This window comes from Erithacus rubecula (assembly GCF_903797595.1).
Source record: "Erithacus rubecula genome assembly, chromosome: 4".
NCBI classification, from domain to species: domain Eukaryota; kingdom Metazoa; phylum Chordata; class Aves; order Passeriformes; family Muscicapidae; genus Erithacus; species Erithacus rubecula.
This window is the reverse complement of record NC_136686.1, coordinates 41,159,976-41,304,154: the sequence shown is the minus strand read 5'-3', so window position 1 is coordinate 41,304,154 and position 144,179 is coordinate 41,159,976. Positions and strand designations below refer to the sequence as shown.

Genomic DNA, 144,179 nt, shown 5'->3' with positions numbered 1-144,179 from the left:
CTAAGTTGATGATGTTTCCTAGATCATCAAATCATAGTTTCCAAAACTTCAAATTGACTATTAGGAAAAAAAAACAGTGTTCTTCCTTAATTCTTGGACAGACAACACTTCTCTTCATTGTCCCAGATGGAGCACTAGGTCATGCAACAGGGTGTTAGACTGTCTTGACAAGTACTTTTAAACTTTAACAGTGTGTATAAAGACTCTAGGCTCTCCTAAAAGTGTGGGAAGAATATGTCATATCTATCCCAGGAAATCCTAGCTCTCAAACCAGCTTTGTTTGCAAAATTTTTGTGGTATGATACCCAATGTGCACACATTGGAATAGATTTGACCACGGCTGCTCCAAAATACATTTGTGTGGTGAATTCTAAATGAGTGTCTTATAGTTGCATATATTGTATTATTTATGATGAAGATTATTTTCTAGCAATATTTGCTGTTTTTTTACAGGTGTTCTAGGTGTACATTTCAATCCTAGTTGTCAGAGTAAATCTTTATATCTCAGAAATTAATTTCTCTTGTTTTTCTCTAGACCTCACCATAGACACTGAGTTTTCCTCACTCAGTAGTATTCTTTATTTTACACATTCCTTTATTTCTTTTGCCATCTTATTATGGCAGTATCTCTAGGTACAGTACATGGCAGCACCACCCTGGTATCATTGTTACTGTAAAAATATAGGGTCACAATTCCAAAGCCAAAGTGGTTTTGTTATGAAAAGGATAAAGACAAAAAAAGTAGGAAAACTTGTTTAAGCAGTAAAGGCAAGCTTCACATATTGTACATATTTACATCAGTGGATTGCCAGAGAAGACTCCTTGTGCTTGCAAAGAAACAGATGAAGGACATTACAGAAGTAAAAAATGTGAAAGGACGGAGAAGGGAATTAGGTGCTAGAAAATGGGAAGCAGAGTGGACAGAGTGAATGAGACTGCACAGCTGAGAGCTGGGAAGAAACATCCAACAGCAGCGTCAGTGGCACAAATATTGAAAAACTGCAGGGGTTTTCCATGCCCAGAGGTACTCAACCATGGAGCAGTAATGCAAGGCTACATATGCAATTCAAATGGGAGGATCTCACAGGTAACATGAACTGACAAAATGTGTGAGGAATGACTGGCAAGGAGAAAGATGTCTGTTTATTTTCCATATCAATGACATCCTTTAGCTCTCTCAGTGGAAGCACAGCCACACAGCTGATGCTTTGTGTCCTGGATTGTCACAGTTTTTCTGTATCTCAGTAAGACATCCACCTAAACTTCTTGTGTTTCTTGCAGTTCTACTTTTAAAACAGTTTGCTGTTAATGTTTCATCCAGGAAATACTTTTATAAATCTCTCACATACTTTCAGCAAATGCTTGTGTACATTGGCTGGCTTCCTGGAATAGTTTTAAATATAATTCTTCTGAAGGGCATCTCCTTACAACTTAAAACATGCCTTACAACAATAAAATTTCAATCTTCTGTCTTACCTTCCTGAAGTATCACATGTTGATCTCACTTTATTGATGGGTAAATCCCAAAAGGGCAATTCCAGAAGGCTCAGTGTGCTATAGAATTATTTAAGAGATAGTTAATGTAGCATTGGTTGCTAAGATCTGCCACCTTCATTTCCAATTAAGAGATGTGTTTAAAATTTGTTCTTCCCGGTTAGACACAGTGGAACTACAGTTATTGCATGACAAGGACCTGGAGACCTTCCAGCTTTTACTCATTATTGGAAGACAGATTATATTGTATTAAAACACATTTAAGTAATGCAAAATAGGCCCCTGTAAAGTCTGTCATCATTATCTGAGTTAGTATTTCATATTAAGAGTTTAGGCTCATCCCATTGTTCATCAAACCCAAACAGAGGAGAATGGTGCACTGTGCTATGACTCGCTCCCTCTCAAAGGAACCTGTGGAAATGCCAGCACTCAGGTGAGTTCAGCTGACATCCCCCCTGGTGGCAGCCAGCCTCCCCTGGCACCTCTGCCTTTACTCATCAAATGCTTTGTTCATTCACAGCTCTTTGGACACAGTTATTTAATTCACATCAAGCTGGTTGCCAGTGGGTGGATGTTTTCCTGCTCTGAGCCTGCCAGGCTGGCTCCAGGAGAGCCTGAAGAGCAGCCCTTGCCAGAGGCTCTGTGGTACTAGCCACTGGAGACTTCTGGGGCCAAACAAGGAGCAACAGAAATCTCCTGCAGGCAAATGATAGGTTGTCCACAAGGAATTCTAGATAGAAAGCAGCTGAATTGTGGCCCATACTGTATTATGACTGCTTTCACAGCTGCCTGTAGATAGGACTTGAGGTATAACCTAAAGGGCCCTAAATGATGAAGATACATAGAAATAGATAATCAGAATAGTTCTGTACCTTACTGCAGCCAGGACTTTGGAGCACTCTCAAAATGATCAGACTTACTACTATGTACTGCCTAGCTCATGCTCCCATTTCCTGCTTTATTGAGGAGCATCTGGGAAAGTGGCCAGGAACAAGTTGGTTTCTCCAAAAGAGACATTCAAGGAGCTCTCACCTTCTGCTGGCTTCCTATAGGGCTCCTGAAACTCAGGCAGAAAGAGGATTGAAGGTTGCATATCTTGTTGCAGTCCTCTCCCACATAACACCTTTCCTGAAAGCTCCTCAGCCTCTCTCAGTCTGCCCAAATGTGCATTCATCACACTCCTGGGTCGGGCGCAGTGACCCAAGGCAAGATCTGTAGGAGTCCTAAAACTAAACCATTCAGCAGAGGCATTTAAAAATCCAAATTACAGGAAAATAAAGGACTGAGACTGAGAAATTTCAAGCCCAGGAAGAAAGCATGGAGTTGTTGAGGTTTCAGCCTCCTCTCCAAGTCTTTTCCATGGTAGTCCAGTTCATGAGGAAGCTGTGTTTTAGGAGATCCCCTCACTGCTCTCACTCAATTTCACTGGTGCCAGTGAGTGTGGGTGCACATGCACAGCTCAGCCATAATCAGGACAAGCCTCCCAGACTCTGGCTGTCCTGGCCATACCTGCAGGACATCATCATTCCAAGAAACTCGGGTAAAAGTTAACTTTGCAATGAAGTCTGCAACCAGTGATCAATCCCCCACCTCAGATGCTACATTTGTGTTTTGTAGACATCAATTTCAGGATGAAACTTTAAGCTTCTTTTGAATATGGTCAGACCTTAAGAAGTAGGTGCTGATAAAGAGCTAAAACACCTCAATCAAGAATCATTTTTTCCTATGTTGAGTCTGTGCCATCTGTCTAGTCCTGGCAAAACATAGCTTAGACAGGAGTCACTGATGCAATTGAGCCCATTGGAGGTTTTGGAAACAATGGCCCAGGTCTTTTATTGGAAGTATAACAGGGTGGACACTACATCTGTGGCTGCATCAGTCTTCATTTATGCACACCAGCTTCTTTAAACAAATGAATAAACTTCATAGAATCATATAAATGGTGGGAAGGGACCTTAAACATTTTCTAGTTCCATCTTGTTCGCCATGGGCAAGAACACCTTCCACTAGACCAGGTCACTCAAAATCATGTTCAAACTGATCTTAAACACTTCCAGGGATGTGCAGCCACAACTTCTCTAGGGAAACCCTTCCAGTGTCTCACCACTATCACAGGGAAGAATTTCTTCCTAATATCTAATCTAAATCTACTCTTTTTCAGTGTAAAGCCTTTATCCCCTGTCCTATCATTACATGTCCTTGAGAAAAGTCCCTCTCCAGCTGTCTTGTAAGCCCCTTCAGGCACTGGGAGGTCTCCCCAGAGCACACCTGCTGAGGTGCCCTGGATGGCAGTGTCCATGTCACTGACACAGAGGTGGCACAGTGCTGACCCCTCAGGAACAGCACTTGTTCCTGGTCTCCACTTGGATATCGAGTCAATGACCACAAGTCTCTGAATGTGACCAATCCAGCCAATTCCTTATCCACTTTGTCCATCCATCAAATCCATGTCTCTCCAATTCAGAGACCAGGGTGTTGTGCAGGACAGCGTCAAATGCTTTGCACAAGTCCAGGGAGATGATGTCAGCTGCTCTTCAAGAAGTTGTGTTGGCAGTCACAAATTGCCTCCTTATTTTTGTGCCTTAGGACAATTTCCAGGAGGATCTGCTTCATAATCCTGCCAGGCACAGAGATAATATTAGCCTGTAGTTTCCCGGGTCTTCATTCTTTTCCTTTTTAAAAATAAGTGTCATGTTTCCCCCTTTCCAGTCAGTGGGAGCCTCATGGGACGGCCATGACTTCTCAAATATTATGGATATCTTAGCAGCTTCATCTGCTGCTTGTCTAAGGGCCTGCAGATTGATCTAATCAGGTCCCATGGCTTGTGCACCTTCAGGTGCCTTAGATGGACTCAAACCCAATCTCCTGCAGTGGGTAGTTCTTCACTCGTCCTTGCCTTTGCCCTCTGCCTTGTGGGTAATGTGCTTGGAGCAGTTGACAGTGAAGATTGAGGCAAAACAGGAATTGAGTACCTCAGAGTTCTCCATATTCCAGATAGGGCCCACATTTCCCTTAGTTTTCCTTTCATCATCAACATACCTACAGAAACTTTTCATGTCTCTCTTCAAGTCCCTGGCCAAATTTAATTCTATCAGGGCATGAGCTTTCCTAACCCGATGCTTGGACGCTTAGACAATTTCTCTGTATTCCTCCCATATTATCTGTCTCTGCCTCCATCCTCTGTAGGTATCCTTTTTGCATTGAGCTTATCCAGAAGCTCCTTGTTCATGCATGGAGGTCTCCTGGAATTTTTTATTTACTTTCTCTTTGTTGGGATGCATTGCTTCTGAGCTTGGAGATGATCCTTGAATATTAACCATTTCTCTTGGGTCCCTCTCCCCTTCAGGGCTTTATCCCATGCCACTCTACCAAGCAGATCCCTGATGAGGCTAAAATCTGCTCTTCTGAAGTCCAGGGAAGTAAGCTTGCTGTGCACCCTCCTCTCTGCCCTAAGGATCTTACATTCTACAATTTCAGGGTCACTGCAGCCCAGGCTGCCCTTGAGCATCACATTCTTCACCACCTCCTCCTCCTCCATGTGAACATGGTCCAGAGCCCTGCTCTTGTTGGTTTTTCTATCACCTGGAGAAGGAGGTTATCACTTACATATTCCAGGAAAGCTCATGCTAGACATCAAGGGTTTCTTACAGCAATGTCTAGCAATGCAGCCCAGGAAGGACACACATGTGGATCTCACTAGTGAGAGGAGGTGAGTTTCCTGCAAGCCTAATCAAAGAAAGAGAAATCACACAATGTGATACCTATTACACTTGTCTGCTGTGAAACAAGGAAACACATATGCTTTGTACTCAGAGAATGATGTATGTGAGCAGAAACAACTGTGCTGCAGCTCCTTGGTGTCTGCTCACCAGGATTCTGTTCAACACAAGATGATAACAAGTTAATAGGTATTTCCTGCTTAACAGTTACATGAATAAAAAGCAGAACAGCACATGCCAGACCTCAGCCAAATGTGGCCAGGTCCCAGCCAGGAAAATACACCCTAGCAACAGATAATAAACCAAACACAAGAACAGCAGCACTGGTGACCAGACAAAAAACTTTTTTAAGTAATGGAGACACTCTGTGTAGTCAGGTGACACACAACCTTCAGGATAGCAAATAACTCCTCTGCACCTGTCAAACCAGCTAACTGAAAACCAAGAGAAAGAAAACATTACTTTTCTTTTTTCAGGAAGAAGTACTGTCTTGAGATACCTTAAGTCCAAATGACTACAGATGGAAGAAAACAGCTGCACCAAGAAAAAAAAACAACTTCCATTCAGCCCCAAATTAACCAGTCCAGCACATCCATAATAGCATCCTGGTCTACCATAGTGATTTATTTTTTGGTATCTTCGCTACATCAAAGAAGTGATTTAAGAGATTGCATTTGCTGAAGTGATTGCTGCCAGAAAATGCATTGAGTGCTCTCCCTTAGACTAACTGAAGCTGCAGCAGAGCCTGAAGCAGTGTTTAGAAAGGTGAGTTGTCTCCCCCATGGCTGTTCAGTGAAAATGTTTGGGATATTAAGTGCCATTAACTTGTCACAGCTTAAATTCTTCAAAATGGCAGAGGGGAGATGACAGGAAGGGATGGAGGAGCAATCACTGCCCTGACTCTGTCACATAGGAAGATGGGAAAACTCCTTTCTGGATCTGTGAAAAGCTTCAGCTGAAAAAGTTTCAATATTTTATTTCAAGAGACTAAAAGTAAATATTTTGATATTTCATTTTGAAATTACATATTTCCTTTTGATAAAGACTTGTATCTTGCAGAAAAGAAAAACATGCAGAGCATATCAGTAGGAAACCAAAGCATTATTAAAAAATGCTTCAGTTCTGGGGAAAAAAAAAATTACTACACATCTTTTCATTGACATGTCTGAAGTAATACTGGCTATTATTATTTATGGGGTTTTTTGCAAAGAAAAGTCCTGAATATTTTTAAAGTTAGGCTCAATTTAAAAAGTTATTTCAAATATCTCCTAATTTAGCAAAACATCCATTACTTGCCAGGTTTTAATGGAGACCTGTACAGTTGATTGTAGTTATATGTCACCCAAGGCATGCACATTGGAAGAGAAATGTAATTTTCTATTTTTTTCTTTTTCCTTCCACCTGACCTTTTCTCAGAAATAAATCCCCAAACAGACCTGACAGCCCCTCTAATGTGTGACCCAATTTGGATAGCAAATCCCATCACTCCCATCCATCCTGCCCATATTGTCACCCCAGCTGGTGCTGCTGCTGAGCTGGGTGGCCCTGTGCAGAGCACCTGTAAGCAAACAAGTGGCAGGCCTAGGTGGGCTCAGCCCACAACTTTCTTTACAGGAACAGGCAGAGCAGCAGGTCACAGTGAGGGGAACAGCAGCAGCTGGGTTCAGTGGAAAGCAAGACCATTGTGCCTCCTTAAAATGCCAGGGCTGCATCTTCCAGCCTGTGTTACGGCTCCAGGGTAGGATTGTGCTTGGTAAATGAACTTGGTAGACCACCACTGTCCATCCTTCCCTCTTAACAGCTAAATGTGCAATATTAAAAGGACAATATAGAGGAAAGGAAGGAAAACAGAAAAACAAGTAAGAGCAATAAAACCCCAGCTGATGTTCTTTGCTCAGGCAGAAGGATCCCTAACCACCAGTTTTCCTGCTCTGCATTCACATGTCCAGATCCTTCTTTTGTGCTCTCTGGTCAGAAACAAAGCCAGTAAGGAGGACTCCAGTGAGACAGAGCAAGGACAGCACTGAAGTTACCAAAATGAGACCTTGGAGACAGAAGCCTCTTTCGGTTCACTCCTAAGCTTATGAGTGGCTGCAGGCAATCTCCCAGGTCTTGATTCATTAAAGTCATTCCCCAGGAGCTGAACTTAATTACTTCAGTGGGATTCATCTATGTTCTTAAGTATTTTCCCAAATCAGAGCCTTAATTGCTCTGTGCCTTTGCTGCCCATCTGCACGGTAGGTTTAATGTTTGCTTTCTGCCGCACTCCGACTATTGAGATTCGTGTGCTCCCAGCCCAGGCCTGTCTAGGGGTCCCTGGCTGTTCAGCACTTGTCTGATAAGGCTGGGGTTGCACTCCAGCTATTTTTGGGACTTGTCACATTGCACATGTGTAGAAGCCATGTTCCAAGACCCGGTGGCCTTTGTGTGGCTTTTTGTATCTAACAGTGACAAAATAAGTTGCTTGTTGATTTGGGAGCAAAGCAGCAAGTGGCTTTTTTTTTTTCACTTTAACACCATCACAAATAGAATAATTACATGGCACTTTGAGACAATTTGCTGAAGATGTTCACACATTTCAAGAGGGTAAAATTACTTTTTCCAAAGCAATTACAAAATAGCTAATTAGTGAAACTAACTGCGAGCTCTTACAAATGTGCTTTGTGGAGATGCTGCTTTTAGTGCCAGACAACAAGCCTCCAGTTTATGAGATATTTTCAGGTAATGAAGAAACTCTTGCAATGCAATAAACATGTTCTTTCTTCTTAGCCAAGGTGTGCATAGATTCCCAAATTAATAAGTCAGTGTTCTTGCCACATGCCTTCCCTACAGCCTCGTTGCAGCTTTGTCAGGTGAGCAGCAAGATAATCACTGAAGCAGCTGGGCAGCAGCTTTGTGAGAGGAGGGACAGCCAGGATATCATCACACTTGGCACAGAACAGACCAGGGGCACCTCCCAGGTGAACATGCCCTCTGCTGCACTCTCCCCTATGTATTTAGGATCAATGACCACAGAAAACAGCTTTGGAAGAGCTTTCTAATTCTAATATAAGTTAATTCTTTCTGTCATGTCCCTGCATGCTGACAAAAGACCTCGGCTCTGCTGGCTTGCCATGTGAGACAGTGGGATCCATCAAAATGAAGAGACTTCATTTCTGTGACTCACGTTTAGATTCTACTAGCTGATACAAGATGAACATTGGACAAAATGTGTCTGCAAAAATACTACTTTAAAATTCTACAGGGAGAAACAGTTGCATGTGAAGAAAAAATCAGTTTCTGGGTTGTTGGAGTTTTATTTTCATACATACTTATGTATGAAGTAATTGTTGCAGGCTGTGAAAATAGTCTTAAACATAAGTGATGGGCAAGAGTGACATAGTTTTACAGAATTAATAAAATACAAACTGGAGAGAAAGTGAGTCCCTGGGTTTTTCCTTTTTTTTTTTTTTCTTTTTTTTTTTTTTTTTTAGAGAGCTGTTAAAGCAATTGCCAGCAGAACATTACACCTCAGTGTAGATTTAGGGACATTTTGCAATAAATAACTTTTATAAAAAATTCTGGTCTATGAATTTAGCATGCAATTTTAAACCATCTGTGCACTGTCACTCTAGACTGAGGTCTCACTTAGTTTGTGTATTTTACACCATATGATCTGGGTGTAAGTGGGAATAGAAAGAAAACACTAAAGACTCTCCTAAAATCAAAGATAACACAGATATGAATTTTATTCTTTGTGGGATATAAAATTCTTTCATTTAATTTTAAAATCACATCCACATTTTGGGTCTTTTTCATCTGTGTCATGAAAGCTAGAATTTATGCAACTACAAAAGAATTTATGCAGCTACAAAAGCATGGATTATTTGTGCATTAAACTTCACAAGGCTAGAAAAAAAGGACAATTTATTCCTTCTGCAATATAATTAGGGAAGAAAAACTGTAGAATATACAGGTGTGTTTTTTAGTTATAACCTCTGTTTTACAAATTAGCTTTGGATTGATCTTTCTCTTATAAATGAATGAATGTAGCAAATCTCTTTCAAGAACCAAACACTTTCTTTTGGCTTACCTCTGTCATTTACAGGTATCTGATAGCACTGTGTTAATGCTGTAACTGAAATATAATATCATTATGCCCAATCTGATCTTCCAGATAGGTAGAAAACTCATGTCCTTACTAACTGGTAACTCCAAATGTGACTGCCATATTCTGAATACCCAAATTATAAAGTAGGCAGTAGAGCTAAGGGGAATTCAGTCTAGGAAAACAGAATGAGATGAACTAAAAAAATAATGAATTTTAGGCATTACATGTTAGCTCGTACCAATGAATCTTGCTTTGCTGGTTCACCATTGCTCCAAGCAGTTATGTAGTAACGTTGCCTCCATTAAAACATTTGGCTACCTTGGATAGTCTCTGGACTAGCTTAAAGTTCATACATCTATCTTAGGCTGGAATGGAATGATTTTTGCCACCTGTCCTCTGTTTTCATTAAGAAGACTCATTCCATATTTTTAAAGCGTCAAGCAGCCATTTAAAAAAAAATTTTGGCATAAATCATTGAAAATTTCTCAGTCAGATACATTAATACACTACATATTCCCACATTTACTACATTCCAATTTAAAATTTTTTGCCAGGGCTGACCTTCACACCTGTCACAGTTAGAGCTAATCACACAGCATAGCTCACCTCTATTGACAACCACAGCATGATTTCCGAGCAAGACAAGTTGACTTGTAGACATCAACAGCAAATATGGTCTGGAGGATTTTCTCTCCCCGTTTTCTTAATGTCTTGCCAGTTTTTTAACAAGCTGTTGATAAGAAGCAATAAATCTACTCAAGTGCTGACAGGACAATCCAGACAATGTTTTCTCTCTAACTGAGGTGGAACAGGTTTTCTTGGTTTGTTTATTTGTTGACATTATCTAACGCTTATTTCTGTATGTGAGAAATTACTGTTGTTGCCCTCTGCAGATGTTTGAGACACTGTCATCCACACTTAAAGCTGTATATTTAGGCATACAGCAGGGTCTAGACTTGGTAATCATCATTAATCTATGTGTCAGCCTGGGTTTATGTGCTTGCTCCAGCATAACAGATACTCTCTCACATCAGATGGGAGACCCACTTCCCTAACCTAGAACATCACTAAATTACACAGATGCTGTACCTGCTAGGTCTTTCCTGTCAGTCCTGGAAAAGATATAGCATGTGCAGGTTTCACTAGGCCAACATTCCGGCCAAATCCATAGGAGGCCCTCCCAACGCCCTTTTCAGGTGGCCTCATCTGAGAAAGAGCTGGTAGCTGGAAGAAGAGCATCTCACTCATGCCATGACCAGAAATGCTTACCTTGCATGTTCCTGCTCAACCCCTCTATAAATGCTGGGACAGATAAAACCATTCAAAGACTGAATGGTTTTTGTTAAATATGTCATTGCAATGGTATAGCATCATGCAAATACAGCAAACTGATAAACAAGTACACTCAAAAATTACCGAAGATTCTACTATCAAAGATAAGTAGAGTTGCTCTTCACCACTTTAAAGTGTACATCCATTCTTGTGTTCCTGTGTTTTATCTCTCTGATTTGTCATAGTTAAACTGGCATCATGGCCTTATCTGAATTCACTGCCAAACCTGTCATTTGTGCCCTGCTGCCTCATCTTTTCTGTTTCACCACTTGCCAGAATGCAATACCATGGGATGCAAACTGGGATGAAATGGTATGAAAATACTTAAGAAATAGACTCCAAATTGCAGATGTTCTGAGAAGATAATTAAACTACAAGACAGCTGAACATGAGAATAGACACAAAAATAAGATGGCACTCTTTGACTTCTGCAGGAAAAAGAAACATTTTCTGCATTTCAGAGCATTAGAAAACATTCTCAAATATTTTGGAATGAAAGGCTGTTCTTGGAGGGTGATATTTTTCTCCCTATTCTAGGAGCCTGACTGTGGGGAAAATCACATGGAAGGAGAGGACTGCCTGATGGTGAGATGCCATCCAGACGGTTAACACCTCTCTGCCAGCTATGTAGACACTTTGAAATCTAAAATGGGTTTCCCGTGCATGGTGGCTGCTAACCTCTTCTCTGGGCGTCATCAAAGTGTGGAAGTGTTTTAAATTTACCAGCAAAGCCCACAGAGACTGAATTTCCTGCTGCTGCACCAAATAAATTGCCTGGAGGTGTGACAGAATTTAGATGGGTGGCCACTCAACCTGGTGCTCATCCCCCTGTACTGAGAAACTCTGCACACACTGACTGGACTTGCAGGGTAGAAGGCTGCTCCCCACTTCTACATATAGAATAGAAAGGTCACAGTCCAACTCCTGCATGAAAAGGGACATCTTGGAAATAGATCTGGTTCAAGGCCCTGTCCAAACTGATCTTGAATGTTTGCAGGCATGGGGCATCCAGTACTTCTTTGGGCAACTTAATTCTCTACATTTGAAGGCTTAGAGCATTCCAAAGGAGACACAAAGTCTTATTGCTTTGTAATGGGATTAGTACTAAATAGAACATTCATTAATATGCAGGTCTCTCACATCTCAGATAAAAGCTGTCCTCCCAGCTACAGTCTTATGGGTATTGACCAAGATAGTAATAATGAATATATAATTAATCCATACAAAATGAAAGAGAGACAACACATGCATATCTGCACACTAGCAGTTAGGGGTAGCAAAAGGAAATGGGAAATATTAAAGGAAAAGGGAGGTTAAACTGGAAGTTCTGCTAAGGAAATGACAAATCTAAATTTGTAACAGGAGATGATGATGATAGAGAAGATCTTTTTCTGTCTGCATTCTATAAGAAGGGCTTGGTAAGAGGTCAAACCTAGGCAGGCTCCACTTCTGAAAAGTGTAAGTCTGTACTCAGAGATGTGACTTTCCAGAGCCATTCTGTCCTCCACAGCATTTCCCTCTCAAATCTCTAGGAATGATATCTCCTCCCTGGTCATCTTGCAAAACTTTGTGTGTTTTGCCTTTGGTGCTAAATCCTCCTGTACTCTGTAATAACCTGTTGGACTAACTTTGCCTGTAAATTAAACCACAATCAGAAAATTTAATAGGAAGATGCTGCCATAATTCAAATAATAAGTAGGAGCTATCCCAAAACATAATTTTACTCTTTTTTTTAATAGGAATGCCTAGTTATCTAATGCCATAAGTTCATAGCTGCAAAACTTAATTTATTTTTTGAAATGGTGATGTTGACATAGTTTAATTTTCTAAATTAGCTTAAGGTGAAGTCTGTAGCATGAGTTCTACCTTTTTCCTAACCATCCAAAGTACCATAGAACTAGTCCTACAAAACTGAACAGTCACCAGCAAGGTTTAACCCCCATGCAAAGGACTAGCAAAGCATGTACATTATTGCAGAATTTGCTGTCACAGACAGGTCATCTCTTCTTAGTCAACCTTTTTTCTCTGTTTCTACCTGCTGCATTACTGTCATCTCTCTCCAGAATGTGATAAAGAAATAGAGCAGCTATCCTCTATAAGCTTATTTCCTTTTAGTTTAAAACAAGAACATCCTACTTTTTTTCCTTTTAGCTCAAATAGCAGCCTCAAACTCCACTACTTTGTCATGCTGTCCTATAACTGTCTAAATACTAAAAAAACACAATTATTTCAAAAAATAATTTAGAGCTTGATCTTTATTTTAATAAGAGTATGGTTTGGTTCCTATTTTCACACAAATTAACTGTTAGATTTCCAAGTTTAATTTTATTTGGCTTATTTATTTTTGAAAATACCACAGTGAAAGCAGATCAGATATCAGAAGCTGCATTCTGTTTCATCACCTTGCACATGCCAACTGTGCATATGGATGTTCCATAAACTGCTATCACCAAAGCAATCATCTGTAATGGGTTGCCTTGTAAACACAAGTTGTGTGTATTTTCCTTTCTGAAGTCAGGTGAAGTTCTTTCATCTCAATTCAGATGTGATTTACTGTAAATAACTCTGATGTTGCTAAGAGACAAATTTCAAAACAAGTCCCAGCTACAAAAGGATTAATATTAAAAATCTTAAATAGGTGTTCATAGTGTGTAGAACACACTTTAATATCCTTTGATAAGGCCAAGTAACTTTTTATTTGTGGCAAGCTGACTTACCAACACTGGCAGGTCAGAGGGCAATAGGTCTGACCTGTTCCATGCTGCACCTGTCACACACCCCAGGGACCCCTGCACCCCAGGAGCTGTTTCTCTGTATGCCTGAGTGCAGGCTGCTAAAATCCAGAACACTGGTGCACTTGAGAGGTCTAGGGGAGGATCTTGTCTTACATGTAAAATTGCTTTGTTTTCAAAAGACAACATTAATCTCATTATTAATGTGGAGGATGATTTACTGCAATGAGGCAGTTTAACAGGAAATATGGGAATTAGACACTGAAAATTCATATATACAGAAAAAACAGACACTGAAGTCTGTCTGTTGCAAGGAGAAAAATTACACTATAATTCCCAGATGGGGGCATTATATGTTGATTTTTGGTAAACAATCTAAAAACAATACTCCCTCATTTTAGCCCTTCCTCCTTTTCCAGTATGTATGCAGCTTTGTCTGACCTGGGTAGGGAATAAGGAACCACCTTTTCCCTGCCCTAGGGTAACAATGTAGATGCTATTCAGGAAGGAACAAACAAGCTTTAACCCTTGAATAAGATGCAGAGTGACACACTGGTGGGAAAGACAAGAAAAAGATGTCTGTGGGAGAGTCTTCAAGTGATAGTGCTCTATCTAACACCATTATAATAAGTACCATTCTTTGGTACCTTAGCACTTGTTGAATTGACATGGATGTGGTTTCACAATATGCTTCATTTAATTTATCCAAAGTTGGTATTTGGTTCTGAAGAGAATGAAAAATTAACTTATCACCAAGGATTGGAGAGGGGATTGAGGCAGCAGAGTGCTGAGAACCAAAGGAGGTTTCCTGAAATCAGGCTGTGGGCACTTCAAAACTTAACAGTCCTGATATGCCTCAGTTCTTTTTGGAAGTTGTTGTTCATGCTTGACCTAAATTGCAGACACAATTCACTCCACCCTGTTACTTTCTTCACAGAGTATAGAATTTGAACTTCAGAAACACAAACAGACATTTCAAAATTAACATTTGTATTAGTGCTGGGGCCAGGGAGATGAAATGGACGCTGGCCAAGGGCAATTGCAGATGCAACCAGGAGACCTGGGAAGACTCAGTTCCCCTGTTGTGGGAACAAACACAGGGAAAAGGGTGTATAGAAGCTGAAGGGTTCAAAGTTATGAGAAGGAAAAAACATACAAGAAAGATAAAAAGAGGAGGAATGGGAGGGTCAGACCTTGTTGCCACAATTTTAATTTTAATTACCTTGTCTGTGGTAACAGTAAAATTAATTGGCAGTGCATGAAATTCATGACGTTTGGATTGTCTTATGCCTAGAGAAAATTAAGGAGAGGAAGAAAAAGTGTATGAAATTTTGGAGTGCTCAAATATCACTACAAAAAGTACCTGGAAGTACATGAGAGGTACATTCTCAACTTTTTTACTGTAACAATAAGCTTCATTTATAGTGTTCAAGTGAGCTGTGAAAAATGAGAATTTAATTAACCCAAGTTAATAACATTGGGCAGACCTGCTCTGAGAGACTTTCCTAAGCTTTAACAAACTTTGGTGATCAGGTACTTGCAGCCACAGTGATAGAGTGCTAACTACACTAAAGTCTGGTGTACACTAAGGTCCTTTGGCATGTGCTCCTCTACCATATGAAATGTTCAAGCTGTTTTGAATGAACAAGATTTTATGACAATCAGAATGAAACTAATTACATCTGTTTGATGGTAGGACCTACTTAAGATAATTTGTAACAAGCTCCCTAGGGAAGTTTCCCCCTTTGAAGTGCTTCTTACTCCAGGGTTGCCTTTTGAAGTAGCTCCCCCTTTGGATTGCTTTTGAAGTGCTACTTTTTTCCTTCCTTAGGTCTTCTTTGAGTTCTGCTTTGTTGTACCTTTAACATTGGAGGTTAGCAGCTGAAGATCATTGGGTAGAAGGAGAGACTTTGATTTAGACCAGTTTCTCTCTCACACCATGCAGGAAGACCTGCCTTCATTTCCCCATAAGCAGCCATACAGGGAGGATTGAGAAAGCTATTCATTCATCCCTCACTGGCACCAGCTTCATATGTAAACTGGCCACCTTCCAAACCAAGGTGGAGAAATGTCTCCAGCTGTCTAAAATGCTTGTTTTTTGTGATTGCAGGAAAAAAACCCCCATTTTTTCCCCTTTCCTTTCTCCTGTCAGCTTAGATATCTGATTTTCTGCTCTTCCTTATGTGGTATAAGCCTCCACCTGCCAGCTGGAAAGCCATTAATTCTGAGTGAGTTTGTAAAGCCACTAGATGTGCAAAAATGATTTGGAGACAACATTTTACTCTGGCAGGGAGACATTCCCATCACTAGGAAGGAATCAGCTGCCACACCAATCCCTGACTTGAGAGCTTGGAAATGCTATGAATAGGGAGAAGGAAGCAAAGGTTTGAGGCTGCAGAAGGTTTTTGAGTCAGATAAGGCTGAGATAAGGGTGAGGTTGGGTGGCCTTAGCAGAAACACACGAGATCTACCAGTGACCTAAGAGGAGCCTCTCTATCCCTTCAAAGTACCCTATTACTCTTCACTACATGTTGTATGCCATACTGTGGGGACAGATTGGAAGAGGAGAAATTTAGGTTAGGTATCAGGAAGAAATTCTTTACTCCAAGGGTGGTTAGACACTGGTAGAGATTGCCCTGTGAGGGAATAGTGAATGCCCCAGCCCTGCAGTGTTCAAACCCAGGTTGGATAAGGCCTTGAGCAACCTGGTCTGGTGGGAGGTGTCTCTGTCTATGGCAGCAGCATTCCAGACTAGATGATCTTTAAGGACCACTCCATCCCCTTAGGCTTCTATGATTCAGTGATTCCATGCTGTGACAGGAGCTCACAACATTTATGTTGTTCTGCATGGCATGTCCCACCAATTCTTATTCCAGCCTTCATGCCCAAGTGGTTTTGGTTTCCATAGTCTGGCAACCCCTTTTGTCTCCAGATGAGATGTCCTGCATCTACTTTCATCTCCCAGAGTAGCAGCCAGCTGTGCAATCTGCTGTGTCCCTCTGTGACCAGACACAACCCTGGTTACCACTGAAACTGGGTCTGGAAGAGCTTGGCATTGCTGCTACTCCAAGGCCAGAGGAAACATACAACCCCATACTGCAACCTCCTGAGCCATTTCTCCCTCTTCTCTGCATGGGCACAGGTGTGTGGCACTGACCACCCAACCCTGCACCACAGCCACACACTGCTGTGAGGGAAAGGTCTCTTGTGGTGCCAGTGCAGGAGGGCAAGGTCAGCCATGGAATTGGACCAACACTGCTGACATCAGGCACTTTGCAACCTGGGCAGAAACCCAGTATGGAATAGCAATGCACTTCTTAAAGACAAATTGCTCTTTTAACAAGACAGCAAACTGACCACTTGTCAAAACAGCAAATGTTCTAGGCATTCACTAATCACACTTTCCCAAGTAGTGCAGGCAATATGGAATTGGGCTCAGCAGTCCAGGTTGTAGGTGTGAGAACACAAAAAGCTGGCTAATGTTAATTTAAGAATATGGTGTTGTCTAAACAAGATTTTTACAACTTACAAAATGTTTTCATTTTAACAGGGTCATAACTGAAACAGAAACAAATGTGCCCCATGAGCAAAGCAGTTCAAAAGAAGTGAGAATTGGAAATTTTTTTGGCTCTGCAGAAAAATCAGGTTAAATTAAATCAGCATAGATGAAAATACTGAAACAAATGGTAAAGAGAAAGATTAAGTAATATTTAAAATGACATGAGATCAGTGGCAATTCCTCTGCAACACTGTCATTCTCGTTATCATACTAGTAAATTACTAGTCATGCAAATGCCAGGGCCTTTGAAACACAGAAGGATCCTGACAACACCACACTGTGCAGCCTTCCCTTTTTTGCTATGCTGCTGTCTTCCATGACTCAGAACTGAGAATTTTCTAATTTGTCTTGTCAGAGACCATAATTAACATCAGTATAAAATTGTAGATAAGTTGTGATTTTTCTACCACCATGACTATTTATTAGGTGTTTCTGTGTTATGTCATAGAAAGTTTAGTCATTAAGACACCTGGATTTAAACTGAAGCTTTAGTTTCATGTTATGTTTTTCCCAGTACTAGTGCTAGTGTCAGGAGAATATTTGCTCCCTGTCACTGCTACTGTCCCTGCCTTTATGCACTCTCACTAGGCTGAATGAAATATTTGCAGGCCCACAAGAAAGTCAGTGAAGTAAACTGATGCTTTTGCTTTAGGGAAGTTTGAAAAACTTATCACTTTGGCAACATCTCCAGAGAAAACTTCCTATGAATCCATAGCCTCAGAGATTATTCAACACTCTCCATCAGCATTTGTCAAGCAGGGATACATGTGTGTATTATGAATGAATTATCTGTTGTCAGGGAAATGGTAACACTTTCTGGGCCACCCAGGTTGAGGTAGAGTTTCAAAAGCATTTTTGCATATCAAAAGCTAACATTGAATCAAGCAGCTTTTCACTAGCAAGAAGATCATAAATTGATAGTCTAATTAAACCAATTATCGAGTCTTTAGGCTACAGGGAACTCCCAGTGTGGCATTTATACTCTGCTGAATTCCCAGGGAAAGCATGAGTTCATGAGCTGTGCCCCAAGTCCAGGAGCACGGCATTAGAGGATGAGACTGCTCAGGAGCAGGGTTGCAAGTGCCTCTGGGCTGGTGCCCAGCTTGCTGAGCAGAGGAAGGCAGGCTTTGCCACCCTGCATCCTGTGTCCATCCTGTGTCCATCCTGTGTCCATCCTGTGTCCAGAACCATCCCTCCCCGCTCCCTTCCGCAGCTCTGGTATCTGCCGGACATCCTGCCAGGACAAATGGCCTAACTGAAACTTCAGACCACTGTTTACTCCCTTTCCTCCTTCTGGGATTAGTTTTCTACTGCTTTACTGAGTTAAATCAGCTCATGAAAAGCTCGAGGTAGGTCCAGAGCTCATGCACAGATGAGTGGCCAGGGGCAGATATGGGGATGGGGTATGTGAGGTCACAGAAGGATATGCTCCTCGATTATTTGCACCTGCTTTCCAAATCTGGAACACTTTTAAGAACTATTTCTAGCACAGCACAGTAAAACTTGTTTTATTTTTTTCACCTCAGCAGGATAACCAGTGAAATGCTGCAATGTCACCCTGCACCAGGAGCGATGTGCAAAGAGGAATCCTCTTAGGAGTGTAAGCCTTATGTACTCAAGAATTTTCCTGCCACTGAGGTGACAGGATCTCCTTAGAGGTCTCTAACACTGACAGCCAAGTTGTGGGGATCAAATCATCACTGAGATCAAACTCAGTGGCATGAAATCAGGGATGAGTAGCATAAGGATGTACCTACTCACTTGTGACAGTACCTGGTCAGCTGACAGATTGCTCAAAGTGCTGCTGTTGGCCTGTGCATGCTGTCCTTGGTGTCACTAATACACGTGATGCTGGAGCAACAACAGCAGGAGGAAAAAGAACTACAAATCTTTCTGACTCACTTTATGGGACTCACCTTAAGTTCAGCCCATCTAGGGTTTAGCACCAAGTTCCTTGGCTTCCTCAGTCACTGAGCCATGGGCTCTTGCATTACCTGCTGAGGGGGCCTTGGGAGGCAGATCAGACTAGAGATCTGCAAAAGGTGCCAAGGAGAAGATTTATTTCCTGCTGATTTTCACATTTATTCCCATTCTGCATCTTCAGAATGTCTGCACTTCAACACAAGACACAACAAAAGCACTAGTTAAAAGCAGAGAGTTTCAAAGCCAAACAAAGAGATCCTGGATATTTTCCTGATGATGAAATTATTGGAATTTATGAATTTGAGTTATTTCACAAAATGGTTCAAAATGCTTTTGTTATTTGTCTCAAGGTATTGTGAATCAGCGAGCTGCTGACACAGACCCTGGGACACATCATTCACCCCAGCCATAAAAAGCTGCAGAACAAACAGCAGTACTCATAAAGCATATCCATTGGGCTTTGGCCAAGCAGCAACTGTGATAAGGGAGGTGACTGAGTGGGAAAATTAGTTTGATTAACTTTATCAGCAGGAAGGTGAGGAGTGGAAAATCCCTTAGTAGGAGAACAAAGGGGCAGAGGTGACAGAGCAGCAGCTTGAAGAGCAAAGCAGCTTTGGGCAAAAAGGAGCAACAAAGGCAGGTGCCTTCATGGACAGGGCTTTCCTCCCCTCCAGCATCAGCCAAAGAAACAGGGAACTAGCTGGATGAGCTTTTCTCTGTGCTTCAGGGAAATGATCATGTGGAGGTTGGGGAGAAGGGGTGGATAAAGGGAGATGAGGGTTACTGGTCTTAGTCAGTTTTCAAACACAACATCTCTGGATTTTCCCACATGCCCACTTTCACTCTACCCAGAAACGTTTTCAGGAGAAAGGGTGAGCTTTGTGGTCTGTTAAATATGTCTGGCCATGTAAAGAGAAGGACAAAGATAAATAATGCTAATGGAGTTGCCAGGTGTCTGTAAGTCCCAGGCACACAGCCATCACACAGGGCAGATTGACTACACAGCACATAAAGACACTGGGGTCTCCCAGACAGTCTGAACTTCACAAATAGGCTCTGTGTGGTTACTCTGCACATGAGCTCACCACCAGCACAACTCATGCTCCAGTGTGGAGGCACCTTGTATTGTCCTGGCAGATGCTTGCAGGCTATTCTAAAGGATGCTCCAGAAAGGGGCAGAATTCCAGGTATTGAAATCTGTTTCTCCTGTGCAGTCTACAGTCAAATTGAATTGTGCCAGAGTCCTTAAGGGAGTCTGGGTGCTATCTCTTATTTCAAATTGCTTCAAATATCATATTTCTTTACACACCAAATCAGAAGTTAAACTATAAATTGAAACGCTAATGCTATTTCTTTGATAATTAATGTTTTTCTATCAAGAATGCTGTGATGTGACTTAGGATAAATAGAGTATAATGGTCCATTTTTATGAAGACAAAGAGCACAAAGACTGTGCCCAAGAAGTGTAAGAGAGAGGCTAAGAAAAACAAAAACAAATAGTGCCTCAGTGCACCTGCAAGCATGAAAGCACATAGCTTGAACATTCTCTCAGCAGACAGCAGGCTGACAGATAATTAGGAGGGGAAATTGTGTTACAGCTTAGCTAATTGCCTTTCATCAAGAAATATTAAATATCTCTTCCGACATATGAGGAGGATGAAGCACAGAACAGGGAACAAACTCCTCCAAGGTGACCCACTAAGTGAGATAAGAATAGACTCCTCATTCCAAATTCTCACACAGACTGACCTGCAAAAATCCATCACTCATGCAGTCACCTTAGCAAGGCTAAGGACACATCGAGGTTACTGTGGGGAACTAAAGGTTCAAGGGCACTTGAAAGAGAGTACAGTGACTATTGAGGCACCAGGCTCATGGATTTTTTCAGACATTGCCATGGTAAAGGAGATCTTGATAATCATGATTAAAACAAGAGTGGACTGTAGTGCACTAGCATAAAGAAATAAAAAGAAACATAAGGAACAAATACCCTGGGGAGCCTGAACGTCTGTTATGATGACCTAACCTGCTACAGGGAAAAGTGTGATACTGTCCAAGGCAAACTCCTGCTCTGACAGATGTGCTCTGTCCCAAAAACACTTTTCCCAGGCAGATTCCCCTTCTGAGGAGGATATTGGTATGTGGCCAGTGAGGCTGCTAGTTTTTTTTCACCCAGTTGTCAGGAAAATATTCTTGTCTTTTATCCTGTACAAATGACCACAGCATTGCAGCCACTTGATTCCAGTACTTTTGAAAAGACATTTCACTCCTGAATAGTTCTTAACTGGCCATGCACATACCTCACATCTGTTCCAGCTTGCATGTTGCTCTACAAAGAGAGCTTTTTTTGGCATAGTTCTTGTTATACAGGATAATAAATTCTGTGCTCTGCCACTGCTAAGGGTGAATCCTGGCTTTGGGGACAGCAAGTTGTAGATAATTGGCAAAAATATGATAGAATAAGCAGTGAAAGCAAGAATACAATCTTGGACTAGGATGAAAATTAGCAAGACATAACAAGCAGCAAACCAGAGAAATATAGATCGACATGGTGCAATTTGCATCTCTGTGACTCCTGAAGTATGAAGACATCTGAAGTACACATAGTTACTCTCTGGTTTTGACAAAATGAGCATTAGAGGAATGTAAAATCATCAGAGGATTGTAAAGGAAAGTCCCAGGCTGGACCTTAAAAAGAACAAGGACTGCAGAATGACAGAGACAAATCAGAATAGTAAATGACTGGGTAAAACTGGGGCCTCCATCAGCTCACAGGAGGAGGAGATGGGGTTTGCAGTGTCATACTGCTCATCAGATTTGGTGTGCACTGATCTGCAGCTCTGATCTGTTTTTGTAAATGGATTGCTCAGAGAGATTGTGAGCACTTACTGCAGAGAGGAGTGAGATCATTTATTCCTGCAGTGTCACTGCTCGACACCACAAGGCTCGTGTTCCTGCATCACAGCCTCTTTGCAATGCATTCTGCTATCAAGCATCATAAATCTTTTTGATGAAGGGCAAGATATTAAATGTGTGGAGCTTAGCTAGAAATGCACTAGAAGTGTATGGGTGGTGTTCCCTGCTTCCTGAGTTCTTTCCTGGGACGCCTGTGTAACCTTTCCTGGTGTCAGCTTTCCTTCAACCTTATGGTATCTTAGCAGTAAAATAAAATATTGTGGGGTGACTTCATTCATTGCCTTTTACTTCTGGGAGTCTACAGTGAATTTCTCTCAAGTCTAAAGATGGCTTTCTTGGTGGATGGATGGAGAACAGGTGTACTAAACCCACCCTGTTCTCCTTTATGTGCTTCATCCTAGAGCTAAAAGTGTTCAGCTTGGGGCTGTATGTCAACATCTCAAACCACGGAAATCTGACAGTCTGGGAATCACACACGCTTCCAGAATAATTGGTTAGCCATGGTGATTAGGCATGTGCTGTGGCTGGGAAAGGGACTTACAGGGACAGACTTTGGGAAGCACAGATGATTTTCCAGGAATCTCTCAAATGCACAGGATTTTGTTTTGGGTAGCAGAGCTGGTGCAGAAGAAGGAAGGAATTTTAATGAAAGCATTGGCTTCTGAGACTATTCAAATAATGAGCCCAGAGCCTTGTCCAAAGCATCACTTGAGTTACTCTGGGTTTGTCCAAGTGAGTACACAGTTGGAAATGCAGTCTTACCAAGAAGGATGGGGAAAAAGTATTGTAAAGTAGTTCTTTCAACCTGTTTCATAATCTTAATTCTTGTGCAAAACCAAATGTGTTAGCATAAATCACTTTCCACTTTTGCACTTTCCATATTGACCTTTCAGCTTTGCACTGGGCTGAAATAAATACAACTGAAAAGAGTTTTCAGAGGAAATTTTTGCCCCATGGCTACTACTGGCAGAGCTTTAGCACACCTTGCTGTCCAGACTGCACATGGGAAGTTTTCCTGTACAGGCTGGCATTTTGCTGATGCTTGGCTCCTGCTTGTTTCGCAGGCACCACGAAAGCAGGTGGCAGAGTTGGAGTTCAGAGGTTGAGGAGTTTGTTTGGCTTCAAATTAGCAATTAAGCTGGGACTTAATCAAGAGAGTGGGCATCCCTTCAGCTTCCTTTTGTGCTCTACAGATGTGTGTCATTAGCAGGGATTTGTGTGAGAGAGTTGGACTCTTGCAAATGGAAATGGAAATAAATAACTGCAAGTAAATTTCAGCCAAACACAAAATAACACAACAGAGCTCAGAAAATCCTGCTTAGAGATCATCTGTTTGTTTTCTTCCCCAAAAATTAAATGAGATACAATGGGTACTTTAGAGAATCCTTTCCTAAATGTAGCTTTAAAATTACTTTACCTGAATTAAAAGAGGCCCATACCTCCACAGTGGGCCAGCTCTTGCCTTTCTGACAGTGAATAAGTGTGTGGCTGTGCAGGGCTGGGAAATCAGGGATGACTCTAAGCCTTCAAGATCAGCTCAATCTTCAGTATAGATCAGTGAAGTCTGTTCTGATCCTGCTCAGTTGATCACCAGGGCATAGAAGTCACACACTTTTTTCATCTTGAAATTGAACTGACTGTGGGGATGCATTCTATTTGAGGAGAGGCAGAAAACCATCACCCTTGTGGCATTTGGAGACCTCTAGATAAATTTACATGTCTAGATAAATAATTTAGCTTTCTAGATAAAATAATTTAGGGATTTGTCAAGCGTAAAACCATCTGTTCGTGTCTGATAAGGTTACACACATTTGCCTCATCAACTTGGACAGCATATATCTTTTGAAGAGGCACACAGAAATTTTTATTCAGAACCAGCCACATTTAATGCAAGACATACTTTAAATTTTTAAATGGGAGAACTTGAATTGAGTAATATTTTGAATGTTCATTTTCAAGAAAACTTATGTGACAGCACTGTTGTGCAAAAAGGAAGATGGTTAAAAATAGCGGTAGCACTATATCTGTAAATAAAAACCATGACTAAGCCACCAGACTGTTTAAAATACTAAAGAGTTGTATGTCATATCTAATGATCTAGTTAATGATCTAACAAATAGATAATTAAAAAACCTTGCTGTACACATTTGCCTAAAGGAGATGGAAATGGCAAGCACCATCATTTTCATTTTTGTTTTGTCTGAACTGAAAATATTCCACCTTCTCCCTCCTCCCCTTTAAACACCAAAGGGAAAAAAACCACATCTCATTGTGTTCCTCAAAAGTCCCAATACCAGAGAGCAAGGGAAGCTAGCTTCTGGTCAAAACCAGCTTAAAAGATTTATGTCATCAAATATATAAAGAGGGATCTTGGGGCAAGAAAATGATGAGTTGTAGGAAAGTGTTGGTTGTAAGAAAGTGTTAACACATTTATTATAGCTCTAGGGAAAGGTGTATTTTACATTCTTATCAGACCAGCTGTTAAACTACAAAGGCACTAAATTTTGCAACAGGTTTTGAACACCCAGACAGAGTCACATGACTGACACAATACTGAGTTGATCAGATATATTTTTTTAACTATCAAACATCTTGTTGCATTAGACACAAAGCTGACGAGTATGGTCATTATGGCCTACACACCACTGTGGTATTTCAGCTTGTCTTAATTTTGTTGTCAAAGATACAGCTGTTGTAGGAAATATTTTGAATTTTTAGTACCATCTGGTGTGTTGAAAGAAGGAAAAGTGCTTTAAACTTGGCATAAATCCATTTTCTAAGTGGGTAATATCGGTGCTTTGAGAAAGGGGCTGTCAGAGCAGGAGATGAGAGGAGTTGTTTATTGGGGCTGTATTCAGTGCTCTATCACACTACAAACCCTACCCCACCTCAATTAATACAAACATGTTTATGACTCTTACAGTGTCCTCAGAATGACTTGTCATTGCTAATAACATCTGCATTATCAAGCCTTTTATTTCAGGGTACAGCATTTAGCTGTCTTGACAAACATGGGGATTGCAGAAGGCAGCAAATGGAGAAAGCTGAGATTGTTCACTGAGGCAGTTTTAGCAGCATCCCTATGAGATGGATTTGATGGCCCCTCTGTACCTCTATTTGCCTCTACACACTGTCAATGCAAACAAAAATCTTACTGCTTTAACCTCCTCTTGCTATGCAGGTAACTGGCAGTGAGATTTACCTTTGCCATACAATTAGATCAGAGAGAAATAACTGAGGACCTGTAGGAATGTTAGATGTGTGTCTCTGTAATGTCTCCTACCCAGAGGAACCTCCTTTGGGGCTGACTTGGCTCAGAGGAGGAGCAGCAGCTCTGATGCAATTGCACATTTCCACATGGGAGCCCTGAACTTTTCACTCACACACTCTCCAGGGTAGCTATGAACATTGAGACAATATTATAACCACGGAAACTGAAGACAACACAAGTTAAGCAATTTGTTCCAGGGCAAAAATACAAGATGAAAAGTCCCATGTGCAAATATTTTTATGCAGTCTTCAAAAGCCCTTTTGAGCAAAACACAGACCTCAGTTTCCAGGTGATTAAATCTCTAGAGTGGACATTATAAGTATCAGTTCAGTAAGGGAGATTTGGCAGCTGCAGGCTGTTAGTGTTGCATAAATCCTACAAGGTTTTGGGAAAAGTTGCTATAAACTCATGGAGATCAGGAACCATGTGTGTGTAACTGCAGCTCCACTGTGGGCTGCATGTCTCTGTCCTGGATACTCAGAAATTGCATCACCCAGAGCAAGCGGAGTTACTGAGATCTGGCTGCTTCTCTGTAAAAAAAAAAAAACCCAAAAACCAACCAAACAAAAAACACTATTAATATTTTTTTGAGAATCATGTAAAAATTAAGTTTTCTTTCTTTCTTTCCATAAACTATTGGTTTTGTATAATATCACCTTGTTGTACCATTAATCTTCCCAAAATATTTCTCTTTTTTTTTTCCTGAAATACTACTAGAACCTGTTAGCATCATCTCTTGGTATTCCACAAGGGATTCTTTGTGCAGACAACTGGTTTCCTGAGACCAGACTTAACATCCTGCCTCTCTGTGGGATACTTTTTCCTTCACCAATACTGGGCTGTAATTTAACTTTATTGAGTCTACAGTTCAGAGAAGCTTCAACACTTTATGGTAAGCATATATTTTATTTTCATTTCTATTCCCCTCCTTTACAAAGCCATACTTTGGAAACATATTCTTCTTACACAAATTGCCGTAGTGGGGGCAGAGATGTTTTGGATACCACTGCTAATAAGCATTGGAACTGGATGCTCTTTCTTTCAGTTTGCAGTAACTTAAAGACTACCCAAATGAGACCTCTATCACCACACCTCAGAGTGGAAATCAAGCCCCCTAAAATAGGGCTGAGGTTCATCATAATTATCTCTCCCTGGAAAAAATACTTGGTCTTGTTCTGGTATTTTGTAGCAGCAGGAGACCATCTTGTGATGATATGCCCTTCCACCAGCATTATCACTTAATTCCCTTCTTTTTGAAGGTTTTTATAGGGATTGGGTGCAGCTGTTTTTCATCAGTCCCTTCTTATTAGAATTTCTAAGAATCCTGATTAATTTAAAGCCTATTTCAACTGCTGCTCAAGGAGATTGAACATTTTGGCTTTCTTTCACAGTAGCATTTAAAACATTGTGTGCAGTATTACAAATTTCCTTTTTGTTGTTTTTGTGCAAATATATTCATAAATGTATTGCTAGTGGAGACATTTGTCTGATTCTGAGCAGCTTAATTTTTTCTTTCTTCTTTCCTTTTTTTTTAAAAACTTTTTAAAATGTGTCTAATTTGTAGGCTAGGACAAAAACGTGGGGGAATTAATTTAACCTCTGAGAGGACTGTTACATACTAAATGCTAAAGATTGAGTAAAGCTAAAAAGCAGATCAGTTGCAGTAACTTCCAGGACCTTTCATGGTTCTTCTCCAGCTTGTTGACTGTGAGTTTTCAAAGATTTAACCTGAAGAAATTCTTAGGGGAAAGGGTTTCTCCTTCACAAACAGTCCTGTAAAGGATTTAAACACCTGTTTGTGTAACTTCCCTGCTGAAGACATTTTGATCTCTCTCTTCTTGAAAATTGCTGTGGTTCTATTTGTAGCTGCAGTGAAACCAAGGCTGAGGACCTGTGGTCTCAGGGCCACCATCTGCCAGGAGTTGAACTTGAGCAGGTTGACAGGGCTCTGAAAAGCTCCTTCTGCTATTTCTGAAGGAAAAGGGGATGGGCATGGCACAGTGAGAGAGGCATGAGGGTGTGAGAGCAGGGCTGCAGTGAGTCTCTGGCTCCCAGGGAAGGCTGGGCAAGGCTGTGCTGCATCTGCCCTTCTGGAGCTTTTCCAGCACACACTGCCACACTCTGGGCCAGCCAGAGGGGTTGTGACACCAAGGACATAGCCCCAAATGACGGGGTAGGAAGAGCAGAGGATGCTGCCTTGAAGACTCAGCAGGCTGAGTAAAAATGTCAAAGAAAAAAATTTTAGCAAGTGCTAAAGAGAAGATCTTGGAAAGCTTTTTGTCTGGAAGCAGGGACATAAATCCTAAAAGATTATAAAGCCTAAAAGATCTGTAGGTTACAAGAATTTCTAAAACATCTTTCTTTTGTTTGTTTGGGTTTTAAAAGGCAACTAACTGTCCTTAAAGGAAACCCCAAACAAGTATTAAAAAAAATATTATTTTGTTGATTTCCTGCTGGTATAAGGAAAGGATAAGGAAATAATTTCCCTATGGCATCTAAAGAATTCTGGTTTGGTCCTGCTTTGGCTTCTTAACCTCATCCCTTAGATATGTTTCAGCAGATGTAAATTCTCTTCTCCAGAAATCCTCCTGATTGCTTAGCATGGCATGACCTTGTCCTCCCAAAAAGTCTTTTGAAGCATTCTCCCCAGACTTTAAGAAGATGATTTTTAAGCTAGTAAGCTCCTATATTGAGTGAACTCTCCCTGAATCGAGGAGCAAATTCACTGTTAGAATGTCTGGAAAAAAAATAAATTCACAAATGCATTTCAAATGTTGGGGCTTTTGTAATAAATGATATTTCTGCTCTTACTTACTGTGGTTTCAAGGCAATGGGAGTTTACAGCAATAACAATGAAATTAGTACCCAACTGTTAGAAAAAATGGAGAAATAGCCAAATTATTAATTAGGTGACATGACAGAGCCTGTATGCCTTAACCCAGTTGTCTTCTACTGTAAAAATATTGTATATCACATAACATTTCTATCAGTTTATTGGGGGAAAGGTGAATTAAGGATAGAGCAGTTTTCTTCTTTCTGCCTGTAAAGATTATATTGCAAAAAGCTATACACAACCACCACAAGATTCTTGTTTTAAATACTGTTTATAATTTCTCTAAGTGATTCATGCATTTAGTAACATCTCAGTGTTATGCAAGGTATCTAATCAGTCTCACACTGCAAGTATGTTATAAGGAGACCACAAATTGTCTCTAGGATAAGAATAGTACCATGGAACTTGAGGTTCTGTACCTTTTTAGGCCCCATTTGGGGTTTCTAACTCTCTAATAAAATTCAGCCTGAGTTTTCTCCCCTGACAGGAGTCTATCTCTTTTTAAAAGTAATGCCCCAAATGTCTCAGTGTTACTACAATGCTTTCATTTTCTCATTGGATTGCTCTCCCATTTTCACACTCCTGTGGAAACTCCCCTAATAGTCACAGAAATGTGTAATACCCAATTTAACAATACATTTCCAAATTTCATGTTAAAATAGGTCAGAAGTTTACAAAATCAAGCCTGATATTTTTTCCCTTTTCAAAAGAGAAAATGTGACCCCTGAGGATGTTAACACATTTGTAGCTGGAAAGTTCTAGGGAAAAAATCTGCAGCAGGACTTTATTTTCAACATAAAAGGAATTCAATGAAAAATCCTTTCCCATATGGCCAGTAGTTAAAAAAAATCAGAACTATAATGCTATCACATCTATGTTGTACAGTATTTCCTTATCTAACCCAGTTTCACCCTCAGGTAGTGATTTGATTCAGGTGTCTAAAGAAACCAGTGAAACTCACTTGCTTAGAAAATCCCAGTCTTGGTTTTACTGGGTAATTACAAAGTTGTATCAGGGAATGGATGATTTTCAGAAGTCACAATTCAGGTTTCCTTGTGAAGCAGATACACAGGTACAATTCAGAAACTGGTGTCCATAAACATGAACCTACCCCAGACAATTACCTTATTTCGAGTTCTTCAATTTTGCAGCAGAGTAAAAGTCTTGAAGAGTCTGGTGTAATGATGAGACCAGTGGGAGAAGCCTACAAGAGGTTAGAGAGACACAAGCACGGCTCAATTTACTGGTTCAAAGTGAAAACTGAAAGAGACCCTAATGGTGAGTGAAGGGAAGTTCACTGAGCAAGGCAAAGTTTTTGATTGACTGGTATTTCACTTAACTGAGCAAATGAATGTAATCTTTAATAAAACAGTTACATTTCTGATAATGCCACTCTCTGGTAATTTAGTTAAACTGTGTTAGCCAGGAGTTAGATCATAGTTACTTGATTCCAGTGTTTGCAGCAGGGATATGGCTCAGCTCAGCTCAGTCAGCTGCTGATGGGGTGATGCAAAAGGGGGCTCAGCAAACACTGTGAGGTTTGTACTTGCTGCTGTAACACACTCACTGCTCCTTGCAGCCTCTGGCAGCCAGGGCTGTTAGACGATATTTATAATGCATGGCAAACTTTATTTGTCTATCTAGGTAGCTTTGGATTTTTTGCTGCTAAAAACAAAGAGGGACCATAGATGCAGGGCTGAGTTACTAACTGGATGTTTATTCTCCCTCCATCTTGTTTTACTTTGCTATCAAAACATATTTTGTTTCTGCTAATATAGAAAATTAAGCTGTAATAATCTAAAGCCATTTACCCTGAATGAAGCCATTCACACACAGCTTGAATATGCTATAACTTAACATAAATTGACTTCACACCTTTAGCTGATTGATTTATTTAACTTTTCCCAAGTTGACCCTGTGTAGGCAATCCAAAATGTTAATTAGTAAAATGAGGACTGCCCTACAAGGTGTATCTCTTACAGCCTCTTTCAGTCCCTATCCACTTTTTCATTACTGTGCAAATGTAAATTCTTGCAAGGGGCCCAAGGCCAGCTTTAGCTCACTGCTTGGACAACACTTTGGACACAGCCTTTTTCTCACTGCCATAGGATCTTCATTTCCAGCCCTGCTCCTGCAGGATTCTGTCCTCCCACCCAAGCAGATTTACGGGGTCAGGTTTTCTGGTGTGGTGCACCAGGGTGTCCTCCTACATTACCCACCCGCCCCCATTTTTCTTCTTTCCCTTTCTGACAAATTTTTCTGCTTCTTTATGGTGTTATGTTAATTTGGTATTTTTCCTGGAACCTTTTCCAACAAGGACTCTCATATTTCCTAACAACACAGCATAAAGCAAAGCCCTGATGTGGGAAATCTATGAGTGCCCCCTCTCGTCTGCTTTCCAGTAAAACAGCTCTGACATCTCCTTGGAGGGAGAGAGGAATACAATAATTTGGCTTAATCAGTCCATTTGCATTTCTTTACAGACTGAAATGGAGTAAAATAGAGAAGCTCACAGCATGATAAATGTGGATGCCTGCACATACTTGCAGACTGAAAGGTTGGGCTGTCCCTTTTTGGTGTGAAGGAGATTCAAAAGGCATGTGTAATATTTGGTTTTCTCCTTCTCCACATTCTTCAGTTTTTTCTCTGCAGAAGGAGAAATGCTTTTGGTATTGCTTTGATCAGAAAGATCATAGATGATAATATATTCCCTTTTTTCTCAGCCCTGCTTGAACCCTGGGATTCACTTTTCCTTGTAACAGGATCTTCAAAATGGTTGCACCACGACATGAAGATTTCTGACTTCCCAGCTAGTCAGACCCATAAATATTAACACTCTTACAGCCACTCTAGAATAATATAGGGGAAAAAAAATATCCTTTTGAAATCTCCTAGGTGATGAGAATGGAAGTGGCAAATGGAGGCCACAGAAAGAACCAGGGGGAGCATGAATCCCCTGTGGTTACTATAGCTGGGCTGTCATCCTCAGAGCCAAGTCTGCAGAGCAGGGCTCAGCCAGGGCACTGAGCTGCAGGATGGCTCTGCACAGACAAGGCTGTGGGGTAGGATCCACTGGGAGCTGGATTCGTGCAACCTGCACTCTTGAGATCTGCCTCTGGCTGGGAAATCATCAGCTCCTTGCAGTTAGATGAATGTGGAGAGTATGGAGGGTTTGAACACAAAAATCCTAATCTGTGGGTTTAAATACTTCCTTCCCCCAAACCCCCTGAAATGGTTTTGTATCATTAATTGGAAGTCTGCAATGCAGCCTGATTTTTGTTCTCTATTCGCCTTGTTTTCATTCTCCTGCACAGATTTTGGTTTGCTGGCTGGAAAGTGACCCCTGGAGACAAAGTTAATCTTATTTCAGGAACTGTGCCCACAAAACAGGGAGATGGCTGTTGAGCTCTGGATAACACTAAATTTTTAAAAAACTGCAATGCAGCACTGAGGTCTGTGTGGAGCAGGGCCACAGTGGCAGTAACAGGGAGTAGAGGCTCTGATTACCAGGTAACATGCAAGTCCAATGCTCTGTTTTCCTGCTACCACATCCAGGTGGTCAGGAGTTTGTCTTTACCATCTCATCAACATGGTGCTGTGGCTGGCCTAATTAGCTCCAGTTCTTAATTAGGCCAGCCAGGGTGCTATGTTGATGTGGCCAGGCTGTGTTGGGACTTCAGCAAGTGTCTCAGCACATCTCTGCACCACACAGAGCTGTCAGCTTGGTGGGATTGGAGAGGCCACCCTGCCCTGTGAGGGGTGTGGGGCAGGTGCTCTCGTGGTGTGTGTTTGGTGCTCAGCCCTTGCTGAACCCCCAGACTTGGCCTGACTGGGCAGCTTGTGTGCTTTATTCTCTCCTGGGGAAGTGAATGATCCTGTAGCAATTGGCAGGACCAAAACATATTTCAGGGCTTTGCCTTAGTAATCTCCAAATAATTGGCCCCTCAGTCACAGTTTCTGTCTTTTTCTCTCTGGGGTGGTTTCCACTGAGAAGAGATTTCACGTCTTGCTTCCATTATAATTGAGTTAAAATCAGTGATCTATGACAGCAGAGTCCTCCAGAAATGGGCTTGATGAGTTCCAGAGGCTTGAGAAAGGATGGCTCTCCCAGGCCCACAGGATGGGCTGACACCAGCCTCCTCCTCCTCCACCTTGCCCAAGTCACCCAGTGAGGTGATTTCACTTGTGTCTGTCTAGTCCAGATTTTTTCAAGCCCTTCAATTCTAACATATTATTTTATTTTCCTTATAGCTTTGTGATATTTTACATTTTCCCAGGATACTCTTCCCAGGTGAGACTGCACTGTATTGCCTTGGATCTCTGCCAAAAAGAATTACAGATGTTTCAAAGAAATCTGCAGAAACCACGTGGCTGAAACAGAATAAATTATGCCTTAAAAATGAAGGAAATGTCCTAATAAGTGAGAAATGCACCAATTTCTCTGAGAGCTTTTTTTCTCTGCCTCTACCACCTGGTGTTTATTTTTGGTTTTTTACTTAACTGTGTGGTACAGCAGATGGTTCTTTCACATGAAAAATCTGCAGTAAGGCCAAGGTTGGAGAGGATTTTTAAATTTCCTGAAATTTTCTAACTTCAGAGTACTTTGCTAAAAATTACAGATGTGTTTCTTGTACAACCAGAAAATGTGGTTTCTGAAGCAGCTCTGAGGATTGCAAGCCCTCCCTGACAAGATGGAACACTTGACCCAGTCATCAAGCAGAACCCCAAGTGCTGGCAGAAGCATCCCCACCTTGAATCAGGGGAGTGAAATGAGTTCCTGAACTCATCTGGGTGCACATCTCATTTTCTGGCAGCACCAGGCTGTGGGAGACTGAAATATGAAGGGTTATTATGGCTTAAGAGATTGACCTGTGCAAAAGCAGGGCAGATTTGCTGACAGTGTAAGGTGAGGTGACAGCCCAAGTGCAGAGGGGGTGAGCACCCAGCACCAGAGGCTGCACCTGGACTTTGAGCCAGGTAAGGAAGAGCAGATCCTGCCTGCTGGGGTAGTGCTTTGTACCATGCCAAGGTCCCCCCTTGCACAGCTGGCTCAGATGTGAAAACTCCCCCCTGGGGAAGTGTCAGGACATTCCCATGGAGGCCTCGTCCCCTCTGATGGGGCACAACTGGCTCAGCTACACTGATGTGAGGGGCAGCTGTTATGTCATGTCTCAAAGACCCCAAAGTGTCCCCAGACTCATTTCTGAGGCCTTTCACCAGGGGACTGCATGTGATACACAGTGTTGCATCAGATGGCACAAAACTGTCCACCCTGCCCAGGGGTGGGTATCTGGATATTCCATAACATAAACTTATATAAACCCATTGAGTTCCTGTGTCTCATGGGCTTCCCCTTAATGGATCAAGACTGAGACCATCACTTCTACCAACAGATTTTGAAATTTCAGGAATCTCATTGCTGGGTCCACAGGTGGTGGTACCTTTGTACTCTTATTCTCTTTTTCTCTTCGTTTCTTTTCCTTACACATTTTCTTAAGTGTTAATTTTTATGCTTTTATATTGCTGTATTTCTACAGATAATAAGCAAAATGGCTAAATACCTCCTTTCCATTTCAACCAAACCATTCTGAAATAAACCTTCTGATCATTTATAAAGTGTCATTTCTCTCTAACCCACCCCAAGGGATCTATCATTAACAAGAACCTCAGTTACCCCTGCTCCAGGGAGGGTCGTAGCACTCGCTGTGTTCACAGAGGAGCATTACTCATTTTTGGTCTTCCTGTAGCTGCATCCCAGGAGAAACTGCAAACTTGAGTGATGTCTCCTTTCCCTGCTTTCCAATGAGCTTTTCCCTTACTTAGCAATGCCCATTGTCTGCGCATATATATACTCCAACAATGGAAAATACTTCTGGTCAGTTAATTTTAGACTTTTCCTCTTTTAGCTCTACTTGAAAAGCCTGGCCCAAAGTCTCAGAAAACCTGGTTCAACAGAAGATGCCAGATTTTTACACCTCCTTGCCAAACCACTAATCAATATCTGATGGGATTCATCAAGTCATTCCAGAGAAAGGCATTTCCACCCATTTCAGTCAGAAAAATACTTCTTAGATTACAGTTTATCTGAGGAGGAGGAAGGTATTTTTCTACACTTTTGTGCTCTTCGCTGTATTTTCCTCTTCTGTGTTTGATTTTTTTAATTTATCATATTCTCATACTATCAAAGCTCAGGTTCCCTGAAGAACTATGAGAGTCACAGTAATAACATTCATGAGGTGAGGTCATCTGTCCTGTTGTGGAAGAAAGCTGTAATTCCAATGGAATTTCATTATAATTTAGCAAGCATTTGTGTCTGCTTATTTGGATAATGAATTGCATCCCTTAGGCATTTCATAATGGTTCTTATTTTTGTAATACTATATATTCTGTGCATTTCTAACACCAAAAAAAAAAAAAATAAAATCCATGTCATGCAAAATGATCAAAACTGAATGTCATTTTCTCAGTGTAATTTAGCCCAAATTTGAATTCCTTTCTAGCTATGTATTTTAATTATGCAAACTAGGGACTCAAAGTAATTTTGCCATGTTAACAGAAAGGACAGATGATTTTCCCCATGTGAAGAAATGCAAATCTCCTCCTCTGTTTGGTTTCCAGACTTAACTATATTTTGATAAATCTTAGAACTCTGTTGTACCATGTGCAACCATGAATCTATAGTCACCTCTCAGGATCTCACTGTCCTGTATGTGGGTTGTAAATGTGTTATTTGTTTTTTGTAGTTCATGAGTAAGCTATACTCATTGTGCATTGGATTTTTTTTTGTAACATGTGATCCCTCATTGTCTGGCCTGCATTTGGGAGGAGGTTGAGCTTTTTCTCACAGAAATATTTGAAACCACTGAGTGGAAATGAATCCTGAGCTTGTTCTCAGTGCTCCCCATCCAGCCTGGGACACTGAACAGTGTGCCCAGTTGGGGCTCCTACGCTGCTGGGATCTGCACATGCTATCCTGTGTCACTTCACACACTGCAGCTATTGTGTCCCCATGTTCCCCTCAGCAGCCACAACCATGCCTTCCCTGGCTCAGCTATCACAGCCACAGGATTTTTTTTCCTTCAGACTCCATAATAAGTTAATTAGGGCAGGATTAGCCTCTGGGAAGTGAAACCAGCTAGTCTCTCTCTTCCAGGATGAGGACCTTAAATGATCTTCTTAAACATTTTGGTTCCCTTCCTTTTGCTTTTTTTTTTTTTTTCTGCAATCAATCAAAACTCTTCTCTTGTAATTAGCTTGCTAGTAACCACCAATCAAGCCTTTCTCTCATTAACTTACAGACAAAATAATTCTCTGTAGAGTCCTCTGTAGCATGTTGTCAGGCTACAGCCAAATTTGGTGTCTGGTAGAGCTGGAAAACAACCAACCAACCCATCCTAGCTCCAAAAATACTCTGCCTGACTCTGTGCTAAGTTTTTGCACAGGAACAAGCTCATTTTCCTCCCTGACTGACTCATTTCACTCCTCTAGCAGTTGGGAAGAATCATGGTGGAGGTCTTTTTTATAAACACCAGCATGCCAGTGTTTAGAGAAGGGGACAAATTTCTGGTCATGATTTTCATTTCCTGGATTAAAACAGGCAGAAAAAAAATGTGGTTAGCCAATATAAATTAGTTTTGGCCTTTTTCTGTGTTAAAGGGTGAGCAAATTCAAAATATCAGTCAGTTTGCTGTGGCTAGAATGTAAATGATCAGCACTGGCTCCTTGACATCACATCCAAGCCTTGCTGCAATGTCAGGAAAATCCAACCCTCCTCCTGTTTGCCAGCCTGATTTATGAGAGCAGTTGGATTGTCATTTGCTCTGGAAGACCCTTAGGGTTATGAATTTGCCCACTGCAGTTTCCCAAAGTCTCTGCTCCCCCAGGAGCAGCAGCTGAGACTGGGAGGGGCAGCAATAGGAAAGGCATGGAAAGAGCCAGGGAAGCACTCCAGCTGTGAGCACAGCTGTGTGAGGTCTCCCTGCATCCCCTGCTACTGCCCCAAGCCATGCAGGGGCTTCTCCACAGTGTTTGGAATTTTTGCACCGTTTCATACGACATGCCTGATGCAGGTTTTGCTGCAGGGCCTCAACCATCAGTAAGGAAGAAGAGGAGGCAAAGCATGACAACAGAATCTACTGGCAAATGAGTTTTTGAGGGGCTATTAAGAAAAAAACCTGCAATGACCCTGGAACCTGGCTGTGGACCTCTTTCAGATGTTTCCTCAGAGCCATAGAAAATATGCATCTTGTTTCCAAACAAATCACTGTAACTGTAATTTGGCTATAACATGGGCCTTGATTTATCAACGAGCATACCAGAAAAATTTAAGCAAATGGCAGCACAGATTTTTTTCAAGCAAAACTTTTGAGAAAAGCTATTTTTTTTCAAATCTGCAACTGCAGCCTCTGCTCTCAGCTTTTCTACCTGCTGGGTACAAGGAGCCTACAGATGTAGCTGGATGCTCTGTGTGCTTTGCTTGGGACTGTGTTCTGAATTGCACACTCATGAATCTTCATCTTCTGAACTGCAAAATGCATCCTATATTTTAAAGCTAATCAAGCAAATATCTGCTGACAGGGAGTGAGAGGCTAATGCCAGGTGGAGCCAGTGAGAGAGACAAATGTAGAGATGAGCAGGCAGAAAACGTTGGGGCAGCTGCCAAGCAGCACTTAGTGGATTGTGCTGGCAGCTTTGCCAGAGCGTGCAGCAGCAGCAGTGCCTGCCAGGCTCTACCTGCCCTGCAGCTCCCAGCCATCCAGGCTGCACTGCCCCTGCTCCTCAGCATCCTCCTCCTGCCACTGGAGCTGGCTTAACAGCCCAGCCAGGCCAGGCCTGGGGCCTCTTGATATATTTGGTATTTTAGAACAAAGCCATCATTCTCCAGGGTACTTGAATGTGCTGTAATGAACTGAAATAAGGCAGAATGTAAAGGCTGGGAGATACAGGCACTCTGCTGGAAAGCAAAGTCATTAAAAATAATGAGCAGTCTTTCACTTCCTTCTTTTTATTAACTTTCTGCAGAGGACAACCTGGCACTTTATTTTTAACACAGTCTCCAATTCACTAATATCTGTCAGATATATGACTAATTTTTTTTCCACAACATGCTCCAAAATATTTAGAAAAACCATTAAAAAATTTCAAACCTGAGCTCCCCCTCCCAATTTCTTCCTCTCTATATACTTCAGATAGCTTCTTTTTCAATAACCTTTCTGAGTTCAACAACTCTTGCTGCACTTTGTGGCAATCACATGAAAAGCAGTGCAAAAAGATGCCACGCCCAGAAGCATTTGAAGCATATGTATATTAACCATCAGCAACAATTAGTGAAAATTTGAATGAATAAAGTTTTGCAATCTCTTCCTTAGGACAGAGGCATGTCCACAGCCACAGACAGAACCCTGGCTTCCTGACTGGGTCTTGGTAAATCAGTCCTGTTCTGCAGAGCAGAGCTGAGACAGGTGACAGGATCCACTAACCATTGCATGTCTTGGGTTACTTTTGAAGTTGTTGCTCATGCACAACTCCATAGCCCTTAGAAAGCTCTGATCATCAGCAACCAGGCTGTTAATTGCTCTAGCAGCTCTCTCTTCTATAACCACAGAAACCTTCAGATCCTGACCCCATTTCCTAGACCAGCATCCTTGGCTCATGCCAGCTGCCCATGCTTGCAGCCCTTTGTAGGCACTGAGGTACCAAGAACATGGAAGGTTAAGCTTAGCAACAAGCAATGCTAGAAAATCCCACTGTTGTAATCAGACATGTGGCTCAAATCATTGCCCCACATCTAAAGAGCTGTTGAGTAGGATTTAGACTTCTAATTTACACTTGCAATATGTCTTTGTTGCAGCTTTAAACTGGGATGTTTTTTAAAATTTATTACTGCAATTCTACCACCCTGGCCAAGGCTTCCTGGAATCCCAGAAAGCAAAGCCTCTCCCCAGGCCCCCTTGGGTAAGATTTGCCCCTGCTGTCCTCTTAGATGGCTTTTTAATTTCTGCACTCACACACAGCACTTCTGTGCTTGGATCACAAAAATCTGCTGTGAGGCCAGAAATGAATATTTCAGAAGGGTGTAAGATAAACTGAATGAAACATCAATATGAATAAGCAGCATATTTGCATCAGGGTTGAGAAAGGGGTGGGTGGGAAGGGAGAGGGAGCTTGCTGAAGATAGACAGTAATATGACACAGCCCTGAACTACCTGCTGGCTGTAGTCTGAAGTGTTGGGAAAGCCTCAGAGGGAGAGCAAAAGGAGCCATGAGCAGCATTTTAGTGCTCTCCTGGTCTGCCTAAGCATGTGGAACCCTGTGCAGAGCCTCCAACTGAATTCACTTCAGAGGATGACACCCTGCAGCCACAGGGGCCCAAATCATCTTTTCCAAACAAGCTGGTGCATGGTGATTTGGGGTCCATGGTATAAAGGTCTAACAAATTTGCACAGGCATTTTCCTACATGACTGCAGCAAAGCTCCTGTAGTTCACATCAGCCACGTTAGTCAGTATTTAGAGGGCTGCCATGATAACCTCTGCTGATCCTCTGATAAGAGAGCAAATATTTAAGTCTGGGTTGGTGGCAAATATTTGCACTGGAGTCGTGCTTCCCAGTTGTAACTGATAAAACAAGGGCTGCCTTTTCTGTCAAGGAAGGTCTGGTGACATTTCCACAATGCCCTCCAGAGGGATATCTCTCTGAGTTTGCAATCCATACTCTGGCTGGTTTTACAGCACTTCCAGCAGCAGCAGAATGGACAAGCCCTTACACTGGCAGCAGGTCTGCATTTCTTATTGGATGTTGAATTTTCCAAGTTAAATACTTATAGAATTTCCCAATTGTGTCTGCATTTATACATACAGCTCTGTGTAAAGATATGTCTGTCCTGGTTGGGGCTGAGTCATATTTTTAAAAATCTTAAACTTTTCATGAGCAGCATGAAACAGCAGAGCCTTTGTTTCCATCAGCTCACTATAGAAGGCCAGAGGAAATTCAGTTAAGAGAAAAAATATTCCTTGTTCTTAGGTCTCATCATGTATTAATCGTCTTCCTCCCGTTCCACAAATTGCTTTGGGCTGTACTGGTATACAAGGTATACACCAGCTGAGGATTTGTTTTTGAAATCCCTGTTGGGCTTGCACTCCAGCAGGGCCTGTGCCAGAGACTATCTTTGACAGCTCAGAAGAGATATGAACTGTAATTGATTGTGCCCCTGAGAGCTTTTCTTCCTGTTTGTCTGTGTGTGTGCATGAGAGAGAGAGGGAGAGGGAGAGAGAAACTGTCTTTTATCTTTTGCCAAAAGTGGCTTTAATCCAGCACTGAGCTTTTCTTCTTCACTCATGTTCTGAAATGCTCAACATTATGTGTTTTCAGGGTGGGATCAGAGAAATGCAGCTTTCAGGGAACATCTTGCTCCAGAAATTTCAGAAAGAAGTCCTTTTTCTTTAGTTGAGAGGCAAGGGAGGCAGCAGCAGTGATGGCAGAGCTCAGGTTTGAAGGCATGGAGGGAATGGCAGTGCCACACCATGCCAGCCCTCTGCCATGAGATCTGCCAGATCCTGCCAGGGCACTGAGAGGGGTCACAGCTTATCCTTCTCTGCCCCTTTGCACCCCCTTCCCCTGCCCAAGTCCCTGTCCTGGTACATGGGATGCTGAGGTGTGGAGGGCTGCATTTCACACCCAGCCTGCAGCCACTGAGGAGAAGGCTGGTCTTTCCACCAGTGGAAGGACAGGAACCACTTTCTCTGCTGCTGCATCTGCCCATCTTAATGCCTGTAAATCAGAATCATGGATTCATAGGAACATCCCAGGCTGGAAGGAACCTCAAGTGATCATTTGGTTCAACATTTTGAGGGAAAGGGAGATTATACATGTTCGTAGCACCCTGACCAATCACATGTTGAAGTTCTCCAATGACAGGGGATTCTACCACGTCCTGGAGAGTTTATTCCAGTAAATGATTGCTCTCACTGAACTAATTTATTTTGTATACCAGAATGAAACATCTCTTAGTACAACTTGTACCTGGTGTCCCTTGTCTTCCCTATGTGGCTCCTTGTGAAGAGAGAGACTCCATCCTCTTTGTAGATGCTTTTTAAAGGAAGGTTATGGAGCTGTTCCTTCTGGAAGACATTCCAAAGAATATAAAAGATGGGAAATGTTTGGGAAAAGCCAGAGTGGAGTGAGTGATGAACAGCCTGGTAGCTCTCTGTACTGAAGTGACTGGGAATCAGACAGGGGGAGAGCAGGACATACTGTTTGCTTTGACTTCTGACTATAGCAAGGCTTTCTACAATATCCTTGGAGCCAAACTAGGAAGACATGGGCAAGGCCCTTCAAACCCAGGATATATAGAAATTGATTTATTGGATGGTGACCAGCAAGACTAAGCATGGTGACCAGCAGAGCTTTTTTGGTCCAGTGAAGAGATTTCTTTGGAGGGACCTCATTCCTGTCCACAAATATTTAACAGGATCATAGAGAAGAAAAAATCATATTCTATTTGGAAGTGTGTAAGGCAGCAGACATAAATTGCAACACAGCAAATTCCAATAAGATAGCAAGATAGTTCTTTTTTCCTCAGTATGAGGGTAGTCAAACACTGAAAGAGGGTCCCAGAGACAGTGAAACCTCCATTGTTGAAGATATTCAAAACTCAAATATCCAATGGGAACCTGAGCAACCTGATCTACTTGGCCTTCTAGCTGGAAAGCCAACTAGGAATGAAGGGGTGGGGCTCTGAATTTTGTGTGACATTTTTCATTCATATCTTAATTATTTTCTCTCCTCATTCTTGTATAGGGCCAAGAACTAGTCCCAGTGGGGCCTAATGAAAAAAAAAAAAAAAAAAAAAAAGAGTCATCTGTGGATTTTTTCTACAGTTACCTTTTCCTTGCCTCTGCTGATTAGAAATGTAAAATGCCCTAGAGAAACCAAAATAACTTTATAATCTTTAAAACTTTATCAACCAACCTTATTTTGCAAAACCTTCTGTGCTAAAATAGCTGGAAAAATGTTTTTATGTGAACCTGATGAACTGTTTTCCATAAAGCCAGATCAAGTGGCATGGCTGATAGCATTGAGCTGCAAAGAGAACTTTTCATCAGTAACTGATGTTTTGCCCAGGATTGATGGCAAGCCCAGAAGCCAGCTTTCAGATCACTGTATTTATGCCTTTAAAATGATGGCACACATTAAGGTCTTTCTTACAGGCCTCTGGAAACATAAGCCAAAACTTTCCCAGCTGGATGCCAAAGACTGCACATTTAAATAATGTTTGCAAGGGCCATGAGAATGGCAGATGCTTAAAAATAGGGCATGTTTATTTATGTGTTGAACATGGGTTTAGGCATCTAGCTTCTTATATGGAAATTACATAAGTGTGAATAGCCCACTTCCAGACAAGCGTGGTTATGCTTGTGATCATCCACTTTGCTCATATGCAAAAACATGCTAAAAGTGGGTGTATTCAGAAGGAACTCATGCAGCATGGCTGTGCCAGCAGGGAAGGGAGGATTTCCTCCACCAGCAGGTTTCAAAGGCAGCATCAAACAACAGCAGAGGTGTGGAATGTACAACGTGAAGATACACCTGCATGGGAATTTGCCATGGAGCAGGTATGGGATGGAGATTATGTGGCATTTGAGAAAAAACATACAGAGATGCAGGGATAGGAAGGAAGGGAGGGGGAGAGAGAGAGAGAGAATAACCCTTAAAATTAAAGTGGAAAGAGTGTAAGTCCTGCCAAGTTGTACTAAGCTACTGCTGAGGACAGGGCTGTCCCCAAGCTCAAACCATTGCACTCACTGCCACTTACACTGCCATTAAAGTGCTTTTCCAACTGGCTGCATTCCACCTCCCAGTCTAGAAGTTACATGTTGCTACAGAAAAAAAATCAGACTGAAACTCATATGTAGTGTTAAATATCATGAGCATATCACAATCAGCCTGTGTTGGTTGTGGCCAGAATCTATAGGAAAGAAATTCACAGCAAAATGTCTTTGCAGTGCAGAGGGTGGGAGGTGAGATTTTGGAGGCAATCTAAGTACATGCCTCAGCAGGGATGATTTTCCTGCGCAGGCTCACGTGGGTGCATCATGTCTGATAGTCAAACAAGCTTGTTTGGAACAAGCTGAACATCTGTGCACACCCCTGTTTTATCACAAAAGCTTTGGCTCCTGAATGCATAAATGAGTTTTAAGTAGTACTTCTGGTCAGAAATATTTAGAGACCAAGTTCATACTTAAATCACTGAGAATTAGATGACTGAATACCTTTGAAAATCTGGTCATGTGGCTTTCAAGTCGCTAAAATGCCTCTGTAAATCTCAGCCAAATGATTAATCTGATCTTGTCACCTATTGGTAGAAACTCACAGGTACAGCTGGGAATGTATTTTCTTCACAACCTTTTTCAAGTACCTGAAAGGCTGGAGCCGTTCAGTCTGTTAAACTCAGCTCACTCCTTGACCTAAATAAAGAGCTTGTATTCACAATATTGAGAATGTAATTGTTACTGCTTCGTAAATAATAGGATTCTGGAAAACAACTTCTTCTAATACCTGACAATACTTTTACTCTTCAAAAACTAGCAGTTTATAATGTGGAATACTGTCTAAATCTCCAGTACCCAGTTTGAGGACATAATTTCCAAGAGGCAAATTCTGCAGTTCAGGCCCCATTCAGGTTCCCAAAGAAGCAACTATCCCAAACTGACCATAGGTAAATATTAAAAGAAAGTCTAATAAAATACTTTAAGACTAAGTGTAAGGAAGACTTTTTCAGCCCTCCCTAGCACCTCACTTCTTTTAGAACCCCACTTCTTCCCCACTGTATTTGCTCATAGTCTAGCACTGCTCTTCAGTGGCTACCTTATTATACCTAATGTACCATGCCACTTTCACTTTCTCATGCTTAATTCAGAAAGGAAAAAATTAATGGACCAAAAGACCTCACACAAAAAAATCACAGAGGGAGGGAGGGAGGGAGGGAGGGAGGGAAAGGAAGCAGTCTGGCGAAGGGATGGATCAGAAGCAATAAAAGTGCTTTTCCTTCTCCAGCATCTAGGGAACTTGTGATTCCTAATGCGGAAGGACTGAAATTTGCTATGTAGACCTGAAGTTAATTTAAAATACAATCAACAAAGTACTTAAAAAGAATGAACATCCAAATGAGTAAGCTATTAAAAATACCTGAAGTATATTGTATAAGCAGACTTTAATGCAACTGCATGATAAGAAAATATTCGGAGTTGCTAAGTCTGTACACAGCACAAATCAAAATGTTAGAATAAGAATTGTTTTGTCACCATCTTGTGGGACATTCAGGTAACATCTGGCTTGCTCCTGATTTCAGTTTGTGGGTTCAGTATGTGCTGAAGAAAATAGTGAGAAAGTATCTGCTTTACTATTACACTGGTGTAATATATGCACACCATACTGCAAAATTTCAGATCAGTTCAAGTGCGCTTTAGGGCTCCTGCAGCTTTATTGTGCTGCTGAGCAAACTTTCCAATTTGTAGGTCAAATACTTCTCTCAAAGGATGTAAGCAGATTCTTATAGAAGTTGGCACAATAAAGAGGGAAGAGAAATCAGATTGCTAATGTAAACAGCTATGTCTTCTCAGAGAATATCTCTGCTTCAGCCATCTGATTTTAAATGGTTTCCTTAAGCCCTAACTTATTACTTCAAATTCAGAAACTGTGTCTAGTCTGAAGATACTTAAGAAATATGCTCCCTCTCTCCCTTGGTCCAAGCAGTTGGTGTCTGATGCAAACATTTCTAGGTAAATGTGAACCAGATGTTTCCTAATCCTAATTTGTGACCTTCTGTCCCAGGTTTCTATGCTGAGGCAGTGCAAGAGAGCTGAGCAGCAATAAAGGGCTGTTTGGGTAAGTGAGCTGCTCCAGACACCCCCTTCAGTGTTGCAGCACTTTTCTTCTTGTGCTTGGCCACCAAAACACGAATCTCTCTCTTTCTAGGGCCACTGAACAGCACCCACCATAGCAAAATACACACTGTACTGTGTGTTTCTAGGAGAGGTGCCAAGCCTGTGCAGGCTCTTTATGGCAATCCCTCAGTACCAGCTCTGCCCCTGGAAACCACCTCACACCCAGCCTCCTGCTGCTGCTGTGATAGCCAAGGACATCATACCTGAGAGGTCTGTGATACAGAAATCTGGAGTCAGCTCATATTTCTCAGCTATTAATAAAACTTCCCTTGAAATAAAAGTAGAGGATCTGGTACTACTTTGCGTTATTAAAAACCACAAAGTCCCCCTCTCCCACAATCTGCCAGAATTACAGACTCTTCTGCAACTTCTTAGAAATTTGAGATGTTTTTGTCAAGTGAGCATCCTCCTGCTTCAAAATGCACCCAGGGAAGTTTACTGTTCCAATTTTGCATTGCTGTTTGTGAGAAGAGGGAAGGCTGATATTGACCTAGCACAACACCATGCATTGGAAATATATTAGCTACAGTTTAATCACTGCATTTACCCCACCTGTTGCAGCAAATGTCTCTAGGAATGATGCTCTGTGGCCAAGGTGAAGTGTGTAAGCTGTCTGTGAGAGGAACAAGGAGAATCTCTGCTGTCAGCCTCAGGGCTGCTCCTGGGTCAGCAAATGAAACAGAGCTGGGACATGGGGTGACCTCTGTCTTACTGGCTCTGGCATTAAATTATTGACAGATTTCTTGGTGCTATTTTGGCCTTTACTGTTCTTTGGACACTGTGTGGGCACATTTTGGAGCAGCATGTGCCAAAGGCTCCCTGCAGCAAGCAGGGACCCTGCCTTGGACTGGGAATTTATACCTATAGACATACAGAGATGAGCTATGTTATGCTGTGTTGTGCTACTATGTAGTAGAGCAGATATGGCCATCCACGAAAGTAAGAGTTGAATTGATGCCTCTAAGGCCTATTCAATATTTTTTGTCTGTATTATTCAGAAGTACCTTTGACTCTAATGCAGGTATGCAGAGAATTGGATGGGAAATCATCAGATCATTTCCCAGATTTTACCAGCCTGTTACCTTATATCTTTCATTGCTAGGGTTTTACAGTCCCCCTGTCCCAAAGCCTCTGGCTATATAAGATAAAGCAGTCCAAGAGCCAAGCCTTGCACACAGGATAGCTGAGCTCCTTGACAGCACCTGCAGGAAGAACCATGAGATTGATTCTGGGGAACCAGACAGCACAGTGCCCCTTGGTGATGTGGAGGCACGAGCTCTGTGCTGACTGCTGGAGTCCAGGCTGGAAGCAAGCAGCTCTCTAGCCCTCATGATGACAAAGAATCAGCACATTATGACTGGAGAAAGGACAGGGTCAATGAGCTGAGTGAGGATTGCTTCCCAGATGAACAAGCAGGGATTTTATATCTGCAAGGGAGATTCTCGGACATACTCTGTAATTCAGCAAATGGAATCATCTTTTTTTTTGGAAGAAGGTCTAGATTTAAGACTATCATCTGTCAGTTGAAGCTATATGGAGATGACAACCTGTCTCCTACATGCCAAGAGGTCATTTGAATGTCCTTATATTTATTATTCTGATATCTTTAGCACATACTTGGCATAGCACTGATCTCATAATTTAGCTTTGGCTCATATGGTAAAGGCAGCATGAAGTAGCAGCACAGTATACAGTTAGATCTTTAAAGTAAATATGCCCTCAGATTTGCATGAAAATTCTGCTTTCAAAGCAAGTGATTCTTGTGTAGCTATGGGGAATTTAACTGGCAACCTTTCAAATAAGGCAGAAGTTTCAAATAGCAACTACTGATGAAAAAAAACCACAAGAGTAAATGTGTTACACAATTTATCCTGTATTTCTATCAGCAATAGCACATTTTGAAAAATAACAATTTTGAAAAACAACCATGTTCTTTGCCCTGAATAAAATGCCAGAGGAAGGCCAGGAACAAACATCCAAAAAACCTCCAAAGCCTGATGTCTCAGACATGGGAAACTGGATCCTCATACATGATCTGTGCACCAGTGCAGAATTACATGGGCATTATTTGGCTTCAGTAAGGGCTAGAAGTATGGCCTGCTCTGGTGACTTGTGGAATCAGACCCAGAAGTAATTCTTTATACTGAAGAGTGATCATGCCAATTCATATCAATTTTTTGTAGTGTACCACCTTACAAAGAAACCCAAACAACTTTGCCAGGTTAGTTCTCATGCTTTTGCTGGCTTATGCCTTTTGATATGGAAAATGGCACTGGCTTGATCAAGAATGTAAATGTGGGGGTAGGTAAAAATATTTAAATGCTAAAATACCTGGTTGCTTGAATGTGTGTTTCTAGGGCAATATCACTAAAATAAGAGACCTTAATTTTTTTTCATTGAGTAAAGCAGAAATTAAAAAAAAAAATTAAGAACTTAGGTCTCCAGAATATTTTTTGTTAGAAAAGTCAAGCACAATCAAGAGGTATGAAATAATGTTTGCAGTGTACAGAACAAAACAGAAAAAGTAGCTGAGCAGTGCAAAATTGCCTATAGATACATTTTTTAAATTAAAATTTTATAGTTCTTACAGCTTATATATAATTTAATATGGCAGTAAAACCACAACACTGGTAACAATGGTGAGAGGGTTGTTTGGGTAAGGGCTAGGTAAGCTTTTCAGGTAGCCAGAAGCACATTTCCTTATTAAAGTCCTCTCTCTCCCTCTGCTTAAGTAGGGTGTAAGTTACTGCTGGAAACAGTGCTCCACACTTCACCTCCTTTGCTGCTTGGGAAATACTCTCAATTTCCTATGAGGCAATGCTGTCGACAGCTGGTCAGACAAACACATTGCAGGAGGCTGAGCTTTCTGCCCAAAGAGCATCTCCCTTTTTATGCCTGTCTATCTGCATTCTCCAGAGACCTGCCTCAAAATAATCTCTCAGTAAATATTTGGCAGCATGATGCCAAATATTCCTGTGCCCACAAAAGAAAAAGTAGCAATGATTCTCTAATCCTGCCATGGAAGAGAGGCTTCTAGAAGCAAAATAATGTCACTCTTCACTGTGCACATTCTGGTCCTGCTTTTATGTCAGCACACAAGTTGTGTGGTTTCCCTCTGAGGTAGCAACTATAAATTTGTTTCTTTTCCCTTCTTTCTCAGAAGTTAGAAGTGTAAATTCAGTTAAGGAACTGGAGACACTTACTTTTCTTGCAAAGGTAGTAATAAATCCAAAACAGAAAACAATAATTGAAGGGAAAAAGAATTCTTAGTTAAATGCCTTGTAAACCCTGATGACAGAAGCTGCTGGTGGCAGCCTTCTTAGCCCTGTCTGCTTTGCAGAGCTTCCAGGATTACAAATGCTAGCAGGGCTGCTGTTTTCTTTTCTTTTCTCAAATGTAAAATACAAGCTTTTCTGAAAGATGTTTTAGATATGAGACACTAAAAAGAAACTTTCTGCTCTCTGATTTTACAAGCACAAATTTCAATTTGTGTTCTGTGCAACCGCGTTTTTAATTATTCCATCTTCCAAAAGTAAATTAAAAACCTCATAGATAATGATGAACTGACCATTAATGTCATTATCATGACCAATAACTGACTGCTAGAGACAGCTGAAGTGCAAAAAAAAAGGATTTCATCCTACAAGGTGTAAATATATGCTGCTGCTATGAATCACTCTAGTCTGCAAATAGAAAATTCATGAGCTCTCCTTGAATGTTTCTTGCTTCTGCAAACTAGACTGCAAAATAAGCCCATACAGTTATTTCAAAAAAGTCTTTCAGTATTCATAAATGAGGGGTTTCACTTTCCAAAACAAAATAGTAATGATGAGCAAGACAGAAATAGCTTGTTTTATTTCAACTCTTCAGAGAGAGTAATTCGCTGCCATTTACAGCCCAGATTCTCCATGTTGCATGCTTTGTTTAATTATGCAAATAAAACTTGAAAAACATATGTGGACAAGAAAGTTTTGTTGCAGGAACAGAGATAAAATGCACACACAGATTAAAGAGGGAAACATTTGTTTATTGAAAAGGAAAAGGTTCTGGATGGCAGCACAGAGTGAGACACGAGACAGATGAATGCAGGCACAGATGTTCATGTTTAAAGGCAGAATATAGACATAAATACAGTTAGATCTTTGCTCTGCTCTGCTGCTACAGTATTTTTATACAATCAACTCAAACGAATATCTATCATAATTGAACACAAGGAGAAATTTATCAGAAACAGAGAACAGACTGCTCCTTTAAAGCCAGGATAAACAAAGCCCAGAAAAGCCTCTCAAGCTGTAGTATTGCAAAATAAACTTAACTGTGCAAAAGCAAACCACCTTCTGTGGATGGCAATATTAAATGTCAGATCCAACTCCAAGTCAGATAGCTTGCAGCTCTGTTTGAACAAAATGCAGGTAGTTTACCCTGACTATCAAAGTTCTGCTCTGTCTGAAGGAAAGCCAGTACTGTGAATGCCCTCTAAAAGCAGCACTTTTTTTTCCCTGTGATCTATAAAGCTTTTTTTCAAAGCACACCAGAAAGAGAGAGCCCCCTCCTTCATGTTTTAATTAGATAATGACTATTGAGAGCATCCTGAAAAATCATAAATGTTCAGGAAATTATGGCCAAATTCTATAAGAGAGCAAAACAGGTCATAAAAGAGAGACCATACTTCCCCAGAGTTGTCACTTTCTAGCCTTTAGAGGTCATTACTTCATATTGCTTCTGCCAGTCACACTTAAGATACCACGTAAATGTTGAAAGGATTTAAGTGCAGACTTTAGTATTTCATGGTTCAATTTCTATAAAAGTAGAAATATGGAAGGCTATCATATAATGAAAATTAATTCTTCAAAAATGCTTTGACAGGCTTCTTTGGTGTGCAATAGGAAATTGTTTCAATTTATGAATAAAGCCAACATGGATTAACTGCCAACATGGATTATTTTGAAATCTCAGCTGTGATGTTTATATATGATGCTCATTTTAATGTTCCTTATTTCAATATTCAGTTATTTTCCTTCAAAGTTATTTTTGTAAATAGTTTTCCTTGATATTTTTTGGGTTAAATTTATTACAGTATATTTTTACCCACTTGTAATTCAAGTTCAGTTTTGATAGCCACAGAACATCAATTTTCACATATCTGCTTCTTTATGGAAACCATAAAAACAACCCCACACACTCCTTCCTAATCTTATTTAAAGATCTGCAAGATGTAGAAAGCACTTGCAAGACAGGAGTATTCTATTAATATTTCCCAGGAATCTCATATTTTACTGCAATAAAAATGAGAAGACACAAACCCCTGCTACATGTAACTATCATTTCAAATAGCCAACAAAACACAAAAGTTATGCTGAACATATTCCAGGTTACAGAAGGGGAAGAAAACCCCAACTTTTCTTCATCTTATCAATTATGTCTTGCATATTATAGCCTTTCAGTCAGATAAGAAAACACATGACTGTCCATCAAAAACCTGTACACATACATGTGTTGAAATCACTTGGTCACAACTCTGCCACAAATGTAGGATTGACTGTACAACACACATGCTCCAGATCCAACACCTGGGCACACCCTGCTTCTCTGCAGAGGGAAAGTGGCACAACACACCAGGATGAATTCTGCTAGAGCAGAGTCCTCTTAGTGTACCCAGAGCCAAAATTTCCATCTCCTCTGCTACCTCCCACATATCACCTTTGGGGAAAGAAGACACCTAGAATGAATTCACCACAAGAAGTCACAGACACTGTCACATGTCACATCAAGTGACATTTTATTAGAGAAATGTGAGAAACAAGGATTTTCACATCTAGTCTCTTTTGGGCACTTAATATTCAGATAAGCATTAAATGTGTGTGTGCACACAGAGGGGCAAGTTAAATGCAGTTCTGTCACCTAATATGTAATGCTGCCATTGATGGGATTGAAAAGATCCTAGGAGCTATCTAACAAAGGGTTGTTACTACACTTTTTAGCTATTACCATTTGTTACTATTTTTTTTCTCTGTGGAATAGTGCTAGGGCAGTTAAGGATTTAATTTTAAGCATGAACCCAAGCAGCAGAGCTGTGTGACAGTGACCAGCCATGGGCAGCTCAGCCCAGGGGCTGGAGCTCATGGCTCTGCCATGGAGTACCCTGCCACTCTGGCAAGCATCTCAGCTGGCCAGTGGGGTGGAAATTCAGAGCAATTTCAATTAAAGAATATGGAAACATCCTACTGCAAGTAAAACTTTTTTGTTTACATGGCCTCCTAACATGTCAGCATCATCAAGTCTCCAATTTCTGCAAAGCTGATCATCAGGCTTATGTTTGTCTTGAATTGCTCTCAGGGTAAAAAGTTGGAGAGTTGAAATTGGGATGACTGATTAAGCCCTTTTTCCTCAACAGAAAAAAAAAAAAGAAAAAAAGAAAAACAAAACAAAAACCAGCAAAACAAAACAAATTAAAACAAACAAACAAACAAACAATCCCAAAAAACCCAAAAACCAAACCAAACCAAACCAAACCAAACCAAACCCAAAACCAATATACATTCTTATACAGGGAAGTCACAAAATGTCAGAACATAATGATTACTTTTTCCCTGCAGTAGGACTGAAATTCTAAATCAAGGGTATAACAAAGAAAATATGCAAAAATCTACAGTAAAATATAGTGGTGTTCTATGAAGAAGCTGGACTATATGATATGTTAGAAGCATAGAAAGTACATTTTTGATCAAAAATATATTTTATTATACAAGAAAAACATGATGTATTGAATAGTGCATTAGAAGTCACTTTGTTTTGCAGTGGATTCTCAGAGTGGCTTTGTGGCAGCAGAGATGAACACTTTGTAGCCTGTAAATGAGCTGAAAAGAAAAAAGTCCTCTTGGGGATAGAGGCAAACTGCAGTTGCCCTTCTGCCAAAGTAGCAGGGAAGGGACAATTCTATAAAGGCTTGACTTAGAACAAAGACAGAAAAATTATTTCAGATTCCTACATTATTTCAGTTAACAATTTACAAGGCAGCCCCCCAAAAATATAGCCAAATTGGGGAGGATAATTGGAAAGAGCAGACAGACATGGAGTTCTTTCCTCTGAAGCAGGATTTGCTTCTACAGAAATTATCCCTGCAACTATAACCCCCAGTTATTCCAGTACAAGTCATTGTATATCACTATAAAGAAGTATGAAGAATGTAATTATTCTGTGCATAAAGAAGCTGAAATGTTTTTGCTGCATTTTATACTGAGAATACAATACCAACAAGAATCCAAATAAAAAAACCCTGGTGCCATTCACACAAGCATATTTATTATATAAATATTTTATAAATTACAAGATTTTAATTGCAAATGTAAACACTTCTAGGAAAATAATGTTTTATAGTCTTATTAATGTTTACAACTATTATAAGGCACATAGTGCAAAAATACATTTCTGATGCAGAGATCACAAAATAATTACCTACATGTGTTATCTGAAAAGAAGCTGCATACACTTCTGTGGTACAGTATTGGTTTTAATTAATACATGTTGCTAATTCACGGCTAACTCTTTGTGGGTAAAAATATGATATAGCTGCCACTTGATCTATCAATTGTACTGGCAAAATAAATATTTGGTTTACAGAATACTTATGGTCAGGGAAAGCACAGGTAGTTATCTGGTGCATTGTAGTTATCTGGTACAATAGAATACATTATTATGCAGGTAGAAAATTTTATTCTGAATACCTGAGAGTTGGCCCTAAAGCACATTTTTATATATGCATATATTTCTACAGTTCTGGACTGTAAAGTAATACAAACCAACAAATCAAAGAGCTAGAGAATTTTTTAAACCTTGTAACTCTTTAAATAATAGATGTTAGAACTGTATTTACAAACATTGAAAAATCAAACTTAGTCAAATATGGACACCAAAACCACTGTGGGACTTGATGCTGCCTCTGTCCAGATTTTTCACTAAGGTTATTGAAAATTATGCTGAATTGGACTTTGAAGGATGCACACTACAGCCTTTACTAATGTGCCATTGGCCAGGGTAAAGGACTAAGGTGGATATGGAAATTGTTTAAGCAAATACATATTTGTGCAATTACACAGAAGATCCTACAGTAAACAGACTACACTGCTTTCACAGTATACTTGGATGAGAAGTGGGGATTTAAAATCAAGTTTTGAAGCAATTTGTTTCCTTATTTTCTTTTCCTGTACCCACAGCAAATCTAAGACCTGATGTTTAACATGAGCTACAGAGGTTAAACCACACTTCTCAGTAGTACTGCTAGGATTTGAGCACCACAAAGAGTATAATGAAAGGGGTGGGGAAAAATGCTTTCACTGACAGAGAAACACACAGATCTATAAAACTATCTCAAGCATCTTGGCTATGTACTTTTCTGCTGTAAATTATTGACAGATAATCCTTACAAGTTGGCTCAAAATTGGAAATATTGAAAATACCTATCTCTTTATACAACAGTAAAGCTTTCCTTTCTATATGTTAGCACAATCTATCAAAAAGATCAGTAGAGTATAAATTTTACTGAATACTGCATAAATAATTATACTGGTAAGTTACAGGTAAAGAATTACAATTATGGCAAAATTTAGAATGTTACCCACGGAAGTAATCCCACTGTAATTTACTTATTAGTAGATCCTGTACTTTGAATAAATGTTTCTCCTTTAAAACCTGAAGGTTTCTGATTGTGATTTATGCACTCGGTAGTCCACAAACAGATAATACAACCTTGAGTAAATCCTGAAGAAAATAGGAATTCTTACTAGTGAATGCTACAGTGATGAGCACTACAGACATGAAAAAATTAAAATAAACACATACAGAGCACCTACAACTTGAACATAAATGGCAAATGTCCCTGCTTTGAGGCTCTCAGTATATCATTGTATTTGAAGTTGGAGACCAATAATTGTGTTAGGAACACATTTTCCACAAAATCCTCCACATCTTCCATATATTTTAGTACCATCCTGGGAATTAGACAAAGAGGAGAGTCAATCAAGAAAAGCAGTTGAAATCACAGCTGCACAAAAGGCTTTGTTAGCACACAACAGACCTTTTGACAAATCACACCTAGAAACACTAAATCAAGAGACAGAAGCATTAGTCAAACAGGAATAGAGATCCTTTATCATCCCCACTCTACACCTTGTTCCCAGGCCTTGTTACCATCCAATGTTGTTCTAAACTGTGCACACTTACTGTTCTTGTTTAACTGGTCTTTTGGTTTCCTGGGCTAATAAATTTGGGAGTAAGAACAAAAAGGATCACCCTTTAGTAGGGTGATCTTGAACAAAATGTGGAGGCTTGGGTGTTGTGTTTGTTTTTTTTTTAAAAGCATCTTCAAAGATTCTAATAAACCCAATTAATACAACGATATCCTCTTAAAATCAGTTAAGAGAAGGGTAGGCAGGGAGTGCTGATCTGAGTGAGATACTGGATAGTGTGATTAAATATTGCTGAAAAAGACTGAAATGGGCCAGAGACCTTGAATGTTATTTCCAATTCACAACAATCACTGTAGCTTTCACTACAGTCAACACTCCTACCTCTTGTCCAAGCCATAAAAGCAGGTAAAGGAAAACAGCATTGACTCACGTGGGATTTGTGTATGTCAGCAGTTGCATAGTTGCCCTGAGCAATCCACCTCACTCTACTGGATAATCTCAGACCTGTACCAGCCAAGTTAATGCTGAACTGTCCCTAGGAAAAAAAAAAAAAAAAAAAAAAGAATAGGAAAAGAAAAAAAAAAAAAAAAGGAAATACAGAGCTGATATTTACACATACTGCTTAGGATATGCCTAAGCATGATGTACTCATAGGTTGTACAAAATATGGGCTGGTTATGCTGCATTACACCCTTCCTGTGGATATTCACAACACAAAACCAAGTTATTCTGAAAGAAGCACCAGTTGTGCATCAGGTGACCTGTAGCATCTGAGTATGAAGACAAAACTAATATCAGACAACTGAAATTATTTTTGCCCTTCTACAAAAGAAATTTTAATTACCAGAAGTACAGACTTGCAAAAGGCAAGAATGAATGTGGTTTTCTTGAAAGGCTATTTTTTTAAGATCCTGAATTTTTTTGGAAATAATTTGATCAAAAAACAATGCTGTCTGTAAAGACAAATCACATTTAATTTTCAAACGTTTGTACACTGTCTAAGCATCATCATCTTACCATGTTCCATTGCTTTTTCAGTATAACAAATAACACAACTGAACGAGAACATAAGTGGATGTTAAAAAAAAAACTATATTTTTAAGTGGAATGTTTTGCAGCACAAACCATTCACAACAGATATAGAAGCTATTGATTCTAAAACATTTGCCTACACAAATACAGACTCTGAAAACTAGCTTCAATCAGTTCCTATGAGAATAGGAAATATATTAAAAGTAACAAATTGCACTACCTTGGTAAACAAACTGGGATGCAGAAAATTATTAAATTGCATTCACAGAGAAGTGCAATATGCTGCAAAAAAGTACTGCTTCCACAAAAAGCCTAATGATTAGTTCAGGCAGCACTACAATCAGAAAACTGCACACCTCTGCATTATTCACTGAAAGCCTGTATTTCTGTATTCAGACTCAGTAATTTTTTATTGCAAATGGTATCTTCTGTGTTTTATTGCTTAATAATGTCATACGTATATAAATATAGCTTTTATTTTGAGGATTCACTTAAATTCTTTTGCAAAAATTCAGTTGTATGGCAGATTTATTTTGAGAGCACTTCTATGTAAAGTTGCTGTGCTTATAGCACTCATGTAACTCGGGATGAACTAATAAAAACTCCTATAGATAGGGTAGGTTGTTCTTCAAGTATCCACAAAGTGGATATATGAAGATATATGAAGGAGGAAATTCATTCAAATGGTGTGCAATGATTTCCTCAATTAACAGTCCCAGAGTAATTTCTTTCAAAGTGATATCATTTTGAAAAAATAAATGAGAAATTCTATTACAATTAGAATGACAGCTCAAGAGCTGCCTGACATATCATGCAGCAAGGCCAGGAACAGATTTCAAGGACTGGAAGTACGGGAATGGAAGCCTTTTGACTGCTTAAGAAGTGTTAGCTTCAGTCAGAACTTATAGATGGAAATGTGTCAGTGCCAAGCCATGTCAGCAGAATGACCTCCCAGCAGAAGCTACACACAGCAAACAGATTTATATCACACTGCACCCAAAGGATTTGCAAGTTGAAGGCATCTAATACTGTAATGAACTTCAACTGTTTTCTTGTCAGGGGTTTAAGTCTGCCAAACCTAGGCACTTCATTTGTATGTAAATTGCATATAAATTGTCTCTGTGTCCACTCACATAGCTGGTTTTAAGTTTAGGCAACCAGAAGAGATGGACAGCAAGGATTTACTTCCAAGCAAGTGTAAGCCAGTCAGTCTTAACTCCTTTATAATCAGGGAAAATAAATTCACATCCAGAGGACAGTTGACTTCATCCTAAATTGTCTAATACAGTAAGATAAGCTGAAGTGTTTTCTAAGGAGTCCTGCTTCTGCCAATGGGCTCCAAAGGTTGACTAGCTCAGACTAGGGCTACATCTGCATCATCAAGAAGGACAATGCAGTGTAAGAAGATCTGTAAGTAAGTGTTGGCCCAGTGAGCCCAATGTCTGCAGACAGTGCACAAATCAGGGATTTAATTTTGGACTAACTCTTCCCTAGTTCCATGGACTGAATCTTCAATAGCATTAGAGGGTATTAAGATCCTTCCTCTGAAGCTCATTGTTGGCTTTAGCTTCATCCAGAGGGGATCCTGTTCATGTCTTTTAAAACTACTCTGTGGTGTGAAACAACAAACAGCAAACTGGGACAACACAAAGATTAATCTAAAAAGCACCACCCAATACAACTAGAACACTAATGTAGACACAAAAATGCATGCAGAAATTTTAAAGTAAACTGCTAAAATGGATTGATTTCCTCTGGTAGTCTTCAAAGACATGAAGCATCAGGAGAGAAACAGAGAAAAGACAAGAAAAATTATGCAGGATTATAGAGGAGATGAGAAAGCTTTAGGGGAAACAAAGGATACATCACATCCAGAGGGAGGCAGAGCAATACATAAAACACACAGAAAGCTGGATATACATACATGGAGCCTACAGGGGAAGGGTGAAGTAAAATTGAGGGAGAAATTATGAGAGGGAGATGCTGGAATAGGAGAGAAGAGAGTAAGGAAAAAATAACCTATTACTGTTGTACACTGAACATCACAGAATAGGAGATTGGTTTAGAACCTATGGATCTATAAAAGCCACGTATATTTTTCCTTCATGTAAACATTTCAAGGGAGTAAGAAATATTAAATACCTGTGGACATCTGGCTGCACTGTAGCAATCTCCAGCTGTAGCAAATGGTACTGCTTTCCCAAGTATAGTCTGAGCAAAAAGAAAATCTGTGGCTAGAAAACAGAAAATTACTCAACACAAACTGCTGCATTTGAAGTTCAGGCAGAAACAATGAAAAGTGTGAATATGGGTGTTTTATTGTTTGCTTTGGGTGAGGGTTTTTGTTAGCTGCTTGTTTGGAAGGGAAGGTTGTGGGTTTTGATTTGAGAAACAATAGTTTGAATTTTGGTTATTGCAGCACTAGTCCAACCTACAAGTCCAGATTTCTCTCTGAGATACGAGTAGGCTAGGAGGAAGATGAATGTGCACGTGGACACTCTGCCCAGTGAGATGGTTGTTGGCCAACTTGCAGCTTCAGGCAGGGGCTTAAAGCACTGCAAGATTCCCTGTCCATTTAGATAGTGACTGCCATGGTCGGAGAAGGGACTAAGCAGAGCATAGAAACGAAGACTTCCACAAGAAAAATAAGATGTGGGCTAAAATAAAATGAAATAATGGGAACAAAACCATAGAAAATGAAGGTAGTTCACAAATATTAATCTGTGAGATTCATGCCACTTGACCCCTTGGGACAAATTAACAACTTTTGTTTGCTCCAAGATGGCACAGCTGGATCTGTAAGTGACTCAAAATAGCAATTGGTTAATTGTGACCATATATAATTTCAACAGAATGCTCAAATTGGGTAAAACCAACAAAATGGCTTACTTTTAATTTGCATTGAAGTGACATCAAATCTTATTTTGCTAAAAATTGTGAAGCCAGCTGCAGGGTAATCATTTCGACAGGCACAATCTAGCCTTCTGCTTCCATTGAAAGGACATTCATATGGATTCTGCAACCTAAAGAATAGCAAATATTTAGCCTTCCTTTTGAGATTTTTCCTTAACATAAAATCATAGTGAAAAATAAGTCCATTGCAGTATGCCACATAAAAAATATTAAACAACCTCTAGTGAACAAGAAGCATAGCTTTTAATCTTGGCTCAATTGAAACACTAATGTGGATCAAAGCCATTTCTACCAAAGTCAAGAGAGAAAAACATTATAATCATTTAGTACAACTAACATAATTTCAGGCTGGAAGTACTCACATTTCTGTATGTGTGTTCACATGCCTGGATATTTAAAATGGAAAATCAAGGAAAAAATCCTACTCATATTTCTTAGAAAAAGTAAGTGTTATTTTATTCTTTTATTTTGGAAGGAATAAGTGCACTTCATAAGGTTACAAAACCACTTCTGTACCTGTATCCATATACTTCAGAAAAGTTTTCTGCTTGGCCTTTCACCAATGTCAAATATTCTTTGGGGTTCTCTAAGTGCATGTCTGAGCAATAAATCTGGGAAAGAAAATGCAACGCTTTAGCAAAATCTTTATTAGAAAAGTGTTATTTCATAAAAATATGTACTCATAAAAACTCATAAATATTAACAGTACCTTTATCATCCTTCCCTTAATGTTAAGTAGGTATTCACCATCCTTTCTAATCCCTTTTTTTATCTGCATATCTTTGCAGGTGGTAAGAATTTCACCTTCAAAATGAATGATTAAATCATATTAATATTTCAGGAACAGAGCTTAGTTTCAGGATTTAATTTTGCATAATTGCACTCCAAATATATTTATAGCTTTAATATAAGTAACCTGGGAAAACATTAACTGCATAAAATCACAGCTATCACTTACATTCTTTCTCGCGGCAAATCCTTCTGGCATCTGGTTTTAAATGTGGCAGGCACAAATCACTAGATAAGCCATTTTCAGTCATGCATTCAACTGCTCTCTCCTTTATTCCCACTCCACAAGGTGCTGAGCACTAGACATGGATAGCCATTAAGAAAAGAAGCAAAAATAGAGAGAAGCAAATAATCAACATCATTTTGTCAGCAAGTTATTCTTGGCATTTATTCATGTTAGACGCAGCTGTAAAAAATGAGCTAGCACATGTGTACTCACTCTGGTCCACTTCCCCACTGCCCACGTAGCTGCCTGTGAGCATCCTTTGACATTACATTTGTAAATGTAAGGGGATGGCTCCACTGGGCACTCTCTGTACCCCACAGCCCGGAGGCCATGGATGTGCCGGCTTTGAACAGAGTGGATTCCAACACAGTACGGGATCCTCTGCTGGTGACCAAACCCACAGCTTGCTGAGCACTGAAACAAATCCCAAGCACAGAATTATTTCTGTGAGAATTTCTGTGACACTTCTGCAGAATTGCATTACAGCTCAGATCCTTGCTCTGGCAAAAGCCTGCCATTGGAGGCGTGTCACCTTGGGCTGGAACATCAACGCTGCAATAATAACCTGTGCAAGGAGCCACAAAACCCTGTGTGCCCTTTTCTCAGAGGTTCCAGAGTCATTCCCTCTCAGCTGTGCAAGGCATGCACACACAGGCAGTGCAGATGTGCAAGGGAATTAAAGAACTGATCAGTCACTTCCCTGAAATCAAGGAAAAGCTTTTGAGTTACTTCAGTCAGATCACCTTGCAAGAGAGTTTCCTGGGAACCAGCAAAGGAATTCTGTGGTAGGGGCACCTCTCCTCTAGCTGGTGATCATGGGTCCTGGGGGGTTAAGGGAGGATTCATAACAGGCTCTACAATAAATTATGGCTGACTTGGAAGATCAGTGTGGAGAAAGTTTAGATAACCATGTTCAAAAGCAAATATACTTCTTCTACATTTTACAGCAATATAACATTCTTAAATATAAAGATATATAAGAGATGTGCGAGCAGTACAGTTAGTGTACCTGTGACAGTTCTCCTGTGAACACAACGTATTTAGAGGGAGATACCCCACAGGTTTTGGATGATGCAGGCTTTGTGGCAGGATCACAGAAGCTTTCATCCACTTGGAGCTGGTTTTCATCCACACATTTAACTTTCCGGTATATTTCCTTTCTTCTAGATGATGCTGAGCACTAAAAGTGAGAAAATCAATCACAGTTTAACTAGACATTTACAGAATGAAGTTACCTGCTGATTGCCACATACCAGTAAAATCCAGACAGCAATACCTTTTGACATCTGCTATCAAAGTCAGACTAAATTATTCACTGAGTCAGTTTTTTACTTTGTTTTCAAAGTTCAGGCACTTCTAATCAGCTGAAAAAAATTAGCATACAATAACAATGATACTGTAACTGTTGGGTGAGAGAGAAGAAAATGAAAATGTCAAGCCAAGATGATAGGTTGAGTGTAAAAGCCCTACCATATGAAAAGGAAACAGACAGAAGAGGATTTTGGTGAAATATGAGAAGAGTAAGTTGGTCCTGAAAACAAAACAAGGGAGAGGGAGAAAGAGAGGGAGAGGGAGATCCTGATTTTGACAGCTACATATGAGAACAGAACACCTGAAAGAAACATGTATTTGCCAGCTTTCCCTCAATATAGCTTTACAAAGGTCTGAACTGCATTAATATAATCTATGTTTTGCAGATCACCAGCCAATGTTTCACATATTAACAGTTGTCTCTTCTATAGCACTGTCTCAGAGACTTTCGAGTTTTCATATTCAAGGGAGGTTGCCCTAGGAAATTTAGCATGGCAGATAATTAATATGACACAAATGAAAAAATATTTTTTTTGTTTAATGTTAGAGAAAGGTTCTTCTGCACATCATTTCATGTATTGTAGATTTTTTTTCCTCTCTTCCTCCTCTTTATATTTTGCAAAAATAACAAAAGTTATTAAATTTTTTGCATATAGAAAATAGTAATTACACCTTTAGAAATGACCGCTCTCTCCTGAAGGTATCTGTAGATTTTCTTAAACATGAAAAAACATATTTAGTAAGAGAATGCTGAGTTTTATTTTCTTATCTTTCTTCCTCTTCAGTATGAGAATAATGAGATTTATTATGCTTCTTATCTTTTCTTTAACAAGAAAAGATGTTTCAAGTTTTTAAGATGCTTTAAATCTTCCACACAGAACTTCTCATAAACACTGTTGTCCAAATATTTTACCTCTAAGGTTTTTACTTCCACATGACATTTCTTCTGCATTTCTGTTCTTAAAAAGCTGCTTTTTAAAAAGATATTTCATAGTAGGGATTTATTAAACATCTTAGGCACTATGTAGAGACAGTCCTATCAATAAGTACCTGCTCAGAACTCCACCAGAGCTTCTATCTACAATAACAGACAAGCAAATCATGTCGAGATTATAAAAAAAGAGTTGGAAGTTTCTCAGGGTGTTATTTCAAATACACTTCACAGCTCTTGATACGAGTGATACAAGTACAATACCTGAAGAAATTTGAAAATGCAAAACTACAATTAAAATGTTTTGAAAATACAGAAAATAATTGCATCTTTGGTACCTAGTTCTCTGCCAACCTTAATTCATGATAGGAACAATCACTATAGGCATATGCAAAGCAAAATTTACAAATTTGCAAGATCAACAGTTGAAGGTCAGAGTTTATGTCTTGTGTTTATTAGAGACTGACAGTCTTGCCTCTTGTTTTAAAATGCAAGTGCTACAATATAAGAGAAAAAAACCTCAGTGTTTCAGGTAACAAAAAGTGTAATATTCTGAGGACACTATCTTTTACAGGTAGTACTAATAATTTTGAACCCTGAAGAGCTTAAATGACAAATGCCTCTTTTCTTTCTTATTGGCCAAAGGAATTTCACTATACCACTAATAGGCTGAGATTAAAAGTCCCCTTTTAACCCAGGCAGAAGCACAATTATATCCCAAAGCCTTCCTAAAGGCCCAACATCAATTATAAAGCTCATATTGCTCTATTAAACATGGCCAAAATGAGGAGAGTGGTACTGTGTTTTTACCAATGTGGGGAACTGTGTGCTGAAAGAGTGAGTGAAATGCAAAATACTGCAATGTGCTCAGTTACACACAATTTTACAACAAGCTGAGAGTTGTTTTATAAAATCAAACCAGGGAAAAGCGAGTATTTGTGCCCACAAGACCATTTTCTTGTCTTTTTCCTACAAACCTGGCACCATTTCACTATTTACACTAAGATGGCAAATAATGATATACTCCTGAATTCATTACAGAAGGTAAGAAGTAAAATTTAAAAATTTACTGGTAATTTACAAGGTAAGATGAGGAAAGTTCTAAGTGGCTATTCAGTGCAACATTCAGATTAGCAAATAATTTCTGTTTTCACAGAAAGAAAGAAAAAGAAAATACAATTAAGTACTTGGTAATTTTTAAATTTCATTGTGATGTGTGTACTGACAATTATTCCTACTGAAGCAGTGTGTCATGAGTATGATCATCTTGTATTTTCATGGAGAACATAATTATAGAAGTTTTTGCATACCTCTTTCCATCTGCTGGCCTTCCAAGAAGGACATCTTCCAGCTCTACATATTTTGTACGTTCGTGGCTTTTTCAAATGTTTGCAGTTGTCTTCTCCTATTTTTGCTTGCAAGCTGTTAATACAATGCACATCACGAAACTTCAAACCTTTTCCACAGGAAACAGAACACTGAAATGAGAAGTGTTATTTCACTACTTTGCTAAAAATCTCAGAGCAATAAGAATACCAGAAAAAGCTGTGGCCTCAGCCAAAATGGACTTTGCCATTACAGGAGTTTCTGTGACAGCATCTGCTGTACATGTCTGAAATTTCTCTGTAAGCTCTCTCATACTGAGCACTACAGATCAGTAGTTTTTGTTCATTCATTGATGCCATCATTGAGAAATACCTGTGCTCAGCAGTCCATATCCACACAGGAGACAGCTTGATACTGTGATCTCACAAGAACACACAGCTCTAGCAGTTGCCTCTTTCCAGCACATGTACTGCTGTTTTCATGTAGGCATGATGCTTACCACAAGCACCAAATAAAGGAAAATGCAATATCATGGCTATGTGTGTTTCTAGCTACACAGTCATGTTTGCTTGGCAACTCCCCTCTGTGAGCTTTGGGTATCTTATGGTACATGGCAAAGAGACAAGAGAAGAGGTATGACATAACACCACCAGTAAAAGTGCAGTCCTTGGAGGCATGGACTTGCCCCACCACCCCAGGATCCCATTTTCTCCAGAAAGAAATGGGATACAATATACCCAGCTGGTTCCAGGGCCTGCCTTTCTTCCTCCAATGCCAAGCTGACAGGGCTGCAGGTTTGTTCTGTTTGTTCTGCACCCTGGCAGTGCCCCAGCTGAGACTGCAGCGTGCTGATGATCAGGCTCTTGTGGAGAAACAGCCATTCCTCTGCCAAATTGCTGTCAGACTTCAGGGAGGTTTGATCTTAATTCAGCACATCAGGCTGTCCTATACACCTACAGAGTGGGGCTATAGGACCTGGGGAGCCTTCAGTCAAACAAGTCAAACATCTGAACCTCTTCCACATTAGGTAGCTACTCAGCTGATTTCTCCTGAACCATGAACAGTGAGAATATAAGTACTTTAGTATTTTCTACTTAATATTGTCATTAATACCATTTTACATCATCCTATTGAAAAGTTTAGATCAACGGAGACAATATTGTTCTGTCTGGAAAGAGAATATGCTTAATTTGTTCTAGGATTTCATCCATGCTTTATTTTATGCTTGAAAAAGCACTTCCTATGGGAAGATAATTAATTCAAGTAGAAAAATAATAATTCAATAAAAATGAATTTTTTAGTGGATATGAAATTTAAATACTGACTTTTCTTAAAAGCGATGAAGATATTTATTTTCCCTTTATGTTACATTATCATCTAATCATTAGCATTACATGCTAACTTAACAAAGCATTTTTGAATATATATATCTCATATTTTCAGGAAATTAAGTTCAGGTCATCCAGCTTTCAGTACAAAATCTGGTAAATATTTGCCTGAGAACAACAGCTGGATGAATGTTTTTAAAATAGAGAACAAGCAGCTGTAATAAATTAATCTGATAGGTAAGAATTTTTCTTTGTTTGTTAAACAGAATCTCAGCTTACTCAGTTGTCCTCAATATCACAGATTTCTGTGTTTTTAAACATTTATATGTATAATATTAAAGGCTTAATTGAAAATACAACTATTTAAAATTAAAACTTTGCATAATGAAGCAATACATTCATCACACAATACATAGGGTGGTATAACTCTGCTATGTAATAATATTTACAAAAAAGATAAGGGCACTGTATTTGCCACAGTTTGCCTTTTACATCTAGCCTAAAATCTCCACAAAAATAACATTAAAATTATTTTGTTCTCAGCAAAACCTTTGAATGTAGCTTTTAAAAATTAATATTCTTGTAGTTTTACAATTTTCTTTTTATTAATTTGTAAAATACTTTAATATAGGAAAATAAGAAAAAAAACACTTGAAAGTTTAATATATGAGGAACATAGGTCAGAAAACTTAAAATGCTAAAGTCACATCATTATGAAAACCTTTCAGAAAACTTATCTCTGAATTCAGAGGATTTATTTATCAAAGCAGGGATGATAACTTGTATGCGTAAAAACTGAAATACTGTTACTATCTGATAATTGACTCTACCTTCCATTAAAGCTTTTTTTTCCCTGGAATTTCAGACATGAACTATACATGTAAAGGATCCCTAAAGGTTCTTCCCTTTAATTCTTTACTAGGAAGTTAAGTGCAGCACAGAGTTACTTAACCTCCTCCCAGATATCTTACATTAAATGAAAGTTTTATTTATTGTACAGGGCTCATGGCTGCCAACAACAATGGATTATGCAAAGAAATGTGTTATCCTGCATCTCAGCCTTAGAAAGATCTTCCCATATCTCTTTTCACTAGATAAAGAATTACATGTTTACTTTTACACAGGTGAGAACTTGATCTGAATTTTTTCAGTGGTTGGCCTGTATTTTTTTCTCTTTGTTGGTTCAAATTCAACTGAGTTACATCTCTGTTATATTCAAATGCTCTTATTTAATCTTTATAATTTGTGCTATTACTTGTAAAGAAAAAATGAAAGATTTGCGTGTTAATTTATTTGAACCTATTATTAGTAGTTCCAGAGCAATGCCTGCTTCTCTTTTATAAAGATGTTCTACTTACTTTTGTAATTAGAATAAAATTATACAGGGATTAAGAAAGGGAGTTCAGAAAGGAAAATACCAGCTTAGATGTTAAAAATACCAGAGGTTTTATGAACAGCGATTTCAAATATTTCACTCAAATATTGTTTAGCTTTGATGACTAAAAGTAACCTAGGTATCTTAATGTAAAAATGCAGAAGCATAGATGAAAGATACCTAAAATATGAAGGCAAAAATTCCTTTCAATTATTTTAAGAATGTTCATATTTTTAAAAAACAAAAATTATTTATAGGGAATATAGTTTATCTTTTCAGTAATGTAATTTGTATAAGTCATCTGATTTATTTTTTTCTTTGCTGTAAAAGACATTGAGTTACAAAATACTGCCAAGTATTTATAATGCCAAGTACCATGTAAATATTCACATTTAAATAACTTTTTTCAGAGAGATTTTCATTCCATATTAATTTAATTTTATGTTTAAAACTCAGAAAGACATGTTCAATATGTTGGTACTGTATCAAGAAACATTAAATGTATTAAATCCTTAAAAGTATGCAGAGACAGCATTTCTGCATATAAATTTGCTTATTTCTTTTTCCATATTCATCAAGATCTGATTTGCAGTTTACATGTATCCAAACCTTATGTTGAACAGACCTTACACTGAAAAAAGAACCATCACTCTGCAAAAAGTGATTCACTATTGTATCACTTGTATCCTCTTATGGGTTTCAACTAATGAGCTTTTCAACAGGGGATTTTTGTGGGGTTTTTTGTTTGGTTTGTTTGGTTTTTTTTGTTTGTTTGTTTTTTGTTGTTGTTGTTGTTTTTGATTGGATTTTTGGACTTAATTCATGAAAGAACACTGATGTTTAATTCATTATATTAGTTTTGCTCTGAAGGAATGAAAATCCTGATGCTTTTAAAAGCTAGAAAACCCTACAGATATTAAGCATCTGTAAACTTCTGCTTAAATATAACTGCCAAAATTTGAAATCAAATAAAGCATTAAACTAAGATGTGCCTCTAGGCAGCTTTGCTACAACCCAGTTCTTGGGGTACTGCTTTTCCTGGAATTTCATGGAGCTGCTCCTGCCCACTTCAGAGTGGTGCCACAGTGCCAGATTCTTACATCTGCTTCAGTGACCATCTCCCACTAATTAAAGTGTGAGGAACAGAAACCTAAATCTCTCTAAGGATCAGATCCTTCACAATTTCACTGGGACAATAAAATAAAATAAAATTTAGGAAACGGATTTGAGGACTGTTATTTCTTATTGCAAACATATCAGCTTCAGAAGCACCAAGATTACCCTGAGCCACAGCCAAGGACCTTAAGAAAGTTCTCTTAAATAGTGTTAACAGTCTAATTCTACATGCATGCACAATCTCTTTAACAGATTGGCTGGCTCAGCACTTTACAAACCCATGAGGACAATTAACATCCTGAAAACAAATTTTCCTCTATTTCTACTAACAAGTTAAAAAAAATTGCCCTAAGTCTACACTGATTGCACAGCAGGTGAGTGAAGCACATTGCAAAACACAGTGATAGGTGATATTTAGTGCAACTGAAGAAAAAGAAAAGCTCCAATTTTATTTTTTTTAACACATGAAAAAACTAATACCCTTACCATGGATGTAGAAGATCCAGTACCATCAATGGAAAGTTTGAGAGGGTATATTATTCTGTATGTACAGTGTTCTCCTGAAATTTGGCATATTCTGGATTAATGCATTAGATAATACATTAAAAAAAGTTCTTAGAAGGACTGCCTCTTCCCAAAGTGCTTTGGCATCATAAGCAGGCAGGTTCAGCTGTGTTCTTTACTGCACAATGACCCACCTTCAGCCAAAGACTATTCCAGCCCATGGGAGATTCTCATGGGAGATTCCTGACAAGTGGATAAGTGTTGCCTGTCCTCCATTACAGAGAACAAGTAGGAAAGACAGAACATCAAATCACTCAAACGCTGAATAAAAGCGTTTCATCAATATCTAGTGGGGAATGGCTTTATATTTCTGTAAGGACAGAGCATAGACCCTGCTCATTTCCTTGAATGAAAATATAGATTCCATAGAAGATCTGAATGACATTTGCAAGTGCCTAAAGGCATCTAAATGCAGCTTACAGGGAGATGCCATGCATTGACATCTATCCCCACCAGCCAGTGATTTCTTTAGAGAACTGCATACAGAACACTGACCTAAGACACCTGCCTGCCAGGCTTTCCTTCAGCTCTGTAATGTCACTAAGAAGTCCAATTCTCACTGGTGCAGGAGCAAAGCCTTGTTCTGTGCTCAGGAAGCCACTCCTCTCCTCTCAGTGCATTGAGCCCACAGAGCACTTCTTACAAGGCTCAACTTCACCCTCCATGAGCCTGTGTTCCTTCTGGAAGCTCCTAACGTGTTATTACACCTCTCCATGGAATATGGTCCTCTCCCTGCTTTATATGGTCTTCCCAAGGCTTAACTCTCCTGACCTGGGAAAGTACAACTGCAGTAATTCTGGATGCTTGAACACCCTCCACTCAAACTTGAACGTGGTCCTTGAGCATGGTCCTCATGGCTCAGGTATGGCATTCCACACAACTGGAGGTTTATGGAGAGTGAGCACAATTTTCCATATATTTTCTGCAGACTAACCATGTAGGAAGAAAAAATCCTTAAGAACATTAAATCTCAGAAGAAATACGAACATTTCCTCAAAAAAAAGTGAACTGAAAAAGCTCCATCCTGTAACCATTTTACACAGAAATTCTAGCACTTGTCTCAACATTGGATTAAGTAATATTCCCCATATGTCTTGCTCTTTAAAGAACATAAATCTGCAGTAAAAAGCTGGATTTCATTACTATTGTTCAAAGTCATTCCATAACAGTGGTAACTAGGATTCATCTGTTTGTATTTTCTTCATAGCAATAAAGTTCTGTAGGGATCATCCTAACAAAACTCATGCTTTCTGTGGCACAGATGGACTCTCAGACAGGCATGCCATCATCAATTCCTACCAAATTAGGGCTCTTTCTGCAGCAGACATGCAACTTCACCAAAAGCTTTTTGATTCTTTTGCTATTATTATTTCATTGAAAAGTTAAGACCTTGTATTATTTGGTGGATTCTGCACCAAATTTCCTTAATCTTTTCTTGAAAGGAAGTGCTTTGTGTAGTTTAGCTGGTAGCCTACTGGGCTTCTGGATAGTGAAAAGCAGACCAGTAAATGAAAAGCATGTAATAGCTTCTTTTTGTATTCATTGCTAAATATACTTAAAATATGAGTGACTAGAAGATGATAATTCTCTTCACAGTAGTTAGTGCAACCTTTTGGATTTGAGAGCAAAAACAATGTTGAAAACACATGGATATTTTAGTTATTATTAAACAGTGTCACACAGAATCAAGGCTAGCGAGGAGGCTGGAGGAGCAAAAGATTTGAGGGGACACAGTCCAAGACTCAGACCAAGTAATGTTGTGGTCAGCAATAAAAGCCATGGGGAAGAAAGAGGAAGGAGAGGCCTGTGGAGTGATGGCATTTGTGTTCCCAAAAAACGATCACTCATGATGTACCCCTGCTTTTCTGGGGATGGCTAAACACCATGGGAAGTGGTGAATGCATCCACTTTTGCTTTGCCTGTTGGTGCAGCTTTTGCTTTACCCTATGAGAATTACTTTTCTTAACCCATGAGTTTTTCTACTTTTATCCTTCCAATTCTCTCCCCCATCCCACCAAGGGGGAAGGAGGAAGTGGTTGTGTGGTGTTCAATGCCTACAGGGGCTAAGTCACAACAGCAGCACTGAAAAAGGATAAAACATATTACAAATGTTAAAAGGTATTTTCTTCCTTTTTCTGCCTTTTTTTGGTCAGGAGCTTCTGTGACTGGTCAGGAAGTTTAGATTAAAACAGGATTAAACATGGTAATTGCTTGTGTTGTCTGACAAACTGCATTTTGGTGATATCTAATTGGCCCAAAAGCTTGTTTGGACTCTTAATATTCTAGGAGTGGGACTGCATAAAACATTAATAAAACAATACTTTGAGCACTGATTAGTTGAAAATTACTTTCAACTTTTCATTTGCTGTATTAGAACTAGATCTTCTTGTGTCTGCCTCCACTGCTTGCTGGAACTCCCTAGGGATTTTTGTGATGCTTGAGCAGAATATACATTTTTCAGATAAAAGCATTCAAAGAGTTGTTCATTCCTTTAAGTATCTTGAAAACTGTTAAGAAGCTGTAATTAGATCCTGGTGAATTCCTTGATTCAGTCAGTAATTCTTCACTACAACAAGTACTAAATGCACCCAGAAAGGACCAAGGATCAAATCTTCCATTACTCCTGAGAAAGAATGGATTGAACTCCAAGAAGCACATGTATGATTTACCATTACATCTAAGTTATACCTATGCAAACTATAAAAGTTACACTGAAGATATTTCTAAGTTTTCTCTTTGAGTAAGACTTGATTTCAAAAGTTCAGTGTTACATCACATTCCTCTGTTGTCTTGAACGTCTTGAAGATGTCTTGATTTGATTAAGTCCTCCTTCTGCAGTCTGTAAATCTGCTGTGCCACTTATTCTGACTGTGCTTTTGCAGCTATAGAAATGGAAGGGAGGAAGGCTAGGCTAAGAAGGACTTACAGACATCATCCCATCCATGATGCTGCTCAGTTTGAATCAGCTATACATGGACCATTCCTGACAGCAGTTTGTCAGTCTTGTCTTCAATGACAGGCATGCTACACCCTCACCTGCATGAGGTTCATATTTTGCTCTTTCCCAGGCTTTAGGAAGAGACAGATCAAAAATGTGGATATTCTGTTCAAGCTCTACAGTGAGACTTCACAGAACAAGTTGCAGTTCTGTGCTAGGAAAAAAGCATAATTTTTACCTGTTGCAAGTACTCTCACCTAAAAAATACAGATTTGGATTATCTGTCCAAGACTGAATCCTCAAAGTACTTGTTAGAACAGCCTGACAGTCCTTTCTGAATCCTTGCTACACCTGGACTATGGTTCCACAATCACCATGCCTCACCTTAATTACTAAGAAAAAGTTTTACAGACTCTGAAATTCATTTTTAACCAGATCCTTATATGCAATATATTGCTGTTAGCTGTCAGGATACTTTTACAAGGAAACATGTAGGCAAGCTTAAGAATCCCACAGCCACTTAATTCCAACATATGAAGAAAGCCATCCTCTTTCCTCTGTGACTGGGGTTATTTATAGTTTCTGCAGATTGCAGTAATGCCTTTCTATGCCTTTAATGTTGGCCTAAACTTCATCCAGAAAGTATAATTGGATATTATTTTTCCATTATAATTGCAGTACTTATGACAACATCTCTTCTGTATTCAGATAGCTTTCAAGAGTACTTCTCTGAGTTAAGCTTATTTATAGTGTTACTTCAAAAGTATATATTTGAAGACCACTGTTCAGTACACCTCCCCAGCAATTTCACCTCAATTACTTGTAATTAATTTAAAAACTCACAAGTGTGGTGTAGTATATACGATTTTTGTAATGAAATGTACTGTTGAAGGTCAGTTCTCATTATGTTTTACAAGGGAAATTTTAAAGTTTATTTTCAGAAGCCATTCACTTCAGCTCAGCAGCTCAAGAAGGACAGGCCCTGTGCAAAAGAAGTGCCATTACCTACTGCCCTGAGTGGGATGGACCAGAGGACAATCTGCTCCAAGTATTCTCATCTAATACTGGAATTTTTAAACTCAGAAAGAAAAGAAGGCAGTGATCCTTTTTGCTAGCCAGCCCAAGAGGGACTTTTAGGGGTTTTTTTCTTTTTTTCAGTCTAGTTACATATTCCAGCTGCGTAACAAGCTGAGAAGCAGGCACACACCAAATTTCTACCATCCTCATTGATTTCCAGGGCTTCCAGGTATGTACTGGGAATGTAACACCAGTGCTTCACACACCTCTGGAGTGCACAACCTAACAGCTGTTTGCACAGAGCCTGCTGTGACTCTCTGAGGACATCTAACCTGGCCACTGTCCCCAGCCATACCTTTTCTGCCAGGGCTGAGCACTGTGTGCTCCATAAAAAGCTGCTTTTCTTGGACTCCTTTTTAGATAATTTTGTTTGAACTTTCATCTTAAGGGTAACAAAAAACTCCTGAGTAATCATTTTCCATAAAATAAACGTAGATATATTTCAGCATGCTGAAGTATATCTATTTAACAGATGGACATAAATGAGAAGCTACATACATCTACATACAAACACAGAAAAAGCAGGAATGATGGAGGAATGAAGAGGATTAAAGACAGATTTTAGGACTGATGTGGATAACAGGAAGGAAAAACTGCTATGAGAGCATATATCTGGCATCTATTAGGAATGTGCTATTGCTCTTAAATATAAAGACATTCTGATAAATAAAAAGTCAGAACTATCAGCACATACATTGAAGGTAAAAGGATTTCATGTCTGAAGATATCACACTCTGCTGATGATGCTGAGAAATGTCAGATGGTATTTTTTTTAAGCTGACAGCACATGGTCTGAATTCTTTTGTCCAGTGCAGCTGGCAGTATCCTTAATGCCAGAAAATGGCAATCTGCCTGGATGTCAGATGAACAGCCATACTCTTTTCAGCTGTTGGAAAAAATCAAAATCAGAACCCTTGAGAATCCACTTAAAGATCATCTGCAGAATGTCTTTTGTTCATTCCAGTCAGATTTGTAAGTCCTAATTTGGCCAACCTTTCTGATAGCACAAATACTATCAATTTCTCCAAGTTCAGAACAAATAACACAGATGACAGGTCCTTCTTTGAAAGCCCTATCATGTCTTTCCCCCTCAGGATGACCACCACTATTCTGCCCATCACTGCCTAAAGCCTGACATCCTTCTTGATGCCAACTACAGAGCATTTGAAAACCAGACCATGCTCGTGGGCAGACCCCCCATGAATTACTATGCTCAGCTCCCCACCCACTGTGCCACACATTCCTACACTGTCTACATGTATCTCATAAATTTATGAGACTGAGCTTTTCCAGTCAGCAACCTTCTCTTTGTTCCACCTACGACTCACATAACACAATTAGACTTTCAAACAAGCTTTTACCTGTTACAGTAACACAAGAACAACAGATTATGAAGATGTTAATGTGGGTGGAAATCTAAAAATAATAATCCTATTTTCATGAGTTCTCATTTAACAGTGGTGACATATCATAGGCTATCTCATTTAACTCTTCCTTTATATATATATATTCTATTTCATCTCTCAATTACAGTAAAAATTATATTGTCTAGTTATTCTCCCTGCCTTAGGTGCTCCTGATTTGAATCCTCTTTGTCTGGTTACCACCTGAAATTCAGGAAACCATGAGGTTTCTGCCTCCTTTAAACAGCCATTCGGCAGGCTCAGCTACCTCATGTGCAGTCAAATTTGTCAATCAAGATTCTGCAAGTATCTCTGCTAGGAACTTCACCATCAGCCCTCATTCAAGCAACATTGAAACTGTCATTCATTGCAGTATATATTAAAACAATGAAAAGCATGATCAGCCTATTAATTTCAGGGAGTGAGAGAACAGATAAACTACTGTGTTCAGCCAGCATTCCTGCTGCAACTTATCTGGTATGTGTACCTGTAATCATCTTTCGGTTGAAATGATAGATACAGTTGATTTCAGTTGAATTATAGATACAGAAGACAGATGGCTGAGACAAATTACAATTAAAAATACAGGAACATTAATAAAATAAAAAGCAAAACCAAAAAACCAACCTCCCCAACAAACAATTCTGCCTTACCTTTCCTTCTGAACTCAGTGGCAATCAGGAACAGAGCTAGACTCTCATTAGGTCTTTTTGAAAATCTAATATACAAATATAAACTTGTGCCAAATTTACAAAATGGCAGTCCAGCTCTGTGCCTTTGATACCTTCTGCAAGAGCTTCATATGGGCACTTTCACCACTTCAACATCACAGACCAAATTGCTGATTTGGCCAGACTTCAGCAAGACTCATCTTTCTGTACCCCACAGTCACATGGCACCAGTAACACATCTAAGCAATTAGATGAAAGCAGCAGCACTGGAGACAGTGAGTAAAGTGCAAGCACCAAGAAAGAAGAGTGGCAGAAATGGAGAGAGAAGACCTTAAGCAAACCCACCAGGACAAAAAGAAATGCAGGGGTTTCTCTCTGTTTCAAATAAATGGACACATTTCTGGACATGTTTTTCAAATAGAGAACGGCAGATGTATCTGTGTCCATCCAGCAGCTGTGTTCAAAAACCTCCATGAAAACCAAATAGAAACCTGAAATTAATCCATTTATTGCTTCCAAAAACTGGACACAGTTTAACAGACCCTATCACAGCCCCCTGTGAAGCTAGGGAAAACTGAACAAATGCAGGATTGACATAAACTGTCTTCTCACTGAAAAGCAGCTTTGGCCCCCTGACAGGGACATTTTGTTCACAGGTCTTCACAATGAAAGCTGGAACACATTTCTAATATGACGGAGGATCTCTGTTAGGAAAGTTACATTTCTACAAAAGGGTTGTGTTGAAAAACAGTTAACAAACTTTTTATTGTAATATTTTAACTATTTAAAAATTCATATTATTATCCTAAGGGATAGGGTATTTTCAATTAACCAGTTACAAAAGTAAGTAGACATAAGATAGTTTTACAGTAGTAAACTAATTAGTTTCAGCTGAGTTTGTAAAAATCTAAATATGAGCAAAAGGAATGCTGGATCTCAGCAAGTGCAAGCTCTGATTTATCACGTTTCGTCATGTTAGCAACAGTAAAACAGAAGCTCAGAAATTAAAGGAATGACAAATACATGAGCTCCATTTGCCTTTCTGCTCTATATAAAATATTACTTCATATCAGGTCAATTTTTTCATTTTATTAAAATCTAAGATTTTGTATTTGAACTTTAAAAAACTGCAAATACAAAGCAATATATGCTGGCACAATACAGTATTGTCAGAAATTTTTTGCACTTCTCAGAAGCATAGAAAATATAACTTTTTTTATGGCACTTGGCTATATATAACTTCAAGAATTTACATCCCCCCCCAATTTATTTTAGCATGAAAATATGAGTATATTTTGGATGAGAAATGCAACATTTTACCTACCTTCACATGTTGAAATCAAATTTCCCTTCAACCTAAACCACTTTTCTGTATATTTTCAATTTACTAACATTTCCAACATTACATTTCCTGTACATAAACATCAGCAGGCATGGAAGCTTCTGAAGGACTGATTCAGCAGGAAATCTAAGTGTTTAATCCTGCTGTCACTGAAGTGAAAGGGCCATAAAATAGATGTATGCTAAAACACACACTGATCAATGGAGCAGGCTGTCTAGGGGACTCACCAGAATCCCACAATTACTGGTTTACAAAGAAAGGACTAGGAACACCTGCAATACAGAACTAGAGAACATATTGTTCATTTCCTTACCCATTCCAGATAATAAAAAATGTTTATGTATCGATCCTCACAAATGCCTGGAAATGCTAATACTTTAGTATCTATTTAATAACTTTTAAATCTGAGTTCCAAAATCACTTTGAACCAACATTTATGAGTTCTGACTGGGGTTTTTGAAGCTGCTACATATATACAGGCAGCACAGAATGATTTTCACAAGGATCTGACTACCTAGAACCCTCCAATTTTTCTGAAAGTTCTAATAAAATACATCAGTAGCTACACATTCCTTTCATTCTCATTAAATGTCTGTATGTATTTAGACATGGTATTACAACTCACCTGCTTCTTTTCCCCTTTCATTATATTCTGGTTTGGGGTTTTTTGGGGTGTGTGTGTGTAATTTTATTATTATTATCATTATTTATTGCTTTTATTTTGACTGTCTCCCACTCTTACTTGTCCTCTTTCTAAATGAAACCTCTGCAAACCTCTTCCTGCCAAGAGTGTCTCAGGAATGTAAAAAAGCATGTTATGTCTTAGAGATTAAGAGTTGAGCATTATATTATGATCCTCCTTCTTCTCTCTCTTTTGTCACTCACTAAGTGGGAGAGGATTGGGCCACAAAAGATTCAGGAGCTAGGATCTTTTAGCTTCACCATCAGACTGTGTGCCAAACATCTATTTCAGTCCAATTAGCCAATAGCATCAACTGCTGTTTTTATCAGTAACAATATTTTTTTGTGTTCAAATATCAGAGCTTTCCCCATCAAACAATGTCAATAAAGTATCATATGAAGTTAATTTCAATACACAGGTTAAAGAAAACCCTCACTTTCAGCAAAAGTGGTTAGTGCCTCTCCCACCCTTTATTTTTTAAGGGCTTGAAATGTTAACATTCCTTAATAAAGAGTGCAGTAAATATAAACACAAAGCCACACAACATGCATGAAAAAGAAGTGTTAAAATGCAACTGTATTTCACAGACACAAGCCACAGTCATTGAATTAAATTATTACACATACATTATAACTTATTTATTATTTCAAGCTATACAGGCAACATAGCACCAAACAGGAGAAATTTCTTCTCAATGAACATTACACAAATATTTTGTTTTTGAACTTTGGAAAGAAGTTTTTACTTTCATTTTTATAAGAATGACCTTAAATAAAATTCACTATCCCAAGTCTGTTTTATGACATTATTTGGGCAGTAACATCTGCTATCAGTTATCTCTGATAAGATTCCCCACCCACTTTCAAAGTTTTAAAAAATGAATAGCAGATGCTGACATCAAGATTTCAGGCAGTAGGATATTAATTTAATGTGCTGTATTGGCAATGAGGTATTTTGGAGTTCAACATTAGGCAGCAGCAGAAGTAGAGGTAAAAAACTGAAGGTGGTTCTGAAAACCAAATTCACTGATTCTGAATTCCCTTTTAATATAAAAGATTACTTTAAAAGATATAAATACTTTTTACACATTAGAAAAAGTGAATGAAGGCACTTATCATACATAGCAAGAATTTTTGCATTAAAATGAAAACAAATAAATATTTTACTTATGCAAGTTTGGCCTGCTTCTGCTCCTGGAAAAGTCAATGGGATGCCTGGTAGTAACAACACTGGAAGGGAACTGGGACTATTTCTAAAAAAATAGATTCATACACATAATAGAAGATTTCTTCCACTACTGCAAAGACAGAATTACATCTAAATTATTCTGCAGCAAGCAAGTATAAAACTGAAGCACTAGAAAGACAGTCACTTTGAAGAATATTATCCATTATTTTTATGCCTATTTTCTCTGATATCACAAGTAATACTTATTAATTACATACAAATCCTAAGAGTGAGGAAAAGAAAAATGTTTATTTTATAAACATTTCAGACAAACAAAATATAATTATCTTCTGTAAGGAGCTATACCTATTCTTTCTAAAGAAACAAGAAAGGATGAGAACCTAACATATTTCAAGTTGAAACGTATCTGGTTAAAATTTTTGTTATAAAATTAGGTAACTACCAACACTTATACAAGAATTGATTGTCCAAATGAAATGCAAAACTTCCAAGGTAACTTCAACTGCTACCACAAACTGCCTAAGCAGAAACCTTGCTGTTTGATGCTTGGATCTTCAAGGTTTTTTGCTGGCACTGAAAAAGTACAGGGATCCAAAAATAAGATCAAACTTTTAAATTTATCTAAATTCTTGCTGTTCAAAAATGTGAATAAACTTTCCTCACTATGCAAAGCCTGAAGGTATTGTCTTCCCATTTATGAATAGCTTATTCTATTCCTCAAGTGTAATTCCTGCCCATGCTTCCTAAAATCTTTAGAAAATACATAAAAATTAAAGGCACAGACCTTTAGAATTTGAGGTTTACCTGCCTCATATCCATTTGGACAAATGCAGAAACCAGGAATAGAGTAGTGCACAGCCTTTAAGCTTTGTGAGGGTCAGCTCCAATAGCCACTGACAGACACTATAAAGCATCACAGCTGCTAAACTGCAGAAAGCATCAGCCAAAATTCTGGCTTCAAATCATAAACTGAACCTTCCTTGCAAGGGCCCTTTTGTGCATTTACAAGATATGTTCTATGTAAATTCTGTTGTGTAAAATCAATCAATAACTGTATTAATAAAACAAATATATTTAGAAGGCATACTACTAGAAGTAGTATGTTCTCAAATACATAGCAATAGCTAGTGGAAGAAACTAGAACCACAGAATTGTGGAGGTTGGAAGACTTCCAATATCATCTAGTCTTGCATCACAGTTTCTGCTTAGGTTTTAACATTGGAATCCCACTAGCAGACATAAAAGCTTGATACATTGCTTGCCTGGCACAGAAATATTACTCCATGCTTCTGTGAAAAATATAAACAGTTATTTGTCTGGTTCTTGCAATCTTATAGAGAATGGGGTAAGTGTAGATATGACAGGCTTGAGGACTTCAGCAGCCAGAGAACATCTAGACATTAACAGTTCCCTATATTAGAGCATATTTTATGCCAAACTAACAAATCACAGGTCAACCACGGTTAAACAAAGCTGTTTGTACTAGGCTACAGCAGCATTCCTGTGACTAAAGCTTTCACTGCTCCTTCCTAATAGTCATCCCGAATGAATAAATTTTGCTCTGCTTAAACAACAAGAAAAAACATCTAAGTCTCTGTACTGGCAGCATTGAAACTAGCTAAATTAGTAAAATGTGACAGCACATTCAATATGTGAGCCTGCTTTTATTTTCTGAATCTGTTACATTTGTTTCTGCAGCATGAGAGAGTGTGATGAAGTTAAATCTTTTATAGCTTAACTATAGAGCTTGCAATCATAGATAAAAGAGGCCTCTCTCTCTGATATACAGAACCCATTCTAAACTTAAGTTTTGAAGGATTAAAATGGCTTTTTATGTCACTTGAGAAACAAAACAACATGAAAACCTTTATAAAACTAAGCCATATGCAACATTCATAATACAAGATCTTACAGATAATCTATTAATGTATTAGGGCAAACTAAATTACTCAGGGAATTTACAGGTTGTGAATTATTCTTAATCTAAAAGGAAAACAAATATTGAGTTCAAAGGCAGTTGTGTGCTGAATCCTGCTTGTCTTCTCAGCACCTGATGAATATTAATTAGCAACTCACCACTAATTATTTGGAAAATGGCTAAATAAGATACTCTGGTGTCTGCTAAACACAAAATCTAAACTCTGCTTTGCGTAGTGGAAGAAAGAGATAACTGTGATAAACCATTAAATCAAACTGACATTTTGCAGTCTCTTTGCAATAAATTAGAATACTTCATATAAACATTAGCAACTGTTCTAGTTGATATTGGACAATTTTTTAAAAATGCTGCCACATTAATTCAAAGAAACAAATTACATAATTTTATTAATTAAAAAAACCCAAGTAAGTGTGGTCCCAGATCATCTCCCAGGGATGCTAATGACAGATTTTTTGTTGATTTTGATGGAACCAGATCTGGACTCAACCTCCTTTGATTGCCATTATTCCCCTTAGAATTTAGTACAATAATCAATATTGTCAAATTCACAGCTTGGGAATTATAATGTGCTCTATATTGCACAGCTTGCTGTGATTACTTCAGTATGTTAATAATCTGCTAGTAGCAATTTTAAAGATTAATGGTGATTACAGTAGGCATTTTTACACATTAATAGACAGTGACATGTAGACAATAACATATTATAGTTACATACATAACTATACATAGATAACTTTAATTAGTCCCTGTTTTAAACTAATAATATAAACTTTTATACACAAATGTACAAGTAATATGAAGTAAAATGTTTGATGACAGAGTATAATATACATGTGAGTTATTTTATACTTAAATATACTATAGGACAATACTTATGCACTAAAATGTTTAGAGTGTTTTTGCAAATATAAATACATAGATAATACTACAGCATAATTTACAGCATAAAATTTTAAATTTAAACACATATCAAATTGTAACCCTTCCAAATGAAACACCAATCAGGTGCTGTTTCCAGTTATGATGATTTCTGTTAATTTTCAAAATATTCTCTATGATGTTTTACAGAGCATGATACTGTTCCCACTGAAGGAAGTGGCTGTTTCTCAATTAATTCTATGACTGCAGGAACAATTTCTTTATAAAACTACCTAGACTACATTCCACATGCATTATTATTTCACTGTTACCAAATAAAATGACATAAAATCTTTTAAAAGATGGGGGAAATGGAGTGACAGAAAGAACAAGAAAGCAAAAAATATTATTGAATGCTATCGTACCGATTTCCACGGTCCCCGATGCCAAGAAACATCACCAGGGCAAGAATGCACATTACACTGTGCCATGTTAGGTGGCTTGTCTAGAATTTCACAGTTTTGATCACCCAACATTTGGCCAGTGGGAAGCTGACAAATCACCAGTCTTGTCTTTATTCCATCTCCACAAGTCTGAGTACACTGAAACACAGAATTTTATATAGAGCCATTTTATTAACAGAGTCATCACATACCATCAGATCAAAAGATACAGCAATAATCAGTACACCACATTATTGACTATGTCTATTTCCATATTCCCTGGACACTCTATTCAAGAACAAGAACTTAAAGTCTAATCTCATATAACTCTCTCACCAAAACCTTTACCAAACTATGTTTCTATGGTTTATCAAGTGATTTTCTGCAGAGAGTCTCAGTTACAGACAGTCTATTAAGGACAAGTAATTGTGAGAATTAATGTGCATGTATATCTTTCTTTAGAAAGAGAAAAAGATGGAAATGTGTCTTAAAAGTAGTTTTCCCTGTCAGCCCATGGCAGAAAAACTCAGACACTGGACACACTTTTACACAGTCCAATTTATACAGACTAAGTGTAAAATACTTATAGGATGTGTTTTCTGGGTTTCAGTTTGCCTGTAACACCAGTTCTCATTCTTAATGAGCTCTTAAAACCTATCTGTAATAGTTCCAACCTTTTTATGTATTCTCAATGATTCTAAATTAGAAGAAACTGCATCATCTGCATGAACTGTATCCCAGGTCTATGACTATGGACAGAAAAAATATGACAAAAATTTAGACTGACCTTGACAACTGAATGGCTAAATCTGGCCAAAACAAGGAGAAAAGAGGTAAAATAAAAAAGCCACTTAACCAATTTTTCTTCTTTTTTCAATTCCAGTAATTGATTTTCAAAAGCAGTAAAAGTGGGCAAGAATCACAAGAGGTTAGATTAGAATAAATGCAGAAATAATCAGCTTTATCTCTTTCTGTAGTATTTAAGCAGAAATGTGTGGTCAAGATATGACATCACACAGCACAGAGAAACTACTTTTTGTCCAATATCATTAAATGTGTCATCAAAATTTTCTAACCCAGGCACAACTTTTAGAGGCAAGATCCTCTCTCCATACTTCTAATTTGTAACTACAACCCAGCAGCTACTTCTTCCTGGAGTTACTACTATTAGTATCTATGAAATTACATGGAATAAAGTTTCTCTACAGGTTCTTAGGCTCATTTTTTGCTAAGACTAGCTATTGCACTGTGATTTTTCCTCATACAATCCAGCTTTTTGTAACAGGATATAATTTTCTGTGTCTCAAGATACATGTTGTACAAAAATTATATGATTTTTTTATGTTGTATATCCTTAGCCTCACAAAATACTTACTTCTTTTGGATGTATATTTACACTACTCATATTTCTATTTACATTCCTCATATTTCTGGATTTGATCAAAGAATGAAGTTTAGATAAACAGGCTTAAACTCATTCTTTTTAAATTTTAAACTCTATTTAATAAAGTAAAAACAAGGTGTTCAGTTCCAGTCAGTCACATAATTATGTTTCTACTTCTAAGCTTATGTGGCAAACAATGTTCCCCCTTGTAAGTGAAATGCTCTTACTTCTCCCCAGTTCCCAAAGTTCCACTGTGGGCAGGGTCCAGAATCACAGTGTCTTGACTCTGAAGGTTTTGTTTTCTCATCACAGTGACTGGAACTTCTTCCTTCCTCATCTTGACACACTACAACTCGGCGGTGAAATCCACCTGCACAAGTACTAGAGCACTACCAAAACAGGTAAACACACATTGTGCCATTGCATGATCAAAGAAATGTAAAATATGTGGGTTAAAACAGCTCTGTCTTAAACATTAACTTTCAAAACTGAAATTTTCAAATAAAAATTACTACTATGTAGAAGTATTTTAAATATGAAATCACAGAAAAATTACACTTATAATTTAATATATTCTGAATAACAATAAAAACAAAAAATAACAATACTTTTTAAAATAAATGTGCTTCTTTTTTGACCAAATCTGTACTGCAGTAACATTTCTAGAAATGTTTACACACATGTGACACAGCAAATAAATATATTCTAAAAAATAGCTTACTGCTCCCCATGGTCCAGTTCTCCATTGATATCCTCCCACAGAAGGACGGTTCCACTGGTTTGAATTGTCTTGTGGAGGGTGTACTGGGAGGTAACCTGTTTCTGGAAAATGGCTAGGATGGTCATGTGGTTTTGGAACATGATGATAAGCTGGTGGACACGGTGGCATGTTACATTCTTGTTCCTTAGGAGGTTGGCTTTCAGGATCACAGTAATTCTCATTGATTTGCTGATGATAGTTGACACAGATGACTTGTCTTGTTACTATTCCACTGTCACATGTAACTGTGCACTAACCAAAAGATTAACACAGTGCTTGTCACACAATATAGATAATTTATAAACAAATAAATTTATATTTACTTTTGACAAGAACAAACATGTCCTTTGCCTTTTCAAGTGGTGCAATTTCAATCACACTTGTAAAAAAAATGAACTCTCAATTTCTAAACACAGACTAGGCCAATAATCCAAATACACACAATAACGAAATTGTTACAATTAACACTTACAGGGGACCAATTTCCAACTTTCCACTCTCCACATGGGCTAAAGCAGCTTGAAATTTCAGCAGGTCGTGGTAAATGAGCACACAAAGATTCATCTGCTATCTCTCCATGAGCATCTCTACAGCTCACATAGCGAGCACGATCGCCCTTCCCACAGGATGCAGAGCACTGTCAGTGAACAATTCAAGGTCATCACACTTCAGGAGACTAAAACAAGATCGTGCAAGCATCTAAAATACTAACATAGTTTCTGTTGGCTTGGGGCTGAATTGCATGGCCCTAATTTTCATGAAGATCTCAGTGTATATACAAACAGGTAGCATTTAAACTAAAACATGGAATAATTACACAGTTGCAAGTAACAACAGAAATATCAGTAACTTCCAGAACACCTTAGTTGTTACGTAGGGATGCAATATTTACATCAACTGTTAAAATAAAAACCGATATTAACAATCTGTTTGACATTATGGTTTGTATTAGCAGATTCCATTGAGCAGCTTCTGATGCCTTTATAGCTGAGAAGCTCAAGGTGGACTTAATGAAGAACTGATGAGTAGCCTCAGTTCATGCATCCTTTACTGCTATTTAGTTAAAAGAGCTGTACAAAAATATAACTGCATTATAGGTTTTGTTAAATATCTCAAGGGATTAACAGACACATCTACACTTTATAGATAATTTTAAATTTTCACATTGCTATCAAGTGAAACTAATTTTCAACATTATCAAAATAACATTGCATTGAAGAAAATGTATGTAGGAACTGTTTTACTAATGCTGATTTTAAAAAAAAGGAGTCAAATTAGACCTTTAAAGACTCCAACTGTTTAGTAGTACTACTCACGTAAAATATTTAAATAATATTTTAAAATCAAAGATGTTCTCCATACTTAGAAACTGATCAATTACATTTAAAAAGACACTTCCCAGTGCACTATCAATCAAAACCCCAGCTCCTAGAATTCTGCTTTTTTTCCTATTATTTTTCCTGGTTGAATTTAAAGCACATAGTTTGCTGGGAGTGTCTATCTGCTCCTTAAGAAACAGTTTCTTCTCTTAAGAAAATATTAGAACTCCTTTTTAATCTATCCCAAGCAGATTTCAGTCTGAAAAATATATTAATGAAAAAGATTAATGGAAAAATGGGGTGAATGAGTGGAGGACTGCTCTGCAAGGTGTGACTGCTACATTACATACTGGGGTCCATGATCCATATCTCCATTGGGTCACCTTCCCCACATGCACTAGAGGAAGTGAAGTAGTCCATAATTTTGTATTTTCTGGACAAGAGGGCAATTCACACTCCTGTGGGGTGAAAACAAAAAAAAAAAAAGCTTTTTAAATACACATTTCAGAAGAGTCAAATGTAAATCAATTAACATGTAAATACCATCTTTCACATTTTCCTTGGAATTATTCAAAGGCTTTTCATTGAATTACTTTGTTTTGCTTTAAATAAAGTGTGAAAGAAAATTTATTTGATCTTAAAATTGCATTAGTAATAACTAATAATATTATTCTTTGAGAAAGAACAGTTTTGGCCAACTTGTTGGAGAGAAGCACAGACATTACAGTGTCCTGCTTCAGAGCCACAGGCAGCACAGAAGAACCAAGCAAAGCCAGTGGCTGTGCTATCCTGTCCTTTATGCCTCCAGCTACTGAGAATATAAATCTGCCCAGTTGCAGTCAGTAGCCAAACAGGTGCCACGATTAAAAATGCAAAGGATACTCAAACCCAGTGTTTGCACATCTAAGCAGAAATAAACTATACCAAGTGGCTTTTATATTTAGAAGGTGTTATTTATTAAGCAGGATAGTAATGTCCTTACAATATTCTACGTTGGAGCTTCCCCCACTGCCAAATAATCACAGGCCTTTGGATTCCTTGAAGTCATATGCTCTAACCCTTCAATCACATTCTATTTCAACCATCCAGTCTTAAACTTACCCTTCTTTTACTTAATTCCCTAGGCAAAACCTGACGTTTGTGAAGAAAAGCATAGATTCTCAGTATTTTTTCTCATTCTAGAAGCGATTCCCTCCAAGTTCCCAGAGAGTCAGTAGGAAACAGTTGTATTTAGAGCCTTTTGGCAGGAAGTGGAGAGGCATTTTTCCTTACTTGGCTGTCTCTGGGACGCGTGGCGGCGTCGCACTCGCGGTCGTCGCTCAGAACGCCCCGGTAGGTCCCGGTCACGCACTTGACCGCGCGCACCTGGAACCCGCGCCCACACGTCACAGCACACTGTTGGAGGCAGCAGGTCCACACACTTGAAACAGCTCTGTTTGTAATCAAATTTCATTTTCAACTACACTTTAAAACTCTTTCCAGAATGAATACGAATGACTACTGAGATGGTGTTAACTTCCCTTGTGGCAGATCACCAGATACTTGACCAGTGACAATAGCCCACCAATGAATCTGCTTGTGCAGGTTTTCTCTCTTTCCCCTCTTCTATCCCCTGCAGTGAGTAGAATGGGAAGGAACACTGCCAGAACAGCTGATCTGGCCTGATCAAAGGATCAATCCATGCTCTATAATGCCATGCTCAGCAATAAAAATTGATGAAGAGAAAGTAGAGGAGGAGAAAGGGAGAAGTAGGGAGTAGCCTCAAATGAATCACTAACTGCTGCTGTTAAATGTCTTTACTGTAGAGTTTGGCCAGAGTGCACTCAAAGAAGCTATCTAAAACATTAGATGGCTGAAAATATTATGACACAAATCCTATCCCTATAACTGTCGTTAAAGAACAAGTACTTGTAAAAACCTGGTACAGTGGAAAAACTGCAATGAAAAGTTCTGCTCCAGTGACATAGATTGGTAAATTACTTGTACAAGCTATTTCAGAAAACTATTTTTTGATTCATAAGAATTGTATCACGGGACTGAATTAATTTTTAGTTTAACTTTTGCATTTAGCTTGAATGGAAAGTCATCACCTTGTTATCACAAGATTACATTATGTTAGATAACATTGTGGTTATTTCTAAGGTAAAAAAGTAAAAGACATGTCTAAATTAAAAATATATTAATTTTCAAAGGTATATTTATTCTGTATTTTAATAACAGATTGTATGTGAAAAGATAAAGATCAGCTGCTACTTGGTTATGATTTCTCACTGACATCCAAGAAACAATGAATAATCTCCTGTTGGTTTGAGTAACCTGATCTTATAAAAGCCACATTAAGTTGAGTACCTTATTTTCTAAAATTAATTCTCATCTATTTACTGACAAAAGTTTCCTTCACAAATTAATTCACTTTCTTGTAGTGTTTTCAATCCATTCTGTTTCACATTAAATGAGTGTTTGATGAGGAACATATTTTTCAACAGAATTTTCACATAAAGAGAGCAGATTTTTTTATCACTGAAGGTAAAAACAAAATGTAACAATAAAATACTATGTCCTTTTCCCTGCCTTTATTCGCATATACATTTCTATGAGTGATTGAAGTATATTGTAGATTGAAGACTGATCTATATTAATCAAAACTACCACTTGAATATGCCCTCTTACCTATAAATATTTGGTCTTTTACCAGTGTCATTCATCTTAACAGTTTATTTCCCTCATTTTCATTATTCTGGCTATGTAATACAGTGATGTGCAAAAGAATCTTTGATATTAAGACTCAGGATCAATTACTATTTTAGGCATTTAACTTATATATGGGTGCTCCTAAATTACAACTGAGATAGCCATTAGGACCCTGCAAACAAACATGTGAATCAATTCAATTAAAACAGCTGCTTAAGATTCAACTAAATGTTTAAGAAGTATAGTTTTGTGCTTGTTCATAGCCTGAATTACAAAACAAGAAGGCAAGAAACCTTAGGTACTCACTGATCCCCATGGCCCTACTTGCCAAGATGCACATTCATGAAGTTCACACGGTGCTACTGACTCTGGTCTGTCATTTGGGTTACAGAAATCATCTCTCAGTTGCTCATCATTAAGTTGACACCAGACTTGACGATGCTTCATTCCTTTGCCACATGTCACAGGACACTGTAAAACCATTATAAAATCAGTTTGCAGAGACATGAATCTGCAGTAATGGCTTCAATTTCTTTTAGTAATTTATTGGATTTTAAAAATTACATAAATAACAAAAATATTCTATGAATGTAAGAAGTCAAAAAACCACTATTTTTTAATGAACTTTTCATTTCCTGTTAAGTTCAACTCAAATGCTAATACAAAGAATTACAACTAAGATTTTAAAGCTAGAAATCATAAAAATTATGTGCAGATAATTTATTTCCAATACAATAATAGTGCATATATCACAGCCGTTCCTGGAAAAATGTTTTAACTGTCCAGATTCCTTTATATCCATCTAACCCATAATAAAATTAATATAATACTATTAAACAGTTGTATAGCTCTCATTGCCTCACAAAAAGGAAGATGTGCACTACTGCAAATACATTTATGTATCTTCACTACCTCAATTTTAATTTAACAAAAGGAGAAAACAAAAGCTGGGAGTATTTTACAGAAGTTCTCATGCCATTCATACATGTGTGATGTGTATCAGACAAATCATAGAACTTCAGAACTTTCATAACCATATGGCTCAAAATAAAATAAAACCCCTAAACACTTAATGGAGCTTATTTTAATACTGATGACCAGGACCAAATGTACTTTAAGTTTTACATAGTTTCATTACCTCACTCCAGTCAGTAACTGACCAGCTTGGACATAAGAATTCATTGCAACTCTGTGTTACAACTCTTGGAAGCTCCTGGCATTCTCTGTCAGGAAGATGACGACCCAAGTTGTTCATACAGAAAGCTTCTCTGGTTCTGACACCTCTTGCACAGCTCCTGGAACACTGTGGTGTATAGTTGTGAAACAGCAAACAGAATACAATAAAACCAGGCCAAAATACATTATCTGTCTTACAGGTAAAAGATGTTAATGATTATGCCAGAAAAAGCATCCTCCATTCAATCCACAGGATGTAATATGTTCATTTGAGATAAATTCAGCACTTTATATAGCAGTTCCAAGATAAAACTCTAAACAAAAAACAAAACCAAAATTGTACAGAATGAAATTATTAAGACTGCAAATAAAATATACACCTTTAATTACCAAATCTTTGCTGCTGACATCCAAAACCAAGCTGCAAACAAGCTACCCATTCTTATAAAAATATAAGGGAGTTGCTGAAATATAAAGGTTGGCATTAGCTGATTCTACATATCTGTTTGTCAAACATTGTTTCCTTTTAGTTATTAAACAAAAAATATACAGAGGAACAAAAATTTGGTATGAACACTAACCAGAACTATAATGGTACAATTACAAAGTTTTAAATCTGTACCTCTGACCATTCTGTGTAGTGCCAACTTCTTAACATACAGTCACCATGGCAAGGCTCTCTGGCTGGTGGCTTCTGCTGGTCAGCACAATATTTATCATCCACTGGAGCACTGAGTCCTCTTGCAGCAGAGTACTTCATGCAGTGGATCTCAACAGACCGATGTCCTGGGCCACACTTTGATGTACAGTCACTTTTGCCAACACTGTGCCACCTAAAATGACAAACTCTTGTAGAAAGCTAACTGTGTTTTAAAAAATATGACCATGGCAATTAAAGCACCAAGAATATGTACCAAGAATGATAATGTAAATATAGTTATGCATCTTAGGGAACAAATAAAACTGTAAACTCTATCTCATGACTGGATTTTCAAAGCAACATAAAAAAATTTGACTCATAGGCTTAAAAGAACTTTTCAAATTTAAAGGATATTTTGTCTTAATCTCCTAGGTGACTTTGAAAAATGTAAGCTATAATTCTAACTCTTCATCCTCTGAATATTTCAGTGTGGGCTATCTTGGAGTGCAAAAACACAAGTCTGTTTCAAATTAGTTCCAGTTGTGGGTACAATTCTGGTGGAAAATGTATTTCATGCAGCAATACAAGTTTTTGTGCAAGAATATATAGAACAGATTCACAATTCTAACAAGAGATTATGTATTTTACCAATAAAAATTAGAAAAGTACCCTAATTATACGTGGAGATAAAGGTGCAAATTTCATGTATAAAGCTGTTACACCAACAGATTTGAGAAAAACAAGGAGAGATGGGAAGGATGAGGAAGGTAGAGAGGGATGGAGGGACAGAGGATAAAGCAATCTGAATTACCTTGTTTCAATGTCTATCAATACAACCATATAAGACCACAAAAACTCCATCAGTTAGGAACCATTTTTACCTTAATTCACACTCTGTATTACACTCCTCAAAGACACTTGGTACAGTAGGTAAAAGTTCACATCTTTGATCAGACACTACCACATGATCACTTTTACGAATACATGTCATTCTTCTCCTTCGAATACCTTGAAAAAGCATCAAAATAAGTAAATAAAGAGCTAAAACAAGACTGTCTTATGAATTCCACTCATCATTTAGGAACTGAGATACCCCATTGACACAAACTGTTGCACATGGAAGGTGTACAAACAAGGCTCCTTTGTGCAGCTCATTACATTGCATGTGGAGAACAACCTTTCCCAATCATCTTTTCCATCTGTCCTACAGTGGTGTCACAGGATATCAACTTCCAGAGAAACTACAGAAGTGTAACAGCCCATTACATTTACATTCATCACCAGGTTAAGTATTCCAAACACACCATTTATGTCCTGCTAATTAACATAATTCCTAAACCACCATGTTAACATAGTGATCCTGTGACCCTTTCCCCTAAAGATGCAGAAATTTTGATCACAGGGTACGAAAAAATTTTGAGTTTTGTGAGAAATACCACAATTGACAGCTGTTCTGCTTCTCTAGTACATCAGCATGTATACAGCCTGACTCAGAACCAGAAGAAACTCACCATTTTTTGGCTTTTCTAACACCCACTAATAGCAGTATTCGTCAAAAATCTGTGTACATACACTTTTATATATAAACGTTTCATAAATGCTGTGGCTTTATTTTTATATACGAATGGCCTAAAGAATAAGTTTAAAACAGTCAAATATGTCTTTAAACAGCTTTGTCCCATGATAGCAGGTAATCAAAAAAAGACCAAAAAATGAGTATGAAAGACACCAGACAAACCAGTGATCACCTGGAAATGGTATAATGGAAGCCTAATGAATATTAATAGACATACAATACCACTTTATAAGAACATATTAGATTTGATTCAACCTTTTTTTTTAATAAACTGCTCCTATGTCTCAAAATGTAGGTTTAAATATAGAATTGTACTGCATAAGTACTAAAAATAGCAAAAACAAAAATCAGAAGCTATTCTGCCCTTAAAGGCTCTCTGAACTTGAAGTTTACTGAGGATAACAAGTTTCTTCCTTAAAAGTAATAGTGAAAAGTCAGAGAACTTAAGATGAGTCCCTTCCTAAATCACATTAGGTCTTTGGTTCTGGTGAAAAAAATTCTTCACAGTACCTTGGCACATCCTGCTGCAGTCTTGCCAGGGTCCATAAGGATCCCATGTAAACAGATCATTTCCATCTTCTATTGGGACATTGAATGAATAACGCACATCAGGGTTGTATAAATTCCCTACACACAAAACCTTGATTGAGATAAAATGATAGCTGTTTTTCAGTGAATTTGAACATAAAATTATGAATATAATGATCATGTAGGATATTTTCAAACTTATGAAAAAAGTAAACATGCACCTGTAAGGTTAGTTCTTCTTCAACTCTATCAGTGCTGTTAATTCGTTCTATTGTATTGTTTGAACCACTGTATTCAAAAATGGCTCCTTTTATATTGATTTCTCTTTTGGACATGCTTACAACAAAATTTCCATTCAAGATAAAATTTCCATGGGTATCTGATAAAGCTGTAAGTGAAATAAAATAATGGAAATCTATTTAGTTAAAAGATTCTATCAATAAAATTTCATCAACATGTAGCTTTTTTTTAGTCAATGTAAAAAGTTGTATCACACAGTTCAAATTAATGAATTCAATCCTAATCAGCAGCAGCTTTCACCTGAGCAGTGGTCATGGATTTCCTAAGCCATGGATTTTCTCTGAATTACAGTAATTAAATAATATTTGTTCTGCTGAGGGTATCACTGCAGTTCTGACTTTTAAATTTGGCTAGGTTCTGCTACTGCAGAAGGAAACAATAATTGCTGGTATTTCTGCCCTACTCTACAGTCCAAACCCTAGTATTTGCTACAGCCACTTCCAGTGAAGTGGGCTTTAAAAGAAAACTTGAAAATAAAAATAAATTATTAAGCATTTGTGATAGTAATTGAATACAATGACCTATTTGCAATAATAAGGATTAATGCTAAGTTAAACATTTTTAAAATAAGGTAAAATTTGTAGCACAAGATGTTATTCAGGCATTACTACATCTGAAATGGAAGCTGACGTCAGGGGGTGAGGGCTGTTTCTGAGCAATAGGTGAGAAGGAAAACATTTTGAAAATTCCCAAGTCTGTTGGCTTGGATAACAATAGAAGAAGAGACAGAAGAGACAGAAGGTAAACAAATATTTTTTAGGCACCTCAGATACAACGTACCTATTGCGAAATAGAACAACCAAGATTTTTTGGTAGGATGTACTTATGAATTCTTTGTTGCCTACACACACTTGCAAATCTATAAGCATCTATAATGATGACCTTTATACTCTCTATGTACCAGACATAATGGAAAAAGATAAATATGAGACAAGTGGTAAGTTTTCTGGTGGCCAGACTTCTTTGTTTATAAACAAAGTATATGTTTCCAAGATTTAAAACAACAAATACCTGCATTATTCCTGAGTTTATTTGTGGCATTCCAATTAACATCATGACAACACAGTAAAAAATTGACAAATGATGCAAGGTCTATAATTATTCTCTGATGAATGAACACGCTTATCTAAGACCTAGAAATCTTAACATCTCACTAACTTAGATGCAAGTTTTCTGAAAACTAGTATCTACAGAGAAACCCAGGCCAATGAATATACAAAATAATTAGATATTTTCTGCAACATCTTTATCAGACTTCTCATAATATAAATCCAGAGCAGATCTCTGTCAAAAGCAAAAAACCCATCCATCAGTGTTGCACACAGAGGCTTTTACCAAGGTAGTTGTCATCTTCTGGTTTCCCTGAGTAGCTGTGCTGACGAATATCAATGTTTGTTGCTCCTTTAGGAATATTTACTACAACATTGTAACCTGCAAATTAATTACATACAAAAATAGTCAAGTATTAGTAAATACGAAAATACAGTTTCATTTGCAAAACCCTACAGTGCACCAGAGACAACCAATACTAAATGCTTTCACATGTCAGGAAGTGTTGGGCTCTGTGTTCAGATATGTGAATTAAACTTTTTACCACTAACAGGAGCTCAATCTATTCAGAAAAATCCCTAGAGAGCAGAACTACTCTAGAAAGCAGTCAAGTATATCAAGAGGGACTCAAGAAACACTGTGACTGCTCAAAATTTAAACTTTTACAAAAATCTAGGTAAGCCACTTAAGATGAAATATCTCCTTTCTCTTTTTATGAGAATGAGGTAACTTTTCTCTCACAAGAGTATTTCAAGACAGCACACAAAAGAATGAGTCTTAAATACTAAAACACTGCCATTTTGCAGTCCATCCATATGCATAGGTAGATACAGCTGTTAAACTAGCCATGCTTGGTCCACCTTCTTCTGCTTAATATTGTGTGCACTCCAATCAAAATACAAAGATCCACAAATGAGTCACCATATCTTTAATATCTTCAAGTAACATTATGGTAGCCTTGCCATCAGGTAATAAAATAAGGTGCATCAAAATCTACTTTTTAAAAAAAGGTGTGCTGTACATAAACCTAAAAAATCCAAACATATTTCTCCCCATGCTAACCATGAATTCAAAAGTATACCTACGGCTGAGAAAAACTGAGTATGGCAAACATTGGAAACAAATAATAAATACAAACATGTCATCTGTGTTAATTAAAATTTTGATAGTTTTTTTAACCTATTTCACTGTGCTCAACAATAATACTGTGGCTTTAGTTGAAGTAGCTTTGTGGGTAAAAATTTAAATGGCAATATCCTTTTCATTTAGTACTGGGTTTGACTGGCACAGTAGCTGGTAGGGGCTCTGTTTTCAATTTGTGATGGAAAACGTTGATAATTCAGGGATGTTCTAGTCACTGATGAGCAGAGCAAAGCCTTTTCTGCCTCTCACCCCACTCCATCAGTGAGGAGGTGTGAGGGCATACAGATGGACCCCAGCTGACCACAGGGATATCTCAGACCATATGACATCATGCTGGGCACATGAAACTGGGGAAAGAAGGAAGGGGGAGGGAGGATGTTCAAAATGATGGTATTTGTCTTTTCAATTCACTGTTATGCATGACAGAGCCCTGCTTTCCTGGCTGGACACCTGCCTGCCCATAGGAAGTGGTGAACCAATTCTTGCTATGCTTTGTGTGCCTGGCTTTTGATTTACCTATTAAACTGTCTTTATCTGAACCATCTGAGTTTTCTCACTTTTATTTTTCCAGTTCTCTCTCCCATCCCACTGGGAGGTAGTGAGTGAGTGACTGGCTGTGTGGTTCCAGCTGGGGTTAAGCCATGACAAATTTCATATTTCATTAACTTCCAAGTGCTTTTAATGTATTAAAACTATGCCATGCATTTAAATGAATATTTAATCTAATTACAGGTTTATCACATTTACCAGCTGGGGGCAGCACTGCAATTGCAAATTGACAAGATGCATGCTCTGGATAAACATACAGTTTGGCCAATCTTTCAACATACTGGGAAGAAAACCAAAACACAGTTTAAAAAGCCCCTCAGCTCACACACTGAAGACCTTGTAGTAATAGAATAAAAGAAGACAAAATACAGGAGGAAACTATAAACAAAACTGCATCACATGGTGCCAAGGATACACAAAGAGAATAAATCAAATACTAGGACACTAAGAATGACCATTGTTCAGGAGAACCTCAGATACTCTAATTTGATGCAGTAATAATAGCCAACATAATAATAATGTGTACATAATTAGATTACCATCCCGTAAAATGGAAGCCAAGTAAATTAGTATTTTGCTGTAACGAATTTTTGATTATGTCTTCACTACTGTTTACACAGTTACTGACAACATCATAACTGCATGAATATAAGCACAAACCACAGGCTGCCATTATCAATTCCAAATTCTGCCTTAGTAAAATGGCTCATTTCACTTTGAAAGGGAACCAAATGAAGTTAAAAGAAAACGATCAAGTGCCCACCAGCATATTTAGCTTAATTCAGAATTTTTTGGGAAAATACTATTTCCTCAGACAATGCCTTTAGCCATTAGCCCAAGGATGTCGTAGACCTCCCATGGAAACAGGAGTTTTAGTGATCAGCTGATTACATTTTATTGTTTGCATGGCTGTACCTACTTGAGCACACCTTGATAATCAGCATACTGTTCATTAGTGTAACTCAGTATTACCTCTTATATGCTATAATTCAAGAATCTGAACCTAATTTAAAACATTCCACAAACTGTAAAATCAAATCATAACTCAAGGTTTTCCTCAGCCCAAAACACAGGGGCTTTTTTCCCCTCCAACTTCAATTTGAAGCAAATAAGTCTGTGACAATGGAAAGTTATTAAATAGAAGAGATGACAGTCCTGACCATATTTGCACAATGGCAGTTTCCCATAATGGTCACTTCACTTACAGTAAATGTGAGTGTGACTGAATTCATGTGCTATCTATAAGCAACTTCTTAGGACAGACACAAGAAATAATGCCTGCATTTGTATGGGAAGGGTAGCTGTATAACTTTTTGGTAATTTTGATGGTTGTGTGCCTTCTGCAGGAGAAAAGAAAATCCAACAGGATGCTTGGCATACTTTCTTCTTCATCAGCAATCTCTTTGGTCTATGATGATCCTATTTGGCAGCTCTCCAGGTATCATTTTCACTTCACCTGTGGTCTCTTTCAACCAGTGAAGTGGCATGAAGGAGCCTCTAGGCTGATATCAACCTGGAGACTTCTGTCTTTATGTTCTATGCTCTAACTACTTAACTGCACTGCTACACACATACAGTAGTCTCTCTATACTTCACAGAAAAGACTACATATACAAGAACTATCGGTATCTCTGTTAGAGAAACTACATCAAGTAAATAAAAAAGTACCAGGGTTATTCAGAACTTTCTCATTCTCTACCTGTCAATGAGGAGGAAAAAAATAGTTACCCCTGTTCTCTGGAAGGAGGAGGCTCACATTTCACAGGCTGTACTTTTCACTCTAGGAGAAAAGGAACCTCATCAGCTGCTCACAACACAAATTACCTGCTATCTCTTTACACAACCAAAATGACACTGGAATATGTCCTTCAGGTACAAGGTTTCAGACCAGAGAATGCAAAGTACAAAGCAGGAAGCATTCATCATTTTAAAGTACTTTTACTCTCAGAATTTATTTTAATTTTGGCTTTGACCTTTGAGGAGGTTGATTTTGTTTTCAACTTGAGTTAATATGTTATATAGTGTTTACCTCTGGATCCTTGAAAGGGAATGTGACTGAAAATCAAAGGTACTCTTTGTTGATAGAGGCCCTAAAGAACATACACTGAAATCCCACTTCCTTAAATGTAAATAATAATTTCTAAGCCATACTGAAGTGCACATTAAGATTTTTTAAAAAAGGCAAAACAAACATACCATAATGAGCACTGTTGAAAGTACCTGTAAGTGTCTTACATGAAGAATTATCACCACCACAGATTCCACATTTGTCTCTCCTTGCCTTCGAATTCAAAACATGATCACAGCCTGCTTGCTACAACAAATAATAAAAACAAAAAGACCCTGTGTCACTCAGCCCAATGGCAAATAATGAAAAAAAGTAATGTAAGCATCCCACTACCCCAAAATATTGTTGTTCACTGTATATATCTAGTCTTCCTTGGCAATACATTAAAAGCCATCAATGGTGTTGGATTCTGCGATATAAGAACAAAATAGAATGGTGCACTCCCAAGGCACTCCATATATCAAGAACTGCATAAGAATTCATACCAGTACATAAAGATTTTGTGTAAAAAAATCAACATAATTTATAAATTTTAATTCATATTTATATTAAAAGTCTTGGAAGTCTAAAAGCAGTATGTATATACACATGGCAATCAATTCATTTAAATTCATTATATTCTGTCATTACTGAAAAGAAGCAAAGGAATACACATAGACTGTGCTAGTTAAACTAACTTAAGCACAATTTTTGTCTATGTATCTTTACTTAAACTTCCAGGGTTTTTTTTGAACTATGATAAACATAACAATTATCTTGCATTTCCTCTTTATTCAACCATATAAAAATAACCTATATTTTCTCCTCATTCTGAATTTATTAAGTTTCACTGCAATCAGCAAAACCTCAACAAGACTTAACAATGGTTAAAATATAGCACCTTGCTTCTCCCAACAAAATCTTGTGGCAAGTGCCATAGCTGCATAAATTAAGCAAGAGTGCTGAATTTATTTAAGGGTCAGTTCCTCCTGATATTACAGTAAAATAATAATTACATGATCTATCTACCCTTGAATTTTCTACTATTTAGTTCTTTGGCAGCAGATATACAACACTAATAGTCACACAACATGCTTCTTTCCTCCCTTCATGTTGCTTTGGATCGGTTTCTCAGTACTCACTTGAACAATATTAACTTTTCCACATATGAGGCTTAATGAGGCAAGACTGTGGGTCTTCAGATTCAACTATATATTCTTAACTACTTCCATTTTCAAATCTTTAATTTGATAGGTAATAAAATCAGCTTAAGTGAACTCAAAACATGGTATTTTCAGTAATGTTTAATTGTATTAGTATTTAATATCTACTTTACCACCTGTTAAAATTGATTTTAATAATTAATAAGTTTAGATTTAAATACCCTGCATAAGCCTTGAACACAAAGGTCATTGGTTTCTGCTCCACAGGGAGTACCATCAGCAACTCTGTCCTTCAGCTGATAGTAGGAAGTTGTTCCAGCAACTCGGCAAAAAAGTTTACAGCGATCTTTCATAGAAACTGGAAAGAAAATCCAAGAGGTTTCTTGTCTGTTTTAAAGCTTTATTTAAAGCAACATTTTCATTGTGTTATTTGAAAATATGTGTAATTACTTACTACCACTGTATTTTGGAAGCCAGCGAACAGCAGAGGTAAGACCATTGATATTAAAGTGTTTGCCATCAAATTCAGAGCACTGCTGCTCCCGAAAGTCTTTTTTGCCTTTTGGACATGAATCAGTATTACAGGACCGAAATTTCATCCTGCGACCAACACAGTACTTTCCTCCATTTCTTGGCCTGAAATAAAGGTAAATGTAAAAACCATTTACTAAAATTGCTGTTTTCCATGAAAAGCACCCTCAGCCACTGATCTAAAGAGGAAAATCTCACACAGCATTCTGTCAGCTGATTTACACACACACTGAGCTTCTACTGTATATTCAATTATACCCAAAATAAACCAAATCCTTATAAAATACTGTTGCTGAGGTGGTAATCTTGCTATGGATGTTTATTAATGGATTATTATTTTTACTTCTCTTACAGCTATAACTATTTTGCCTGGGTAAAAGCATAAAAATTTTAATTGCTTTGTCCATTTAGCTGAGATTACAGTCATATTTTTACACAACCAGCACCTCTTTCAGTAATTTGAAATTATTATTTTACAGAGTGACAAAGAAAGAAGACCATTAGCAGCTGGCACAGTCTTTTCTGCATATTGGTTTCGCTTTGGGGATCAAAACAATAAAAAGGGAAAATTATGGGAAATACCCCATTTACTGTAAAGTCTAAAATACATTTTAACAGTTAAAAGCCCTGACACAAAATAATTAAGAATTAGTATGTTCTTGGGGAAGAAAAAAAGAATATATCAACACCATATTGATATTATCAGTCACTACAGACTGAAATGATCTAATTATCTAATTTTTTATCTAATGGCATTATCTAATGGCAATCTAGTCTACTGCCTCTTACTCATCACAGAAAATAAAATAACCTGGGCCATTTGATTGAAGTTCAGTTATCCTACTGATAGCATCAAGCTGACGTGACTTCCTAGAAAAACACTGAAACTACTCAGGCACCAGCTGTGGTTCTGCTTCTTGACAAGTTAAGGGTAAATTTCTCCTTGACTTTTATTGCAGAGGAAAAAAACCACATGGAGTTATTCAGTCAATAAAATTTTCTAGCTATAAAGGTAAGTTTTAAATTCTTCTGTTATAACCAGTGTCCTTGTGGGCTGTTACTGGTGGCAATACTGTAGAAAAGCCTTAAATCAAACCACATCAAATCTTTCATTAAAGAGATTAGTAGGGAATACATATATTTATTTTTGCAGCTCTTTCTGCAAAAAAAAGCACCTATTGTTTAAAGAAACCTGAACAGTTAGAGTAAACCTAGAAAAAAAGACCATGCCAAACTAAGTTTTTAGAAGCATCTGCAAAAATGAATAATACTGCTGGAAAGACATGAGCAATCTAAAAGTCCTCTGCATATTGGAGTCTATAAACTTATCTCTTTCCAAACATGACTGAAACAAGCACTTTTTATTGGTGCTTCAAACTGATTTGCACAGCCCACAATACCTCTATTTTATTTTGAGCCAATCCTTAATTTTTTAATATCTTCATTATGTAAAGGTAAAACACATCGAAACACAATGAAAAAATGTAAAACACAATTTAAAAACCATACTCTGGTCGATTACACAGCCTGGTGGTGCTCTTGATTCCACCTCCACAAGTTCTTGAACACGAGCTGTAGGGTCCCCATGGTCCCCACTCTCCATCTACAGGACGCAGCTCCATTTCTCTGCTCACACAAATTCCATGGCGGCAGTGCTGCACAGTTGAGAAACAAAATAAAATTCATAATTCAAGAAAAAGGTTACTGTATATTTAAGGCACAAAAAGAACAAAATTTAAGCGCTCACTACTCTTATCTGGATCTGGGTATTTTCTAAAATGTTCAATTTCCTTTAAGATGACTTACCCAGTAGCCATGCTTTTAAAAATGCTATCTAGAGTTCTTTGATCTCTAGGGAATCTATTGGATATTGAATGTTTATCTGTCTTGTCACTTTATCCAAATATATCTGAAAGATCTTGAATTTCTAATACATTTTCATCCTAAAGTTCAAAAACTGGTTTACAACTGCCTTTTATGTACAAGATTTTTCAATCTAATTTTGAATTCATGCTGATACAAAAAGTGAAAAGTTACAAGAAACCACCAAGAAAATCAGGGTGTTTTGAACATCTCAAAAACTAACTATCTAATGAGATTATTTGAAAAAAGCAGACAAGCATTTAAGACCTTGATTAAGTAAAGCAAGATGATGTTATGGAATCATTCTTAAATTCAGACTTTCACACTTGTAACAAAAGGTGCAAAATAATTTAATTTATTTATATGTTATGATTTTTTATTTACTACTAATTTAACAAAGCTATTAATATTAAAATTGAATTAATAGTTAAATTTTAAAAAACTAATAGTAAAGAAATAATAATTCTTAAAGCAAGATAATACATTGCAATGCCTATTCTATTACTTTAGATCTTATCTTGGTGAAGAACGACCTATTTCCACTAAAAAAATTACATAAAGGAGGAATTTTCATTTCATCTGCTAGAACTGACATTATTAAGAAGTCAAAGACAGCAAGACTATTTTGTTGTGGTCATGTCAGTTATGACACTTCACTATATTGTAATTGTAAACTTTTATTATTTATAGTAAGTAATTACCTTTTTTCCCCAGAAACATCAATCCCTTGCTTCTATGTGTTTACTATCCCTGTTCCTGATTGCAGATATGTGTCCACTTCAGTAGTTATTCAAGAAGTACATGAGTAAAAAGTGTAAGTAAGAAACTTATGATTGGTGCATGTGTGGCTTTTTCCAAAGAATTCACAGGAATTACCAGGACTAATCCTGCTCATGACTATCAGCAGGTGGAATTCTAATTCACTTGTATCTTTCAGAAGTATCCCAAGAACTGTCTTTTAGAACTATCCCAAGTAGTATATTTGATCACAACACAGTGGAATAGTTCACATAATAAAACAGAACATTTACAAGACACTATAATTTCAGCACTATATAACCTGGTGACTTCTGTGTGGAAAATGTTTCAACTTCACTCTTGACTTCAAACACTTTTTGAGCCATCAAAGACTATCCTCATCTGGAGACAAGACACTGGCCAGGACTGAATACATGGGGTCAGTGCTCATACATAATGGAGAGAATTCTTTATTTTAGATGCCTGTTTTCAGACTCAGGATTAGACCTTCCACTAAGTATGTTTGTTGTCAGGAGGGTTCTGCTAGTTGTATTGACAGGGAGTGGCTGATTCCATCTCTCCCTGCAGGAAATACAGTATATGGATCAGTAACTAGAGCAGGTTATATCAACTCAAATGCTTGTTATTTCTGAAGCCTAGGCTTTGCCTTTGCAAGATAAAACAGTCTCAAATTACCTTAAACTCTAAAAGGATAAATAAAGTATCTGGCACATAAAACAATTTAAGAATCTCTGATACACAAAAGATTAAATAATAAAACAAGAATTAAACCTCCTTATTTTACAATTAATTTCAACATTACATAGAATCTCTTAAGAGTTATTACACATTTATTGTATAAACTATCAAGAAACAAACTTTGCTGAATACACAAAAATTGTGTGCAGTCTGTCTGGATACAGCTGACTAGCACAAAACTCAAATCTTGTTCAGTGGTTTTATCAGTGCCTAAAATAACTCCAACATAGCATTTTTACCTAATTAGTATTTGCTTTTGCTATATTGATACTTATGCTCACATGCTATAAACCATTTTGTTCTCCAAACAGAAATTTGTCACAGAATGAGATTCTCTTTTCAGGCTTCTGTCTGAGTTCCTAATCCAACTTGATAATAAAATTGCCTGCCTGCATAATTTCTTGTCATATCAACTCTTGCATAGGCTGTATCTTTTAAGCTCTGAATGCCTCCCCCTAAGAATATGATCATTCTAGATGATTCTCAAACCCAAAGCAAATACAGAACAAAAGCTAGACCTTGGCACAGAACTGTGCAAACGATCCAGTCAATTGGCCAGATCATCACTTAACCATAATACTAATGCTTTAACTTAAAACCAAAAAGCCACCATTATTTCACTGCATATGGATTCTCACTGCAGTGCTTACTGTTAGTTTGCTTTATTTTTTTTCAAGACAGCCTTCAGGTACCTTTACATCTAAGCCTTCTAGCACCTAACATCAAATTTCTAGCAATCAAAGGCAGACTTTCTACATAGTCCATCCATAAGGTAAAGGAGGAAATATGAAGAACTTGCCTGTTCAAGAACTGTCCTTAGCATTTTAGGAAATAATTTTTTACACCATAGGCTGAAGAGTCTAAATCCTCCTTCACAGAATGAATACTGCATTCTAATATAGACAGTGACCTAGAATTAAGGTTCTTCTTCCATCCAGAAAAACATTTACAATAACTTCAAGGGAGATTTCAAGAAAGAAGTTGTAGCACAATACTTTATACCCACAGCAATATAATTTTGATCCATAAAAATGCAAAGCATATGCTCACATCTGGGATTTTAATAGCTTATTGAACAAACTTGTCTCAGCTATTATTCTGCTGCATTCCTACAGAAGCAACATGATGAAGTCACGGTAAAAAACTCCAGCACCAGACATGTTCCAGATGTTCTTCTGTCTTGGCTTGAATCATTGCTTCACTGAGAATAATATGATATATAGAGCTTTCATAAACTTAAATATAATTGCTAACAATTGTTTCTACATTTTTATGGCAAATGTAGCATATGCATCATGTAAAGTGGGTATCACACATAATTCCAAACATACAGATTACAGTAAGCGACAAGGCTTCTCTAGTCAAGATCAACAGTTGGTTTTCTGTCAAAACACCTAGAAATACTTCAAATTTGGAATCAATGAACCTATGGGTTTATTTGTTTTCATTAACAATCTCCTTATAATAAGTACTTTGAGCCTTTCCTATGGATTAACCTATGATTTGATAAAATTGATTTTGAGAGCTTCCCATTTACCTCTTACTGAACTTGCTAGATTTCTAGGAAAGCAACCTTGAAAGAAATTATTAAAGCATTCCTTGACAGGCTATGCTCAATTTTGATTGAATCAAGGACAGAGGTAGATGCATGCAGAAGAGGACTAGAACTCCTCTGAAATCAAGCACTTCCTACACAGCCCACCAAGATAAGAAGTGGGACCCTAAGGCACATAAAATGAGCTAAACCAGAGCAGTTAATAAAACAAGCATACATGGCAGAAGAAATAAAGCTTGAAACATCTAACTGAAGTTGTCACCAAAGCATCTCAGGTCTTTATCTCGTGGCATGGATTCTCAGACGAGTCTACATTTATTACTCAAATGACATTTGAATTTTTTCAGTGTTTTCAATTTTTTCTTGCAAAAAATCTACATACTTTATATCTCCCTTGAAACTTCTAATTTTTCTGAAATTATGGCTCATAGAAAATACTTCACAGAAATCCCAGTCTACAGAAAAAAAAATATGGTTTGAGCCTATACTTTACTCTGTTCTTACAGTTCAAAAGATCTGCTGCTTCCTTTCAGATGGTGAACATATTCCCCTATCCCCAACTCTGATAAAATCCATCTGATTGTTTATGCTTACTTTACATATATATACACATAAAGTGATTTATTCTTTCTGATTCAGTATCTTCATGTATTACATTCACGAGGTAGTCAAGCTATGCAACAATTCTTAATAGTAATCAATAAATGGACACTGCCTACAAGTGAAGAACAGCAGACTTCAGAATTAGATGGGTATTTCTTCTACTGTTCAAAGCAATTCTTTGTTGCTCTGCATGCCCATTCTCAGTTGTCCCTGTATCCCTGTCTTTTATGCCAAAAGGACGAGGATGAAATCTTAATTTACTCAATAGCTATTCTAAATATTTTTAGATGCTAGCTCAATATTCATTATATATCTACAGTGAATAGAATTGATTAACATGCCTCTAAAAGACAAAAAAGGCATATGCTTTCCAATTCAACTGTTACTTGTATGATGTGAATTCCTTCTTGCTGTTAAAGAGATTTTTCCAAACTTCGGTGACAGTTGATTTTTTCAATGTTTAAGCTGCCATTATTATAGAACACTGGGATATCCCCAGGACGTGGAAAAGTTTGGGTCAGAATCATACCTCTCCATTCCAACACTCATGGAATCAAGAGAATATGGGCATATTTCTGTACTCCTCAGGAATCCAGGAAGGATCAGGGTGCCTCAAAAAATAACAATAAACCATTTATACTATATTGGATATTTTTGCTGTTATTTTCACAGCAATAAAGACTGTTCTGAGAATGCCACTCCTGGAAGATAGGTGGTTTCAACAACTTTTCCTCTTTGGAGGTGGGTGTTTTTTGACTCAGATATGCTTCACTAAATCCAACTGTTAGAGCAGTCCATAGAGCAAGATCCATTAATACAACACATGACATTAGAAATCTGAGTTTAAAATGTTGATACTAGAATTAAATAAAAAGCCTTAAATGGATCTTTTCTCTATCCATCACAATAATGAATATTTGCAACAGTAATAATGTCACAAATGCCAAATATATATCAATTTAGCTTGCTGGAAAATATTAATTACAATTAGTAGTTACCATGTCTTATGCCCATTAACATTAGCAGCAACTTGCAGTCTGAGCTTGAGAAGAGCTGTCCTTTAGACAGGAACAGATGACAATTTGTCAGATTAATTAATTGCTGTTCTTTCTTACATCTTTCAGAGGTAATGACTGTAATTAGCTCTTTACTTCCTAGAGAAAAATGGTTCCACTGCACTAATTACATAAAATAGGGTTTTGTATTCTTATATAAAAGAAATCCTCTGGTGTTGGCAAATTAGAGTCAATTTAACTGAAGATTACAAATGAAGTTTACATAAAAGATGAACTTCCTTTCTGATGAGTGGCTGACTGAAAAATGGGTTAAACATTGTAGCACCAACGGCATGCATAGGCTATAATCAAGCAAAGCTTCCACTACAGCCTTCAAGTAACTTCTTCTAATCTTGAAAGACAGAAACAAGCCATTTGAGACAATTTACCCACTACATTTTTTATCCATTAAGGCACTATTTTCCAATTCCTCACTAATATTGTCTTACCAAACATAGAATCTTTTAAGATTAAAATTTATTGGGAGAAATTTAGAAATAACTGAGTGAAATGTAGCAGCCTATTATACAAATAAATTAAATTAAAATTTTGAATCATTTTTGAGTATATAAAATTACTCTAAAGAAATTAACATTGCTCCCACAGTCCCTGATGCTGCCAAAGCACACTACTATATAAAAGCAGCTGAACATAATAAACCACCCACGCTAAAGATAATCACTGTCATACCTGACCATGTAAAAAAATCTCAAAAATATTTATTTTCACAATACCCTGACAAGTAAGAAAACACTTCTGTTTGCTGGTGGTGAAGTGAGACATGAAGAAGTCAAATACTAGACCAGTAAAGAAGTTAAGCACCTAACTTCTATTCAATTCCCAAACTACATACAAATCCAAAACTAAAAGCCTCAAATCTTCACTGGAAACTGGATACAACTAGCTTCCACCACTATTTCTGTTTCTATCAAGGCTTTGTAAGTGCCTTGACTATATCTGCTAATTAGATATTCATGACCCTTATGGACAGCCCAAGGAAGGCTATATTGTCCAAGTTTACAAATCAGGATCTGCATTCAAAGACTTCCAAATGAGGAAGCAGTGAATGGCATCTTTATTACCCAAGAACTCTTTAACAAATAAACCAATGAGCAGAATATAGGAAATGCAGTTTTCATTTCTTTTTTTTAATCTATCAAAGCATTCAATCCATACTTCAAGCAGCTAGGCACTCTTATACGTTGGGGTATAAATGAGAAAAGAGCTCCTGTTTTTAGCACTGAGTAGACCCAAGCATCCTGAACTATGTTACAATAGGCAAGACAGAAAATGAACGCTAGTGATAGGTGCTTAAGGCACCTGCTGAAGTGGGTGAAGAGGTATTGACACATTTTCATATTTTCTCTGAATCATATACAATGTAGATACAAACAACCACTGAGACCAGATGGTAATGCAAAGACTCCCTCTCTCCAAAAAAGCATACACCTGTACCTAAGTGATTCATACTTAATTTGTTCTGGTTCAATAAACACCCTCAACAAGACAAAACACACTTAAGGGACGTCCTATTTCAGATAATTCTACTTTGGACACTACTGATCAGGAAAAAAACAACTTATTAGGCAAGAGCTGAATGTTTCAAACAGAAGGAAAGATGTCAACTTTCCCCTTACCTCTTTCACCTACTTTTAACCAGTGTGGCATCTGTAAACTTTAATAATTATTCTGAACAGATAAACTGTGGGTTTTTATATCACATATTTACAGAATTAAGGGAAACTGCAGGTAAAGTCAGGTAGACAATTTTCACACAATAAGTATTCTCTAGGCACAGTACTGCCATACAGTAAGCACTGATCTTTCTTACCTACATCCAAAATTGCAAGTACTGAGAAACAAAACAAGGCTTACCATTCCTACACCACAAACTGTTCCATCAGCCAAGGGCATGTGCTGAGTACGACAACCCTTGTGAACACCTTCTGTGCTAGTGCACCACAAGCGTTTGCATTGTTTCTAAAAAGAAAACCAGATTACTTTTGTTGCACCTGCAATAAGATTTTAGACATTAGTTGTGATTATTTTTATTTTCTCACACCGTGCAGGCTTGGTGTTTGCTATTGTACTATCATTTTTCATATATAAAACCCCACAAAACCAAAACAGATTTTGCTTAAGGCCAAGCAGGCATGTGAAATATCTAAAATTGATCCCATCAGATTACCAGATAACTTCATTTTCTACTTCAGTAGAAAATTTTATTTAAAAATATGTAAGAGGTCAATAATATGCACTAGTTTCCACATAAACCCCCAGAAAAAGAGTCTAAGGGAATTTAATAGGAATTAAATGTACTGACTAGAAAATTAAGCAGAAAGCCTCATTTTCCAACTGCAAAATTTGCAGGAAGTGCTCAAATAAATCCCTTAAAATTGTTGCAAGAAGCTTTAGTTTATGCAGTTTTAGATATTTTAAAGGAATTATCACATTCATAGATATGGAAATCAAAATGAATGGAACCTACCTTCTATTGCTATAGACATCTCACATGTGAAATTGCAATGCTGTTTACTGAACTCTTCCACTTCAAAACAATATAACATGGGATTTCACTTATTTCAGGATAAAATTATTCCCAAACCAGTAATTTTCAGTAATTTTTTAGTAAAGATTAAGCATGACTTTGTCTGGTTTTCACTCACCAGGTAAGGGCATACTTGTGACCCAATGCCAAACGTAAGCTCACACTGCTTGTTGACATCATACATTGACCCAGGGAGCTGAGAGGAAAGATCATATGTTCCTCCACTAGGTTTGTCTAGGAGGCATTCACCATAACCAGTACTGTTGTAAAACAGGAACAAAATGTGAATAAATCACTCAGTTCATTGGGAACCTTCTCACTATTCACAGAACATACGTGCATATGTCTGTGGAGTTATGGGTTTGCATGCCTACTTGCCTATATAATGACTTTAAGTGAATTAATGAATAATGAAATGTATCAGGTCACTTGATTTTTCTTTCACATATTTTGCATTTATATCCACCAAAAAAAATAAGTTTGGTTTCTTCTCGTTTTTTCAAAAAAAAGGAAAAAAATGGTACTGCCTAAATTATGCCCATCCCTTATTTTTAACATAAAAACTTTAGAAAATAAAGGGTGCATATTGTAACCTACTAAAACAATCCTAAAGGCATTTTCAGTAAACAATACCACTACATTAAAAAAACCCTAAACTTCTAAGCTTTGCATGTTCAGTGTAATTTTAATAAGGTCATGATTCACCGAAAAAGTAAGTGCATGTATTTTTGTGGAGGACTGAGACCATGCAAGTCAGTGGTTAAATCAAAGAACAATTCAAAAACTATATTTATGCAATACCTTTACAATACTTCTCAAAAATAAATGAAATTGGTAGGAGGAAAAAGAAAAAACAAAAAAAAACCCACTCCAAACCAAAGCATTATATTGACACTCACTCAAGAAATTCAGTGATATATTTTTGACTGCATTTTGACCAGGTCCATGGACTTGTATGATAATTTAAAGTTGGAGCCATCACATGATACTGATTTTTAATTCCAGCTTCTTTACATTTAAAACTATCATCATGAGGCACATTAAACCTAAAAAAAAACCAAACAGAGAAACGCCAAAACAAATTCAGCAATAATTAACTGAAACTCTCTTTGCTGTCACAACACATGCTTGAGTTTTGAGTTTGAAAATGCCTTAAAATTTAATGGGACTCACTTAATACATCTATCTGACCTTTTGGCAATAGGTATCTTTAAAATGCCTTACATAATTATCCCCCTATCCAACTACTCCTGGTTATACAGTGGTGGGTACAGGACCAGTTTTACAATTAACATAATTTTTTAGCTTACCAGAAAAATTCCAGTGTTTTAGGAGTGTGCCACTTTAAAGGAACAACCCATCTCCTCAAGTGAATATACAGGCCATGGCTGGTCTGTCCACAACATGCAACCCCAATACTCACATCATCACTCTTACTATTCAGTAACAAAAACTGGAGAGCACATCAATATCATACTCAATGCAACTAACACACCATCTTATTTTACTGTCCCAGTTCAAGTACCAAGACAAATAGCATGTGTTTAAGTGGACTTGCAGGCACATGAAAATGCACAAGCTAACTACTGAGCTCTGTAACCTACAGAACGTTACCTACACTGTGGCATGCTCATGGAGCTAGAGTATAGCACCTTTCTGCCATCACTGATGAGGTATGCTTCATAAAATAAAATGCTGTCATCTCCTCTTATTTTTCAGTGTAAAGTGTTTCTCTTTGTGTTACTCTAGTGTATTCTGAAAGGATCAAACACAAGGAAGAATATTTCTGTGTTATATTAACCATTGTCTTTTCTTAAAGGTAAATTCCTAACAGGATTAGAATATACTTAGACTTAACAGGACTATGTTGCACTATCTAGGGTATGTCCCAATGTCCCAACCAGTTCATATGACAAACAGAACTAATCTCTTTGGACAGTTTTTCCCAAAATTCAGGATAGTGATAAAATTCACAATTTCTTTACCTGGCTTACTGCAAGGGGTAAAAATAATGACTAAAATGACATATCAGACTGCACCCTCTTAGAAATGCAAAGTCCACTGCTGAAATTTGTCATATTTAAAAGGAAATTAAAAAAAAAAAAAATTACCTGCCAGGAAATAGGTACTTACACATGTCCAAGCTCATGTGCTATAGTAAAAGCAGCACTCAGTCCATTTTCTTCACTTACAGAACAACTGCGTAGTGGGTCACACATTGTACCTAGCTCTGCTAAACCTGCAAAAGTGAATCCTTATATAAAAGCTTAAGGGAATGAATTTTCATGTATTGCCATGTATTATAGTGAATGCTAAAGCACTCAAGTCTAAAGTCATGCCTCAAGTCTGCAGCAAATTTACACAAAAAGAACAACCACCTGGCACCAAAGTACATGCCAAGAACAGCAATAAGCAATTGAAATCGTTATTTTTGTCTGTGTGCCTTGAATTTTCTATCTATTTTCCGATTTATTGCTAACAGATTTTTCTCCTCACACTCCTTTATATATTCTCATATATAAAATCATACTGATGAAAAAAGAGTAACTCACCAAGAGTATCACACTTCTCTCTAGCTCTGCAGATATCTTCCCTTGAAAGAAAAGATTTATTTCAAATCATTACAGCATATAAAAGAGAATTTTAAAAGTATTTCATTATTGCTATACTAGTTACAGCAATTGCCAATCTGATTCTCAATTTTTAATGTTACAGGCCATTCAAACAATTTATACTCCAGTGAAATAAGTAATTTAAATTTCACCAGACAAAGCCCACAATACTGCTTTTTATCTCGCATGCAAAGAATAAAAATTTATTACATTCTTTCTCTACAATGCAGAAGGTAGATATGAAATGATAAGTATGAAATGATGCTGACAAATGTGCAGATTGCAGTATACTTGAAACTTGAACACTGGGGAAGAAATTAGTGAGAAAAAAGAGTGAAAAAGAGACTATTATAAAGAATGAACATCAGAATGCTCAGTGAGGTGATTGGTGCCTGATTGTATCAGGGCTATCAGGAGCTGTCTGTCACTGCATCCTTCAGTTGACTCTATTACAACACTCCTCACTTATCACATGTATGTACTATAGCTAAAGATTTAAATTCCTTTCAGACACTTTCAGGTCTAATTAATTTCTATCATCTTTAATGGAAAGATCATTAGATGCTTATCTATCAACATATCAATGTCAGAGTAATTGCTCACATATTGATAATCATTGTTTTCGAAGGGCAAAATAGTGTTATTCACTTAACTATGAACAATGTTAGTGGAATGGTTGAAATATTATATTGTAAAAACAAAACTGAATCATTTGTCTCACCTATCTGAGTAATTGTGGCTGTTTTAGATACTGTACCTAGTGATGAGAACAGCAGTATCATGATGAGAAGGGTGAGTATCATCCACAGTGTTTTGTGCTTGCTGCCATAAGCAAAAATTACGAAGAGTGGTAGCTGCATTAAAAGTGATAGCTGGTCCTTCCTAAGCAAGAAATGGCCAAAAACATCAAATAAGGGCTTTAATATTCATGCACTTACTACATTGCCATTTGTGGTGCTAATCTGCAAAGCAATGACTTGAGCGTGGAAAGAAAGTCAGCAGGACTGCACACAAGAATTCCCTCAGCAGATTTGTTTGATGGGTCAGATCTGAATTTAGCTACATCAGTCATAAGAACCCATTATTCTAAACAATGTATGTGAGCATTTACCATGCATTAAATATTAGAAAAATACAGTGACATGACATTTATGATAAACAAATATTAAATCCAGTATTTGAAAAGCAAATACTTCTTGCAATCTTAAAATATTACAGCTGTTAGGGCTGAATGCCTTCCATCAAAACCCTCATAAAAACTGCCATTTTCCTGCCATGTTTCCATGAACATAACCACACTTTAGGTAGTTCTGCCATAAGCTTTCATATACTATCTGATTTATATCAGTATAGATCAACTGGACATGCTAATAGAGAGACAGGAAAATAGAGGCATTAAATACTGGCCCTGAAGTTAACCTTGCATTTGACCTATTGTTTTCTATTTTAAAACAAAATTACATAGTTTAAGAAAATATCATATATTTAAACTAAAAAATTTTAAACTGCATAATTACAATGCAAGTTCACGCATTTTTTTCTTGTATAAGAATGATATCTTCTAAATATTTCTTTTTCTTACCTGTTCATTGTGAATTACAATTAATTTGACAATAACTATATTTATAAGATTTCCAATAGTTGAATCTTTATAGATTGCTGCAACCTAAAATGGAAAAAAAAAAATTAGAGCATTAAACTCACTTGGTAAACTATCTTTTTTAATGAAACAAACAAATTACCAAAGAAAACTAAGCCACTACACAACCAGTATCTCACAAATCCAACTGTACCTTCTACCCAAGGACAAAGTCACAAAAAAAAAGGTTTTCTCAGTTAATATTTGAATAGCTTCAATTCTATATTAGTTTCCAAAGAGACAGACACCATGTTGAAATGCTGAAGTAAAGACACTTGTTAAACAGTTTATTTCTAAAATATCAAAGAAAGGAAAAAAGTAATGTTACTGTGACTGTGAGGCATAAGCTGCTTTATACGGATGATTTGTAGAATCACTTCCTGAAATATTAGAGTTGTAAAAAGCAACCTTGAACCAGTAAGTTTTTACCTTGCTTTTAATGGAAGCTGGACTGAGTTGTAAAACTGTATTGAAAATACACAACACACACAAAGGCATCTTTCTGCATCCATGAAATTTGTATTTGTATACCCAACAGGCATTTTTATACAGACTCTTGCAGACAGATAGTAAAAATCATGAGTCAATTCCATACACCAAAGTGAACTACTTTGAAAGTCACTTTTCCTAAAAGCAGTAAAAAAGTTTACACATTACAAATAACAGCTTCAGATATCTCATCCATGTGAATTCTGGCTTAAAGCAGTAGTCAAATGACAACCTCATATAAACAAAAGTTGCCACCAAACACAGAAGTACTGCCTTTCTTCCCTTCAAGCTTGTGCTTCAAAAGTAATCAAGAAACTGATCCAGCTGCAAAATTATTTTTTAAAATCATGTAATACTTGTCAATATGTTCTCATTCCTGGTGCAGTCTCCAACACAAGTGCTGATAAACAGAAAGGAAAAGAAGAACAGACCTATTTCATAAGTTTTTTGAGCCACTTGAACTTGCTCAAATTGCTTGTGAAACCACAGCCTTTCAGTATAAAAATTCTATTTACCTGAGGTCAAGTAATAATACTAAAACTTAGAACTGACAGACCACTGGCTCCCAATTCATGCCCCACCTTTCTCTAAACTGGAGAAAACACAATATGCAGCACTACCCTTCATTCCTTTGTTGACAACCAAGCTGGAAGTAGAGGATTCAATGAGTAGGGGAGGAGCCAGAGCTACTGAACCCATGTGGAGAACACATTTCAGAGCACTACAACCATTGTTTGCTTCTTTCCATATGGACTGCTTTCTTAGTTACTAACCAGCAAGTATCCAATGACTCTTAGGTGGGAATGAGGAACATCTCTCAAAAATCTCACTTGCTGAAGTGCTGAATCCACTGGGCATGGATAAACTCAGAAGCCTTTACAAAAAGTATCTGAGATGCTCAAGAACAATTCAGGCAGAACTTGAGTAGAATAAACCACCATTTTTCTAATATCAAAATAACTTTACCACAATCAAGCTCATAATTTGTTCTTATACTTTGAGATTCACTTCAATAAACTTAGAAAGGATATTTCTGGGAATTTATCTCCCTACAGTCCAAGTTCCTGTAGGAACTGCTGTCTCACAGTAACACAGTTATTACATCCATCTCAACTCATGTAACTAATAGGGAACAAATTCCATCAATGGTCAATTGAGAAGGAGAAGGGATGAAGTATTTTGTAGACTTGACTATCTAGAGATATTTATTTCAACATATATTTTCATACAAGATAGGAAGAGCAGCTATTTCATTTCTTCATCCGTTTACTATGGAAGGAGACAAGATGTCTAATTTTCAGATGCATGAGGCTAAGGCAGATTAATTCCAGCCCAGCTCTTTTAAATTTTATTTCTCTTCAGCAAAGAAACAGAATATGGGTTCATATGGCATCCCAAAATCATGTCAGAGAAGAACCTGAAATGAGATCTGTGAGGATCTTTGGCTTATTCCAAGGACTGGAAGACACTTGTTCCAAGGATTTATTCTAATACCATTTAAACTGATACCAGAGGCACTTACAACTGACAATTTGTTACAACATAAACCTATATGAGATGATTACATATGTATAGCATTAACACAGACATCTTTCACTGGACATGGCTGTTTCACTTGGCCTTGCAGACCTTCACGAAATTCACAGGCCCACTCCTCAAGCCTCTCAAGGTCACTCTGGATGACATCCCATCCCATAAGCAACTCAACTGAATCACTGAACTTGGTGTGATTTGAAAACTTGATGAGTGTGCACATAATTACACTGCCGGTGTCACTACTCAAGATATTAAAAAGTGCTGTTCCAATACAGACCCTTGAGGGACACCACTCATTACTGGTTTCTGTTTGGATGTTGAGCCATTGATGATAACTCTTTGGAATGGCCATCCAGTCAGTTCCTTATCCATCTATCTATCCAGTCCATACATCAAACCCATATCTTTCCAATTTACTGGCCACACTGCAGTGGAGAGGCTGTATCAAAGGCTTTACAGATGATGCAGCAGAGCTCTCTCCTTGCCCCTGATACATCTCCATCACAGAATGCCACTAGATTAGTCAGAAACATCTCTTAATTAACCTGTAAATCAGTCTAGTTAATGTCTGGTTTTGGAATAGAAAGCTCTGAAACTCAGGAACCCAACACATTTCACTGGCTGTCAAGGAAAGAGCATGCAGGTCATCTGAGTAGCGACCCAATCAACAAAAACCAATACATGAGTTGTCCAGTATTCTATATATATATCAGGTAGAATAGGCAAAGGGATTGAGAAATGAATGGGACAGTTAACTAGGTTCAGCTAACACCAAACAATGCCTGAGTGCCTAAACAGTGACTTTCAACCTTCAGTGCAAAACTAGCCTTAAGTTTCCCAAATGCCTCCTCTGCTATAGTAGAGATAATATCTGCACCTGGGTGATTAGAATGATCTAGGCAAGGAGTTGAGGCTGAAGCCTTTTTGTATCTAAAACTTAGAAGTTCTTGTTCATGGTTGTAGTAGTACTTATACTGTAGTTGATGGATGTTCCCTACATACATTAATAGTTCCTTGAAAAAATTATTTAACTACTGTGCAAGTGCTTTTTGTCAAGGTTATCCTGCCAACAAAATCTGGAAACATAGTGCAGGCAAAGAAACCAACATAAAACAGAATCAAGAGTCTTCCTTCCTGCCTGTTAGCCCAATGTCCACTTAAAACATTCGAGTAAAAGTGTATCTCCAAAACACAAAACCAGTTACTCATACCCCAGAGCAGATGCATATTTGAGAAAAAAATATCTCATTGCATGCCTGAAGAGAATCTATTACAGGACATTCAATAGCGTATCTGTGCATCATCTGAATTATGTACTGCTTATCTCTGGAGAATAGCTGAGGACTGAAATAATGTAAGGTAGATGCCAGAGGTCAGCAGCTCCTGCCAAAATCTTAAACATACCTGTTTCCATTATGAGAGATGCTAAATGTAAAATAACACTGCTCTCATTAACCCTATGTTTCAGTCAAACTATGGATGCTTTACTTCATGAGCACTTTCATGGCCTCTAAACATTTAGTTATTACCACTGCTTTCAAAGATCAAAGAGCAAGACTGTATGCTGATAACAAGATGCCCTTACCAGCAAAGTTCAGTATACATTCTCAGCATGGCTGAACCCATATGAAGAGAAAAATCCTGAAAAATGATAACCACAAATCAAACTTAAAGATTTACCTAAGAAACTAGGAAAACTAAAATAAGCAAGGGACTTGAAATGATATAATGATGCAGGGAACTATCAGAGATCTAGAATATAAGATTCTTATTTTTAGTGAAAAAAAATAAGAAGTTAGTACTACCTGCTCCTGTGTTCTAAGGTACCCCTCTCAATTATCTCTTATTGGAAGCATTCATGAAAAAGGATGATGAAATAGGATAGGAATTTAATAGAATACACCATTTCTTTACAATTTCCAGATCTACTTGCTTTACAGTGATCTAAAAACAGGCTTCAGAGAAGTAGGAGGTAATAGCCAAGAAAAAGTGAATTTAATTTCAAAGAGATTTTTCAAACTCTTAAAACCAGCCTCTGCACCTGAGTATAGCAACAAAGAATGGGAAAAAAAAAATATATATATATATATATGAAACTAGTTACACTTTAGTGGAAGGATCACAGCGTTTATGTTGATGAAATTTTGAAATATTAAGTCAGACAACCTTGGCTGCCAGTTGATTGGCAACTTGGTTACAAAGTTTAGTTTCTCAAGACATCCCTATTGCAACTGCCCACAAAAATGTGACTGTGAATAGTGGAAAAAGGCCATATTTAGAAAAGGTGCTCATAAACAACCAAGTACACCTAGAGGCCGGAAGATAAGTAGATGATAAATCAAAATCCAATTGGATGTATCTTGTTCAGCTCTTTTTTTTCTTTCCTTTTTTCCCAAAAACATTGTATCACAAGACCTCTTTTTCTTTCCTATTGTCTGTTACACACAACCATGGTACCAAGAAAATACAAACATTCATATCCCCTGAAAGAAACACTTTCAGGGTACCACTACATAGCTTGTATGTCTTTTGAAGGCTCCAAAACCTCATATGTATCATTGCAGTGCTGAAAGCATTGAAGATACCCAGGATCTGGGAGATTTCTCCTTCACCTTTTCCAGTGCCATATCGATTCCATCATATATTTCATAAGACCCAAAAATTGTCTGAAGTCATGAGATATATGAGCAGTTACTGCTTCAGTGAAAGAGAAAGAGCCGTGTTATTTCTGTTGGTGCTACTCCAATTCTGTTGCATGTACGTTTCTGCACAAAAAAAGTGGATCCTAATGGCAGCAAAGACTTCTCAGGCAAATTTGCACAAGCACAGCTCTGCCTCAGACTTACAGTTTTAGGTCATCTACTGCCCCCTCACCCAAGTCTTGTTCAATCTACTATCCCCTGAGTTAGCCAAGCAGAAGTTCCACACCTCACCTACTGGAGTGCTTTAGTGGAGGCATAAGGAAAGAATACATCCCTTTTAAAGGCTGGGCTCCCTTTTGTGTCAGTTTTGGCTAGGGTAGAGCTAATTGTCTTCACAGTGGCTAGTATGTGGCTGTATTTTAGATTTGTGCTGATCACAGGGTTGATAATATACAGATGTTTTTGTTATTGCTGAGCAGGGCTTACACAGAGCCAAGGCCATTCCTGTTTCTCGTACTGCCACACTGGGGAGGAGACTGGGGGTGCTTGGGGGGTTGGGAGGAGACAAAACCTGGAGAGGTGACCCAGACTGACCACAGAGAGATTCCAGACCATATGACATCATGCTCAGTGTATAGAGTGTGGGGAAAGAGGAGGAAGAGAGGGATGTTTGGAGTGATGGCATTTGTATTCCCTAGTAACCATTACATGCAATGGGGCCCCTGCTCTCCTGGAGATGGCTGAACACCTGCCTGCCCATAGGAAGCACTGAATTAATTCCTTGCTTCCCCTATTAAACTTTATTTATCTAACCCATGAGTTTCTAGTTTTTACCCTTCTGATTCTCCCCCTGCTTTTGGTGGTGGGGGAGTAAGCAAGTGGCTGTGTGGAGCTTAGCTGCCAGCTGGGGACATCCTATCAGAATGCCTGTGTTCTGTCTTACCTCTAACTTGTAACTTGATGGGTGTAAAGATATCCCTTTAATATTTCAGTAACTCAGAAGATGGTAACAGTCATGATCATCACCATCTACAACTCTTCAATGAAAATATGTACCACAGTAATAATCAGATCATATCAAATGCCATCATGTACAGAACAATGCCAATGCATCCTTCCTTTCAGAATCTAAAAGAAACTACCTAAAAAGATCACTTCACAAGACACAGCCATAGACAGGCTTAGACATAGCCCTTAGAAGCTACTTAGAGAAACATGACTGCTGCTTGGCAATGTCTCCTTATTCTTTGTTGCTATTCTTATTATATGAGATGAGTCCCAGTCAGTTTAAAGCAAGGTCTTAGTCATAAATGAACAGTACTGAGCCTTTGCCTTGGGAACACCCCTTGAATGATTACTATAGAAGACAAAGTCATAGAGATGAGTCTGAACACTGAATATCTAATCAAGAACAACCACCACCCAGAAAAAAATTGTAGTAAATAGTACTAATAGCAGTGAAATGTAAAGACAGGCAAGTATGTCTCTGCCTACATACTGCAAAATAGAATCACTTAGGTAGGAAAAGACCCTTAAAATTAGTGAGTCCAACCAAACACTGCCAAGTCTGCTATGAAACCCTTTCCGTAAGCATCACATCTGCACATCTGCAGATGTTTTACTTACCTCCAGGGATGGGGACTCCTCTGCTTCCCAGGGCAGCCCGTTACAATGCTTCACAACCCTCTCCATGACATCATTTTTTCTAAACCTTCCTGGTGCAGCTTGAAACCATTTTCTCTGGTCCTTCACTTGTTACTTGGGAGACACAACTGACCCTCAACTCACTACAGTCTCTTGACAGGTAGTTGTATACAGTGGTAAGATTCCCTTGAGCCTCCTTTTTTCCAGGTAAAACTCAGCTTCCTCAGCCACTCCTCACATAACTTGTGCTCAAGACCCTTCACCAGCCTTATTGCCTTTCTCTGGCCATGCTCCAGGACCTCCATGTCTTGGAGTGAGAAGCCCAGAACTGGACACAGCATTTAAGGTGCAGCTTCACCAGTGTTGAGTACAAGAGAATAATCACTGCCCTGGTCCTGCTGGCCACATTACTTCTCATACAAGACAGGATGCCATGGACCTTCTTGGCTACCTGGGCATACTAATGCCCCTATATTAATTGGTGGACCTCAAGATGTAGTGAGGTATCATTATGGCATTTATACATAATATACAGGCACCCTGTAGTTGCAATACAAGGACAGCACAATTAAAATAGTAGGTTTTATACCCCTACAGATACCCGTTTATCAAACCAAGGAAAGAGACCAGCTCAGAGGATTTATATGAATGATACTTTGAAAATAATTGTTTCCAGCTATGTATACTCATTGGTGCATAAAAAAATGCCCACTTTCATTTTAACCATGCCAAATGCACAAGATCATGGGGGTTTATATATACAAAAGGAACATAATAAGGTATAGTCTTGGCTTATGCCACGAAAAACATGCCTTGTGCTGGCTTTCCAGATTTTACTGGATGAGAGATAAAAAGCACTGAACATTCCTTTAGCTCCAATACTAATAGAATTATCTGAATGAGAAAGAGGCAAAATAGACCTCTGAGGTCCTAAGGAAGAGATATAAGGAATGACATATAAGGAATGACATATTCACCTTTAAATTTTGAACATAATTATATTCATTGGCTTTCAGATGATAGTAATACAAATTAAATTATTAATGTACAAACTATTTAGGTCTACTGCCTATTTTTAAATTATGACTATAGGCAAAATCAGTAATGCCAATACTATCTACGTTTTCCCAGTGTGCTCTGGAAAGATGAACTGTTAATTATTAGTATGTATAGTATGAGTATAGTATGAACTGCAAAGAAAGTATAAATTTTAAATTCACTCCATATATATTATAAATAATTTGTCTGGTTTTAATGATGGGGCACATTTGTGCACACAGTCTTTCCATACAGAAAATACTTTATGATCAATATTGATGATGACAATGGAGAAAAAAAGAATAAACAAGACTCAAACTAGAAAAATCTTTTCTGTTAGGACCTGCTACTCACTACCTTCCATTTCATATGTCAGTAAAAATTAGTAGCCATAAAACTTCACTAAAGTTTTTGTCTTAATGAAAATCAAAATCATCAGTACTTGGCACCATAGTATAATAGTACTGTTTTACCATGATACAACACCACTTTATGGTCTCAAAGTCCCACTGCAAGTTAAATTGATCCAAACTGATATTGTCTCAATCCTCTCCCTGAATGCCTGGCAGGACCCCTCCCATGCTCTGCTTCAGCACTCACATGACTAGGCAGCCAGCCAAGTTCACAATCTGAGCTGGCCATCACGGACCTACTGCAGGTGGTTTTACATGTCATGATTTCTTTTCAGAAAGGAAAGATTATAAAGTTTTTGCTGCAAGCAGACTAAGAACAGACCAAGTAGTTATTTTATTACCAAATGAACTATATAAGCAGTACAGTACTTAAAAGGATGTCAATAATCAGGTTCTTGATTCACAAAATGAGGACAGTACCTCAATATATCTCAAGGAATCAAATTTCAGGTGGTTTAGAATTTTATAGCAAACTCCAGCATCTTAATTAATTATTTCAGTTGCTAAGATCAAGCCTTTGTGTTCAGGGCTATGAACTTTCAGAACATAGTCTAAGATAAAGTCCTCCAGTTACTAAATCAATTAAGGCAGTGCCTACTGCCTGCTCTGCTGATACAATTCTTGGAGGAACAAGAAGCAACAGTGCAAGTTAGGCAATTGCAATATTCTTATTGTTTCATTTATTGCTTCCCATTAAATAATGCTGCTCTTTGTGTTGAAATACAATCGTTTTTCATTAAATCCTATGGCAAAGGTATTCCTTTTATCTTGAAGTACATATTTCAGTCAGAATAAGAAAGTATTTCCAAGATATAATGTAAGTAATGTGAATCCTCATATTGCCAACATTTATGCAGTTTTAAAGAAATAAGAAAATGCATTCCAGTTCCAGTTCAATGGGATTACTTGCATGCTGAGAGCTAAGCCTTTTCAGGTTGAATTGGATGAGTGACAAGACACTTAAAACCCTAAAAATATTTAGCAGTATATTTCAGTTCTTATTTTCCACTCATAAAACAGCAGTAAGTTTACTTTGGTGGCTTTGTTGATGCTAAAAAAAAAGCCTCAAAGAAAATAAAAGAAAAACAGGCCAGGATTTCAAAGGTTCTTCTGGGAGCTAGATGTCTAAGTTTCATTAAAATTTAATGCGATTTATATGTTTAAAGTTTTTAGGTTTCTTTAAAATCCAAGCCAGAACTGAATAACCTTAAAAGTTTCAGAATTATTACAAGAGTAAAGTATAATGCTTGATTCACTTAAAATGTCAGCAATCTGATAATTTCCCATAAGACAAGTTGCTTGATCAGACACGAGTACCACTAAAATTTATTTAAAAATACAGATTCAAAGCTATCTGTATAATGGCAGTAAGGATAAAATCTAAAAGTTTCATTTCTTTTCTTTATAGGCAATCAAGACTAAAAATGGTTCTATTTCAAACACTAAAAGGGTCAAGAAATGACCCACCAGTATACTGATAAATTCTAATGCAGATACATAGCAAAGAATGGTAGTCATTTGTTTTCCTATCCTTCCCTTTTTTTTATTAGTTTAGTGAAAAATAACTGTTATGGAGTAACATATATTCATATACATTATTTCTTCAACAAATCATATATATATCAGGAGAGGGTTGGATCAGATGACTTCCAACTGTTCTGTGATTCCAAGCCATTGCTGAAATGCTCCAAGGAGAAGGGATATGAGCTGGATATGTATTCCATGGGGAAAATGGAGGGAGGAGAGGGAAAGTGCAGAGAATTAATTGAAGTGTAAAGAATATAATTTAAAATTTCTATTTTAAAGTATTGTCTTTATTACTTCACTTTGTTTCTTAGTATACCTCTTTAATAAAGGAAGCAACTATAATAAAATGGCCTTTTAGGCATCAATTGTTCTGAAAGGAATTTCAAACTGAGTCTGTACTACAAGAGAAAAAAAAACTTTCAGTATGGATTTTTTTTGGTAATACATGAACTTTCATACCTTCACACCATAAAAAGTAGAAAAATTCAGAAAAATTGTAAGGACAGAAATCTAGAAATAATTACAACACAGAATACGTTAGCATGCCTTTTCCTAACAGATAGTTCAACTGATGTCAAGGTAAAACTTTTGGTTTTAGAGCTTACTTTACTATATTCTGAATAGGAAATAGTAGTGACTTTTGGCTCAAGAAAGAATTTAACACATGAAGATCACAAATACCAACTCAAAGTCTGACCCATATTAATGTGAAGTTTCTTCAAAAATTGAAAAACTAGGATTACTATAACCAAGCTTTTTTTTCCACAATACCATTTAAGATCTGTCTGCTGTAATTAATCTGTATTTTTCACTCTCTGAAGCTTAAGAACTCTTCTAAAGCAAGAACAAAACCAGGAAATGGGTCCCATCATTTCGCCTACACACCCTACTCTGTATTAAACTAAAAGATCCATAATCTTAAATTTTGACCCAACTTTAATTTATGTTTATGCAATCTCTTTTATTTATACAGAATTTGATCAAACCAGAAGACAGGAAAGTTTCAGAAAAGAAAACAACAGAACAGAAATAATTAAAATTCCTAATACTTAAGAACTTACTTACTATTGACATCAGTGTTAGTACATAGTGCTGTAAATTCTGTCCATGGTGACGAACCATTTTGCTGTCAGCTGTAACCATCACTTCTACATATCTTGGATAGGAAAGAAAACGTTTTTTCCTGGAATGTGGATTGCCACCATCCTCTATGGAGAGGTTATTTAAAGCATACTCTAGACTGAGAGACTTCTGTAAAATACTGCTCTCTTCATTTAAACTGCTGAAGGTTGGACGTAATAAAGTGCTCTTCAACTCTTTCTCTGTAAAGTAAAAAAGAAATATTTATTTTTGAACACAGTTGCTAAATAGTAAAAAGGCTGTCCAAAATAGGAAACCTTATATTTATGATCCTACTTCCAAGTGAAACTCTGCAAGAGTTAAAAAACAAAAAACAAACACAAAAGACTATAATGGAAACATCAAATGAGATGTCTTGTATATTTTTATACAGTTCTATCATAAATTGATTATTTATTACAAATTAGTTAAGAGACAGCAATATTACACAGTTCCTAGAATGAAGTATAATCCAAACAGGAAGTCTGGAAGGAGATGAGCACTGCAGCTTAATCAGTACAACAAAGGACACCAGTCAGTTAAACAAAACAGATTTTTACACGCAAACTTTTTGGCAGCAGCAGAACAAAGAAAAACAAACTACGTCCAACTCCTAAACTCAAGCCCCTACTGACTTTCAAATTTACATAACACTATATTTAAATAAATATGGAGTTTAACTTCTTAAGCAAGTGCACATCAAAAACCTTAAGTGACCTCTTTGAAAGTTTTGTAAATATTCATTATGTAGCATCAAGCTCTAAAGGAAATACACAATCTACTCAGATATCTCCAAACTAAGTACTGTAATACTTCTAACGACACTGTACAGTCCAGCCACCAGAGGCTTCTGATGCCTGATACAGAAAAAATAGTGCCTTTACCAGAGGCTTAGCTCACATAAAAAATACTTAATGAAGAGACATATCTGAATTGTCACTACTCTCTAGAACTTAAGCAGCTAACTGGACACACCAGCTCTTTCACATGAAACCTCCACTGTCTTTCTGGAAACTAGATTTCCCTCTTAAAAAGCAGCACCCAAAGGATATGTTTCCTAATCATTTTGTTCAAATGACTTAGTGACTATAGCCCTGACCCAAGATTCAGAAATCACACTTCTGTCACCCTCAACTTGAGAGGATTTAAATGTTCACATCATTCCATTATTCAAGGAAGAGCCATCATGAGTAAGCTTTAAGCTACTAGTCTATCTTCCTTAAAGCTGGGGTAAAACATGGCCAGAAAGATAAACAGTAGTGACAACAGCAAGCACTTTACTGAGTAATTGTTTAAAAATCAATCACAAAATAAAGCTGTGACATCATTAGCACTAACAATAACATGGAAAGAAATCAGGGACTGGCTCTGAAAAGGAACTACTTCAAGAGTCTCCACATATACTCTAAGAGTTCAGACAGACTGAGTTTGATGCACTGAAGGGAACTGGCTGAAGCATTTTCATATACACAATCTTTACCAGGTCACAGAAGGTGTCTGAAATTGCAGAATACTGGCAAAATGGGAAATAGCACATATTTAAAGGGAGAATTTAAAGATTATCTAAATTTATGGACCAAACAGATTAAGAATAAGTCAAATTAATTCTGCTTACAAACACCAGAAGTCAACAAGTGAATAAGTAATAGCAATCAGGTTTATCCAAAACATATTCTGGCAAAATCTGATGAGCTTCCAGTATTAAGGAAACAGAATTTATGGACTGAGGAAATGCAATAAATATCCTATCCTGGCCTGAGTAAGGTATACATCAGATTTACACAATTTTTTTTATTGGCAAATTAGTTTTAGAAAAAAACAGTGCAAAGTGGAGAAAAGATTTGGAAGACAATTTTAGAATTATCACAGCCTAATTTCAAACTAAAAATATGTATTGAATGCTATGTTCCTTCATATCCTCTGTCAAGTCTCCCTTACTAGAGAAACTCTCATCATTTCCAAGTAGTGATATAAACTGTTCCTCTGTGAAGAAAGGACATTAATAACTTTCACAAAACAAACAGCTGATAAGCCTGTGTGAAAGAAATCTGTAGGTTCTAATGTGGAGAAAAATTATTTACGAAATAAAATCCTGCTTTTTTTCTTTAGAACATCTGACATTTGAAAAAGGCACAATGAAATTTAAAGTACAATTATACCTGAAACTTCACAAGGTTTATGGGATTTCTGATACTCTCTTTTAAGTTCCCCATGCTTGTATATAAGATGTGGTTTGTTATGTTCATCTTCATGTTCACCTCCATCCGCTTTCATCAGAGGTTCTAAAATATATTCACCATCATGTGCCTTGAAGGTGCCCATCTGAAAGTAAGAGAAGTAATTGAATTATTTTCCACTGGAAAAAGTCATATAAAATTAATTCTGATTGAAATAAAAGCTGTTTATGATAATATTTTGAAGTTAATGATCATACAAATACACATGAGATGGGGGAAACTCCAGTGAAACCTGGAAGCTAAGGCAAAGAAGTTTGCTTTCAGGGACTTGCCCCACCAGAATAACTCAGATTACCTTGCATATTAACAATGTATCAAAGGCAATTGCTATAAGAGTGATGAAGCAAAGAAAATCACAAAAATAAAGAGAAACTAGGTATAACCAAGCAGGACCAGTTGGAAACTGTGCAAAGGAGAGCAGAGGCCATCAAGATTTTGAGAATTTGACTGCTGTCCAAATTCTGGACTGACTTTTTGCCTTCTGTCCTTAACATAATTTATACAATATTCTTCTTCTAAAATTGCATTTTCTCCATAGATTAGAAACAGTGTTAAAACTACATTCTTTTTGAAGATTTTTGACTGGAGCACCAGTAATTCAAAGTTGACACCATTAAAGTGTTTTTCTCCTTGATTCCTCCAAAACTCCCCCTTTCCCTGGCCACCACAGACACACATGGGTAACTACATGGGAACCACAGTAACTTGATTACTAACAAAAGCACTGGCACATACACAAAGAACAAAAATTAAGCTCCTTTCCCCCAGCCCCTGCCCCATAATCCTTTCAATTATGAAATCCTAAAGCAGACTCTCTCTTTTCTCACTGCACTTCTAACTGAATTCATAATTTCCTATGGCTTAAGTACTCCATCTCAGGAGACTATGAGGAGGAAAAAACGTGCAAGAGTTTCCTCAAATTATTTTCAAAATTTTTAGGAACTTCCTTGCTTCAGCCAATTAAACACATCAAGTGAGTAATTACACTGCATCCTGATAGCTGTATTGCCAGTAAGGCATAAGATTGACCAATAAAACAATAGCAATAATCTACATAATATGGTTTAAGAGATTAAATGTTCATGTCCACCTTGAAACTCAGGATTACAGAGATAGTGGCAGAGCAGGATAAATAACAGAAGTGAGAATAGGGCTTTCTCAAACAACCTACTTTAAAAAACTGCTGCAGAACTAGTTCAGTATCCAGGGTATTGTACTGGAATTATAATATCCCCTTGAATTTAGAATCCTTCTGAGCAGTTATCAGTTGTCAATCTGTAAGAGTCTGTTGGTCTGACACATGCATGAAGCCCATCTGCAATCCTGCCTGATACATAACATTATTAGAGCTATTGTCAACACATTGTGGATGAATCTCTGCACCAATTTTGTCACAGAATGAATAAAGAGACAGCTAAATAGTACTTTCATTTCAAGACTGTTTAAATCTAACTCACAGAAGCACTTTTTCCCCCCTCAGTTTAATTTAAATTCCTTGCAAGTAGTCTTCATGCTGGATCCTTTATACATTCAGTTTAGCCTTCTCACACCCAGTGTTTCCAGGGCATGTAATTTGTACAGGACAGTAGATCAAGCATACCAAGAACTGCCTGGAAAGGGCTTCAGGAAAACAGATATGCCACAGCTTGTCAGTTAGTCTTAAGGTACAACCTTTTGGGTAAATGATAGGGACAGACAGGAACCTGTCACTCAGGGACAAAACATCAATTCTTGTTAAGATTCATGTTTTATTACATATACTACTAAAGTCCCAGCTAACAAAATGTAATAAATCTGACCCCTTATTTTTTATCAATGCTAATGTGCTAATTAATTCTTTTCTCCTGATATACCAAAACCCATGTTATTACATAATAGATATTTAAAGTATGTTTTTCTAGATTTAAGCAAGAACTTTATTGTTCCTGCTTTATTTCCCATATACATTTTACTTCCCTCCTATTCTTTCAGACAGGTGGAACAGATAATCTGGATTTGTTTCTTCAAGGGATTTTCCAACAGACAGACTTTCAGATTTTACAAAGGGATGGTTTCAGTTACAACACATAGATTTTAAGAACAGTAACTCAGAACTAATAAGGAAAGAGTTCATACTACATTCTAATCTAAATCTGCAAAATATCAGACTTCTACTGGGAAAGAACAACTGCAAGAACAAGACTATATTCTTTTTCTATTATTTCATTTTAAAAATAATAAATAAATAAATAAATCAGTAAATCAAAAGTAAAAATTCCCGAACACTAACACATATATTTTTGACTGAGTCTCCTCACTTCAAAACTTAAAAATAACAGATCACAAATTTACAGGCCAAAAAAGTTAGGACAGACAGCTGGATGGGCAGCTCTATTATGATCCATGGCCTCAGAATTACTCTCAGTTCTTTTCGTATGTCAAGAGATTAACACAAGATGGTAAAATTGTGTCCTTAGGACTGGAGAGTTCACCTTTACATATACTTGGGACAATCATTTCAGAAAAATGGAGTCAAACTGTCAAGCTTCCTTCTGCTCACTCTTTGGCCCACTGATTGTCACACAGTATCCCACAATCAATGGCCTGTTTAGACATGGAAAAAACAGCTGAGGAAAAATCTATAATGCAAAAAGCTTTCATTCTTTCTACAATGAATTATCTTCTCTTCAATAATGTATGAATAAAAAGCAATTACTACCACTGAGTAGTTATGAAGGTCTCCTACCAGCAGTCTGTGACAAATTTTTGCACATCCATCTCCAATGAACTCATTATGCTGTGAGAAGAGCAAAATTAAAGAGATCAAGCAGTGCTCCATCTTAAGAAAGGTATTTGCTATTTGTCATTCAAAGCCAAAGAAGACATTGAACTTGTAACTACCCCTTCCAATCCTCTAAATCCACCATGAAAACACATGGTTCACTCTTCATTTTCCTAATACTTGCACCTACAAAAATTCAGTCACCATTTACACTGTCTGTTTACAGTCCTGCAGTCAGGAAAGTGACACTTCATGTGATGACAGATTCTGCTGATACAAAAGGAGCTATTGCTGCATCTTGGACTCACAAGGAAAAGAGCTGTGAGATCCAAACAAATAATACTTGTGGTAAAATGAAATAAAGAAAAGTCACTTAGATGTATACAGGCAGGTTGCTAAAACAGCAGCCCAAGCATTTGCAGGAAATTAAATCAGAAATTAACTGGATTTATTTATCATCTGTAGATGCCTCTCAAATCATCTAACAAGAAAGCTGCCTGAAACATTCTATTTCTGTTCTTCAGACAAAAGATCTCTTCAATAGAAGTAGAGTACAAAATTGAAAACAGTCTCTCTCACATCATAAATAAGTGGTCCAAAGAAGGAGCATATGCATATGCATACATTTGAGAAAATTTATGAGAATGATAATTTTATTTTTTGGATTTAAAATACTATGGATGATCTAGACACTTTTAGATTAAATCAAGGTTCAGGGGATCAATGAAGCTACTCACTATATGGTATGACAGTGTTTTAAAGTGGCTTAAAACTGCATAGTCTTAACCAATATTAACCCTATTGCAAGAGTTATAGAAGTAAATATTGCAAAATTATGGTTAAAGAATGTACCATGCCCATATACAAATTACATCTTTGTCTATAAAGTTTGCAGAACACATGAAAAACATAAGGGACATATAGCAGATTTCATAAATCAGGAATTAATCTTAATATGTCCAACAGCACAATTGGAACGGTTTCATAAAAACTCTAAAAGAACAACTGAAGTTCTGGAAAACTCAACTCTAAACTGGCAGACTGTCTCCCAGGTAAGCTCCATTCCTGTGCTCAAGTACTTCTCATGCCCCTTAGAGTACAGCTTCTTAACTCACTTAAAAACCTGCAAGTACTTTACAGCAAGAGCACTTTAACAGTCAAAGCAAACTACAAAATCCCTTCCTTTTATATTATTCTCTTCTCCATTCAAATCTGTAAGAATCCCTCCTCCTTGCTCTTCCTGCTTCACTGTTACAATATTTTATGATGAAAGACTTAAGAAGCATTGCTTAATTAAACAAAAAAGTATTAGAGTGATCATAGTACATACGGAAAAAGTATTTCTGCTAGAAGACAAATCAGCTAGAAACACAATAAGAGACAGCAGTTCAAGCTGATATATTAAGATCAGAGCTAATATAATAGAAATAAGAAAACAGTAATACAATCATAAATAATAACACAAGCTAAGCAACAGGGAAGAAATAGCTAGCAACAAATTTTGTTTTTAGAAGTAAATGGAAGCAACATTACTTCTGAAGTTCTTAGAGCACGAAATGCTAAAAGTTTGTTATAGGCATCTAACTATATCTTACAAATTCTGTGATGTTAAGATTACATGAGCTGACTATAATCACACCATTGAAGAAACTGATGGGGCATTTGCCTATGGCTGGAAGTGCCCTCATCTGCAAAGACACCAAAGCATTGGTTAGATCAAATTTCTTCATTCCAGACTGAAATTTAAGTTCCATGTAAATGCTTAAAGGGATTTTACCTGTTTGTATGTTTAGCCTACACCTTACCAATAACGATATGATAACCATGAGTGTCTAAATAAAATTTGCAGCAAAAACAGAAGGGTTCAATAGCAGACAACTTGTGAGAATGTCAAAAAAACAATCTCAAAGCCACCTGGAAAGAGTATTGGTTCATGGCAATTAATAAGATTCATTAGAGTGGAAGGAAGAGAGAGGAGTAATTTATTTATTATTTTTTATCTTTATATACAATTCACAGTGAACAAGCTAGACAAATCAACTAAAAATACACATAACTGTAGGTGTAGAAGAAGAGATTACAGGCAACCTTGCTGTGATAAACCACAGTTTTACTAATTATCAAAGAAGAATAGCCTTACCCTTAATGGGTTGCAGCTATGACTAATAAGTGTGATAAAAGTGATGGGTTGGTTGGTCAGGGGATCTTGGATGTAAGGGACCTTGGAGGAAGAGGAGCCCTGAGGAAGAAGGAATGATCCAGAGAGATCCAAAGAAGAGCAAAACCAGGAAGAGAGCTGCTGCAGTAGAAGATCTGCTGTGAGGTCAGTCTGGCTCTGATGGAGTCAGAGCTGCTGCTGGAGCTGCAGTCTCAGCTGAGCTGGTGAAAGCTGTTCAGAGTCTGCAAACCAACACTGGCAGCCACAGCCCAGCAGGAAACAGCCACAGTCAGTCTGCAGCTGGACCCTGCAGTGGGAGCTTGCTGCAGCAGAGTCAGGGTGGCTGAGCTGTAAAGAATAAACCAGAACCCTTTTCATGGTGTTGAATGAGAGTCTGTGTCTTGGCTCATTTCTACCGCTAATGAGAGGTGTGCTGCAACACATAACAGTTTTTAATAGATATATACATGGAGATTCCATTACAGAAACAGTTATTTTGCAACACCTGCTGAAATTGGCAAAACAGAATGTATGTATACATAAAAGGATTTTATTGTTTGTTTGGGGAGGGAGTGGGTTGTTGACTTTTGAGTTTTATGGGATCTAGTTTTAACACCCAAACTGTCATCAAGCTAAGTATTCTGACAGAACACAGACCTAGGGGATCTGTACACTTTATCTTGGAGAAAACTCCATCATATTATGTTGCCTGTCTCAGAAAAGTCAAGCAAATTTACATTTCCAACTTACCTCTGTTTAAAAATAACTTCTTAGTTCTGATGTTTTTAAGTAGAAGCAGAACCACCTTTTTCTCTCACTGGGAGATGAATAGCTCCATGCAGTCCTTTTGACCTCATAAGCACTGTTATAGGCAGTTATCACACAAGCCATGGTTAGATTTTCACCTTAGTCAGCTACCAAGTTAGTTACCTTGAGTACTTCTGTCAATATGTGCATTCCCAGAAGGTATTAACTGTTCTCAGTGTCTGGCTTTGCTGCCTTAAGCTTGCCATTTTCTACATGAGGGTATGTCTGAATCAGAATGAGAATTGAGACTAGGGCAGATACACTATCTCATATGGGAAGCCTATCTATTCCCCAAGAGTACAAAGTTTTCTGAGATCCATGACGCCACCAGGGACTGGAAGGATTAAGTTCAGACAAAAAAAGAAAACTCACACACACAACCCCCACCCCACACACCTATTTGCACACCAGTAATTTAGATTAGTAACAGGAAAGGGCCACATATTGTGTACTCTTCCCTCCCCTGACACAAATTTCTGTGTATACTTCCCTGAAATTTAATTAATGTGTGTGTGTATATATACACAGATAAAAGTAAATTGAAGTTCCTTTGGCTGCCCAGAGCATACCAGCAAATTCACCCGTGTCACATAGATCTAAACAATAAAAGCAGCAGTTGAGAACACACTGTAGCCATCAAAACAATTTATTGGCAAACATATGGGCAAAGAATGTGCCCAAGTAGCCACCAGGGAAAGGCCACTGACACAGGACGTGGGCAGAAGGCAGGCCAGCAATGGCTGAGCACTCTAGACATAAAATGTTACACAGGCACATCAGTCTGTTGAAAGTACAATTCCTGCAGGATTTTGCTGGTGAACAGGTAGGCACATACTCAGGTCTTACTGCTCTTGATAAAACATTTTCTGTGACAGACCTTCAGCTGTATGATCTGCAACTCCACGTGTCTTCTCAGCTTACAACTGCAATTACCACCTGCATTTGCTGATCTGCACTGGCCCATGTGTGAAGGTATAGCATCAGTGGAAATACTTCCAGGAAAAGTTTATATACAAAGAGCTTGAGGAAAACATACTGGAGAAATTTCAGGGTTTTCAAAACAGCTGTAGCAGGGACCTAAATTGTCCTCTTATTTTATAACAAGCCAAAAAGAAAGAACATTTTATCTTAAACTTGCAAAGTAATACATTTTACTTAAAACCACTTAGTAATGGCCAGAGACAGAGCACATGCTCAGGGTTATAAAGGAAGCACTGCAATGCTTCTTGTTTTGCAGATCCAGAGCTGGAGTCTCACCTTATATACATGTATGACAGAAGGAAACAGAACTACTAAGTGGAAGCCTTCACATCACCCAGCCAGTTAGTAGCAAGACTTTGTTTGCTCAAGCAAGAAACAATTGCTTTGAATTGATGCTTTAATAGGATACTTTTCCTAGCTTATGATGGAATTGGTACCTTAAGATAAAAAAGCTGTGAAATCCAGTATGTGCCTTATGGATGCTGATAGCATTATAAATGTAACCTGAATGCTGAAATGATCCTGCCTTCCACATTTAGAAAGTAACTCTTTTGAAGTGACAACTTAAAAGTTAAAGCATTAAGTTACATCCAGTTAAGCATATTTTCCAGTTATAAGAAAACAATATAGTTTCACTTATTGAGGTTGTTAGTACTAAGGAGCACAAAACCAGGGAGCAAATATTTGGAGTTTGTTACCTGCACTAGATCTCCACAAGAAACTAGATGCTGGCTATGTTAGCAGTAGCTTCCAGCATGTTTTTGGGCTTTGGATCGTTTGGTTTTTTAACCAAACAATTAAAAATCATGGTTTTTTAAGACATATTCCAGGACTGTTTAGTTTTCCTTAAAAGGAGCCACTTTATTCACTCATAGCAGTAGACAGAACTGTTTCCAAAGCCTCTCAGAAACGCGATCTGCTGACCATATTAATATAAAATAAACACAACCTCCTGTACCGAGGATTGAGAAGATCCACACTTAGGTTCATACTCTTGCCATTCATCAGACAAAAGTAAGTCTGATGTGCAGCAGGGGAGCATTACCAAAGAGCTTCCTTGAGCTGCTGAAGAAGGAACTTGTCACACTCCAAAGCTACATTAGAACAAAGTGGTCCTGCCTTCCTGGACTGCAGGAAGGTGTCAGCTGGCAAATCCATGCAAGAAGAGATTCATGAGTACTTTCTACTCCTAACTTTTCTCCTTCTTTCTTACTTTTCCCTCTCTCACAGTAGTCACATAAAACACCTTTGGCACTTCAGCATTCTTCTAGCTCACAAAAGCTAGTTTTAACTATCCTCAGCACCAGCCAACACCCTACTAACCCCTGAGAACAAATACCAGTTTTTTCAAAAGATTAAACAAACTGTTTCTATAGCACTCATTCAGGATGATGGAAAAGGGAAAAAAAGAAAAAAATCCAAAAAACTTTCTTTAGATGGGTCCTGCTAGGAATTGAAGGTGAATTCTAATTAAAATAAGGAAGCTATCATCATTTATAAGACACTTCATTCACCGGGATTAGCTTGCATTTGTCATTAAACTCATAAATCACATGTTCCCAAAAGTTAAATGATTTTTAACTATCTGAGGGTTTACCTCTTTTATTTTGCTGTCTGCATAACATTTGAAAGGTCTCTAGTCTACATGCACCCAGGGACATCCTCAGCAGATCCTGTTCCCTGTGTTTGTAGGAAGTTATAATTGACTAATGCAATAAAAGGAAAGAAGATGGAACTTAAGAAAATAAAGTTAAATAAAGCATGAAATCTCAGCTACTCTAAAGATGCAAGAAATATGCCTGTATGTGATCAGATGTTCAGCCAGGCACCCAGGCCATCACTCCAAATGACCTTCTGCCTTTGATGGATCCCAAAGTTCCCTAATTATACACTCCCTCCTTGCAATTACTACAGACTCCCTGCTGACCTCCTAACCTCCCTGTGCCATTTGCACCCCTGAACCCAGGGCATGCTCTGAAATGTAACACAACAAAACTGCATACAGGGTGTCAGGAGCCATTAAGCAATGCTGCTCCATGGTACTCTGGGCTGTACTCAGCACATGCAGGAAAAGGCTTAAGGGAGGGTGAAGTGGCAAAGCAGAGTGGAGGGGGACAACACACCCAACCTGAGGATGCAAATAAGGAAAAGAAGGAACTTGAGGAGGAAGGAAGCTGTGAATGAATGCAGTCAGACCTTGAGGATAGATGGCTACAGGACAAAGTGAACACAAGTACCTGGTTTCAATTCACATGACTCAGGCACATAACCAGAGCAATTATTAAAATTCCATTGTTACACCTCCTTTATAACTAAGTACAAGTAATTTTTTTCCTCCCTAGCTTTTAGAACATTGGTCAAATATAAGCAATTGCCTTATATAGGCAAAGCTGGAAGTTAAATTACACATAATAGTTCAAAGCAGTATCTTAACTTCCATACACTAAGCTCAAGTTCAGCAATCCTACAAAGAAAAAGGATTTTACTTAAATACTTAAACACTCACAGGACAATTCTACCTTGTCTATAATTTCCTTTTTTCACCTTCACTCTCCTCTAAACTCCAAAGAAGTTTTCTCCTTTGGCAGCAACACAAGGCAGAAAACATTTTCTTTGAATCCATGAGGATGAGGAAGAACATTAGCTTGAAGGTTCTGAGTCAAGTTGAAGGACCCTCTGTGCAGTTACAGGCCATCAGCTGTCTATGACCAGCACACAGTCCCAAGGTCACACACCTCAACCCAAAGACAAAATGGTATATATCCAAATACCCAAGAAGCACAAAGAGATGTGTCTCTCAAACATCAGCTATTTCTAGTTCTCTCTTCTATCCTGTTACCACCTTCTTTTAATACACATTAAACAGTACATCCAACCAATTGCATTCCATTTTGTGTAGACTACTAGAAAGAGCTTAGTATATGAATTTGGATTTTCTTAAGGTCTCAGAAATAAGAGTCTTGAACCTTCAGTATCCTGAGTGACTGCAAAAAATGGAACCCCAACTTAAATCCACAGTCATATTTACAATGCTGTACTTCTGCGTTGTGCACGTCACTCAACTTGTCCTTGGCATTTCAATAAGCAGTGATGTGGCAAAGTACAAGGTCTTCATGTTTCTAGGCACAAAACTATAAAATTTAGCAACACACTACAACTGTTTTCAGAGATAGTTGTGTGATACTATTTCTCCATTATCACTCTGGAAGACATAATAAATGCTATCAAGGGGTAAGTACAGAATGTATATTGTTTCAGTTTTGATTTGTCTATTCAATTCAACTCTTAAGAAGTGTTTCACAGACACACTTCCACTGAAGTTAGGAAATTTCCTTCTCCCTTTTAGCAGAAATGTGTTTAGAACGTTGCTGCATGCATAAAGGTATGTTATTAGGATATAACATACCTTTACAGATTGTTGAAATTTGAGGAACAAATTGATCAACATCAGCTCTTCTCTCACCATCTCAACTACCATTACCCCCACTCACAACCACAATATCTGTTAAGCTACAAACTTGCCAACTGACAACATTTTTTTATCAAGTCAATAGCTTACTGTGTTTCTAAGGCATGCTTTTTCCTCTGTTACAATGCTCTGGGTGTCTGGAGTTACATCAACCAACTATATTACTGGCAAGAAACAGATCCTTTGAAACCTGCATTTGTACATCCCACCAGAGAAGTATCATCATGACTGCACACTGCAGATGCCAAGACATTTCATGACCAACTACTGGAATGATGCCCAAGAATGTCCAGCTTAGCTCTCCAGCAAAGGCATCCCACTACATTTCTTTCAGGGAGGAGAACATGAATGGAGACAGGAAGCAGTGACCAACATGCTTACCAAACCACCGCAGATGCTGAAGACAGCCACGTGCGTCTCCTGGGCATTGACATGCCCGCGATAGAAGCAGTGGCGCAAGTCAGGGGACGACTGCTTCTGCGGGGCCCCGAGGTGCACCACCGTGTACTGAGCAGCAAGGAAGCCTGCATCGGCACTCAGGTTGAGCTGGAAGACCTGCCCGTATGCTCTGAGCTGGTAATGCGTCCGGAAAGCAGCGGGCTCCAGCGGTGCCTCCAAACTCCTTTTCCTCCTTCTGAAGTGATGCGTGTGCGGGAAAACTTCTCCAAACTCATTCACTCGGACAGGTGTGACGATTTCATACGAGGAGAGCTGCTTCACCAAGGTCTCTGCAACAGAAGGCAGGAGCTCAGCAGCGCAGCAGCAACCCCTGGCTGCATCCGCTCGCTCCCGGCACGGCGCTCCCGGCCAGCGCGGGGTGCGGTGACAGCCGGGGAGCGGGGGCTGCCCCGCAGCGAGCCCGGCCCCGGAGCGAGCGCTGCCTCCCTCCGGGAGGGCACGGCGGAGGGCCGGGAGCCCCGCGCCGCTCGCCGCCTTTGTTGCCGCTCGCTTACCTTGTCCGGGGTGGAAGCGGAGTCCCCACGCCGCGGTGACGAGCAGGGCGAGGGGGCACAGCAGAGCCGCCAGCCGCCTCGCCCCCCGCATGGCTCGCTGCGCGGCCGCCGTGCCCGCAGCGCCCCCGGGCCGCCGCCGCCTCAGCGCCCGCCGGCCGCCCGGGCCGGCCCCGCTCCGCGCCGCTCCTCCATGCGCCCCGCGCCCGCCCCGCGGCCCCGCACACCGCGGGAAGCCGCCCCGCGCCCGCGCTCCCTCTCTCCCGCCCCTCGCCTCCGCTCCCGCAGCTCGCTCTCCGCCGCCGGGGTGGGCGAGGGCGGCCCTTCCCTTCCCGTCCCTGCCTCCGCCTCCCGTGCCGCTGCCCCCGCGGCCGGCGGGGCGGCGCGGCGGTGCCCGCTGCCCTCAGGCGGGGCCGTGCCCGCGCTTCCAGCGGCGGGGCCCGGCCCGCCCCCGGGGCACGGCCCGCCCGGAGCGCAGGGCAGCCCCCCTCCGCCGCCCGGGGGTCTCGGCCCCGTCCCGGGCGCGGGCGGCCTCACCGCGCTCGGGAGGTGTCGCTCCAGCATCAATACAGGCTTCTGAAAAACCTGGCATTCCCACCGGGAGCGGCAGGGGCCGTGCCGCGGCAGCCAGCGGTGTCCGTGTCCCACAGATCCAGCGTCACCCAGCCGCAGCCCCGCCACCCCCCGCCCTGCACCGCAGAGCCCGACACCGCGGTGTCCACCGACGGGGATTGTTCTGGCTCCAGGTCTCCTGCTTAGATTGTTCTGTCTGGGCAAAGTCTTCGTAAAGCTGTTTGTCCCAGCATTCAGGGACCCCGGCATCCCTCGCATGCAGTGCGTGTATTGTCTGTTTCACTTGGATATTTTTTCCCTGAAGTGGGGGAATGAGCTAATCCGGCCTTGAGTGAAGCTGTGTAGTACTGAAACAGCCTTCACTGCTAGAATAAAATCATACATCCCTTGTCAAGAGTCCAGGATCGTAGAAGGAATACCTGGATTGTTCCAATATGTATTGGTATCCAGCATAATCTTGATAATATTGAGTCTTGTTGGGAATACCATATTTCATCTTGAATACTCAGATGACAGAGACTCTCTGATGGATATTAAACTGTTTTCTCTATGTGGGGTCACTGATAAGCACAGTTACATGAAAAGAAAAAAAAACTTGAAATCTGAAGGGTCCTGCAAAGTGAAATCAAACAAAAAGTTTATGTCTCTAACTACCACAAATATCAAATAAATCCAACAAGAAGCAAGAATTTCAAACTATTTCTTTTAATCTGCGTACACTAGAGAAGACTGATCATGACAGGTAAACAGAACTCCAATTCTGAGAATTGGGTGTGAGAAAGGAGATGGGAGGAGAGATGTCCATTCTGCCCACCACAGAAGAATGAAGATACAAAATTCATTTCAGTCCCCGAGATGTCCTGTTGCAGAGCACACATGGGCAAAGTAGAGTAGAGCAAAAGTAGAGCAAAGTTTAAGGATGAGTACTTTGATTTTATTGGCATAAAATGTACAAAAATTAGTAAGACATCAAATTGAAAGGAGCAATTGTTGTACATGGCTCAGATTTCTCTAGCAAATTAGAATTTTCCCATTTCTTGGGTCTTACTCATTGAAGCAGTTATCAGAGTGCAGCAAGTTAACTCTTTCTGAGTCAACTTAAATGGTTGTCAGTGATGTAGCAAATGGGCACTATTTGATTAAAAGGAAGCAAATACCCACTAATTTAGGTGCGATGTTTCCCTTGTTTATGATTTGCAAAATTATTTTTTCTTAAAATAAACAGAAGCACTAAGCACTGGGAAAGTCAAAGGTTCAGTGGTCTCAATTCAAGCACAAAGCTTTATTGTAGACCATTTCAAAGCAAATATAAGAAGACTCAATTTTTTAAACAGTGTCTGTATTTTAATGTTTCAGGAAGCACATTTGCTTCAAATGCAAATATTTTGAAGGCAATGAAATTACTTTTCTTAAATCTCGTTTTATTGTGTTTAAATTTCCCTGTATTCTTTGTGGGAATGGAACCCCAGCTCTTCTATGGCAAACACTGAAGGTCTATCTCTCCTTGAGGATCAACTGTTTAGAACAATTCAAAATTGACAACTTTCATTCAGATTGACAAATATTCCAGTAGCTCCTCTCAGTGCCATGGACAAAAGCCAGTGCCAGCTAAGGCACTTTTTTTCCAAATTTTCAACTGAAACAAAAAGTAAGTTTCCAAATATGAATCTGGCAATTCAGGCGATGTGAGGCCTGAGAGTTGAGCACCTTTTTATACTTGGTAACCATTATTCCTTAAAAAGCTGCTGAAGCTCTACAGGTATGAGGCACAAGTCTGATTTTCAAATGCAAGATGGGTTAGCTGTGCAGGAGCAAAGGACAATAGGGCAGGGGATTAAGGCAGTTCAGTGGTGTTCATGTTACCTGAATGGCTTTGGGCAATGAACTGCGGTCATTCATTTGACCTCTGCCCATATGGCATCAGTTTGAATCTTGTGAGGAGCAAATACAGCCCTGTGTATCAAAGAAAGAGGTATGTTTCTATTACAAAGAAATACAAGTACCTCAGAAAATTCAGAAATTGTGGAAATAGTACATTTTCTACAACTGTTAGAGGTAGAAGGGTAGAGACAGGCATAAGGATGAAATCGAAATGAAAAATTATGGAAGTTATTCAAAGAAGCAGGACTGCCAACAAAACATAATGAAATATTAAAAACTAAATTAAAAAAAAAAGAGGGAATAACTACAGAAACAAGGACACAGAGAGGTTGTGCAGTCTCCATCCTTTCATATACTCAAAACTCATCTGGTCAGGAAGCCCTGAGCAACCTGAATTAAGTTTTAAATTAGTCCTCCTTTGAGAAGGAGGTTGGCCTAGGTGACCTCCAGAGCCTTCTTCCAGCCCAGGTTATTCTGTGATTCTATGAAGCAAAAATTTTAAAAAAGGTTATTGGAGTAAGCTGAAAAGACTGAAGTAGAGAGGAAAAAGGAAAGGAAAATACCTATTAAAAGAACAGAGATGTAGGAGAAAAATCAGGAGAGAATAGTCTTCATCTACAATGAAACAGAATAAGAAAGGAGGTACAACTGACAATATTTAGTAAGATTTTTCAAGACTAGAAGTGATATTTTATACTGGTAAAGCTCCAGCTAAGGCAGTGGAACTATGCTGGTTTGCATCTGCAAATGTAGTCCTCAGAGATGTAATGCATTCTGACTTCATTAAATCTGCATTGACATTAAAGCTTGTTATTGAATAGTTGTCTTTAAAATGCCTCCTACATTAGTGAAATAAATCCATCTATTTACAGCATTTAGTCTTTTCACTTGTGTCCTTCAGTTGATACGTTTGGAGTGAAGTATGTTGCACCAGTTACTTTGCAAGTCAATGAAATAGAAGGAGAGTCTGCTTGCTGAAATCACTTCTCCTTGGGGTTTTTCTGAGATTTAATGGACAAAATGAATTGCAATTAGGTCATGATTACTCAAATATTTGTATTGTGCACTTAAAATGCTGCAGTAGATAAGGCATATCAGATTAAACAGTCAGATTTGTAAAAATGCATACTGAGAAATTAATAAATTTTTTTCCTTAGAACCACAGATTAGCTATTAAATCCTTTCACATGTTTTTGGCTTGCTTTTTTAATTTAAGTGGTCTTTTGTAAGTGGTTTTGGCTGAAGATCACAAAGTGGAAAATAAATGTCAGTTATTCAGAAAAGGTTAAGTCAATATTTCACAAGTAAGGGAAATTTTTTTAAAAAAATAAGACTTATGAACAAGTTCTATTTTCAAGAGATGACTGTATGAAATATATATTTTACTTCTTTATTTTTTTCTCTTGGCTTTTTTCTGTCTTGTAGAATACAATTTAAATCAGACTTTCAGGGTCTTTTTTACTGTTCTTGACAGGACACTAAGCACATTGCACAAATATGGCCAGTTTGCAATCACTTCGCTTATTCATCCACTTATCTCCCACTCACCCTGAGATATTAATACCATGTATCCATATGCACACACCATGGAGCCAGCTGACTCCTGCACAGGGACAAGAGTGGCCCAAGGCTGCTGTTGTCAGGAGCAGGCTGGCCTAGTCCAGACCCTGAGCCCAGCTTGCTGCCTGTCCCAAGCCCTTCCCATCTGTGCCCCAGCGTGCCTCCTGCACAAACCCATCTGCAGTGAGCCACGGGAGCTGGGCTCCTTGGAAGGAGGTGCCTGGCTGGGTCAGTCAGTATTCACTGTGTCTTGGCAGCTGGGCTGTTCCTGCATGACCAGACATGTGATTTTGATACATACTGCTGTGGAAAAAAATGTATGCATACATTTCTGCTACTATCTGCATCCACACTATAGGAGTTTTTCAACAGTGGTGACTTACTCAAAGATTAATGTCTGTAAATTTACTTTCTCCTTAATCAAAAGTAAAATAATTTCGTGTTATTTAATGCGAAGTTGTCAAGTTTTATCCTGTGAAATATAGGTTTACATAGACAGTGAAATGCCATGTAATTTAAACTTCCTTCACTTACTTTATTAATAATTTTGTAGCATTGTCTATTAAATACTACCTTACTGGCAAAAAGTATTATTTGAAAACAGATATATACCAGGCAGTCATAACTACTAATTTAAGAAGCTTGATTAATATTATTTCTTTGTGTTACAAGTGAAGACAAGCACTTTGATATCATCAGAAATTCCCCAAGAGGGAAAGCCAAGAGGCCTATGCCATCTACAAAGTATTGCATCCAGTATTGTGCAAGCAAGTCCCAAGGATGTTCTGGGGCTCAGTGATCCAGGACAGAAGCAGGCTGATTTGTGCTTCTGCTAACCCTGGGTCAGGAATCCTGCTCCAAACTTTACCCTGTTGTTGTGCTCCATCAGTACAGAGCACCTGTTGTATTGGATGGGAGTATTTCAAGGAGATGTAAATGTAGGTCACCACAATCTCCTAGAGAAGCATGCATAAGAAAGAAAAAAAACCTCTAACTTGACATGTACAAGTGATTCCATACCAGTAATTCAGAAAATTACAAATTACTGCAGTGTGAAGACAAAGGCATGTGTACTCACTGCCAAAAAGCATGCTGCTGCTTTTTTTTTTTTTTTTTTTTTTTTAAGTCACAAGCACAGTGCAGCTGTTACTCTGGCTGGAGAGAAAGTAAAGACATAGGGTCCAATTCATTTCTCATATCAACGCTGTTAGTTATGCCAAGGATAGTTTGGCTCACACAGAGCTCTCCTAGCTATCAGTCTTTTTCAGAATCCCACTCTGGTTAGTACCTAAAATTTGTCTACAAGAGAATATAAATTTAACATTCTGAGACACTAACAGCAGTCATAAAATTGAGCATCAGATTATAAATAGCAAGTGAAATGATTCCTAATTGTGCTAACTCAAACCTGTGTTTACCTAGTGGTACACTGTGCCATTTAGAAATGCTGGCTTTAATCACAATTAGAGTCCTCAAAACCAGAGATTTTCATTGAAATATATGTCCATGTGGTGAACTGCACAAAGGCCAGGAAGATCCAGAGGCATTTGAACTCCAAACACTGCTAGGTGTGGTTCTATAGCATGATGAAAAGGATTACTTAGAGCACAACGTGACATCCTCATATCCCAGTGCTGTGTTTCAAAATGAGGTGTGAGCTTCTTTTGCATTAATGTCCCTCTTCTGACATTATAGTCATATGACACAAATTAACATCACAGATTCTTGGATCATTACAGTATCTTACTGGACACAATATTGTTATTCATTGTTAGAAATCTGTTCATGTGTTAGAACTTATAAGTCTCACTATGAAATAGCTGAAGACAAAATGAGAGGAAAATCATGTATAATACTAACAGGCTTTCCTGGAGAGAGTATTGGCTTCATGAATTGCAAGAAACTTCTAGGAAAAGGGTTGTCAGCTCTCTGCCAGCTGATAGTCACTGAATTAGCATACCAGAAACTACCATCCTCATTCTGGGCTTTTCTCAGATATAGGATATTTTTATCTTACTTCAGACATTATTTTTTCCAGCTGGGAGATTCATAGGAAAACACCAAACTGATCATGAGGACAATGGATGGATGAGGGCTTCCAAGGCAAAGCAATACAAAGCTGTGTGTAAAGAGCTACATTGTGTTTCCATCTTTAGTAATTCTGAAAGATTATCTCCTGATAGCCAAATTAAAAACGCTGACATTGCAGAAAGTAGTGAAAGTAGCCCTATCTACACAAGGAGATTACAGAGAAATTGTTAATCTGATAAATAAATACGAGTTCAGGGGAGTATTTTATCTGAATTTAGTTTTAGATTTACAAAACTAATCAAGGAGGGTAGTTTTATCCCATTCAACAGTTATAGAATTTATTCAGGAGAAAATCCATGTTTAATTCTATTTCTTCCAAAGGAAATTTTATATTGTGTTTCCATTAACTGTTTAATGGAGTGAACTGGGCACACTTGTTATTAGTTTTCTTGATGATGTTCCTCATACAATAGAAACTCAACATTTCACTATCAGAAAATCTGTATCACAGATATATACTGTATAGCAGTTAAATCTGCTTTCTGTTGCATGGTTTCATATCTCATTAAGACACCAAAAATAAATGAATGCAAGTATCTCACATCATTCTTCTTGAGGTCTCTAAGTCAGTTATTGAGCAAAACTTCTTTTTCACAAACTTGAAAGAAATGGCACCAAGCTGAAAGATTTTCCAGTTCTTTTATATCCTCTAGTCAAACATTTTGAGGATGAAAATATTTAGATTTAAGTTTGAACAAAGGAACTAAAATAAAAAATTGGTTCAGCCACTGAACAAAAAGGTAATAACTTTACATAGTGCCAAACAGGACCTAAAATATATGACTTAAGTACTTATGGTCCTGAACAGATTCGAAGTTTATAGTGCTGAATGGACAGGTCACCAAGTAATTTATAATTTGTGGGAATTCAGCATAGCAGTATAAGGATACTTTCCTCAGTGCTTTAAAAACTGATTTAATAAGTTTGCTGTGTTTCCTGAGATGCCACTGTTTCCCTTTATGTAAGTCCCATAAAGTGACTTCCAGCCAGTGAGAGGTACAAAACTGAGGCATTTGTCTAAAATCAGTTTTAGGAAAAAAACCCAAAAAACAGAGAGATAACATGTGTGTTTCCTGTAACATAGTACAGGAAGTTTAATGTTATTAGCAAAATTCAAATAACTATTAACAATGCTAAGACTTTTCTGCCAAGCAGAGAGTGTTGTGCTGTAGACCCTGTTTACTAAACACTGAAGTGAAATCATCTGGTCATTTGATTTCAGATCCTGGATAGTCATGAGATGGACAATAATTAAATAACAGCAATTTAAACAAAAATACTTTGAATTTGAGTCAACAAGACAGTTTAATTCCCTCTTTTTTCTTCCCAAATCAAATTCCCACTTCTTTTAAGCAATTTTGTTGCTAAAACCAAAGAAGTATTAAACTTCTGTACTCAATAAAGCATTTACTACTAAAGGATACTACTACTACTGCTACTTAATTCCACTGTAATTTTAACATCTCCCACACATGCATAAAGAGAAGCTCTCTCATTACACTTTGAGGCAATAATGAGCACTTTTATTTGGTGCTTCATAAATTTGTAAGACTGTTCCCTAGTCACAGAATAACCTAGAGACCTCAAAGGGACTTAAGTGGCTGTCAGACCTCTGAGGGGAATATGTGTATTTTGCTCATGTGCACATTTCCTCCTGAAAAGTGCTGCTATAAAGAAAAAAAACTCTAGATAAGTGTATGCAGTGAGTTACCTAGAAATTAACCATTCTTTAAAACTGGCAATGTCAAGTCAGGGCTCACAGGGAGAAATTACACATGACTCTGTCATTTTTGCATTTCTTAGAAACAGTTCAGGCAAAAAATAGTATTTCTAGCAATTTCAGAATGGATGCCTCTTTCTGTTTCTAGAAGGCAAGGACAATCTACATCCTAATTCATACATAATGAGATGTTTTCACAGATACTATACCACCTCCCATAGCTTGGCATCTTATTAGTAATTAACCCTATAGAAACCAAGCACAACTTGAGTGAAAAAAGTAAAAGATCTAAAGTAAATTCAGTATTTGGATGTAGTATGGAACCAAACTGAATTATAAATAAGAAAAGCATAATTCTTAAAACCAGAGTCACCAAGTTCCAATTTTTAAAATTAAGAATTGCAGATTTTTTAACTAGTTAAAATTAGCAGAATATTCCTGGGGAAATGCCTAGATTAAAACACAGGGTACACAAACAGTTACAATCTTGTCACCAGAATGTCAAAACATCATCTGGATTCCATCTCTGTTCCATACAGCAGGTGGTAGAAGGAAATCATCTGATACAATTATCCCAAGTTAGCAGGTGGTGGCATCAGTCAGGCTTTCCATAAAAAGCAAATTGTCCTCTTCAGAAAGTTTAACAGAGAAAAATACAAGTCCACTTTAGCTTGTGTTTTAGTAAGTCATTCCAGAAATAATCTAACTAGCTATAGTGGCTCAAAAATACACAAGCAACCTTTAAATTGTTAAAGTTGTCACCATACATATCAGTGTTGTTTAGCTACTTTCCTTAGGGGTTTTTTCTAATATTCAAACTACTATTTGCTCTTTTAATTAGTATAAAGGCTGCCTAATGACCATTGCCCTGTGATTGTTCTCTTATTAGACTTAGTGGATCTGTGTGTACACACTCTCTGTGCCTGCAAATTGCTCTCAGATTGCCATTAAGGACCATGCTGGTAACTCTCCTCTTCCTATAAGCATTGCAACACAATAATTTTATTTTAAAATATCCTATCATATTTCATCAATGAAGTAATGTCAACTGCTCTGTAATCCTCATTTTCTAAGCAATCTTTTACTTATTCTACTTTAGTGTTTATATTTAATCTTTTCTACTTTCTTGCAGTCCATGTACTTACATACTCAGTAAACATACAAATGAGCAAATAAGCAGATTTTAAAAATGCAATAGATATACTTCTATGAGGTTTTTTTATATAATGCATTTTCCAGATATATATCTTTTTTTCCAATAACAAATTTTCTTTTAAGCTTCTGTTTCTAAAGGGTTTTGCTGATAAATGTACTCTTATTGTTTTTTCAGAATACATTGTTCTAATAGTTAACTCAAGGCTATACGCTATGTTTAGTATTTGGTTTTTTTACTCATAAATCATGGCTCTTAGTTACAGCCATTCTGATTTCTGAAGCATTTTGCATCCAATTTTCTTAAAAGCATGCTATGGAGAATTATGTTCTCTATGTGATAGGAGATCACTTTTTATGATATATGGAAACATATTCCAGAGATTTTAGCATTCTGCTTGGACACAGATAGCTCACATTAGTAAATGTCCTAACAACATGCTTTTGTCTTCACTCAATAATGAATTATATAATATTTCAGGTGCAGTAAAACACTCTGGAATATGGCAAGCACATTATCTGTCTGGAAAAAGAAACAAAACTCTTCTGCTTGCATAATACTACTATTATTACTGCATCTTATTCCAATTTGAAAAATAATTATCTCCTTCCACATTTAGAGAACATCCAGGACTAAACCTTTCTGTGTATTGCACCATACCTGCCTAGTGAGCTCAGCAATCTTTGTCTGATATAATTTTTATTTACAGCTATCTGATACCTTCCAGAGGAACACTTAAATGTAATTAACTGTGACCTTATTACAGTGTCTTAGAAGTGGAAACTAGTAGCTGACAAGACTGACTGTGACAGACTTAGATAATCAGAAATCTACCTCACTTGGGTCATTACTTCTAATAAGCAATAAAATAGCTAGAATGTGATCTCTGTAACTATAGGAAAAAATCTACAGGGCAGCAGATGCATCCTTGAACTACTAAATCTGTACATATTGAGAAAATCTCTTATGGTATAGTAATTATCAATAAGAATTGTTTATCATACACATAGCAGTATAGTATTATGGATCATGTTGCTTCAGCTATGCTTAGCTTTTTCTCTGTAGTTTTCTGTTATAAAATCTTCCAGTTTCTGAAAATACCTCTACCTATACACTGTCAAGTTGCAATCACCACATTTTTATAAATCCATTCACATACTCATTTATATATCCATGTAAATCCATTTTTTTTATACCTTAAGGCTTTTAAACTTGAGTAATGCATCAAAATATAAAATAAAACAAAAGCCTTTAGAAAAAATACATTATGTGAAATTTCTTTTAAACTAGAATATTTCCTAGGTAGTATTACTGTATTAAATACTCTGGACCTCAGTTAATGTACTTGTAATTTAAGTGGGTGTTATAAAAATGGAGGATTTAGCAGAAAGCTTCAAATTTCAATGAAACAGAAAGACCCTAAAATTAGAGAATTGGAAAGCGGTGTTCTTTTACAAGCAGCCTCAAAGTAACAGTAGACCAAATGTCATGTATCCAACATGGGTTCTTGCCAACAAAATAGCCTGGCAGGAGATTAGAGGGATCAGCAGTTACCCCAGTGACCTGACAGAAGGCTAGTAAGGTGGATTGGCATCAGGGTGGAGGTGAAAATCAGGCACAGAGCCATTGCCCATCCATGTCAGAGACGAGGGCAGGAGGCCAGGCAGGAGGCCAGGCAGGATGACAGCATACTGTTCTTGCCCTTAGTAGAAGGCAGAGCAGGCTGAATGCAATGAATATTTCTTTCCAGATTCTCAGATACTTGAAATCAATGTGTGCACTTTTTTTTCTCATTTGGAACTTCCTTGATTTGCTGCAGGGAAATATGCAAAGTGAAAGAGAAATGAACATACATCAAAGAAAATACTCAGAGTTCTTTTTGCCCTGAAAAACTCCTGCTGGCACCTTGAAAATTCTTTCTTTAGGTATCAAGATAGAGGAGTGACATGCAACTGTCTCTACTGGAAGCAGTTAATTCCAACAGTTTGGCCAAACCAAAGGACTTTGTTCTCCTCTCAAACATCCTCCTGTACACACAAAAATGGAGAGGAAAAACACTCTTGCTGGGGACTCTGCAGTCTGGTGCCACCAAAAAGAGCAGCAGCCAGAGGGACTGCAGTATGGCACATTCCTCTCAGTGCACAGAAAGGCGTGACAGGCAGAAGCTGTAGTGCCAGCTAAAAGCAGTGACACTCAGCAACAGCCCTGAGATCCTGCCAGAGGGGGATATGTTGTTTAATCAAGTCAGTTTTAGGTTGGTGCATGGCATCATGACTCATAGCTCAGCTAAAGAACATGCTTACAGTGCCCTCAAATACTCTGCAGCACTTCCAGAGCAATGCAGCAGACTTGTCTCAGCATCTAGGAAGAACTATTGATGAGATAATCTTCATGTAGGGTGAATAAATCCATTTTCCTACATCACTGCTAGGTTTTATAAATGATAGGCTTTCAATCAACCAAGAGAGCTTTACCTTATAAAATAGATATTAAATAGCTGGTTTTTTAATATCTGTTTTTGCCTAGCCTTTTTAGTGCAGGGAGAGGGATTATTTTAGTTATTGTACTTTTGGTAGTGGTTCATCTGTACCAAAATCTGATCTGTAAGTCAAGACTGCTCCTTTTGGGTTGTGCCAAAAAAGCACTTTGATAGGGGGAGATAAAAGACAAAACTTGGAAATGAAACATTTTATCAAAAACTGCCATGCATTAACCAATGCAAAAGCAAGACTCATTAAATGTGAAACAGTAA

General features: G+C 38.0%; 1 protein-coding gene across 6 annotated transcripts; it reads right to left on the bottom strand.

The window, feature by feature from the left end:
- Window positions 1-51,065: 51,065 nt before the first annotated feature.
- Window positions 51,066-132,895, bottom strand: ADAMTS20 (ADAM metallopeptidase with thrombospondin type 1 motif 20). 6 transcript variants are annotated; one of them, XM_079304694.1, is made up of 38 exons: window positions 132,453-132,895; window positions 131,881-132,227; window positions 121,246-121,408; window positions 119,033-119,289; window positions 108,622-108,705; window positions 107,797-107,921; window positions 106,980-107,020; window positions 106,561-106,666; window positions 105,327-105,473; window positions 104,546-104,687; window positions 103,755-103,859; window positions 96,816-96,961; window positions 95,230-95,411; window positions 94,997-95,133; window positions 93,762-93,879; window positions 90,159-90,254; window positions 88,745-88,911; window positions 88,506-88,635; window positions 87,301-87,427; window positions 86,402-86,612; window positions 85,742-85,906; window positions 84,910-85,074; window positions 83,185-83,307; window positions 82,263-82,370; window positions 81,066-81,230; window positions 80,555-80,845; window positions 80,061-80,222; window positions 78,432-78,608; window positions 61,510-61,677; window positions 58,967-59,137; window positions 58,171-58,371; window positions 57,901-58,030; window positions 57,652-57,746; window positions 57,459-57,553; window positions 56,919-57,052; window positions 56,172-56,263; window positions 53,428-53,532; window positions 51,067-52,799 (listed from the first exon to the last, which is right to left on the bottom strand). In XM_079304694.1, exons 1-38 carry the CDS (start codon window positions 132,541-132,543, stop codon window positions 52,710-52,712), a joined length of 5,559 nt encoding a protein of 1,852 aa, XP_079160820.1. In that variant the 5' UTR covers window positions 132,544-132,895; the 3' UTR covers window positions 51,067-52,709. The 6 variants fall into 6 exon arrangements, 3 of the variants coding, with proteins under 3 accessions (XP_079160822.1, XP_079160820.1, XP_079160821.1); XM_079304695.1 differs by having other exon boundaries at window positions 93,786-93,879; XR_013774119.1 differs by having other exon boundaries at window positions 52,757-52,799; window positions 56,172-56,240.
- Between the last annotated feature and the right edge of the window lie 11,284 nt (window positions 132,896-144,179).

Excerpts from the sequence above, each read along its gene's own strand:
- ADAMTS20 (XM_079304694.1), bottom strand. The coding sequence starts at position 132,543 with ATGCGGGGGGCGAGGCGGCTGGCGGCTCTGCTGTGCCCCCTCGCCCTG. Across the intron at positions 121,409-131,880 it reads TCAGCATCTGCGGTGGTTTG|ATGGGCACCTTCAAGGCACA; the intron begins GTAAGCATGTTG and ends TCTTACTTTCAG. Across the intron at positions 57,554-57,651 it reads TTAAGGGAAGGATGATAAAG|ATTTATTGCTCAGACATGCA; the intron begins GTACTGTTAATA and ends TTTCTTTCCCAG.